We start from the raw sequence: 137139 nt of genomic DNA, 5'->3' as shown, positions 1-137139 counted from the left end.
AATTTCTCATCAGAGATTATCTCCAGGTTCTTCTCTACACTGTCATTGTCCCAAATTTCTTCCTCTGTAATTCCTTCTGTTTTGTTAGATGGCTCTGGCTTTGTTCTTAATAAATCTCAGTTCATTTTTCTAATTTACTCAGATGAAGCTAGATAGTTTTAATATCATCTAAGTTTTTAGCTATTCTGTCAGTTTAATGTTATCTACAAATTTTCATCAACGGATTCCCTATCCTGTCCTCCAAAGCAGAAGTCAACATGCTTTGCTGAGGCAGCCCCCGGCCTGTGTCGGGGCCAATGTCGCCATGCACGATGGGCGCCTACCTGCTACCGTGGCTGTGTGTGCTCATGTGTGTGCATGTGCGTGTGCGTGCATGTGTGCCTGTGACTGGCTGTGACTCTCCGTGCAGCTGGAGTCTGAGATAGTGAGTGGAGAGAGTAAGAGGGGCACAGACTCTAAAGAGGCAGCATAACCCAGCACGCTGGGCTGGGTCAGGCGTGAGGAGCAGGGAGAGAAGGAGAAGGGAGCCACCGCTGGTCCTCTCAAAGGTGGTCTTCAAAGGCTGTGTCTGAAACACGGATAAAAAGAAATGGGGCAAGCCAGGCACGGCAGTGCATAGCTGTGATCTCAGGCCTCTGCTGAAGCAGGAAGATCACAAGTTCAAGCCCGGCTTTGGCAAACTAAGGGGACTCGGTCTCAGAATAAAAAGTAAAAAGGACTAGGTATAAGCTCAGTGCAAAGGCTCCAGATTCAATTACCAATACTAAAGAAAAGAGAAAGAAGGGAAGAAAGGATAGAAGGAAGAGTGAGAAAGAAAGAAAGAAAGAAAGAAAGAAAGAAAGAAAGAAAGAACAAAAGAAAGAAAAGCACACCTGTACAAGTTCCAGGCCAGTCCTACACGGCCAACTCAAGACCAGCCTGAACTATATAGTGAGACTCTGTCTTAAGAAGGAGGAGGAGAGGAGGAGGAGGAAAGGAAGAGGAAGAAGAAGAGGAAAAGGAAAAAGAAGGATGGAGAAGACAAGAAAGGGAAGAAGGAAAGTGAGAAGGTGGCTGGATGAGGGATAGGTAAGCAGGAGAAATCTTGACCACACATCTGTGGAGGTCCTGCCTGTCCAGGCCAAGCTGGTTTCTCAGGGACAGCTGGTTTCAGGTGATGAAAAGGAATTTATTATCATCATTATTATTAATATTATTATTAATATCATCATAATTATTATTGTTATCATCATCATTATTGTTATTATGATTATTTTGAGACAGCATCTTGCTATACTGCCCAGGCTGGCTTCAAATTTCTAGATTCAAGGAATCCTCCTGCTTCAGCCTCCTCATAGCTGGGGTGACAGGCAGGAACTCACTATTTTAAAAAACTAACATTTATCGAGCATCTAGCATGATGCTAGGCACTATTTAAAATATTTTCCAGAAATAGGTTAATATTTTCCAGCAAATAACTGATCCTCTTAACAACCCCATGAAGCTGTCATTTCTTGACAGCCTTATGAAGATATAATTCACCTCCACATGACCTGCCCTCTTGCAGGGCACAGGCCCGCACATTCAGCAGAATCCCACATGTGTGTATCTATCGCCATAGTCAGTTCTAGAAAATTTTCATCAGCATGAAAAAGATGCCCTGTATCCTTCAGTTGCTGGTCCCCCAACACTCCCTCCCCCACAGTCTATCTTCCATCTCCGTGGATATTTGCCTGTTGAAGCTGTTTCATACCCATCAGCTTTCCCATGGCTGGACATGACAGTGATACCCACAGTTTAGAGGAGGAGAGGTCTAGTTTGGCTCAAAGTTTCAGGGGATTCAGTTCATGGTTAACCAGCTCCAAGGCAGGAACAGCATAGTGGAAGGCCATAACAGCAGAAGATGCTCAGTTCATGATAACTGGGAATCAGAGTAGAAGGACAGCACCAGAGAGCAAAGAGTGAGACACCAGAGATGGTGCCACGTGGACACACCCAGAGGTGTGGTCCACCAATCACCCAGAATGTTTCTTAAGCCAATCAGGTTAACTGTAACATCAGCAGTCATGCAAAACATGGCCTTTGTGTCTGGTTCTTTTTTTAAATTAATTTTATTGCAGAGAAATTAAAAAGAACCAAACCAATTCCAAAACTGAAAAATACAGTAATATACATTGAAAAAAGATTCACGTAGGGAGGTTTCTCAAAAGCTGACTCTTAACTGGCAGAAGAAACCAATCCGCAAAATTGAAGATGGGTCACTGGTGCATATCAGTCTTTTTATCCCTAAGTCACTTTGCACTCCAAAACACACCAGCCTTCCTCATTTCTACAAAATCTTTCACGGAATCCTGATTTCCGTAGGAATCTCTAGGTGCCTTCTTTCTTGGCTCAACCACACCAAACTTACCAAGAGCTGCAACCCCCAGGGCGACAGTGAATGCTCCAACAATATGAATCTGCAGACGCCTGGCCAGGAGACCCTCCGCTGAGGTCTCACCACTGCACTGGAACTCAGGGTGGTCACTGTGCTTGACGCCAACCAACATCCTTTCCAGTCAATGGAGAAAAGAACTCAGTTTCAGGATTTGTCCCTGCTGTCACCGTGCCCCTACTTCACTCCCTTGTATCATTTTTTGTTTTTATTTTGGAGACAGGGTCTCACCGTGTAGTGCAAGACTGCCCTGAACTCATTATGTAGCCCCAGCTGGCCTTGAACTCTGTGATTCTCCTGCCTCAGCCCACAGTTTTGGGGATTATAGGGTTGTTATTCTTTTCTCTTGTTGAATAGCAATCCAGAGTGAGACTAAACCTCATTTTCGTTCATCTGGTTTTTGACACAGAATCTTTCTCTGTAGCTCAAGCCAGCCTCATACTCTTTGTGATACTCCTTCCTCAGCCACGTTATTGCTGTGGTTAGGGGCATACATGACCACGCCCGGCTGTAGACCCCACTGTATCCATCCATTCACCAGTGGATACCAGGTGGTCCCCACTTTTTGCTGTGCAAATGACACACGAGATCTGGCAGGACTGTCGCTCGTGGGTATTTTCCTGGGAGCAGACCTGCCAAGTCCCACACTACTGTGTTTGATCATTTGCACCCCTGGGCCCCTTGAGGACATTTAGTATAAGATGGAAGGGCACAGTCATGGGACAATGGGAATGTTCCCCACATTGGTGTGTCCTCTGGCACCGAGATTGAGCGAGTGAATGAATGGGGGAAGGATCTGCAGGACACGGGGAAGAGGAAACAGAAAACAGGAGGGAGCTCGGGTTGCTGCCACCTTGAAGCACTGCACAGGCTTGGCAGGGACGCCAGGCCCAGCTGTGCCTTGAGGGTGTGAAAGAGACCCTGAGAAGCAGCCTCTGACCCTGACTTTGCTTCTGTCCATGTGGGGAACTCGCTTGCTCCAGCGACGCACGTCCACGAGTCCCCAGCCTGCCCACTGGGTGACCCTCTCCAATCTCTCTAACAACATCTCCGAAAAAGTGTAATATTTCACTCCACGCTGTCAGAGGCGATGATAACAGTCTGTTAAACAAAATAATGAGAGGAATGAAACACACGGAGATACGGGGCCTGGAGGACCCCAGGGCTTGGGTGCTAGTAAGGGATGCTGGAAGGGTGAGCAGGGCCAAGGTGTCCCTGTCCTTGGCATGAAGGGCTTCCAGGGACCGCCCTGTGGCATCACTGCGGTATGATGAGGCTGTCTCCTTCCCTGAGCAGGTGAGAACCTCTCTTTGCACTTTCTCTCTTCAGGAGGGCTCTGTGGAGTGTCCACTCTGAAGTGTCACAGAATTCAGTCCCATGCGCGCAGGCCAGCCTGCGAATGTCTCCATTACGGTGCATTTAGTGGGCTGTGGGACACTGTTGGTCTCACACCCTCACCTCCTGTGTCCCGGGCTCAGGCCACACCCCGCCCACCAGAATCCCACTGTGGGCACCCTCTCCACCCACAGCTGCTGGACATCCTGTCTCTGGGTAGCTGTGCAGCAGATGGCCTGGTTACAACTGCCGTGACGGTGTGTCCTGGACCACACACCCTTCCAGAATCATCCCCATCAAAAGACAGGGACGTCTGTGCCCTGCTGGGCCTGCACAGACCTTGAGGGAGGTGAGGGTGAGCTTGAGGCAGAGAGATGCTGTACCCACCTCCTGTGGCTGCTGGGACAAAGGGCACCAGAGAGCAGCTTAAACAAATACACACTTGTTCCTCCACCCTGGAGGCTGGAAGTCCAAAGTTAAGGTGTGGCTGCACCGGTCCCTGCTGTGGCCACCTTCCTTGGTGTGTAGATGACACCTTCTCCAGTCCTCTCTGAGCATCTCTGTCTTGATATCTGCTTGTGAGGACTCAGCCATATTAAATTAGGGCCCACTGACAACCTCATTTTACCTTGATCATCTTTCTTAAGAACCTATGGCACGATGGTGCTGCACATCTCTAACCCCAACACTGTGGGAAGCTGAGGCAGGAGGATCACAAGTTCGAGGCCAGCCTAGGAAATTTAGTGACTTAATCCAAACTGGCCTTGAACTTAATATGTAACCCAAGCCATTTTCAAACTTGCAGTGATCCTTCTGCCTCAGCCTCTAGAGTGCTGGGATCAGAGACCTGCAACATCTTGGAGGGGTAAAGACTCTGAGTCACTTGACTGCCTGAGCAGGCCCTGGGAGCCCTCACCACCTGGAGGCCTGGAGAGGACATTGCTCATCTAGGGAAGGCCCAGAGGGCTTCAGGCACACCCTGGTCTCAGTCACAGTTCTGTCCACCACCACTAGCCTTGTGACTGGTTCACAGTAGCAAGAAGCAGGTCATTGTGAGTCCTGAGAGCTGAAAATTCCTAGTCCTGGCGTAGGAGGGCTGAGGTTGGAAGAGTATCCAGGTCCAGGGCTGGACCCTGGGGGCCACATTTGTTGTCCTGGGGTCCCCATCTGGGCCACGGGGCTCAGAGATCGTGCACAAGTGGCTCTGTGTGCCTCTGCTTCACTCTGCTCTCCCATTCTGCTCCCTGCCCACGGCTCTGCTTTCTCCAAGAGCACAGACTTCAGATTTTCCAGGACCGATGGGAAATAAAACACCCAGTAGCCACTGCTGTCCCCCACTCTCCCACATCACCAAGGGGGTGATTGTTCGAGCTGCGCTCAGGTAACAGCCTTGGTTCAGTCCCTGGGTGGGGTGGGGGGTTCTGCTGGGAAGTAGCAGCAGCCAGGCTACATGGGCAGGCAGGTCCCACTGTGAGCCCAGCCCCACCTAAGCCAGCCCCATTGCTCAGATCAGACTCTCCCTCCTGCAGGCTTCCCCAGCCCATCACCCAGCAGTGGCCACTCTGTGAAAAGCCACCAGCCTGCTGCGGGAGCCCCCGGACATCTGTGTGAAGGCGCCCTCAGTGGCCTGGGGAGGGCGCAGAATTCAGGAATAGGGGGCTGAGGGTTTAGCTCAGCAGCTCAAGCGCTTGCCTAGTAAGCTTGAGATCAATCCCTGGTACAAAAAAAAAAAAAAAAAAAAGAATCTAGGAATAGGAAGGGAACAGGAATCTTGGCTGGTCAGTTGGAAAAAAGACCACTGAGTGGACCCAAGTGCATTGCCTTAAGGACTTTGGGAAAGCACAATTTTCTAGGACTAGGGTGGGTTGGAGTCCTAGCATAGGTTAAAGGGTCAGTGGTGGCCAGATTAAAGGGTCAGATGAGATGGTCAGGAGCAACATTTGAAAGACTGGCATAGGAACAAGGAGAGTCAAATTTTGGTGTTGTGTTTGTTTGGTTGGTTGATTTTTGTTTTGTTTTGTTTTTTGAGACAGGGTCTCACTATGCAGTTCAGGCCAGCTTGAGCTCACTTTGTAACCCAAACTGGTCTCAAACTTGCAACTATCCTCCTGCCTCAGCCTCCCAAGTGCTGGGATTAGAGGCATGCACCACCATGCCTGGTAATAAAACTTGCTTTTTAAAAAAATGCATTTTATCAGGCCGAGGAGTTAGCTCAGTGGCGTAAGTACCTGCCTGGCAAGCACAAGGTTGTGAGTTTGATCCCTGGTGCCAAAGGGGGGCGGGTATTTTATCTACACTGGGAAGATCCCCAGCCAAACCTGATGGATTAGACTGAGCTGCTCCTATAGGTAGTGAGCCCTTCGTCACCAAAGGCATTCAAGCATCATCGAGACAGCTGTGTGTCAAGGACACTGTGCAAGGTGAGTGGCCAGCCCTCACTCTCCCTCGGGCTTACCCTCTCTGACTGTTGCTATCCAGGCCGGCTCCAGGGACAGAGAACGTGAGTTTGTTTCTATCTAAAAATGATTCCTTGCTCCTCATCATTTCTGTCATGTCGAGCCCTACAGTAACAGCTGTTGAGAAATCACATTTGTACCTTCTCAGGAGCGCTCTTGAACTTGGAGTGCAAATTAACTTCATGTGATCTGAAATATAAAAGGTCGCCTCTCCCACAAATTAAAATCCAGGAAACGTTTGCCAAGATCATGAGCAGATCAGGTTCTGCAGGACATTGGGGAGGGCTGCTGCCACATTCACGAGGACACCTCCGCGCAGGCTGTCCCCTCTCAAGGCCACGGCTCCAGCTAAAGCATCCCAGGCTGTGGTCTCTCCGTCCTCACCTGCTGGCCTCTGGGGCTCCTGGATGCCCTGAATGTCGACCCTGTTCAGCTCATCGTCCGCTTCCTTCCCAGGGGTCCTCCGACTGTCATGCCAGAAGTAGACTGGTTGTCGCTGAGGGCCGAGGAAGAGCCCCCTTGCCATTCTTTCCATCTCCAGTGTCCCCACTCCAGCCCCATGGCCTGCAGCCTCAAAGGCAAGAGGCGGCTTGTCCCTGCTCCCTCCTCTCCACCCTGTCCCTCACCTGCTGCCAGGACCTGGGTACCCTGTCCTGCACCACAGCCATTGGGTCCTCTCTTCCTGAGTCTTCAGCAGGACACAGGGACACCATCACTCTGCTCCCCCCCCCCACCCACGCTACTGAAAAGCAGATGAAGGAATTGGAGGCTTTTTTTGCTGGTTTAGGGAACTTTCCCCTTGCTCTGAGCTCCATGGCGTGGCTCTGGGACGTCTGTTAGTGCTTTGCATGCAGCATACGATCCTGGTCAGCCTACAGCACACTTGCCAGCAAAGACACAAGGTGACTTGTTCAGGGATGTTCAGCTCTTCAGAGGCTTCACAGGCACCCAGGGCACCTCATCTCAAGCAGGCAGCACAGCAACTGGGCTGTGGGACCCTCCAAGGGCCCAGGGCTCTTGGGCCAGCTCCACTATGGCCTCCTGCCTGGCATCATCCATGGACCTTTCCAGAGGCTGGGCTCGCAAAAGACACCCCTCGCTGCTCCTGTACACTCCTCCCAGGAGCTTACCCCATACCCAGAAACTTTCCCAAGCCACCAGCTAAGACAGGGCACACCCACCAGGGCCCCTAAAATTCTAGGTGGCTCTACCCACTCTGCTATCCCACCCAACACCCTCTCCTTGACTCCTGCCCTACTCTGGGCCCTGCTGCCTGGATGCCAACCTGACTGAGTGTTCCCACCACCCAGCAACCACCTCGGCCAGGCCAGGCTCAAAGAAGAGGCTGCTCTGAGATCAGATGGCACAGCCAGCCACCTAATTGGCTGCCACCCAGGTCCCATGTACCCCTATTACTGCTTCTCCTTGAAGGTCACTGAGGAATCTGGCTGACATTATGTGTTTGGGGCTTGTGGTCAGTGCCGAACCAGACTCCATGTGCCCACTAGGCCTCAAAGCCCTGGACAACACCAGATCTCTGAGGCCACACTTGTTCATCCACATATGTGGCCCACACGCATAGGCACACACCTGTCCATCCACACACCTGACCATCTTTCATCCAAGCACCCACATGCACAGCTGTCTACTCACATGCCTGCCCATCCACACACCTGTGTGCACACACTGTTCCTGTATCTCCAAGCTGTCCTGCTGCCCAGAGGCCCCAGCCTCCCTCCGTCCCTCACATCCCTCCCCATCGAATGTGCCCTGAGCCTGCCCTGCACCTGTCCATCGCACATCCGAGCCCTGTGGGACAGACAGCCCTCTCCAAAGGCCACCTGGGTGACACCAACAGCCCCGTGGGACAGAGCCCGGCGAGCATCATGAGCCCACATGGCCCCCATTTTCACTGCCTCAGCCGCAGCTGTGTTTGCCTGTGAGGAGGCGTCTCCCTGATTTGGGGGCGGGGAGGACCACAGGTCCCAGACCAGGTAATTGATGAGAAAGGGTCACACCTTGTCACCAGCACCACTTCTGCCTCTGAGAGTCCCCCCAGGACACATCAGAGGCCAACAGGCACAGACCTCAAAGTGGCCAGGAGCTGTGTTTATTAAGGGAACATAATTTTAAACCGTGCTCTCACAGCCTGTCCAGCTGCAGGCCCGCAGGATGCACCTGTGTCCCCTCCTGGCCTTCTGTCCAGCCCTACCTGATGCAGCACTGCAGCCCAGGCTCAGTGTGATGCTTTAGACTTGTGCTCCTCCGGGGCTGCCTGTGGTGCTCTCCCCATCCTGTGGCCCTGTGTCACAGGCTGCATGAAATCCCAGGGAATAATCCTCCCTCTTCCTGGGCCCACACCCAATCCTTCGCCAACTCTCTGGCTCAGTCTCCAAAGCAAGTCCAGGATCTGGTCCGTGGTCCAGCCTTACCCTGCCTGATGCCAGCCTCTGTTCACTCTACAGCCTCTGTCCCTGCAGCCTGCCCTGCTCAAGGCAAACAGGTCCATTTGTCCAGAAAGAAGGCAGTGGGCTTTCCTCGCAGGTCCCGCAGGGGCTGCCAGGGGCTGCAGAGTACAGAGAGCGTCTCGTCACAACCGTGGATCCCCACCATCTCCCCTGGCCTGCTGGGGTCCTTGTGCCTCCGGAGTCATAACACACCAAACACATGCTGCCTGTCAGGGGTTGGATGTGGCCCCCGAAAGGTCTGTCAGGCTCAGTACAATGTGTGTGCCTGTGTCTCTAGCCACTCAGACAGCTAAGGAAAGGGTGCAAGTTCGAGCTTAGTCTGGGCAACTTAAGGAGACCCCATCTCAAAATTTTAAAAAAAAAGTTCTGGGAATGTGGTTCAGCACTATCTGGGTTCAGTCTCCAGGGCCACAGGAAAAATGTTTTTCAAGTCTCTAACACCTAAATCTGTGCCTGGATCTGTATTTGGAAAAAGGGTCTTTGCAGATATAAAAGGGTCTTTGCGTCTGAATATTAAAAATTATTCTAAACTTGGAATGGTGGTACATGCCTATAATCCCAGCACTCAGGAGGCTGAGGCAAAAGGATCTCCATGAGTTGGAGGCCAGCCTGGGCTTCAGAGTGAATTTAAAGACAGTCTGTACTACATAGCAAGACTCTGTCTCAAAAAAAGAATTATTCTAGATTTATTGGCCCCAAATCCAATGACAGACATTTTTATACAAAGAAAGTAGTGCAGAGAGAGAGAGAGAATCTAAGTAAGATAGAGGTCTCCACAAGCCAAAGATTATGGCAGCTAGAGGCAAGGGAGAAGCCTCAAGCTAATTCTCTTTCTGACCTCCAGAAGGAACCAGCCTGCAGACAGCTTGATTCCAGATTTCTGGTCTCCTGAACTCTCAGTCACAGACAGTAACATTGTTGTTTTGAGCTTCTCTGTTCATGGAAATTTGTGATAGCCACAATGGGACTCTCCCCCGTTGCCTTCTTTTGCCCCTAAACGCTCAACAATTTTCTGCCTCAGGACCTTTGCACTTGCAGTGACTGTTACCTAGGACGCTTTGCTCCAGCCTCATCTGCCTGACTTCTGCTTGGCATTCAGGTCTCATGTGAATACCACTTCCTTGGAATACTGCCTTGGAGACTCTTGGAGGACCATTGCCTGCCTGTGCATTGGCACCTCCATGGTTTCAGATGCTATCTGACACATTTATTGGCTAATGTGCCCTTCTTCCTGCACTCCTGCCCCCTAGCACATGGACTCCACCACGGAGTCACAGCATCGCTCTGAATCCTGGAGGAACCCTGGAGCCCACCTGGTGCTTGGCCCCAAGAAAGAGGGTGGGGGCAGGAGGCTGACAGGTGGGCCCTGGAGAGAATGACTCCTTCTGAACCCCGTTTTTCACTTGCTTGCTCAGATGCCTCTCTGTACCTCCACTTCAAGGTAGGGAGAGAAAATATTGGGGTTCAAGTCTTCAGGAAGCTGACAGACACTGTCAGCTCCAGCTCCGGGGGCCAGATGCATCTCCTCTCACAGCCACCTGGGTCCTGGGGACTGAGTAGGGAACATTCTGGGCCCCACAACCTAGGGCCATTGCTCTGTCACCCAAGTACCTGATGCGTGCCATGCTGTATCACCAACATCCCCCAAGGTGCCACCGGGGCTGGAGCCAGCAGGCACGGGCAGACAGTACATGTCTGTTTTCCTCCAGCAGAGCAGGAGGGAGCATCGCAGCTGAGAGGTGTTGAGAGATGGAAGCGTTTAATTAATTTTTAGTGATCGATGTCTGCAAGGGTTTTGCAGAGAAAAGGTCCCTCAGTCCCCACTGTGTGGCTTCACTAATGAAGCAATAATCTGTATAGTGGGTTAAATAACACGTGGTCCCCGCGGGTTTGTCGGGAAAGGAAGAGCAACTGCATGGGGCAGTGCCAGATAATCGCAGAAGGACTTGTCTTTTCCTTGGGCCCACTCCCCTGACCTCCCTGCCCTCGAAGGACTTGGGTGGCATGCTGGCCGTGGTCCCATTTACCCCACTTGACCAGCGCTGCATAATGGCACCAGGACACCAGGGCATCTGGTAGCATCAATAGCTCCTAACAAATGGCCGGTCACTGCGTCTAAATCCCCAGCCACCTGTCCTGGCCATGAGGCCCAGTGTCTTAGTATCCCTCCTCGTCCACAACCTGCCCAGCTCCCAGCCCGAAAGCCTCCTGCTCGCCTGAGCCTCTCTCCCAGCCCCCATCTGAGTGATCTTCTCCCAGCCTGGGTAGCTCTCACTGCACGTGGCCACAAGGGCCGCACACTTCTTGTCTTCTCAATCTCTGCTGAGCTGCAGGTCTCTGTGAAGGAGGATTTCTCACCTCTGAGCCCTGAGCCGGGCTGGATGTACAGCCTGTCCACACTGCCGGGGGAGCAGGGTGAAGGGACAGAGGGAGAGGAAGAAGAAAGGACAGACACAATAATCTCCTTGGCCCACAGCTCTGATTTCCCAGGGATAGGTGGCCTGGGGACAGACTCAGAGAGGCAGAGAAGCTTAGGAAAAGCAGCAGATGCACTTCCGGGCTCAGGGAGCTCCCGCCAGTCCTCCTGTGAGCTCCTCCCCACCTGCTTCCCCAGGCAGCTTCCCCTGGGTGCCTCCAGCTCCTCTCCCAAAACTGAGGGCTCTTTCTGTCCCCCAGGCCAGCAGAACGTTATAGGCAGATTCCTGGTCTCCTGTAACCTCTCTATACAGCCTCACCCAGGTTCCAGTGAGGCCCAGCCAGGCAGTCAGCTGCACAGGTCAGTGACCCAGCCAGCACATTGTCTCTCGGCCCCTCCACCATCCCAGACTGGCCCCTGTCTTTGTTTGGGTCATGCCCTCTTCCAGGGACACCATCCCAGTGCGCAATCCACCCTGACTCCAGGAGTCTCTTTCCTCTCCTTTGCACCCTGCACCAGACCCCTGGAGCCTGTTCCCAGGATTCAACACCATCAGGTTGGTCTGTAGCCCCTGACTCATGGACAGGACACAGCAGGACACCCAGGGACCTGGGCTCCTGTCCCTCAGACACTGCTGTCCGGTGGTTGAGCAGTCACTCGCTCTCTGAGCCCTGGTTTTCTAGGGTCTGAGTGGAGTGCATGCCAGAGGTTTGCATGGACCAAGGAAGATGCTAGAAGATGCTCTCCCTGCTCCACAAGCAAGGCTCTGAACCTCACCAGTCCCTGGCCTGCAAAGGTTGGAGATGCATGTGGATCCCAGTGACTACTGCCCTCCACACAACTGAGCACAGTGTCCTGGTTGCACTGCTCCCCCACAAGCTGTTCTGTGGATTCAGCCAAGGATCAGAAGTTCCTCATGCTTACACACAGTCAGGGACAGTCTCCTGCCACCTCATCCCTGTGCCTCTCTCTGTACTCCCCTACCCCCCAGCTCCCAGCTTGGAGCAACAGTGGCATTCTGGGAACTGCCGTGAGTTAGCAGATTGCAGAGAACCCCAGGTGCAGCTTAACCTACAAATGGGAAATTGTGGTGTTGAGGAAGAGGACGCAGAGTCTTGGGGGAGCCACATTTTGGCTGATGTATAAGGAAAAGGCAAGTTGGGGGCAGCAGAGGAAAAATGGGGGCCTGAAGGGAGGCTGGGTGTGGGAAGCTGGGGAGCCAATGTGGGAAAGGATGGGAAGGGCCCCCACCGCCTCAGGCCACCTGCTGCCAGCCAGCCGGCCCCAGGGATGACTGCTGTCTAGCAATGGACTGATCACTTCCTGTCCACCAAGCAATACATGCACACCTGTGTGCACCCCCAGGACTCTCGGTGGAACTGTTGTAAGCCAAGCAGCCCACAGATCTCCAAGACCATTCCCTGGGCCTGCTGCCCCATACCGGCCTGCTGAGGTTCCTTCCATGCCCCTTGGCGTTTAAATTTCCCTGTCCCTCCCCCAAGCCAAACAGCAGATCAAGGCTGCGGGGCGGCAGTCAGTGGTAGAGCACCTGCTCTGTGTCTGTGAGGCCCTGCTTCCAGCCTCAGTACCACTCTGGGGAAGCCACCCTGAAACACCCAGATTCTGCCAGCAAGGGCCCCTAAGGACAGAGAGGAACCCTCACCTTGGACCACCCAAACGTCACTGGCAAATGGCCTTGGTGACAGCAGCCGAGGGGCCTCTCAGGCCACACTACATTGGTGCCTCCTGGACCTCACATGGACACAGGGATATGGCTGGCCTGAGACGGGGCTCTGGGGCTCTGGAAATCCCTGTCCCTAAGCCTCCCCTATTTTCACCCAGGCAGGGCATCCTCATGTTGTCCTGGGATCAAGGAAGCAGTCTACAGGGCTGGCCTAGGATGTTGGCACATGGATGACGCACAGCTGTGAGGCAAAGGGGCTTGGGTTCTCCGTCTTCCAGAGAAGCAGCCCATGATGTGTATGCATGCGTGCGTGCGTGCGTGCGTGCTGCGTGCGTGCATGCGTGCGTGCGTGCGTATGTGTATACATGCGTGCATGCGTGTAAAGAGAAAGATGGAGAGATAAAGAGGCAGTGGTGGAAAAAAAAAAAAAAAGAGGCAGTGGTGGGAACTGGCTCAGGAAACCACAGAGGCTGATAAGCCCACCCTTTGCTCTCTCTAGCAAGCAGGAGATCAGGAAGCCGGGGTGAGTTCAGTCCAACCCAAAGACCTGAGAAGCAGGTTGGGGGAGGTGGGCTATGCTGAGTGTCAGACCTGCCACAGAGGCCTGAGGACCAACCCCTCAGTGTCCAGAGCAAAAGATGCTAGCCCAGCTCCAGAGACAGAAGTCACTCTTCCTCTCCCTCCTGTCCTTCCCACCCACTGAGGATTAGATGGAGTGTCCACACTGGGGAGGGCAGCTTCTTCACTCAGCCTAGTTTCATGCCCACCTCTGCCTGGACCACCTTCACAGACACCCCAGACACCCCATCTCTGCCAGCCTTCTGGGATGCCTGGAGCCCCATCCTGTGGACACAAAAATATCAGCCAAGGCACATGAGTCAAAATTGTACCCTGCTGTGGTCGTGCTCCTGGAGCACCTCAGTGTCATCAGGCATCGTCAGAGCATGAGGGTGAACAAAGGGCCACCCAGGAGCACCCTGGAGGACACCAAGGATGGGTTCCTGGCACGGGGGTTTGACTCTGACCTCATCAACACGCTGGGTCTCATTTTCTCCAGGACCCCGAGGCAACTTCAGGTTAAGAGGACTCGGGAGCGCAGATGTGCAATCGAGGCTGTGTGTATCCCCCAGAGTCTTCTTCCCCAGGGGAGCCCCATGTGTGGGTACACCTGATCTCCCCCGGCCTCTCACCTGTAATGGTCAGTGTCACAGGTCCCATGCCTGGCTGTGGGTGCCAGATAAACACTACTTCCGGCTGTGCCTGAGGGGTGTCCCAGGATGAGATCAGCTCTAGGATGGATCAGTGAAGCGGGCAGCCCCCAGATGGGAGTAGATAGCCCCTGTCCTCTTAATGGACTGAACAAAGCAAAGGATGGAAGAGGAAGGAAGGATTCACCACTTTTCCACCTCATGCATCTCCCCCGCACTGGCTGGGCTCTCATGCCTCTGGCTGATTTCACCACAGGCTCCCTGAGTCTCCAGCTCACAGACACTGATCCTGGGACACTTTGGCCTTTGAGAGCCTCCGAGAGCCAACGTTCGAGTATAAAATCTCCCATGTCTTGGTTCTCCACTCCACTTCAACTTCCTACAGTTAGTTTCTAGAGAAAGCAGCATCCCCAGAGCCTCCTCCCAGGGTCGACTTTCGCAGGACCCAGCCCAAGACAACAGTGTTAGCCAGCCCTGGTCTCCAGAGACCACCGAGCCTTCCTCGAAGAGGTGGGGCTAGAAGTTCAGGAAGCAATAAATCTCTACAGCAGGGCAGCTGTGTGCCCGGGACACCTCATCTCTGAGCTTCCAAGTCTTTGCCTCTGAAAAGAGATATTAACAGTCCCTGGCCAGAACATCTGCAAGATGGTAAATTGATATAAGACTTAGATGCCAGATGTGGTAGTACATGCCTATCATCCTAGCATTCTGGGAAGCTGAGACAGGAGAATCTCAAATTCAAGCCCAGCTTGGAAACTTAGCAAGACTCTGTCTCAAAGTAAAAATAAATAATTTTTTAGAAATTAATTTTAAAAATTATAAAGAGCTAGGGATGGAGCTCAGTTTAAAGGCCCCACTACACAACAAATAAAAAAGATGTAGGTTTAGCTGGCTCTCCTTGGGCCCCATTCTGCTATTGCTGAGCTGTGTGACCCCTGAGGCACTGTTTCCCCTCTCTGGGCCTCAGATTCCTCCACTGTTCAGCACAGGGACTTGCCTGGCTGCCCAGGGGGCCTTGAACACAAGGCCTTTGCTCAGGATCGTCCCTCACATGTAACACAGATCACCTCCCCTGCCCACCTGCCTGCCCAGCTTCAAGGACACAGAGCTGGGCAAAAGGAACCAGCCAGCAGTGTCTCACCCAGGAGGCAGCTGGCCAAACCCTGCTCGTCCTGGCCAGGTGTCCACCACATGATCACCTCCAAACCTTCCTGCCCTCCCCAGTTGACTGTATTCACCCTCTCTGTGACTGGGCACCTCTGGGCACAGGTCAACGGGGTCAAGTATAGGGATACTACCCTCACATGACCCACCCAGCTACAGGCTGATCTTGGCAGAGAGTGAAAGCTGAGGGGCCCGGGGTTCCAGTGAGTGACCTGGGAAGCAGATCACAAGGGCTGGTTTGGGACTCAAGAGCCCACAGGTTGTGGATACCAAGGCTCGTGGGAGCTGGACCCAGACAGAGCTGGGCCACCCCTCACCCAGCTGCACCCAGCTCTGCCCCAGAGCCCAGCCTCCTCCACCTGAGCTTGGAGTAGGAGGAGGAGGAGGAGGAGGAGGAGGAGAAGGAGGAGGAGGAGGAGGAGGAAGAGGGGACAAGAAGAACGGAGAGAAGGAGAAAGAAAAGGAGAGGGGAGGGGGGAGTGGAGGAGGAGGCAAGGGGCCAGCACCACCCTAATGAAGCCATCTTGCCCCCATAATAAAGACCTCATGTACCCTCAGTGACACTTAGCAAATCCGGGCACAAATGAATAACCCAAGTCCAATTGAATTAACCTTCCAGTGATCAGCACAGCTAAACGAATTATCCCGAGGCCCCAACGAGATTAAAAGGCCGGGCCGCAGACTGGGATCTTTGGGCGGGCAGGTTCATTGGGCTTAACGAGTTTAAATCAGAGCCCTGCATTCCCTTCCCTGGCGCTGGGCCGCTCCCATCCGGGGGTGCAGCCTTTCTTTCAGCAGCCACAGGCCCTGAGGACCAACAGGGAAACCAGACACAGGGCTGGGAACCAGTGGTGACCATGGGAGATGACACAGGTGAGGATGGCACAGGGTCGGGGTCAGGAGCACCCTCGGTCCTGCTCACTAGGCCCAGGTGGACCCAGAAGAAAACTCTGCAAGACCCTGCTGCAGAAAAGGCCCCTCGGTGAGTGACACAGCAGTCCCAGGCTGTGACCAGCATGGAGATGCCCCGCCACACTACAGAGGGACAAAGAACACTTGGGGCTGGGGTTCTGGCAGCTCAGAGCACGAAGAAGCTGCAGCCTCCCCTCCTCCCACCAGCAAAAAGGCCCTGCTCTGTGGAGAAGCAGCAGCGGAAGTGAGGGAGGCACAAACACGCAAGGCCAGCGCCTGAGTGAGGGCCCGGGACACTCAGGCACCACCGCCCAGGCTCAGCAGATGCGCCACCCTGGCTCTCCACGAAGGAAGGGAGGACTCTGGAAGCAGTGCCCACTGGATCTGTGTTCTGGAGCAAGCGTGCAATGGTCCCTGGATGGACGTCCACCTAGAGCTGATCTGCGCACCCTGGAGGGCTCCCAGGAGGCAGCAGGACCTGAAGCTCACAGAGCAGGAGGACCTCGAGGTGTACCTGGAAGCTCCTGGCAGATCTGATAGAGGCCTTCAAGATGCCTCCACATGCAAGAGTCAGGCAGAGGTGAGGGGACAGCCACGCTGCTATTAGAGTCATAAGTGTGTGACCTGATGAAGACACCGTGGGGTGAGGCTTGGGGTCCCAGCTGACTTTCTGGTGCTCCCTTAGGAAGTCTGGCCGGCAGCACCCTGGAGATGCTGTGCAAATTGACCCCACAGCCTCCTTCTCAGGAACCACTGACAATAAGGCAGGGTGGGGAGAAGGTCCTTGAGAGTGTCAACTGATAACCCGGCTGCATTTGATAAGGGACAGCAGGAGACAATAGCCATTAATTCCCAAGGGAGTCCGTGGCCTGCCCGCCAGGCCCGAGAGACAGGATGATAGATGGTGGCAGGCTGAGGGTCACCAGCATATAAAGAGAGACCATAACGGTAGGGAGACGGCACAGCCACCAGCCAGCAGACTGAGGGACACTGAACCTGGCAAGGTACTGTGGATGAGTAGGGACATCTCTACCTTGTCCCTGAGCATGAGAGGCCATTGCCTACCTGGGACAAAAGACCAGAGGGAAACAAAAGCATAACACACAGCTCAAGTAGGACCTGATGGTGCTGGCCTGTAATGCCAGCACTCTGGAAGGCTGAGGCAGGGAGATCTCATGTTGGGATTCCAGCCCAGACAACTTAGCAATTTAGTGAGACCTTGTCTGTAAAGAAAAAATGAAAAGGGCTGGGAATGGAGTTCACTGTGAAGACCATGGGTTTAATCCCCAGTATCACAAAAAACTATTTTAAAAAAAGCATCAAAACATGTTGGGATGAGCACAGACTGAGACCCAGGGCTTGGGTCCTCCTGCACCTTGTCACAGGCCCAGCTGCACAAAACACAAGTCCATCGGACGGAGGCCAAAGGATGGAACCAAGAAAAGGGCAGGACAGAAAAGGTAGGGGATGCTGACTACAGAGAGGGCTATGAGGGAATTCGGGGTGACAAGGTCGGCCCACCTTTTAACCCCAAAGGGCACCTTGTACTGCATGTAAGTTATGCCTCCCCCAAAAGCAAGCCCCAACCCAGAGCCCCCCTACTCAAAGAAGGATCTCAAAGTCTATAGCCTGGGAGAGGTAGGCTCTGTCCTTGGGGGATTGCAATCTTGGGGGTGAGCAGCATACACGCAGGGCACACATGACAGACAGTCCTCAGCACTGCCCCAACACCTCAGAGTCCTCCAAAAACCCTGGAGAGACTGCCAGGTTGTGAGTAGCTGAGGAAGCCTACCTCTTTCTGGGAAGCTGGTAGGTTTGCAGCCCAAAGACAGGGAGATAGAAACCTGCAGGCCTGATCTTGTTCCGCTTTTCTCTAGAGCTGCCAGGAGAGTCCAAGTGAATCCGATCCCTCATAACAGCAACTGTGGACCACTCAGCTTCCAGCACCACACATGCTGTGTTTTCATCGTGGACTTCTCTGTCTCTGCTTGTATTCCCTGATGTGAAGGTTCACGCCACTGTCCCCATTTATAACCCTATCCCCTGAGTGTACCCGACACGGCCAGGCCACTGTGGACTGGGTCTGCGTCCCCTGCACACTGCACAGCCTCCGGATCAGCAGTCACCTTCTACCGAAAATCCAGACACCAAGGCCTACAAAGGACAGAGTGCTTTGTCACTGGGTTACAGTGGGGAGTGAGACAGAGACACAGGTGGAGACAGATGAAGCATTGAGCTAGACTCCTGGGGAACACACAGAATTTCCTGATGGGATGACTGGGCCGGTGTGGCCTGAGGAAAGGAGCCAGCAAAGGGGTCCCTGGGTTCCTTACCCCACGCATGCCAGCCCTGACCCGTCCTGGCTCAGCTTCCCCCAGCGTTCTGCGGCCTCTGCTGCCTCCCAGAGGCGCCGTCCGGTAATGCAGGCTCTCTGCCCGCTTCCGTGAGGCTGTGTCTTGCGGCGCCCTCATCCGACCTCAGCCCCGCCCAGATCCAGCTCAGCCTTGTCCCAGGGCTCTCTTGGCGTTTGTAAGTGCATTCCCACACTCCCTGGCTACCCTTTCATTTCTTTACTGATTATAAAAAATACTAAGTATAAAAATTCAGTTGGAGCCAGGTGTGTGCAGCACATGCCTGTAATCCCAGCACCTAAGGGAGACTGAGGCAGGAAAATCTCAAGCGCAAGTCCTGCCTGGGCAACTTAGCAAGATACTACCTCCAAATTAAATATAAATAAATGAAATATAGAAAAGAGCCGGAATGTAGCTCAGTGGTGGAGCATCCCTGGGTCCATCGAATAGTACGCACACGTGTGGACATGGAAGTCTCACCTAATTGTACCCCAACACACCCAGTGACCCTACAACACAGAGTCACTGCCTTGTCCCCAGACAGGGAGCCGGATCACTCTAGGGCTTCTGTTTTTCTAGGCACATCTCATCCTTCTTCGTATCTGTTTTCTAAGGGGAGTGTTTTCTGCTTCCCACTCCCTTTGAAATGACTGCCTGTCCTGTTTGCTGGCAGTGGGTTTCTCCTGTTTTACCCAATGCTGGGTGGACCCACAGCAGTTTGCTCATCACCTGTCTGACCTCCACCGAGAGTTAGTGGACATAAGGTGACCCCAGACCACCCTGCAGTAGACAGTGCTTATCAAGAAGATGACCAAACAAGTATTTCTCTTCAGATGGATGAGAGAGTGGATGAGTGGATGGGTAGATGGATGGGTGGATGGATGGATGAATGGACAGGTAGGTGTTTAAAGGAATGAGCAAGTAGGTGGGTGGGTGGTGGTGAGTGGATGGATGATTGGATGGGCAGACAGGAAAGGGTGAGTAGGAGGGTAGATGGATGGATGGAAAAATGGGCAAGTGGTGGTGAGTAAATGAGTGCTGAGTGGTTGGGTTGGAGAGTAGGGATTGGATGGGGTGGATGGATGGATGGGGAAGTGGACGGATGAGTGGATGAATGAGTTGGTGGGTGGATGGGTGGGTGGGTGTTGGATGAATGGACAGATGAATGGATGAATGGATTGGTGATGGGGGAGTGAATGGATAGGTGGGTAGGTGGATGAATGGATGGATGGATGCATGCATGCATGCATGGGTCAGGTGGATGGTGGCTGTGTGGATGAATGGGTAGGTAAATAAATGAGTGGATGGGTAGGTGGATGGGAGGGTAGGTTGGTGACTTCTCCCTTTCAGAGGAAATCCCGTGATGACATGCAGGCACACATGATAGGAATTACATGTGTGTACCCAACGGTGAGGACATCTGAATAGGGTGCTGGTGGTATATAAAATGGAAGGAGGCTTACACTGCACCATGTTCTGGGACATTGTGTGTTAGGAACCAATTAACTCCTCTAACAATAACAGTATCTACTATGTCTATCTGAATGCCCTCTGAGACCCTTGTGACACAGGCTTGCTCCCTAGGGTGCAGTTATTGGAAGTGGTGAGATGGGGCCCAGCAGAAAGAAGGGCTGTGGGTCACTGGGGTCCTGTCCTCCAAGATTAGGGGACCCCACTCCCCTCAACTTTCTCTTTTGGTCCTTGATTTTTGAGCTGAATGTTTTCACTCACATGTGCTGCCACCATGAGGTGCTGCTCCTGTGACTCTCTCCAGGCCAGGGCTCCCACCACCTCCCCTCTGGAAAGCACCATGGTCAGAAAGCCCCATGCTAAGCTCAGTCGGCCTCCAGGGTCTGTGCTTCTAGGGCCTCTGACCCAGCCCAGAGGCTGGGTCTGTGGGAAGGTACCCCATGAGGTGGGAACGTTGGACTGTGTCTTCCTCCACGGCCCCCTTCCACTCAGTGCCCAGTTTCTACAAGCAGAGAGAGGCACTGGACAGTGTGACAGCCAGCCAACATGGAGACTCAGAGGCCACCTGGCCGATACACTCCTTTTACAGATGACACAAGGGAAGCTGAAGAGGAAAAGGGAATTGTCCCAGGGAGCCAGCAAGTTAGAGGCAGCACTGGGTTCCCAGGGTCCCTGCCCTGAGCCAAGGGGACGTGACCCCACAGCTCACTGGACACGCGTCCTCTCCTTGAAGAGAAGAGCAACAGCAGTAACGGGCCTCCATTTACTGATGGACTCTGGTGTATGGCCTGACGCTGGCAACCAGGCGACTTCTTTGCCAGGGGAAATAACTTCTTAAAACATTGAAATAAAAGCCTTCGAAAATTGTACATGGATTAAGGTTTCATTTCTTCCAGAACTAAACAAACAGTGCTCGATGTGAGATGGTAGGTTTCAATATTTGTAAGGAGGACAGAACGCTTCGCTGTAGGAACAAGAAGATTGTAATACTGGAGCTTAGCTGGTTCCGCAGGAAACAATACAAACGGGCTAAACTCTCCAGGCTGCTCCACGACGGGGCTGGGCCCAACAAGTCCTCGTGTTTACTGTGCAGTGTCACCTAAAATACTGTAGTCGGCATAAAATCGCAAAGATCAGGGCACCCATCTCTGCAGGAATCCGAACCTCTCCTTGCAGCCCTGACCTGAGCATCTCGGAAATGCCCTGGATAGAGGACTTTTTCCTTCCCAGATGAACCTCTCCCTGGAGCTTTCTTATAAACTGAATTTTAATAGTGCTTATTAATTTCCCTCGGGAAAAATGTAGATTTCATGTCGACAACTCAGGGTTTTGTTTCTGTAATAAAATACATATAATTTTAAATTGGTTGCTTTTAATCCTCTATCTTCTAAAAGCCTTGGCTACAAACACACCCCATCTATTCCATTCCACAACTGGAACTATCATAGTTTGAAAAAAAAATTAATGGGCTGTTGTGTTTTTCTAGGTAACAGGGTACAGAGCCAGGCAGTCTTTGTCTTCCGGAGCTCTGTAATGAGAAGGGTCCATGCATAGTCCAGCATCTCTGCACCCACTGCACACGGGCACTGGGGCCCTGCAATGTACAGAAACACAGCTGGCCACAGAGGAGGCCAACGGTGACAAGCCAAGGGCACCGGAGGGAGGAATTAGGCATAAAAGCAGGAGTCAGGTGCATGCTGTCAGCCAGCCCCAGGGCTGCTAGCGTGGAAAGGGGTTCCTGCCATCCTCTCTGGCTACTTCACTCTGCCGCCATGTTCTGCTGTTTCTAAGTTGCTGGCTTCCTATGCAGCAATCACATCCCATCTCTATGCACAGGACTGTGGTGCTGAGGCCACTCTGACACTTACCAGGCCTGAAAAGAGGAATTAGGGGTGGGGGAGTCAGTTATGGAGCCATCTCAAGTCTCTGCTTCAGAGAGTAGAGCTCGAAGGCACTGAAAACAGCATGCGTGTCCATGCACTCACTGTCACAGTGGTTCCTGTAACCCACGAGGGGCAGGACACCTGGGGTCAGAGCCTGGACCAGACCTTTGGCAAATGTGATGCCATCTAATCTTTTCAAGGGCTGGGGATTTAGCTCAGCAGCACAAGAGCCTGCCTGGCAAGAGTGAGGTTGTGAGTTCGATCCCCAACACCAAAAAAAAAAAAAAACTTTGCAAGGATTTGGCAAGAATTTTTTTCTCCCAAAAGAAGAAAAGACTGACATTCTCTGGACAGACCTTGGAAATGTGATGCTCAGGGAAAGAAGTCAGAGGCCACCGATGACTCTGTTTCTATGAAATGTCCATTTTAGCAAATCAACAGAGATAGATTTGATGGCTTCCAGGGGAGAACAGAATAGAGAGCACGGAATTTCCATTATGATATCTTCTTTGACCTGCATAATTTAGAGGTATTTTCAAACTCTCAAATGTACAAAAAGTCACTTTTGCATTAGTTTTTTTTTTTTCATGTTTTGCTTATTTTGTTTTTTTGAGACAGGGTCTTGCTATACAGTCCAAGTTGGCCTTGAACTCACTAAATAGCCCAGGTTGGCCTCAAAGTTGTGGGGTTCTCCTATCTCAGCCTCCAAGTGCTGGGATTACAAGTGTGCACCACCACACATGGCTCTAATCTGTTTTTAAGACAGCAATTAGTGCTCGGATAGACGTAAGACTCATGTTATGAGTCTATCCTGGAACTTTGACCAGGGCTATAGAGCAAGAAAAGCTGCTGAGGAAGAACCAGAACCAGGGGCAAGCTTCCTAAAATAAGGCCATGAGCAGCTGAGAACAGACCCAAGGCATGTGTGTAGTCCAGGCACAGAGGAATCCTTTGAGCCTCTGAGTGTCTTCATTTCTGTGAGATGTTTTGCGTAAGTGTCTGTTGCCTATATTTGAACGAATCCTAATGGATACAGCCTCTTTTATGTGTTCCAAAGTATCACCGGGGATTTAGCTCAGCAGCACAAGCACCTGCCTTGCAAGTATGTGGTCATGAGTTCGATCCCCGGTACCAAAAAAAAAAAAAAAATTCCAAAATATCAATGATTGCCTGTAATTCAAGCACTTGGGAGGCTGAGGCAGGAGGACTGCTATGAGTTCAAGGCCAGCCTAGACTATACATAGTAAGTTCAAGGCCAGCCTGAATTCCACAGTGAAACCCTGCCTCAAAAAAAAAAAAAGAAAAGAAAAGAAAGAAAGAAGAAAAAAATCACACAAATCAATGATTTAAATATAATAAAAACATCCATAATATAAATAAAACTTAAATCCATAGTGCCTAAAAACTAATATACATACATAATCTCTATAGAATGACTGTATCTAACGTGGGACTCAGGCCTGCCCCACCAATGTATTTCTAGTTAGCCGGTCCTCTTAAAAGCCAGGCTGGGAGAAGTGAGAAAGACATCATTTATACAAATAAAATGGTTCCACCTATTGTCACATAACACAGACACACAGAGAGAATGTTGGGTCCACAGAACTGCTGCTCAAGTAGACCCCGGGCCTTGGGGGTCCTGACGGTCACCCTCCCGGCACCTGGGAGACAGCAGGTTCCCACGGTGCAGGCCAGGAGCAGCTGACAGCGCCTTGAATGAGCCCCCACCAGATCCCACTGGATGCATTCATTTTGTTGCTCATTTGTACACTGCAGCAGGATTTTATTTATTTAAGAATAGGGAGAAGAGTTCGTTAATAATAAATTTGATAGCTGAATTTATGATGTCCCAGTGAATCACTATATACAAACCACCTCCCTAGGGCTATGGGACAAGCACAATGGTATCTTTAAATCCAAGCTGAGGAACTGAGACTCACAGAATAAACTCGCCCAAACCACAGTTAGTGAGAGCCAAAAAAGTTGATTCTGAAGCCTCAGATTGTACCTAGTCTGAGAGATCACACCTAGGAAGTCCTCACAGTCTAAAGATTTGGTTATCTGGCCCAGGGATTTAGCTCAGTGACATAAGTGCCTGCCTGGCAAGCATGAGGTTGTGAGTTCAATCCCTGGTACCAAAAAAAAAAAAAAAAAAAAAAAAAGGTTTGGTCATCTAAGTCCCTGCAGTTAGGCAGTTACATAGGAAAATATCATCATAATAAAAAAAGTTGTACCCATAATTTTTTTTCAGTGCTAGGTATTGAACCCAGGGCCTTTACAATGAACTACATCCTTAGCCTTATTTTATTTTCTATTTTGAGACAAGTTCTTCCTAAGTTACTAAATTGCCCAGGATAGGCTCAAGTTTTTGATCCTCCTACCTCAGCCTCCCACACTGCTGAGATTACAGGTATGCATCATTAAGCCACACTGCACTAATGATTTGATTGTTCACATACTGATCTCCACTCAAACCTCCCTCCTCATGTAACTGTAGTATCTTTCCCCACTTTGCATGAATGGACCCAGAATCATATTGTAAGGCTGTAGAAATACCCTGAAATCTAAAGCAAATCATAAATATTTCCAGAGATACAAGATGTCGGAACACCCAGGAATGTAATGGGGCATGTTTAGACAGAGCGCTAGTGTGGGAGGCTTTGGCAAAGCCAGACAAGCAAAGGACTGAAGAGGAGGAAACTGCCAAGGCCAGTGCCTGCTGGCACTTCAACAAGAAACAATTTGAATATCAAATGATTATGAGAGGCTCTTGGGAAAATTGATGGTACACTTGCAAATTATTAAAAAACCAACCCTCTTTATAACAGAGCTGGGAAAAATCACACACAAAGGGAAAGATAATATGTTGAGCTAGGCACAATTTGTTAGAAAAATTAGGAACCTGCCAAATCAACACTTGATTCGTTGTTGTTTCTGCAAATTAATGCAGTTGCATACAGGACCTAAAATTTATTGAATATAAGACAAATTTATGCTATTTGAGGTGGTTTTTTTCTCTTTTTCATTCAAGATAACTTCTCAAATTTTTGTTTCCCTGTTGATCCTACTTGGTTCTCATTTTAATGAGTTTACATAACGGATCTTTCTTTCCAGTACAAATACCCTGTACAATGGAAAATAAAGCCAGGTAATGAGATCTTCTCTCCATCCTTCCAAGTGTGCAAATTCTGTTCACACATACATTAAGCCCACCAGACAATCCTCTTCCTAGATCCACACTACCTCGGCCTAGGACCTTTCACCACTGTTTTCCTTCATACTAGGTCTTTCTAGATTAAATCACTTATTCGCTTAACAGTGGCATGAAAATGTAGTTCACCTTGTTCTCCAACATTCCTTTTATTGAGATGGTTGAGTCTATTTCTGAAGTTTTTGTTTGGGTGGGAATCAGATTTTCTCAGTCTCTTTTGCCTGAAAAGAGAATGCACAAGTAGGCGAATAAAATTCAGAGCCACCTTTTGAAGGTTTCACTTGGTAAAGCAACACACTGGCATTTTGCTTTTGGGGTGTGTGGGTGGATGTGTGTTTAAATTTAGAACAGACAAAAAGACTTTGCTGGGAAATTGATAAGCTTCCTGCTTCTTGAGTATTACTACCATGAAACCCTAATCTTTTCCTTTGTGTGCCCACTGCAAGAATGTTAAAAAACGAATTTCCTCTTGATTTATGGTCTATTTTGATCATGCTTTGTATGTGCCCCTTTTATTTTAAGCCAACACCAGAAATCATTCTGGAAAGTACAGGCTTCATCTGACTTGACTGAGGCAGAATAAGAAAGCATTAAACCAGCAGAGGGAGTAGATTGTAGGGGTGCGAGGGCCAAGTGCGTGATCAGCAAGGCCTAAGTAGGGTTTTCGGATGTTCACCACCGGGGAAGGTCTCACCGCTCAAACCACTCTCCGCATCCCACGATACCCTGCCTGCCAATGACACCCCCAGCTCGCAGGCACGGATAGATGCAGGCACCGGGCTAATAAAGGGTTCTCTTCCGCCCCGGCCTCACCGCGGGCACTGACGGCTCAGCCTCCAGAACCTAAGCCAAAGATTAAGAGTTGCTTCATCGTAAACTCTCAGACAGTGCCTGGCGCTCCGCGATGAGTCCGGAGCTTGCGAGCCTCCAGCTCCCGGGACCGCCGGGAAGACTGAGTTTAGTCTCAGCGCGTCACCCGGACTGTCAGGCAGCATGGAACCCGAGCCGTAGAGGTGCCGGCGCCCGCACGGACCAAGCGCCTAGCGGTCCGGACCGGAAGCCCTCGGTCTTGCTTCCGGTGGGAGTCACTTCCGGCGGGAGTCGCTCCCGCAGAGCCATTTCCGGCGTGGCGTGTTGTGGTGAGCATGGGGTCCCATTGCTCTTACTCTCACCCGGGGAATCAGTTTCTGCGAGGGCTGGGTTTTCTCCCAAGCCCCAATAAACAGAACTGGGTGTACACGTGTGGCAGGCGGTCTCCCGAACCCCAGTAAATAGTGGGCGCTGTATTCAGTCGTGCCCACCTGGACTTGCTTGTGCGTCCGTTTTAAAGCCACGTGATACTTATTTTGGAGCCCTATGTAATACCCTACACTATTTGACTCAGTGCTTGTTTTATTTGTCTTTTTAAACCAAATTAAAGCCGCCACTGAAGAGCGGGACCATGGAAAGCAAACCGTTGGTGGTATCGAAACAGAAGACGGAAGTGGTGTGCGGAGTCCCCACGCAGGTGGTCTGCACAGCGTTCAGCAGCCACATCTTGGTGGTGGTGACCCAGTTCGGGAAGATGGGTACCCTGGTCTCCCTGGAGCCCAGCAGCGTGGCCAACGACATCAGCAAACCAGTGCTCACCACAAAAGTCCTTCTCGGGCAGGATGAGGTAGAGTGGTTGGGAAGGGACCCCAGGGTGAAGGAGAACCCTCTCTCCTGGCAGCAAATTGTCAGTAGGGTATGGAGCATCTGGTATGCGGCACCACACACACACACACACAGCAACAGTGACAGCCTTCTCGGGGACCTGTGTGGGTTTGAGGGCATCTTCCTGCCCTTGGCAATGCCTTTCACAGCCCGTCAGCGCTTTATCCAGCAGATAAGTGGAGGTATTGATTTTGTAATGCGGGCTGCCTCCTCAGTTTGACCCTGTCCTGATACATTATATTAATGAGTGGCTGCACGTGCTCCATGAGACTTGACAGCGTCTCGCTCCGCAGGCTTGTCTTTCATGAGTCCTTCCAGATTAGAAATAGGTGGGAAGAGAGTTGAGGAAGGCACCAAGGAAATAAGCTTAATGATGCCTCTGTAGTGGTTTGTTTATACCTGGAGTTCAAGTGCCTCGTGGAGCTCTGAGTCATAGCTACACTGGGCTTAATGGTAGTGTGGGAAGCCAGAGTCACTTAATGAAAGCATCAGGGAAAAAGTCCAGGATTCCTGCAGTCACTGTGATTTCCTCCCTTTCATCAGCCTCTCATCCATGTCTTTGCAAAGAACTTGGTAGCGTTTGTGTCTCAAGAAGCTGGAAACAGAGCAGTCCTGCTCGCCATGGCGGTGAAGGACAAGAGCATGGAGGGGCTGAAGGCCTTAAAGGAGCTGATCCGGGTGTGCCAGGTGTGGTGACCTGGAGTTAGCAGCACACACCACTCAGCGAGACCAGCTGGACACTCTGTCCCTTTGCAGGGTCCCATAGACCCGTCCTTTGGCACAGTCAAAAGAAAGAGCTTTCTCTGACTTTGGCCACAAAAAGCATTCCTGTCTTCAGGCAGATCTTCACTGTTTGTGACTATATCACAGTGGGTGGCAAAAGCAGTAGAGACATTTGGGAATGGTTCTCCCTGGGCTCTGATCCTTGCATCTACTTGGGAATGAGCAACGTGAGTCAGCTGGCATGACTCGTGGCCCTCGGTGGGCAGTGTCACTTGTAGAAGTTTTTTTTTTTTTTTTTTTTTTAATAAAAGTGGGTTTCCCGTGATACTTAATCATGACCAAAATGCCATTGGTGGTTGATGGGTGAGGGTGAGTCCTGGGAGTACCTCTGTGCTTGCTTGTCGCCCTGCTCCTCTCCAATGGGTCTTCATTGTTGGCTTCCATCCTGCTGGTGTTGTGTAGGGTCATACTGAGTGCCTGAAGCCACTGTGTGTGGGTGTGTGTGTGTGTGAAGTCCAGGGATGCAACCATGTGTACAGAGGTCAAGGCATAGTGCCTGAAGCCACTGTGTGTGTGTGTGAAGTCCAGGGATGCAACCATGTGTACAGAGGTCAAGGGTATGATGAGGACAGCAGGGGTGGCACTGCAGGTGGGTGCTAAGGCTGGACAAGAAGATCACTGTGGGGGACAGGTAGCCCTAGAATGATCCTGAGCTCAGTGAGGAACTTGGAGGGTTTTAAGTAGAATTAGGTCGACCCTTTAGAAATAATCCTAGGATATCTGCAGAGATTGCTAAAGGCTGGAATCAGGGGTTAGATGTAGAATGACCTTTAAACCCCAGAGTTGGCCTGTGAGTAGCAGCCTGGACCTGGGCTCTCTGTCTTACAGCAAGGCCAGTATCACCAGTCCCTCTCCAGTTAGTGAAATCTTTGTCCCACCTGAGGCTCTGATGGTCTCCGGTGAGAAGGCAGAGACAGTTGGGGGGGTGTGAGATTGGGTCACAGAGAAGCACATGGTGCCCTTCCTGGAATTGAGGATGCACAAAAGCCTCAAGTAACCCCTGGGTATTCATGAAATTATTAAGAAATGTTTGTATTTGGTTTATCTTTGAACTGGTGGCTCCTGCAGACTTGTAATTTTTCTTTCTCTTAGGAACCCCTTTGTAGGCCAGGCAGATAGTGAACTGAGAAAGTAGGTCTGCTGAAGGTGGACAGAAGATGACTGTCCCAATGCTCCTTCCTGCAACAGGAGTACCTGAGCACCTATGTCCTGCCACCCTGCCCTCAGGAGCTCCCTGATCCATCCCTGGCAGTTGGGACCCATTGTAGTGGCCAACTTGGACCAAGGACTCCAGACAGCATATCTAGCCTTCATCATGTCCAGACAGCTTCACCCAGTGTCCCGTCTGGAGCCCAGCTAAGCTTGCAGGCCCCAAGGTCTGTCGGATGCCTGCCGCCCCTTCCTGCACACAGGTGTCTCCTATAGAGCCTCATAGTGATTTTATCCCAGTCAGTGTCAGCTCCGTGGAGACCTGACCCCACAAATCTTACCACAGATGAATGAACTCAAGAAGGAAGCACAGTAGGACCACAAGCTGCCAAGGTGGGGAAAGTGCTTGGGCCCACTAGGCTGGGCTGGAGTGGGGTGGGCACCAGCTCTGGAGAACTCGACCGGAAGTGAAAACTTGGCATCATTAGGTTAGCACTACGGAGCAGGCTTTGGGGCAAACTTTTTCATTCACTGTCAGCCTTTAATCATCCATATTTGTCCCCTAAAACTCATACCTGGTTCTGTCCAAGGATCTGCAGCTCTCCCCATGGAACGGATCCAGAGAAGCTCACCCTGGGTCTGCTCTAGGTCTGAAGTCAAGTCTATGACTTCAGTTTCCCAATCTTGTCCACAAATGAAATCGAATTAGTTCATGTGCCTGTTTCTGTTCAAAACCCCACCACTCACCATCTGCTTTTGCAGACAAGGAAAGTGAAACACGAGGGGAGGCCACAAAGCTAACTGGATAGTAAGAACTGGGGGCCTGGGGCCTAATGTTCTTGTCATTCGGCCCCTCTGTCATTCTCTGTCCCTGTGTCCTTTTAATTACATCAAAGGAATAATCCAGCTACCAAGGTCAGTCTTTCCTTCAGGTTTCTGTCTGGTTCTGGTTCAAGCGCTTCGTTTCCGGGCTTCCTAAGCGCCAGCCCTGACAGTTCCCTGCCTCTAATTGTGTCCCATGACCCCACCCCCCACCCCTTACTTAAGAGGCAGGTAGTGGAGACAGTTGAGAAATGAGGGAGACGCTCAGTGACGCCAGGGTGTAAGTGCTGGTCAGGGCAGTAAGTAGTGGTGACGGCAAGAAGGCAGCTCCTCCACCCCTATTATTTGTGTGGCCCCAAGACGGCCTGGCCCGAAGGTACCAAACTGACCCAGAGCTGAACCTCATTCCCTGGGCCTCTAAATTACACTCCTTGGAGCTGCCACAGTGATCTGCTAGTGTTGACGGGCTCGAGCTATATCACAGAGGCACGCTCCAGGTCCTGAGCTTGACCCCCACTGCCACAGAAAAAAGCACATCAATAGTCCCTGCCTTCAGGAGCTCAGCCAGGGCCCCTGCGCATCCCCACGTCCCATCCGACTCAGGCTGGCTCCCTAAAGAGTCACTGTTCTTGCTTCCCACAGGAACAGTTCACTCCCAGCTGCCAGCATTTAAGATCTGTAGCTAATGAGGCCATGTGTGATGCTTACCCAGCTGTCCAGCTACAATTTCCTTCCCGCAGACGTGCAGGAAGGGTCTGTCTACAAGGCTCTGCCTTGGACCACCACCTTCCCTCCCATGGTTTTCCCAGGTCTCTGCTGAGCTACTTGGGACCTCCCAAATCCCTCCATCATTCCTACTCTTTGCCAGGGCTCAAGTGCACCTTGAAGATAGAAAGTTCCAGAAACTCAGCTGTTCTTGGGGTCAGGCAGCTACCATATCCTGAAACTCAACAACCTGCCCCTCACACACACCAGTTACGGTAGCCCACAGGATGAGATCACACAGGGAGGAGTGAGCTGGCACAGACTGCTCGGTTTAGCTTCTGGAAGGGAAACTGGAAACAGGGAGAAGGTTCAGCGGGTGGAGTAAAGGCAGGCCTGCAGAGTATGCCTGGCACTGAAGGGAGGCACTGCCACTGGAGCTTATCATTTGGCATCACAGCAAGAAAAACAGCAGGCCCTGCCTGTGTGGGTGAAAGGTGCCCTGGCTGTAAGTGAAGGTTCCTGAAGAAAGATTGAGGTCCAAGACCCCTTAAGCCCCGAGGACAATATGGATGTTTCAGAAATAAGCCCATGTTTGCTGAGGACAGCGTTTGGGGGCCCAGAAGTGGACATGGTCAGCAATGTGCACAAGAACATGTTGGAACATTCCCATGCAAGCTCAGCGTCTCACATGAGGCCCGTACCACACAGACAAAAAGGCCTGGGGGGCTGACGACAGACTGCCTTCCCCATGCTAGGGCCTGGAAAGAAGCACAAGGTGGGACTAGGGGGGAGGCACTGGGAGAAACAGGAAGAGAGGAGGAGGAAGACACATCTCCAGAAAGAGAACCAGGTTATGCAGAAGGCCCCACTGCCAGGCCTCAAGCACCTGCCCTACCATCTGTCGGCCTTCAGCCCACACCACGTAAGGACAAGGAATGTTGAAGCTTTCTCACATGAAACTAGCAGCGACCTCCCTGAGCCCCACCGTCGCATGTCCCCCTCCCCGGGGCCAGGAGGACCGAGAGTCAGCCCACAAAAGGCCCAAACACAGATTACATGTTCCAGTGGTCGTGTGAACCCTGTCTAACTGTGACCAGTTTGGTAACAATGCTTGTTCTCGGCCTCCCTAGAGCTGTTTGGGGATACCAGGACTAAGGAAGGGAGAATGGAGAGTTGTAGACCGAAGGAAGGGTTGGTGGAAGATGGTCCGGTCACCCAGACGCTCAGCTCATGTGGGACATAGGCATCACCACACCACTGCACACCCAGGGCCAGGGTGTGACCCTGATGGCAGTATCTGCTCATACTTGGTACATGGCCACCAGAAGAGCACTTTGATGTCAGTTTCTAGACCCAGGTCTGCAGGCAGGAGGGCATGACAGGTGGCTGTGGCAGTAACTGAAGGCTGGTCGCAGAACCTGGTCTGGGTGGCCAAGGGTGTGGCCCAGCAGAGGCTGCTTGGGCAGGTCGGGCTGGCTAGGCAGGGCTGGGTGGAGTTTCTGGGCAGAGCAAGGGTGTACAGGGACCCTGCGGCCCAGCTGCTGAGGAGAACTGCAGAGGGCTGGAGGCTGCAAAGGTGTCCCCTGTCTGGAAAGCCAAGCTGCAAGTCTATCAGGGGCTCTGCCGGCGGCCCAGAGCCACTAGGGAGGTGAGCTATGCACATGGGGACTCACATGGGAGGGACATGGTTTCCAGACTGGGGCCCAGTGGGGTGGGTGTTCTGGAGAAAAAACCCACTCTCTCCCCATCCTATCAAACCCAGATTCCTTGCTCCCCACCAGCTCCAGTACCACCGAAAGTCTTGGCAGGGATACACCCAAAGCTGGCAGCTAGTGTGGGAAAAAGCAGGCATGGACAGGTCCTGGCAGGTTCTTCAGGAGTTGGGGTTGGCAGCAGGGTGAACGCAGACCCACAATGCGGGAAGGGGTGTCCCTGTGTTCCCAGGCTGGCCCCCCTGGGTCCTGGGGCTGCTGGGCACCGGCAGTAAGACAGTCCAGGGGCCAGAAGCTGAGGCTGCTCACACCTCACCCGAATGCAGCCACCAGGCCAATTGGGCAGCTGGAGCTCAGTCCAGGGACACTGCTGGTCTGACAAGAGGACTCTAGACAGAGACGCACTTTGAAGTAGCCAGCAGGCACCTAAGAAGAGCCTATGTCTTCATTCTGAATGCCCTGACCTGCACAGCCATATGTAGGATTTAGGTTACATGGGGAAACTGAGGCACCAGGTCTGCCAGAGGGCTGCTTCCTCCCCAGGGAGGAGTGGCATTCTGGCCACCAGGAAGCAGTACTGCCTACATGTTTGTGGGCAGGTGTGCTAGGGACAGGACTAGACCAAGTGGCAGGAGATGGGGAGAGATGGCTGGCTTCCTGGTCCCTGGGATGGAAGGCAATATGTCATCTTTGCCTGCAGGGCTGTGGGCAGAATGAGGCCCCAGCTCCTCCACTGCCTCTCCCTGAGCTCCATCCTGCTTATGAGTCCTTGACCTGAGCACCAGAGCATGTGGCCTCTGTCACCACCCTGCTGTGCTCTAGGAATGGGTGGGTGTTCCTTAGCTCGGAGCCATTGCATGGCCCAAAACAAGAAACTCAAAGGCAAGTGCCACTGTCCACTTGTTGGGGCACCAGCTAGGAAGGGCCCTATGTGGGAGCCATGGGACCCAGTGAGAAAAGCAGGATGTCGGGTGCCACAGCCCCTCTGCAGCCTAAGGCATGTCACCTGGGCTGGGTGGTACTCCTTAGCCTGAGGTGCAGAACCTGGGGGAAGACTGGGCACCAGAGATGAAGGCACAGTTGACCCCTGTGTGAAGAGACAAGATGGTTAAGTGCGGACAGGTGCAAAAGCCAGCCCAGGAGCTATGGGCATTAGGACAAAAGGCAGGGCTGAGACAGGAGTGACAAGGTCCAGGAGTATGGGGTGGCCCTGGGGCATCCTGGCTTTTCTGGGCACCTGGGCTTGCTGGAATAGCAGGAATCTGGTCTTCTGATTACACAAACAATGGTCAGCGATCCCACTGCCCAGATGTGGGCAGATAGGTCTGTCCTGTCACAGGCTTGGTCAGCCCTCTCCTTGGAGAATAAGGCTGAGTTTGCCCTCTTCTGTTGAATGCTATGGACCATGCCCCTGGCCTCTATGTGAGAGCTGGTCATCTGGGCCCTCATGCCTCAGTGCCCTCATGCCTGACCTCAGCAGCGTGTGGTCTTGTGCTGAACGCTGGACCACTGGAATGACTGTGTGTTACAAGCCCACTCTGACTCCCAGGCCGGGCTAAGGAGGGCTCTCCCAGCCCCTGCCATGGCAGGGTCCGCATGCCAAACCCAGAAGTGCCCCATCACTCCCCCACAGCCCCAATACTTCATCAGAATGCCATCCTCTACATTGTCAGGTGTCACCACCCTTGGCTGGAGAAGGGGGTAGCACCCGGACAGGACCACACTCTCCTCGGGCAGTGAGCTGAGGCAGGCCCACCAGGCTGTGGAGGATGGAGTGGGTCCCGGGCACATACGATCAGGTATGGTCCCTGGCTCCAGACCCCAGGCCAGCATCAGCTACAGGACAGTGGGGTAGAGCCCTGGCCAGGAGGATTACAATGACCCAGGACCAGGAAGGACTTGTGCTGAGCAACGTAGGTCACAAGTGGAGGTGTTTGTACCATACTGTGTCCTCCCTATATCCCTGAGAGGCAGGCATGGCTGCCCTGTCTTGCAGGTGGGGACACAGGAGCCCAGGAATGGGTGCACACCAGGACTGCAGGATGACTGCCTGGCCTGATGCCTGGGTCCCCGCAGATGGAAAAACAAGAGGGAGGCACATGTTGGTGGGAACAGAGCCTGGGCTGACATTCATCCAGTTCCTGCCCTGCTTGGCCTTTGGACTAAACCCATCTTACAGATGGGAATACAGAGGCCCGGAGGAACAAAGGGGCTGCTGGAGTGGCTCAGGCTGCCTCTGGAAGTGTCTATGTCAGGAGGCCAGAGAAGGTGACCCAGGCAGGAGAAGGAAGATGAGCAGGGGTGGGAGGGGGCCCATCACCCCTTCTCAGAGACCCAGTTTATATGCAAGGCCCAGTGCTGAGAGGGAGAGAGATGCCACCAAAGTACCTGCGGAGCTTCCTAGAGATGTCAGCTGACAGGAACACTGCAGCCTGGGACAGAAGTGGCCACCATCAGAGCAAGGGGTAGCTGAGACTTAAGGGTCTTCCCAAGAGTCACAGGCCCACTGGGTGTGTGAGCCAGCTCAGGCTAAGGCAGGGTTCCCGGTCTGGTGCTCTCTCCTTGGTCTCAGTGCAGGGTCCAGGCCTTCAGCCTGCCCAGCGCCAGGCCCCAGCCATCCTGGAAGCCCTCTGATATTGAACCACAGTGCTTCCTGCCGTCTACTCAGTCGTCACATCAGTAGCCGGGTGAAGGCCTAAGGTTTCATCTCATGCTGGGTTCTGGAAACAAAACGGGGGTGGGCTCAGGCTTCGGTTTTCCCACGGGAACATAAATGGGTCCAAAGAAGCCTGCCCATATCTCCCTCCCTATATCGTCACCCTTCAGAGCCCTAAAGCCATTATCTTGTCATTATTATTATTATTATTATTACTACTATTCCTTCTGTTTGCACTGGGAATCAAACTCAGGGCCTTGCGCTTGCCAGGCAGGTACAGTGCCACTGAGCTACACATCCCTGGTCCCTATCTTGTCTTCTTTATTGTTCATAATGACAGTAACAATATCAGGGCCAGAAAATGCTGTTCCACACAGCTGGTGCCTCTGCAGGGCCCCTCTAAAGGGGCAGGGCAAGAGGCTCAGGGCAGGCACCTCCCACACAGAGGAGGAGCTCACCTTGGCTGCAGACCTTGGAGACGCCACCCTCTGTTCCTGTCCAGGAAACCCATAGCCCAGAGGGCTGTGACACGCCAGGACAATACACAGGCAGGATTTCAGATGACACATGAAGGCAGTGTGGGGCAAAGGTGAGCCCTCTCTGGGGGTGACACCAAGACCGCAGGACAAGGAGCCACCTGGAGGAGAGGGCCAGGCTTGGGTGCAGGAGTGAGAAGGCCCAGGGCCCGGGGCCAGTGTTTACAAGGGAGGAGGTCACTGACAGCAGGGACTCACTAGGGGAAATGTAGATGGGTAGTGACCCAGGAATTGGTCACCCCAGACCCACATAGTTCCAGAGGCGGCTGGACACAGGGATGAGCCTGAGTCCCCAGGTCCCACCTTAAAAGGAGCCCTTTGCTCAGGGCTCAGGGATAGTCAGGTGGCAGGAAGGACAGAGAATGTATGATCCTAACCCCTCACAGAGCGGCCAGCACCCACAGCCCTGTGAGCAGTGACCGTAACAGGACCAAGGGACAGACAGGCCCCAGCCCCTCCCAGGAGCAGGATGGTGGGACAGGTCAGGCCCTGCAGCTCCAGTTCCAGACTCAAGGAGGCCCAGTGACCTCGCTGTCATCCATGGCCCCCTCCCTACAACACAGAAATGTCTCCGGTGCACCTTCTAGGGCCTGTGCTTTGTTAAAACTCATGTGGCACAATCTGCCCCTTCCTAAATTAACCCCATGGCAATGAGTCCTTCAGGCACTGAGTGCACAACTTCCTCATCACCTCAAAGACTCCCTGTACTTGAGCCCCCCACACCCCTGCCCTTAGGACCTGCCCTGTGTAGGCTTCTAGCCCAGCTCCCCGCCTCAGTCCACACAGACCGCTCCTACCCGTCCCTGCCCTGGCAGTTGCCCAGCCACCAGGGCCAGGCAGGTGAAGGGTACCTGTAGGCCTGCTGGTTCCTGGGAGCCAGCTGCCACTGAGCAAACAGCCTGAGGGATAGAGTGTCAGCAGGGAGGGGACAGGTCTGGTTCCTCCCCTCCCGGTCCTCCTCAGGTGGGCCACACTGGGCAGGTGAGGCCTTGCCATGACAGAGCCCTCCTGTAGCAGTTTGCCCCACCCCCTGTGGGGCCACGTGGTCACTTGAATGACCAGCCCAGCGTCCCCAGAGGCTGGGCCTCCCGGGGCTGGGCCAGGAGCTTCCTGCCTGCAGAGGTAGGCTCTGGGCCCTATGACCACCAGCTAGAGTGGGGAGGTGGGCTGCCCAGGGCTGCCCAGGGCTGCCCAGGGCTGCCCAGGGCTGCCGGGGTGGGAATGGATATGCACCAGAGGCCCCTGCAGTTTGTCCAGAGCCTGAGGAGCAGGTAATCTGCCAGAGGACAGGTGGGGGGAGCGTGGCCAAGCAGCAGCAGCTGGGACCATGCTCAGCAGGTCCCAGCATGGGGGCGGGAGGTACCATTATGGGTGAGTTTCTCCCTACTCCCCCAGGAGGTGGGGTCCCATTTCCAGACCTGGGTAGAAGCAGTCTTTGGCTCCTAAACCACAGACTCCCTGAAAGCCCAGGGTATCAGAGGTGGAGTTTGTTGTATAGAAGGGGGAAACAAAGGGATGTCTCCAGGACACAGGCAACTGAGGTCCAACCCCCGGGCAGAAAGAAGCCAGGGCCCCTTGCATAGATGGCACCCAGGACTGCCTGAGGCCAAAGGAGAGGTGACACAGATCTAAATCCCCATGGAAGAAGGGACAGGTGGACCCACAACCTGAAGCTGGTGGTACCAGGGACAGTAGCTAGGTGGAGACTTGCCCCTGCCATGCTGAGCAAGAGGCACTGCAGTAGGCATGGCCTGGCAGAGCCTCCCTCTGGTGACCCCTGCCCTACCCCGCCCCTGCCAGGCGGAAACTGTCCCTTGGCCTTCAGTCCTCCCTCGCATCCTCCCCCTCTGCAGATGAGTAATGTCTCAGGGATCCTGGTAATGGCTGGAGCACCCCTGGCACCCTCGACCTGGCCACCACCCAGCCCCTCAGCGGCCATGCCCGTGGCGCCTGCAGGGCCACAGATGGACCACATAGGCAACAGCTCCCAGGCAGCCTCCCGGCTCTTCCTCACCACGGCACTGGCCCGAGGTGTCTCTGGTGTCTTCGTGTGGGCGGCTCTGGTGCTCACCTGCCACCAGGTAAGTCCTCCCCCACTTGGAGCCTTCCTGGGGAGCGCTCTCCATGGGATACCATGCAGCTCAGCCAGTGCCCCACTGGGCTGGGATCGATTCAGGTTTAGTCACCAAGGCTCAGTGAGACCAGGGTACAGTGCCCAGGGACCTAGGGTAGCATTAGGCACAGGCACCAGAGAAGGGACGGGTCCTTTCTTCAGGTTTTGCCATGTGGAAGTCAGGCCTGAAGAAGAGAAGTCTCTGCCAGACAGAGGACAGAATGCAACACTGCACCTCTGGGCATTGCTTTGGCCCCTCACCCTGCTTACCGAGGTCAGCCATGCTGTCCATTGCTCAGACAAAAACACCAAGGCTTAGGGAGACCAAGGATCTCTCCTAAGCCATGTAGCTGGGAAGGAAAAAGGCCTTCTCCCTGCAGAGGTGTGGAACCCAGGGTAGAGTGTCCAGGGCTTAGACTCTGCTCTGAAGGAAGTTTCAAGCTGGAGACAGGCAGCGTAGAGCAGAACGCATGGGGAGTCAGGCAAAAGGTGGGGACAGGGCATCAGGGAGCCGCAGCCAAGGACAGGGAGCTGGGAAGTGGGTACAGGGAGAGGACACAAGGAGCTGGGCCCAGCCTGGCCAGAGGGCACAGGGCCCGGGCTACTCCTAAGTCTCCATGCATAGCCCCAGGCCTGAGCTGTCAGTGAAGGGAAAATGACACCCCCAGAACTGTCAGGCTTGGTGGCCAGGCAGGTTTGACACGGTGGGGACACAAGGCACAGAGAGTCAGAGACAGGACCATCCCGAGCATCCTCAGGTGCACAGAGAGGTGCAGAAACACCTGACTGGATGACACGACACAAAGGCGAGAGTAAGAATGGTGTGGGGCTGGCAGGGCTGGCATGGCCTGGCATCCAGTGTGGCTGTTTATGGATGGGGACCGGGAGCCTCAGAAGGCAGTGGAGAGCCGCTGAGAGCGCAGAGCCCTCCCCACTGGCCCACCTGCCCGTGGAAGGGGCACGGATAGGCACATGAGCCAGGGGGCAGGGGATCCTATGTGTGACACCCACTGGCTGGCACACAGCTGGTTACCATAATACAAGGAACATTCCTGAGGTGGACCAGGCAGAACCAGAGCTGCAGAGGTGGTGTGGAGGCCAGCCCTTCCAGTCGGGCTACCAGGGAGGACTTGGGGTCATGCAGCCTGTGCATGTGGCCGTGCTGGGCATCTGGAGGGTGTGCACCTTGGACAGGACCTGTGGAGACGCCTAAGGCGGCCCTCAGGATTGTCCCCTTTGCTGACCTGCAGCCAGTGCCAAGCCTGCTTGGCAGAAGAAGCCTGGACACTCTGCCCTTTTATTTATTTATTTGTTTGTTTGTTTTGCTGGAAGACTGGGAATTGAACTCAGGACCTTGGGCTTTCCAGGAAGGTGCTGTGTCTGCCCTTTTAGAGTTGAATGGACAGAGAGGAGCTTGACCCCTCGGTTTACAGATGGGGAAACCAAGACCGGAGAGGAGAGCAGCTTCCAAGGTCACTGACTAGGCAGCGCCTGCCCCAAGAGAGATCTCCTGACTTGGGTCACACCGTGTCCTCCCACAGCACACAAGGAGGCCTGCGTGCCTGATAAGAGCTGGCCCTGACACAGGCGGCTCTCCCACTCCAAGTCAGGCAGCCGCCCTCTGCACAGCCCTCTCCTGGGAAGCCAGTCCAACAGGGTCCCAGACGCAGAACCCATGCACCTCGCCCCTCAGCCCTGGCCCCGTCATGTCCTTGTGGAAGGTTTGGGAAATCTAGTAAACTTAAAAGGTAATGACTCTACCCATATTTTCCACAACCCAAGGCTGAGACCTTAGGGGCCTCATTCAGTTTTAACCCAGCGTTCCCAACACCTTAGGATCCTGCTTGGTGTGCATTGTGGCCCTTAGGTATGGCTTCCCATTGGAGCACTTCCTCACAGGGCTGAGTTTCTGGGCTTCATTTTTATAGGCCGTGTGGCATTCCAATCCTGCATACTCTTGCTCCATGGCATAGTCAGCTCAACCCACTGGCATGGAGGTCCTAACAGTCATTCCCTACATATCCCTAGGATAAGTATCCTCATGCACATGTCATCCCCCTTCCTTTGGAACAGATTTACTCCTAGGGACAGAGGTCATAAGTCCTTCCACTACCCTCAGGTCAAGAGCCAGAGTGCATTGCAGAAGCCCTGCCCAGTCAGGGGCTGGGCACGTTACCTGCCCTTGCCTGCTCCTGGCACCTAGCAGATCTCAGGGATCCTTGGTGAAGGAAGGAGTAAGCGCATGGCAGTGTGCATCCTCTTACCACGGGTTCTTAAGAGCAGGGATGGTCTCGCTCCTGAGGTAGCAACTAAACCAGTGAATCACACACCTGAAATTTGCTAAAGGAAGGGCTGGGGGTGTTGCTCAGTGACTGAGCACTTGCCCAGCGTGTGGGAAGCCCTGGGTTCAATGTCTAATGCTTTAACAATTGCTAACGTGACCATGGTGGTGCACACCTGTAATCCCAGCACTCAGGAGGCAAAGGAAGGAGGATCGCGGTGAGTTCGAGGCCAGCCCGAACTGCATATGGAGAGTTTGTCTCAAAAAAAAAAAAAAAAATCTAAAGAAATAGACTTTGTCCCTCACCTCAAAATGTGGTATGTGAGACAGTGGTTGTAATAATAATCATCATCTGGATTTAACCCTTCTGCAGCACGTGTCTATTGAAACACCAGGCTGGATGCCATAAATGTATAGGCTTTTTATTTGTGTATTAAAAATTCAGCCAGGTGTAGTGACACACACTACACTGTTATCCCAGCACTCTGGGAGCCCAAGGCAGGAGAATTGCAAGTTTGAATCTGGTTTGGGCAATTTAGCAAATGAAATAAAATTTTAAAAATAAAATTAAAAGATAAGAAATAAAATTAAGGGGTTGGAGATTTAGCTCAGCAGCATAAGCGCCTGCCTTGCAAGCAGGCAGTCATAAGTTCGATCCCTGGTACCGATAAAAAAAAATTAAATTAAATTAAATTAAATTAAATAGGACTTAATCTCCATGCAAAGCCCTGGGTTCAATCCCCCATGCCAGAAAGAAAGAAAGAAAGAAGAAAGAGATAATTGTATTATAATCAGTAGTATATAGTTAGTGTATACTTACATGTTAAGTTTGCATTTATTTTATAGTATACTTGACTGCGATAGAATGGTATTTACTTTCTCTCTATGATAACCACACTGACTGCAAAAGACTAGGAAATACAGGGATACGGGTGGCTCTGCCTACCCCGCTTCCTTGCTGGGTGCATGCAAGCCGAAGGGGCGGTGGGCAGTGGCTCCATGCCCCCTCTCACCTGCCCAGATCTACCTGCACCTGCGTTCCTACACTGTGCCCTGTGAGCAGCGCTACATCATCCGCCTGCTGCTCATTGTGCCCATCTACGCCTTTGACTCCTGGCTCAGCCTCCTCCTCCTCGGTGGCCACCAGTACTACGTCTATTTCGACTCTGTGCGTGACTGCTATGAAGGTGACGTGCAGGGCCAAGTCGGGGGGCGGGGGGGGGGGTTGGTGGATGAGTGAGGCCAAGGGAGGGCAGCAGGTTTGGGGTGTTGGACTCCAGGCTTCAGGGGATGCATGCTGGCAAGAGGTGCCCACTGTAGCTGTGACCGCGCCTCAGGTGTGTGGACACAGCCCCTCAACTCCTGGGGCCCATGGACTTCGTGACCTGGGGGGAACCTGGTGCAGGAAGATCCCGTGGCCATGGGCTCATAGCTGCCCCTGTCACCCTGCAGCCTTCGTCATTTACAGCTTCCTGAGCCTCTGCTTCCAGTACCTGGGGGGTGAGAGCACTATCATGGCTGAGATCCGGGGCAAGCCCATCAAGTAAGCCTCTCCTCCATCACCCAACAATGCCCTGGGCTGGGGCTGGGACTGTCCTCCAAGCCCACCTCAGGAACTCCCTCCCCACAGGCCCAGCTGCTTCTATGGCACCTGCTGCCTTCGGGGCATGTCCTACTCCATTGGCTTCCTGCGCTTCTGCAAGCAGGTGGGTGGCCTCTCCCTCCCTCCCCCTCCCACCTGCCAGGCAACACCAGCCTGCGCCTGCCACTGGATATGCAGGCCTGGCTCTTTGTGCTGCCCAGCCTCCGCCCCTCCCCCCAGGCCACCCTGCAGTTCTGCATTGTGAAGCCCATCATGGCCGTGACAACCATCATCCTCCAGGCGTTTGGCAAATACCACGATGGAGACTTCAAGTAAGTGGTGGTGGGGAGCAGACACTGATAGGCACAGGGCTCAGGGGGCCGTCCTTGACTGAAGAGGCACCCCCCAAGGATGGGGTTCACAGACACAACCCAGAGTTGGCCTTAGCACAGTCTTTGCACACTGTGGGACCCAAGGAGGGTGGTGGACTCAGGGCCAATGGAGCCCTATGCTCCATCCAGGAGGTGAGGCAGGACTGGGGAGGGAGCCTGCTCAGGGCACACCCACAGGCACGCACATGTGCACACACACATGTATGCATCTCACATGTGGATTTTCACACATGGACACATAGATGAGTCACATATGCATAACCACATGCACCCACACTCACCAGTGTTCACCACATAGGGACCCCGTCCTTCAGGCTGTGGCTGGTCGATGAGGTTGTGGAGGTGGTTTTCTGACAGGGCAGTGGGATCATTTTTGTCAGCAGAAGGGGGTTGCCCCACCCCCACACACATGCTTAGGTAGCCCCAAAGACCCCACTGCTCTGGAGGGAGGCAGGGGGCTGTTACAGCACCACCCAGGCCACCCTGACAGCAGATCTCCCGCCCAGTGTCCACAGCGGCTACCTGTATGTGACCCTGGTCTACAACACCTCCGTCAGCCTGGCCCTCTACGCGCTCTTCCTCTTCTACTTTGCCACCAGAGACCTCCTGCAGCCCTTCGAGCCAGTCCTGAAGTTCCTCACCATCAAGGCAGTCATCTTCCTCTCCTTCTGGCAGGGTGGGTGGCCAGGAACAGCGCTGAGGCCAGGCCTCACTCCCAGAACCTGGTTCTAATCGCCCCTCCACCCCATGTGCCCTCAGTTTCCCCAGTGCCCCAAGAACAAGGACATGGCAGGGTCCATTAGCAGGAGGAGACCACTCTGCAGCTTCCCAAGCCCTGCCCTACTGGGCCCACACACAGGCTGCGAATACTCACTGTCCCCTCTGCAGACCGTAGAGCTTCAGGTGGGCCCCAGACCTAGGACTAGATATGGCAGGCTGATGACCTCTGTCTCTGGAGGTGCCTAGTCCCCATGAAGGTGCTCAGCCCCTCCTCCCATAGGAGGCCATATGGACAAGCTGTCCTGGGCCGGCCTTGGTGGGACCCTTGGCTGGGCTGGCGAGGGCCCAGCCTCCCATCCGGTACCAAGGCCTGAGTGGCAGCTGCTATCCCCAGGACTACTGCTGGCCATCCTGGAGAGGTGTGGGGCCATTCCTGAGGTCCAGGTCATCGATGGCACCAGGGTGGGAGCTGGCACACTGGCCGCCGGCTACCAGAACTTCCTCATCTGCATCGAGATGCTCTTTGCCTCTGTAGCCTTGCGCTACGCCTTCACCTGCGAGGTGTATGCAGAGAAGAAGAACTCCCCAGGTAAGCCAGGCCGATCGATCGCCCAGGGTGCTGGGATGTCAAATTCGGGACATACAGGGACAGGCAGGGGAACTTTTCAGGCACCTGAGGGTGTGAGGTCTGGAGGAGATGTGCTGAACAGGGCCCACAACCCCAGGGGCCCTCAGAGGGGTGGGAACTGACATCCCTACTGATGGACCACAGTGACCTGTGCTACCCAGGTGCCTCTCACCTACTGGTCAGGGCACTGTGGCCAAGGATGTGATGGCCCTACCCCAGGCCAGCCCATGGTGTCCCGCTTGGAAACTGCAGGGGAATGAGCTACAGGGCCAGGGCTGAGAGGGAGGAGCCAAGCTAGCTCAGAGGTCTTGGGGTTGTCAGGTTGGCCTTGTCCCGATCTGGACATGCCGGAGCCCAGCCTGAGTGGCCTGAGGCAGCCAGGGAGCAGGGCTAAGAGCTGTGTCCCAGGTCTGGGTCCATGATGGGGAACACTGGGGCACAGGCATCCCTGGCCCTTGGCTCACATGCTGCCTACCCCCCAGGCCCCCCAGCACCCATGCAGAGCATCTCCAGTGGCCTCAAGGAAACTATCAGCCCCCAGGACATCGTGCAGGACGCCATCCACAACTTCTCCCCTGCCTACCAGCAGTACACACAGCAGGCCACACATGAGGCCCCAGTGCCTGGCCAGGGTGGGCACTCCTCGCCCAGTACCCACCCTGACACTGCCTGTGACTCTGGTGGAGGCCGGAGGAACCAGAAATTGGAGAAGCGCATGCTGATCCGCTCAGAGGATTTGTAGGGACCTGGGCTGCCCAATCATCTGGGATGAATAAGAGCCTCTCACCAACACTTGCCAAAGGTCTCCGAAGAGCTCTCCTGTCCTGTGTCCAGCCCCAAGCTGGATGCTCAATGGGAGCCCTGACCCAGGAAAGGCACTTGGGCACATCAGACAAGTCTGAGAATGCACTGGTGTGATCGGCCATCAGCCGCAATAGGCTGCTGAGGGAGAGGTGCTAATGTGGACCCAGAGAACTTGAGAGTTGGCTCTTTCATGGACATGACAGGCACAGATGCACAGTCAGCCTGGGCAGCTACAGGAAGGGCCACTAAGGAAAAGCTGGGCAGCCTGGTCTGGGCCAGCAGAGGAATCACAAATGCTGAGGGCTGGGACCCTCAGGTGGGGCCTGGCAGAGGTCACCTTGGGCACATGACACAGCCATCAGGGCAGCCTACTGCCAGAGCCTTGAGCAGCAGGCAAGGCTGGCTGGTGACCTGCTGCTCCCCATGGAACCACCTTATTTATAAACACCTTGGACTTTCTAATGGCATGTTGGCCTTCTGTTCCTGCAGGGCTGGTACTCCAGCAACAGAGCACAGGGGGCTGCTCACGAGGCCCGCTATTCTAGAGTCCTCCTTGTTCAGACAGCTGCCCATGGTGTGGCTCAGAGCACTATGAGGCAAAGAGCATGGACTTTGAGATCAGGAGCCAGGCAATGTGCCACCCTAGGGAGCCAGAGTGGACACCATCCTCCAGCCAAGCCTCATGTTGGTCCCACCCTTCTGCAGGTGGATGAGGTCTCAGGGCACAGCCTCCAGTGCCTGATCACAGAGGGGTCACAGGCCTGTCTTCTTCCGTCCTGCCCCTTACTCCACGTGCCCAAAGAGCCTCAGGCAGGCCCTTCTTTGGAACGGGAAGGGCCAAATGGGCTTGGCACACAGAGAGCAAAGGCAGCTGGGATGGGATTGGAGGAGTTCCACTGGGACCTGGCATGAGTGGTGTCTCCCCACAGGGCATCCCAGGCACAGGGGTGAGTCTGAATCCCACAGCACAGGCAGGCAGGGGGGTGGAGCTTGTGTACAGGAGACAGAGAACAGGGCATGAGGATCGAAGTAGCACAGCAGACAGGAAAGCCTGGCAGGCACCTCCCAAGGATGGGGCCAGGTCACCGGGGGAAGAGGGACTTGTGCCCCAAACCTGGGGACTCAGCCAAGTGAAACTGACTGCAGTAGCAGCTAGAGTGGGGGCCAGTCCCCACTTTCTTCCTCCTGGCCCAGGGCCAGGGGACTCAAGGCCAGCAGTTTCTGCTGGGCGCCTGGGCTGCTGATAAGATAGGGTTCCTCCCTGTGCCCAGCTGGAAAGATCCACCCCCACCCCCACCACCTTATCATGCCCTTTGTATCCTGCAGGCTCAAGAGGCATCCCACAGGCTTGAGGGGGACCATGCTCCCTAGAGATCTGGGAGTGTTTACACGCTGGCTCTATTCATGCCCAATGGATGGCCTGAGGAGCCCGCAGCCCTATTCAGGACAGTAGCTGCTCTGGGGGACCCTCCTGGGAGCCTGACACCATGTGAGCTCCAGACGGAGCCCTTTGCTAGACCTGACAGCATCTTGGGCTCCTACATGGAAGCACCCACATGTGTGAGGAACTGACAGACACTGAACCCGTGTGAAGTCTGGGGCAGGCGCCTGGAGTCACAGAACTGGCAGAGGCTACCGGCCACCTGCTCTTCTGCAGGCACCTGCGCAGACCCTGCTGATGACAGTGAGGCTGTGGGCTCTCACCACCTGCTGGAGGGAAAGACATTGCAAGAGCGGCCTGAACCGCACATCCAGGCTGAGCTCTGCCAGCTGCCTGGCAGGAAATGTGAGTGCCCCAGAGGAAGGAGGACCAAGAGCAGTGTCTTGGTCTCATCATCACTGATGACTAAGTGGAGCTCTGAGGATGGCCCAGCCATGGGTTACAGGAGGGGGCTGCTGGGCAGGCAGAAGCTTGCTGTGGCCCCACACACTTCCATCTGTCAAGTGGCTCAAGTGGGAAACCCCAGAGGGCAGATGCCCTGCGTGACAGCCTGGGTCCCCTTCACAATTCTGTCTGCTCACAGCCTCCAAGTTGGGCCTAGGATCCTAAATCCCCCAGCTCAGCTCCAAGGGCTGGTGTCACGGGGCCCTGGGGGCAGCCACGGGGAGATCTGGCCTCTGGGGACTTGCTATAGCCCCTCCCTTGCCAGGCATCATGTGCATCCCACTCTCCTCAGTTTGGGTTGAAGGCAGGACTTGCAAGGGCTCAACCCTCCTCCACACACTGCCCTGCTGCCCCATGAGACTAGAGGGGTGGGGGTTGCTCACCAAGGGAGGCCAGGCCAGGACAGAATCCAGCCAGGTCAGTCTACCTGCCCCAGATCTAGTCAGGCCCTCAGCTTTCCAGAGTGGTTCTTAGGCCACTGTGGGAGAACTTTAATCTCTGCCCCAGACTCCACCCTTCTCAAGCCTTGGAAGCTCATTTTCAAGCTCACCCTGCTGGAAAAGGGGTTCTGTGGCTCCCAGTTGTATTGCAGAGGCTGCATCCATTGTCAGAGGCCCCTGGCAAGGCAGGCTAGGAAGCTCAGGAACCCACCAGCAACCTAGCTAAGCCAGAGCAGAGGAGGACAGTGTCCACCTCAACTCCCAACTTGACTCCCCAGCACACGCCACATAGGTTCTTGGCTCCAAGAGTCAGGTCTCCATCAAAAGAACCTGAAACCAGGACGTTCTTTATTGCAAAGGTACAAAAGCAGTCACAGCGGCAAGATGTACAGCAATAAATTAGGTGGTGACCATGAGACAGGGTCAGCGTGGGCACAGACGAAGGTCCACAGCATATGATCTCTTCTCAATAATTTATATTGGGGAAAAAGTAGCACAAAAATAAATATTGAAATGAACTGTGAATAGCAGGTGGCCAGGACAGACTGGGCCATGTATGTTCTGGCCACCCTAGCAGGCAGAGTCCTACCTTTTTGGGAAGTTCAAGGTGCCAGACAGAAAACAAACCCACAAAAGACAGAGGTTCTTGTCTTTCTCCTTAAAAACAATAATTAAAAAAACAAATATATTTAATTGTGACAATGAAATTTCAAGGGTCTGCAAACAAGCAGAAGGTGCTGCTTCCTTCCCAGGCACTGGCCCAAGGCTCTGGGTGGGGACGGCAGCATCATGCACCCTGGAATCAAGGGCAGGGCACCATGGGCTAACAGTGGGCAGCAACCCAGGCCAGTGGTCACCTGCCTGCTGTATCCTACAAGATGGGGACATGGACCTCAAAACTGGACAGAACTTCCCTGATGGGCCACGCACAGCACCTCTAGGGTCAGGCCTTATCCAGAGCCCAGCGTGACTGGCACCATCTGCAGGCAGGAAGACCAAGGATAGGGAGCAGGCATCCTTTGTCCATAGCAAGCAGCAGAACCCAGGAAGGAGGGCAATTTGTCCCATCCCACCCACCATCCCCTGAAGCTCTGCACTAACAAAGACCTACAGTATCAAATTGGAAAGAAAAAATTGTTATGAAAAATCTGTAAGATAAAACGTGTATATAATTATATATATATATATATATATATTTTCTCTTTCTTTAAATATTTCCCCATGGTCCTTACTGATATCCAATATGGATTACCTACCATGGCTATGGTAACAACAGCTTTCTTAAGTGCCCAGTGGGGCCTTTGCTCTTTGTGGATCCCACGTGCCTTGGGCTATACCCTAGCTGGCCCTCAGCACCCCGGGGCCAGGATGTCCAGCTGCTATATTCTGATGCTGCTGCAGACTCCCAGACACTTCCATCCACTCCTAACAGTAGACACACAACTAGGCCACAGCCCTTGGGGCTGTCTGTCCTTTGGGGCTATCCACTGGCCTCCTCCCAATGTGACCAACACCCTGCAAGTGAACTTGGCAGTTTGCGGGTCTCACTACGTAGGTGGAGGGCAAGCCATGAGGAAACTGAAGTCTCTGCACTACCCCTGCTTACCACACATGTGAGCTTCTGATGGCAAAACACAGGGCTGGCATCCCACCAGCTCACAATGGTGGCCCTGCTGAGGTCCCTGTCCCAGAGGGGCCCTCTGGTGATTTCAGGGGAAGGAAACCAGAAAGATTCCAAGAGCATCAGCAGCTTAGGTTTGTAGGGTGAGAGCAGGAGGTGCCGATAACAGTTAAGCACCACATTGAAGGCCTGGCTGGGCTGGACACAATGAGCCTGTCCCAGCCAGTGCCCTCTGACCCCCACACAGCACTTCCCAGGCCTCCTCCACATCCCAGGACCTGGGTCCCCCTCCCTGGCTCCTGCTCCATCCTCCCCACCTGACAACTCTGCCTTCTCCCACAATGGAAACTTTGATGACCACTGGCCTGTGCTAGAGTATCCTCCACTGCCACCTCCATGTCTACCAGTAACCTTGAAGTCACAGAACATCTTCCACTGCCACCTTAATGTCCACCAACCTCTTCTCTGGACCACAGCAGCCCTTCCCTTCAGGGCCCCCAAAACCTACTTCTCACCCACACTGAGCACAACTAGCGAGCAGTGACTCCAGGAAGACCAAGCCTGCTCTCTGCTGACTGCTGGGAGACTCTTGCCTGCATCTCTACCTCTGGGTCAGATCCTGTGCCTCCTGGGTTGACCTCCTTGGGTCTCAAAACACAGAGACGTTCCACAACATGCACACTACACTCTGACACATACTTGACAGGCCTTTCCCACCTCCAAGGCTGGTGCTGTGGCCATGACTGCTGTGATGGCAGGCAGAGGAACAAACACACACTCACATACTCTCTCTCTCTCTCTCTCTCTCTATCTCTCTCTCTCTCTCTCACATCCTTGGACAGCCCTTCCCGAGTCTGCCTCACAGAGCCCAGGCGTGAACATAAGAACTAAAGCAGGTCACAGTGCATGTCCATGGGGACATCTGGAAGATCACAGCTACCAATAGGCCCCTTGCTGTTTAGGGTGGCCGGAGTTTAGTGGGGGTTGGCTGGTAGGATGGGGCCTACAGGGTGCTCACAGAGGCATGTAAGATGAACCCCTGCACCTGGCCACAGCAGCTTGGCACCCTGTGGGGATGCAGTGCCTTGGGACTCCAACTCTTGCAAACAGACACATCTAGGGAGAAGGGATAGCATGAGTGTGCGTGTGGGTGTGAGTGTGCACGTGGGCAGTGGGTGGCACCAGCTTGCAAGAACCTACACTCCATCCTGGGCCGGCCACCAGTCCTGCTGTCCCTGCCCTTGGCCCCAAGGGGTCCACAGTGCTTAGATGCTCAGTTTGTGGGGATCCAGGAGCAGGCATTGGGGACGCGGCCCCAGCAGGCACTAGGATGCAGCTGAGAAGGGCACAGAAGTAGAGATGTCGGCGGACTTGACGATGGTGATGACGCTAGTGGTGGCCACCTTGGTGGGTGTGATGGGTCCACGGGCCACAGTGCGGGCAAAGGTCTGCAGGGCCTCATACTTGGCCCGTAGGGCATCGAGCTCCAGCCGCATGCTGCTGTTCTCACGTGCCAGCTTCTCCACCTCCTGCTGCAGCTCCACCCGCTGCCGCTCCAGCTCTTCCTTCTGTGTCACCCGTTTGATGCGGCAGCTGGCTGCGTAGCCGCGGTTCTTGAGTGTGCGCCGCCGCTGCTTTAAGCGAGTCACCTCCTCCTTGGTGAGCCCCCTCAGGTGCTGGTTCAGCTCCCGCACTGACATGGACACCAGCTCATCATCGCTGAGCACCGGGGCGTTCTCACCCGCCTCCTTCTTGACCTGTGGGGCCACAGAAAGGGTCAATACCAGGAGAACTTAGGATCCCTGAGGACTTGCCCCGCAGAGTCCAGAGACTCAGCAGTGTCTCACCTTCTGCCCAGGGAGCAGTGCAGCACCACAAGGCCACTCTAGGTAGCCCATTGGCCCCACTGCTGTCACTGTGGCCCTCTTTGAACATGGAAAACACACAGCTGCTCCCCAGGGAGAGCCAGTCCCCACCTCCCATCACTTCCAGCCCTCAAGCTCCAGGACACACCTCCATGAGGAGTCCTGCCATGCATTCTCTCTCACTGGTGATGAACACAGGCAGGAGCCCAACAAGCCTTTCCTGCCACCCACTCACCAGGGAAAAACTGGTGTCTAGCAAGGGGTTACCTCAGGGGGAGGGGCCCTAGGATGCAAGGCCCATACATACATGGAGCTCCAGCTCTGTGCTAAGCTCCCAGGGGATCTGATAAGAAACCTGGGCCCAACAGCATCCCTGGTCAAGGAAGCTGAGTGGAGCCTGGGGTCAGCAGGGGCCAGGCAAAGGCCACTTACCCTGGCCAACCACATCTGGTGCTACAGGATGAGCTCAGGCAGACACAGACCTTGTGAACACAATCCCTACTTTCCCCTTAGCCTGGACCATCTCCCTGCACACCAAGAACTTATCACCCACCTCCCCAGCTAACGACTTCCTCCCAGTAATGTTCCCATCTGTTCCCAGGGATATAGACTCTTCTGCATACCCAAAAACAGCCCTGGGAAGGAGGGCCTTCTGGGGCCTATATGGGGACAGGGGTCCCACTTGAAGCTCACCTGACTTACCTTTAATGCCTTATTCGGTTTGGGATTCGTCGTCATAACCTGGGCACAGTCACCAGGGCAAAGCCGCTTAGAAATCGTACCTGGACAGACACAGAAGGAGCACAGGAAGCTGGAGTTAGGCCTGGCACTCAGGAGCAAGGTGCCTGGGGAACCCAGGTCTGCCTTACTGCAGCCAGGCAGGCACGGTACTCTAGAGACACCCTCAGGAGTTCTCCTCGGCTCAGGGACACCTAGTTGCCAGCATCAGCCCAAAGAGAAGCCAAGAGCCCTCTTGCCCCCAGGTCTGTCAGAACATGCTGCCTCTTGATGACCACCTCCACCCATCAGTGCTACAGGGTGACCACTGGGCAGTGGCAAGTGTTGCATCTGGTGTGACTCCCCTCCTGAACTCAGACAAGACATCTGCACCATGACAACAAGGTGCTACATCCCAAAGACCAGAGACCAACCGCAAAGCCACCTGCAAGAAGAGTACATCTGACCCCAAATACATGTGGCTGGTCGGCTCCCTGGGGACAAGAAGGGTCCTTTCAAGGGGCTCCTGCCTTTGCCAAGTCTCACCCCCAAGATAAACAGGGAAGGCCCACTTTTCTCACAGGTACCTGGGACACCTAACTAGGTGAATGACAGTGCAGCTATGATATTACCACCTCACCCCAGTGGTTCAAGCTCCTAGTGGGAAGCAGGTTCAGAGGCTGCAATCAGGGACAAGGGGAACCGAAGCCACCTCTTGGGCAACTCAACTGTCTGGTGGTGGGAGTTGTCCCTGCTTCCTCCTTGACCCGCCCTTCTCATTCTCCAGTTTGCATTGTGTCACACATTCTAATCATTCATGAAAAACCCAGCCAAAGCATCCCAGGCATGATTCCCCTCTGATAGTTGCCATGGTGACCTTGGGCCTTAGCCAACCCCTGATGGTTGTCACGGAAACAGAGAAGCCAAGAAAAAAAGAAAGAAGAAAGAAAGAAAAGAAAAGAAATCATGACTCCAGGTCAGGACTGCGCATAGACATCACAAAGTTGTCAGACAGTAAACAAACTCATTCATCCCCAACAACAGTGCTAGGGTAGGGGTGGGGGTGGGAACCTGGGCTGGGCTCACCCCTCCCAACATTCCAAACTCAAACCTGAGTTAGGCAGCAGCAATGCTGGAGAAGTACACAAAAGGATGCAGACTTGAGTGGGGCAGCCAGCGTCGGGGCTGAACCTCTGGTGTGGCCCCAACTCCATACCCCCCCCACCCTCTACTACCAGAAGGCTGCCAACCTGAGACGGTCTGGGCTTGGGGCTTTGGGACCGGGCACCCTGGTCTGAGGCAGGCCTGAGAGAGCTGCAGATGTCCTTGCTCTGAGACCGGAGAGACAAAGTGAGCACCCTGATGGCTTACACCTGGGCCTGAATGGGATGAGCAGCAGCTCTCTGTGACTCCACTGGGAGGTGAGCCCTGCTTTCATGACAAAACATGACTCCATCTCATGGCTGGCATACAGTGACATAGAGACGCCACAGCTCCTACCACCCTGTGAGGGACTGTAGGCGCCAGGAGCCTGGAAGCGGCCTGAGAAACTTTCCCGTGCCCAGGGAGGAGGGGCGGGCATCTCTTCAGCCAGCGTCAGTGACATAGCTATGTGGTGAGTCACCGGCTGTTTACAGAGCCTGCTCACATTCCCACACAGGACGCCCCTCCTTCCCCTGGGGGCCCTCGGGCTGCGGAAAAGGAAGGTGGTGGGAAGGGGCCTCTGGTTGGGCCTTTGGGAGACAGGACTCTGAACGCAGCCCAGAGCTCAATGCAGGGCTCTTTCTACTAAGGAGATGCCTTCATGACAAGTGTTGGGACATGGAGGTGGCCAGATACATATAGGACAGGGCTTCAGGCCCCAGGGGACCCCACAAAGGTCGGCTGACTCTCTCTACAAGGTCGGGGTACCAGAGTGGCAGGATGAGCCCCTCCCTGGCTTGGACCCCACTCTATGCTGGCCTTCAGCCCACCACACCCACCTTACATGGCTTCTGGGTCTCCAAGACCAGTGAGAGAAAATCATTCCACAGGGCCCCTGTGGGGTCCCAGCAAAGGCAACTAGCAGGGTCTGAGCGTAGGGCATTTTCTGCTTCCTTGGCCATCTTAAGGATGACACTCGGGGACTGTGTGGATGTAGACACACTGCCTACCTAATGTGCTTCTCTGCTGTGATAGAACTTGGAGATGAGTCTGCCTTTGGGCCAGATTCCCCAGAGAAATGAAAGGGTGGAAGCAAAGGGTCCAGAGATACTCCATTCCTAGCCCCCAGCCCTTGAAAGCCTGGGATTGGTCTTAACAGGTGAGGCCAAGAAAGAAGCTCCTTGCAGGGCTCCTGGACCACACCCGCACACCACTCCCTGCTAGCTCCCATTCCATCATGGTGTCACACAGACCATGCTTGCTTCTTCAAGCAAGGGACCCCGCTCTGCAGGGGAACCCTGGACCTTCTCTGGAACGACTTGGTCACCATCTGCCCAGCCAACTCCTCAGCAGCCGGCTTGCATGGAAGGCGAGGCCTGGGTAGGCTGCAGGTTAGTTCTGCTTTCCTAGCGTGATGCACTTTTCATGAACTGAGTATGTGGGTAGGACAGGGTTGGTTCTTAGCCATGCCCAAAATACACAAAGTACATCTATGCAAGAAACAAAGTTGCTTTAAAACATCAAAGGCAGAAAGAAAAACCAGTGGCCTTCAAAAAGAGGATGAGAGGAGAGGGTTTGTGGCTTTGTGTTTGTGGAGTTGTAGATCAAACTCAGGGCCTCACACATGCTAGGCAAGTCTACCACTGAGGCCCCCCAAGTCCCAAAGAAAGTTTTGTATATGGGAAAATAGTAAAGTAAGATTTCAATATACTCTGAAGCCAGGTATGGTGGAACACACCTGTAATTCCAGCACTTAGGAGGCTGAGGCAAGAGGACTGCTATGAGTTCAAGGTCGAAATGGGCTATATACTGAGACCCTGTCTCAGAAAACCAAAGTAAAAAAAAATAAAGAGAAAACCAAATAAAAACCTCTGAAGGGACTCTGTAAGACATTAACCCTCATGGAGTCTCAAGACCACAGGAAAACCTGGAGAAAGTCCTCTCCAAGCCCTTGAGTTGAGGACAGCAGAGGCAGGAGATCCTGCCAGGCAAGAGGACACTTGAAGCCCTCAGTCACAGGAAGTCTCAGGGAGGTCCGCTTCCCTCCCACCCTGGCCCAAGGTGGGTATCCAGCCTCAGCAACTGGTCAGCACAACAGAAAAATCTCTTCAGCAATTTCTGGGCACAGCATTCTGACCTTTCTAACATCTACCAGCCCATGCCACGCAAACCCGACACTCCTGAGCTGCTCAGAATTTTGGAAGAGTTGCTGGTGACATTAAGGTCCAGCCTGGGACCCTGGAGCTCAGAATTTTCACTGAATGAAGCACTCCGTGACCTAACAGTGTCACTACTCACCACTGATCCCAAGTTCCCAGATAGCCGCTTCCACATGCAGCACCTTGCAAGCGACTGCTGCTCTAACTGAAAAGATCAGGTTTTCAACCCAGAGCCAGAAATGTCATTGTGAGGTTCATCTACACAGGTCAGAAGGTCTGTCACCACATCTCTGAAAGAGAAGGCCAGCCAGCAGTTCAGGAGATGCTAACTCAGTGTAACTGAGGAGTGGAGGTAGTGGGCTACCACGCTACTCCAGGACAGATCAAGGCAGAAGGCCTGAGTCCCACAAAAAGCAGAGCAGCACCTTACAGAAGACTTGAATCCTGAGCCTGGACACCCTGAGATCGGGACAGGTAATCCAGCTCGACAGCCTAGAAAAGACCCTTTTAGAAAGCAGGACAGGCAGACAGCTGCCTCCCACTATGAAGATCATTTTATACTTCTCAACCTCCATTGTGGCTACTCCGCTCAGGAGCTGGGAGCCTGCACAGAAGCACCCAAAGCAGAGCACCCTTCCTAAGGGCCATGGGGCAGGTGACACTACACTGGTACCCAGTGAATACGTGCCATGTAAGCAGGTATTGGCTAATTAGAGCCCCCGCTGGCCACACACTCCTCCTGCCTCAGCACCAGCTTGCATCCCCACTGCCCCTCCCCAGCCCACACCAGCCTGCAGCCTGACCCTGGCAGGCTGCCCTCCGGCAAGCCACAACTGTCTGCCCAACTTGGAGGACATCTGGTCACCTTGCATTTGGAGTCTGAGGAAGCTGTGTCATCCCAGCTACATCCAGAGGTGACTCAGGCAGTGGCTGCCACACCACCAGCAGGCTGCATGGCACCTCTCCTCCAGCAGCTTCCACCTCGTGCCTCCTAATGTCTCCCACCCCTGGCTCACTAAATGGTTACAGGGTGCCAGTTCCCCTTCAGGATTCTGTTCTCATGTCCTGGAGCTCCAGCCAGCTCCCACCCTCCACACCTAGCTAGATATACCTCCTGGGAAAACCCAAGGGCAAGATCTGCCTGTCCCTCCACCACTTCTTCCTCTGTATCTCCAGTTTGAGTAATGATACACCTTCCATGATGTCACTCAGGTGCAACTGGCCCCCAGCCCTGCATTTCTCTTCATCCTCTGTGCCATGGCCCAGCTTTCATGACCTTGGTCCCTCGGTTCTCCTGCCCAGCTGGCAGTCTGGGCCCCACTCAGGCTTTAGCTTCTGTCCAGGACCCAGTTTTGATTTAACAGGACCCCACCTTTGATCTCAGTTCCTCACATGCAGCTCCCATTGGCAGGTTGAGGCAGTCCCAAGTCCCTCCTGAGCTCCCCAGCTCTAAGCCCTGTTACCATTCAGTCTTCCTCCAGTGGACCCTTCTGCACTGGGCACATGGTCCCCATGCTCCTCCTACCCAGGCTTCTTCCAGAAAGCCCTCCCAGCTGTCTTCTGTGGAGTAGCCCATTGTCCTGAACCAAGTCTGGTTCTAGAACTTTCTGTTGACATGTTGCCTTCTCCATTGTATGGAGGAATATGCTACCTGCCCTGTTCACCACAGGGTGCTAAGAGGCTGGAAAAGATCTGGGCTCAGGCAGAGTAAAGGGGTCTCAGGAAAGGTCAGCTACACTGGAGAGTAAGCAGGCTCCCAACCAACCAGATCTGACTCCCGCTCCCTACCAGACCTGGGCCAGGTAAATGAACTTCATGATCAGTCGGCTCTGCCTGCCTGCTGGCTCTGAAAGTCTATGGTTTTCAGATAACGCTTTCAGTTTCCTGAAACTGTAAGGAAGAGGAAACATGACGAGTCTGTGACTTATAAAAAGCAAAAGTAAATACCGGAGCAACATATCTTCCATTAGCAGAGAACAGGGAGGTTGGGGAGGGGAGCATGAGTCACTGTTTACTGCTCTCAGGAGCAGCCACACAGAGAATTCTCCCAGCTGGCCGCATTTCCCGTGTGGACTGAACCCGAAATCCAGAAAGTCCACTTCAGAAACCTTTAGACTCAGAAACAGCCAGAACTGAAACAGGCACAACTTCTAGGTCTAGACAGCAAGCAGCTTTGCCCAAGAGTGTAAACAAACCCTCCAGCCATCACAGGGCCCCAAGTGAAAGGCTGAGTTGTGGACAAAGAACAGTCCAGAAAACAGTCTTACTCCATGGCAGTGGCCCAGCGGGTGTGGAGAAGACTGGAACACAGAGGGCCTTAACCTTCGTAAGGTTCACCAGTACCCTCTGCCCAACTCTCAATTCAACAACCACCTGCAAAGTACGCAACCCTCAACTTGGAACCAATCCCTCTAACTTTGACTTGGTTCAAATCAAAAGGCAGATGTATTCCAGAGAAACCTGGTTTGCTTTAATAAACGCTGTATTTAAAATAATGAAGTCTAGTTTTAAGTTATAACAGCAGAGTCTCTCCACCAAGGTCAAACTCACACTTTCGAACTTGACTACCTATGGAGGGAAGGTCTCATAAACAGAGTTGGCTATCCACAGTGCAGTCCCGAGGGCTGCACAACCCAGCTCCACCAATTCTGGTCCCAACATCTGATAGCCTCCCTGGCCTGCAAACATCCAGGAACATCATAGAACTTGCCCACTGTACCAACTGCGACGTCGCAGGCACAGCAAGACCTCATTAGGACCCCCATTAAGGGGCCAATCCAGGGAAAAGAAGGGATCTTACCACACAGATTTCTATCATGCTGTCACTGTGGAAAGTTTTGGGCTATGCCAGGGACCCGGCAGAAGGATGGATTCCTGCTGATCTACAGGTGTATGAAGTGTTAGGAGCATCCATTCTGCTTTGGGTTCAGGAAGGGAAGTGAAGGCACACTCACTCTTAGGAGATCAGAGAGAGCTGAGGGCTGCCAGCCTCCCCAAACCTGGCCTGCTCCACGAACAGGCAAGTTATATGCCATGGAACAGACTCTCCAGATCAAGGTGTGACAGCGAGGCTGCCAGGGGTCTTGGCCCGACTGGCTCTTCCTAAAATAAGACAGGCAGGCTCCAGAGACCATTAGGCTTCTTGGGGTACGTGGCTTTCTACATGTGCTTCTGATTTCTCCTGAGCTCACAAGCTCCAAGTGTGCAGAGGCACACACACTAATGCACTTGTTGACTAACACGACCGTGGCCCAGAACTGGCCTTTAGGGTGGGAGAAGCCTTGGACCCTGATAACACCTGACGAAAGTGACGGAAGTGACACACTCGCCCAGATTGTCACCTGCCACCCTCCTCACACACAGCTACCACATCTCGGCCTTCCTTCCGGCACCCCTAGTAGGTCAGCTGACTAGAAATTGGCGCCAGCCACTGTGGCCTCCGGGAGAACCGGGGTCACCGCTGCTCCCCAAGGGGATTCCTGGTAGGAGGGGTCGGAAGCCTGGGCTCTCCCCCCACCCCGGCCGAAGCAGGGGGGCGCGTTGAACTGACGCGCTCCGCACGTGCTCATGGCACGCTCAGGTGCTCCCCCAGGTGCGCCCTGGCCTCCATGGAGTCGGCGTCGGAGTGCGGGTTCGGCCCGCGTCGCGCGGGGCTCTGAGGCACGTGCACTGGCCCAGGAGTGTCCGCGCGGGACAAGGGGCCGTCGGGGCAGGTGTGCGCCCGGCGGTCCCACGTCGGACCGCCTGGCGGCCCTGGGTCCCCGAAGCATGACTCAGCGGCCGAGCCGCCCTCCTCGCTCGCCCGCCAGGCCCCCGTGGGGCACTTCCCTGCCCGTCCACCGCCCTCTCTCCCTCACCTGGCGTCGCGGACCGCGGCGAGGCGCCTCCTCGCGGGCACGCGCTCCCCTCGCGCTCCTTCTCTCCAGCTCCCAGCGGACGCCACCTCCGCCCGCGCTAGCGCTCCGACTTCGTGAAGAACAACAAGTCCCGCCGTCCGCCGTCCGCCGCCCGCCGCCCGCCGCCCGCCGCCAGCCGCCGGCTCCCAGACTGACACCGCTTCCGGGATCGCGCGTCAGCGCGCGCCTGCCCCGCCCACCGTGTTAGCCCCGCTCCTCCAGCTCGGTCTGACACCCTGAACTGCGCTCCGCCCACTACGCTGGCCCCGCCCCACCGCACGTCAATGCCACGCCCGTGGTTCCGCCCCTCCCTTCATTCCCCAACCGATCGCCACTTTTGCTAAGCACGTGCAGGGTCCTGCGGAATCCACACGGGGACTCCTCGAGGCGCATCTGGGACTTGTGTCCTTCCCAGCCTGAGGGATTAAAGCGGCGCTCCAGGGCTTCCGGGGCTTTCACAGGCTGCACGCGCAAGCTGGGCACTGAGGCACCCCGTGTCTCTGATACCCCAGTCACCCACCATCTTTTTGGGGTGTCCCACGCACAACCAGCATGGAACCAAGCTCGCTGACATTTCTCCAGGTCACAGGTAGAGGGGAAAGTGGGCCAGGCTCTGGGAACTCGCGCAAGTCACACCATACACTCTGTGGGCCTTCAGAGGAGGGGAGCCTGGCCACGCTCACTAATTCCCCACCTTTGACCAAGCCAGGATGGAGGAGAACTATTTCTTATCTTGTCGAAAGATGAGAATGTGAAGATCGCTGACTACCATCTACCTACGTGCAAGGTCAGGGGATCCTACCCCAGGGAAAGTCTCAGTAAAGGTAGGCTTGAAATGGGGTGCAGATCCTGAAAGCCTCCCAGTTGGGCCAGCCCTTGGGGAGCCACCTCTTCTTCCTGCTGCAAATGAGAGGCAGAGCTGGGGGTGACCTCCTGAGTCCTAGTGGCCAGAAGGCTAACATTTCTGGGTCCCTCTCAGAAGGAGCTGCCTAATAAAGCCACACTGTTCTGACTGCTCACTACGTAGTGACAAGGACATACGCCAGCGTGCACACACACATACACACATGCACTCCGATGGGGCGTCTGTTTTCCCCAGTCCAGGGCCCTGGGTGTGGGGCACAACCTGGGAACGTGGGAGCAAGTGCAGCCTGTAAGGTTTCCAGGTGGGGAGTTTCCAGCGGCCTTCTGCCCTAGCTCCCGGTGCTGTTCCACAAACGGCCAGCAGGGCGGCCCTTCCTGTTGGGCACTCTGGGGACCTCCAGTCACTCTGGACAGGACCTCACTCCACCAAGCAGCTGCTGGCAAACAAATCTACAAGGCAGTGGCAGCAACAACTCGCCTGCCCAGGACATTTTCTGAGGGATCCCTTTGGGACACGAAAGGTGTTTCCCTTTGTCCTTGCCAACAAGCTAGGTCCTCCTATGCAACGCCAACACTGCCCTGTGACCAGTAGGCAGGGATTCTTTGGCTTTCCCTGTGTCATTTCTCTAATACCGTCCGGAGCTTTACACATTAAGGGCTTATCATCAAAGCAGCACCTTATTGGCTCCTTGAAGTCCAGAGGCAGAAGCAGGCAACCCTAAGCCAGGTGTGGTGTTGCACCCCTGTGATCCCAGCCCTCTGGAGGCTGAGGTGAGAGAATGGCAAGTTTGAGCCTAGCCTGGGTAACCTACTGACTTAGTGAGACCTGTCTCAGAAAGTTGGAAGCCACAGGTCACACATAGTCATAACCGATTCTGAAGGAGGGGTTCTCTTCTTTTAACTTCTTCGAATTGGGTTTCTTGACTTGACAGTAGGCTTTATACAAGACCATGAATTTGAACTTTTAAACAAATAATACCACAACAACCTGATGACTGTTTATAAAAAGATAAAATTGGCTTGGGCATGATGGCACATACCTGTAATCCCAACACTCAGGAGGCTGAGGCAGGAGGACTACTTTGAGTTTGAAGCCAACTCATATATATGGGCTCCATAGTTTTATTTATTTATTTTGTCTTTTTCATTTTTACCGGTACCGGGGATCAAACTCACAACTGCCTGCTTGCAAGGCAGGCACTTATGCCGCTGAGCTAAATCCCCAGCCCTGATTTTTTTTTTTTTTTTTTTTTGAGAGTGGGTCTCGCTGTGTACTGCAGACTGGCCTTGAGATCACTTAAGTGTTGTAATACCCCCAAAAAGGCCCCGAAATGAAAAACGGGGCAAGGTGACATCTTTTTTAAAAGAAGTGCTTTTATTTTAGCTGGCCCAGAGACACAGTACAAATGGAATTTGCAAAGCTGTGCAACTGAGTTGGAATTTTGACTGATTTTTATAGTTCATTTATGATTAGCTCATTGATCATTAAGTACATAGCGATGAGAAACAGAAACAAGGTAGGCCTTTGTTCCCCTTTGCTTGAGGTAAGAGGCATTTCACAGTGAGTGGTTAGCCAGTTCATAGCCCTTGGTCTGCCAATTCCAGGAACATTTGTCTCTCATAAAGGGAACAATGGTTGACACAGTATCATTTGTCTCTTACAAGGGGAACAAAGATTGACACAGCAAACAGGTTACTGGGTTGGGGGTGCGGGGGAATGAACAGAACAGCATGACTATGCAGTCAGTTAATTTATAACAATATGGTCTGTGCTCCAGGTACATGGTTACTAGGGCTATAAGCATAGAGCATAACGTTAAGTAGCCCAGGCCAGCCTTAAACTCGTGGTGATCCTCCTGCTTTGGCCTCCTGAGTGCTAGGATTACAGGCCTGTGTGGCCATACCGGGCTGTAGAGTACATAATGAGTTTAAAGCCAGCTGGACCTACATAGTGGGGTCCTATTTCCAAAACAAACAAATAAAAAAAGAAAACAAACAAGATAAAGTTGGGCCCACAGTTTATCCACACTGTTGCCAGTAATCCTCTTTTTTTTTTTTTTTTTTTTTTCCAGTCCTGGAAATTAACCCTGGGGCCTTCTACCACTAAGCCTTTTATTTTTTGATTTTCTGATTTTTTTCAACAGGATCCCATTGTTAGCCCAGGCTGGCCTTAAACTTGTAACAATCCTCCTGTCTCAGCCTCTTGAGTGCTGGGATTACAGGCATGTGCCACCATGCCCAACTCATGCCCAGTTTATTATTTTTTAAATTTTGAAACAAGGCCTCTCAATAGCCCCAGCAGAACTCAAACTTTCCATTCTCCTACCACAGCCTCCCAGAGTGCTGACATTACTGGCATATATGCTATACAAATTTTATCACAATAAGAAAAATATATTACATCAGATGCAGTGGTGTAACCTGTGACCTCCACCTCCTCAGAAGGCTGAAGCAGGAGGGTCACATGTTTGAGTGCCTGGCGGTTCTGGATATGTGTTCCTTAGTATGGCTTTATGACCAGGTGGTGTAGGTTACACCCTGATAAACTGTTTCTCTTTGCCCTGGGAAGGGTCATGTGACAGAGCCTTGCCCGGGCACTGCAGGATCTGACCCTTCACCCAAAGCTGGGCTAGAGGAGAGGAAGCCAAGTGTTCCAGAAGGCTGGGCACCTGAGAGGGGTGAGGTTGCCCTGCCCCTCTCCACGAGGCTTAGCGAGGGCAGTGGGGAGACTCATGTGGCCGTGACTGAGGTGGAGGAGAGGGAGGGACACGAGGTGCTAACATCAGTCACCTTGTGGGAGCAGGTGAGCAGAAGTGAGCAAGCCCTAGCTCTGGGGTTCTAAGCCTCAGGATCCCCATGAGCACTCACCTGGAACTGTACCCCAGAAGAGGGCCCTGGAAGCTTGGAGGGGCCAGACCCCAGGAATCCTATAGCCTCTAAGGGCATCAGTAGAGCTTGGCTTTCTGGGAGCTGCTGGAGGCCCAGTGTTTATGGCCTGAGCCTGGGAAAGGGAGCACCCAGGTGTCATCTGCTGACGTCAGAGCAAGGCTCATGCTTCAGTGGCTGGCCGCAGAGCACATCGAGGACCTGCCCACCACAGGCACATGGGCCCTGTTCAACCTGGGGTGGGGCAGAGACTGGGGCAAGTGTCCACCCACAGAGGTAGCACTGTGCCCTCAGGAACATTCCAGAGAGCACCCCCACTCAAGGATTCTAAGTGGCCAGCCTGGTCCTAGCAGGCCTTGTACCCACAGCAGGGACCGGGATGGAAGGCCCTCTGCTGGCTTCCAAGTGAGGGAGGCAGTCCAGTTTAGACCCGGGGAGGGCAGCCTTGAAACCACTTTTAAGAGTCAGGCATGGCAGCTCATGCCTGTAATCCCAACACTGGCTGTGAGAGGCTGAAGCAAGAGGATGGAAGGTTTGAGCCCAGCCTGGACAACTTAGCAAGAACTTATCTCAAAAAAAAAAAAAAAAAAGAAAGAAAGAAAAAGGACTGGGGATGTAGCTCAGTGCCAAGGCCCTGTGTTCAATCCCCAATACCACAAAAAAAAAAAAAAAAAACAAAGCCCAGACTCAGCATTGCATGCAGCCCTGCATCTGAAGCTGACCTCGCCTGAAAACCTGTACTAAGGCCTTGTGTTCTGTGATCCCCGTGGAGGGGAAACCACAGAGCTGTCTGGCTGTGTTCCTTGGAGGAAACCTCAAGCAGGCAGAAGTGGGCGACTGAGAACAGCGGGACTGGGACAGGTCCAAGTCCAGAGGGCTGAGAACCAGAGGCTGCGATGACCAAGAGCAGTTGATGCCCAGCTCGAGAGAGCATCGCCCTTCCTGCTCCTCCCTATACTGTGAGCCCTTGCTGGGTTAGATGATGCCATATACACTGGGAGGGCGGGGCTTCTTCCCCCAGTCCACAGATTCCAATGCTGATCTCCAGAAGCACCCCTCCACATCCCCAGGAGGGATGCTGTAACCCCAACTGGGATCCGTTAGTCCAGTGATGTCAACACAAAAACAACCATCACAGCAACCAGTTCTCGGACTCCGACGCCAGTGGCATTTAGATCAGTTCTAGTACCGTGTAACTACCCCAGTCAGCAGGCCTCAGAGGTTAAGGACTTGATCCTGCCCATTTATGTTTTGAGACAGGGACTCAGTAAGTTGCTCAGACTGGTCTCAAACTTGGGGCTCTCCTGCCTCAGCCTCCCAAGTAGCTGGGATTCCGGGCTTGTACACTGGTCCAGGCTCTTTATTTCTTTTTTAAGCTTCTAGTGGTACCTGACATTGGATTCAGGGTCTTGCACATGCTATGCACACACTCTGCACTGAGCCATACTCCCACCCCATTTTTATAATTTCAGACATGTGTATGATCTTTGAAGAAAATTTGAATAAGCCTGCACAAGGAACCAAATCATGGCTAACCCCTGACAATTATGTTTTGTTTTATTTTGGGCCATTTTGCTATGTAGCCCAGTCTGGCTTCGAACTCCCAGCAGTCCTCCTGCCTCAGCTTCCTGAATGCTGGGATTACAGGCATGGGCCACCATGCCCAGCTGAAGACAGTTTGATGGTGCACGGGGATAATGAGACAGAAGATGTAGTCAGGTCTGCCTTGGGCAGGGCAGAACAGGGTCAGTGATTTGGGGGTCTTGGTCAGCCCTCCAGACCCCTGAAAGGACAGGAGAGTGTGGAGCTGAGTCTTGGCTTTGCCTGGAAGAAGGACCCCTCTTAGCCCATCCAGCTGTGCCCTTGACTTCTGCCCTCTTCGCTTCACCACAGCTCACTGACTGGTCACAAGGCATCTGGGGACTTCCACCAGTCACCCCACCCCACTCCCACAGCCTCAGCCTGTAGGGGACATCTGAAGTGTGGGTGGTGTGCTGACCATGACAGTGGGAAGGGCCTGCAGGGCTCGCTGCTCCTGGGATTCTCCCTCTCCCAACTCCCACACTGGTTCTCGAACTGTGTTCCCCAGAACCCCAGGGTTCCATCAAGATGAATCATAAAGAGGAGCCAGGCTCCCTGCTCTGGCCCCCTCTCGTCAGTGTTTCAAAGACAAGGAAGCCACAGCCATCTTAAGATAGGGTTGACTGGGTCCTTCTCCCCTGTAGTCCCTGTGTGGCCTCTACGTGTAGCCTTTGCCCTAGGGGTCTGCACTAAGCGGGGAGGGGTATCCTGTGTCCTGAGCAGCAGAGTGAGGCAGGTGCTCCATCAGCTGCTTGCCTTATCGTCATGGGACAGAAAGAAAATCTGAGGTTAGGAGAGGGAGGGCACACATGCCTGTCCCCTGGCCAGTTCCTTGCCATCCACCAGCCCTGGGGAGAGGGTTCTCTCACCACATAGCGCCTTCCCTCCTAGAGCTCATGAGGCAGAGGTGACTGCACTAACCCTGCCTTCTCAGACATCTGCTACACGAGTGGGCCTGGGGTCTCTCAGGGTCAGCAGCCCCCCTCCTGCCCAGCAGTCTGCCTGTCCCTGCTGTCCCTCCCCGTGACAGGGACTCATTTCCTCGTGAGCCTGCCTGGGCTATTTCTGGACAATTGTTGGAAAGCATGTCCCTGGCTCTGGCCAGAGGCTGCCTGCCTGGGCTTCCTCTTGTCAGCCAGGGTTTGCCCGGGAGGGAGGCTAGCTGCCCCAAGCGGGTCTCAGGTGCCAGTGCAGCAGCCTCTGCCCAGGAGTCTAGTAAAGGATGATCTCGAGCTCTGCCAGGGCACAGGTGAACACCAAGCTGTTACCATGGGGACCTGGCATTTAAGTCCTGGTCACACCAACTCACAGCTCTCAGACCAGTCACCAGGGGTGAGGCTTCCTGCTGGGGGAGTTATTTCTAAATGCAGTAGGCAGGGCAGCTGGGGAGTGACCAGTCACTCCCTGGTGTAGTGTCTCATGATCCAGCCACGGGTCCCAGCAACCCCAGGAGGACAAGACCTCTGTGTGTCCATCTGCCACATAAGTAAACTGAGGCTAGAGAGGAATCAAGGCTAGAACCAGCGACCAATAAATAATGAACCAAACTCCTCCAGGATGTCCCTGGGCTGGGCCCTGTTCTGTTGGATCTGTGGCAGTAGACTGGGGCCCTGGAAAGTGGCCATGACAGCATTTGGCCACCAGCAGTGGCCCTAGACATTAGGGGATAGGACAAGCCATGTACTGGGCAATCAGAATCCCTGCCTATGTCAGCACACCAGGCAATGAGGGTGACAGACCAGGAGAATGGTCGCCCGGCCCCACTGCTGTGGAGCTGCTTGGTGCATGTGGTAGACAGCAGAGACAGAGTGGCCAATGCCATCTGTCACTTGGGTGAAGATGGCTATCCACCTACAGCATCTCAAAAGCCACCCGAGTGCTCAGAGGCAGAGAGCACTGGGAAGGGATAGGAGGATTCAGGGGCACATAGTGAGGAGCTAGCAGGTGTGGGGAGCAAGGAGAGGGAGGTGCCAGCTTGCCCAAGGGGATACAGGGGAAGGAGGGGACACCCAAAGCAAGAGCTTTGAGGTGGCCAAGGACAAGGCAGTGGCCCTCATGGAAGAGAACAGCTCTACTTTGGGAGGACTGGCCAGGCCCGAGGTCTGCAGCAGGACATTTGGGGTCTGGGCAATCTTGTGTCTTTTGTCTAGTCCTCAGTGTTCCTCTTCTTTGTCCTCTGATGATAGCAGGACAGATCTGGGTGCCATGGTGGGAACCTCAGACAGGACCACACACACAGCCCCCAGGGCGAGGGTTTCCAGCCAGGGAGGAAAAACGTTTCAAGAGCACTGGGTGCAGAACTGGAGAGATTGGATGATTGGCCTACAGTAGGCCCACAGTGTTCTGAGAGGGGACCTCGATGCTGGGGATGCTGCCCCCAACCGTGCCAGCATCAGTGTCAGGTTCAAGGTGGCAGCCAGTGGCAGCTGCTTCCTGGTGCAAGGACAGTTAGATCTCATGCAGCCACCACGTCTGCCCTGGTTTTGATGGGGATGGGTTCTGACCTCCTGCTGGGCAGTGCCTCAGTGGGCCTGGAGGCTGAGCTGCCACACGGTCTCTAGGGGAGAACAGTAAAGCTTTGACTTTCAGCATACCTTGAGGTCACAATAGAGTCCTGAGGATAGGAAGCCCTGGGCTTGGCGCTCAGCTCTCTGGCTACCCTCCCTCCATGTCTGGGAGATTGCACACGTCCTCCACCCAGCCACGGCCTCTGTGGAGCAGGTGTAGACCCTGGGCCCCAGGGCCCAGAGATCAGTCCTGCCCTGAGGCAGGAGGCAGGGAGGCAGCCGCAGGGCAGACAGAGAAGGACACGTAACCCTCTGTCAGGATGGCATCTGAGTGCTGGGGTCCTATAAACCTTGGCCAAAGCTATTTAAGGAAAGAAAGGAGAAGGGAAAAGAAAGGGGAGGAGAGAGAGAAAAGCTGGAATGGCCCCCATCTCTAAGCCCAGCTACTCAGGAGGCTGAGGCAGGGAGATCACAAGATCCAGGCAATTTAGGAAGGCTCTGTGTCAAAAATATGAAAAAAGGGCTGGGAATGTAGTTTAGTGCGAAGACCCTAGAGTCAACCCCAAGTACTGCCCCCCCCAAAAAAAACCAAGCAATTGGTGCTGAACATATACAGACTTTTCCCCTTGCCCTTATTCCCTGCACAGCACACTGTGGCAGCTGTGTATGCAGCACTTACATTGTACTGGGTACCTTAAGTCTTACAGAGAAGGTTTCAGCACCCAGGAGGCCATGCCCAGGTCTTCGCAAATCCTATGCCATTCTGTAAGGGACTGGGCCTCCCCGGGTTGTGGCCTCTGCAGGATCCTGGGACTGCCCCTTGGGTGAGGGCCAGCTGGAAGCTGATTCCAGGCAATGTTAGGTGTTACAGACACCAAAGTGACAGCTAAGTCTGTTGAGGGCCAGGCATTAGTTGAGGGGCCATAGTGGCACAAAAGTCAGGAGTGGTGGGAATGTCTGCCTGTAGGGACAGCAGGCACCCATGCCCTGCAGCAGGAGCCAGGCTGGGCCATCCAGGAATGGGGCAGTGGAAAGGGAGAGCAGGTCATGCAGCCCGGGCCTGGGGTTACACAGGGTGGACAGTGTCCCTTGAATACCTGCCCACCCGGAACCTCCAAATGGGACCTGCTTGGAAAACAGCATCATCACAGATAGGGTTAAGGCAAGGATCCTGGATTAGGTCTGGCTCAAATCCAATGACGGGTCCTCACAGGAGACACAAAAGGAGCAGGCACATAAGGACACAAGAACAGATGGTCAAGTGAAGGCAGAGACAGAGGTGAGAAATGGGGCCACAGCAGAAGGCACCAGGACCACCAGGAGCTAGGAGAGGACGCAGGAAGGAAACTCAGAGGGAACCTCAGGCCAGGTGGGTCGTGACAGTGGCCACAGAACAGGACAGAAAGGTTCTTCCCCTGGAGGGCGAGACCTAGCACCTAGCACCTAGCACCAGACAGCAGGGCACCCTACCAAGATGCTGGTCTTTCCTCTTCCACTTCCTCCTGTTCTTCCTTCTCCTCTTCTTTTGCACTACTGAGGACTGAACCTAGGGCTTTCACATTGAGCTACACCCCCAGCCGTTTTGTGTTTCATTTTGTGACAGTAAGTCACGAAGTTGTCCAGGATATACTTGAACTGGCGATCCCCCTGCCTCAGCCTCCCAGAGTGCTCTGGCTGCTGTGGGGAAAGGGCCCACTGTAGAGGCCAGCAGGAAGCAGCAAGCAGGCTGCTGGCAGTGGTAGCTGGGTTGGCACAGCTGAGAGGCTGCTGCCGGGCTGGGGAAAAGGAGGAATTGGGAGAAAGTGAGCAAACGGTTTGAGGCAGCAAATTTGGAGAATCCGAAACGACCTATGGCTGGCAAGGGGACATGTGACAAACACTGCATCACTAGTCATCGAGGAAATGAGTGAAAGCCACAGTGAGACAGCACTACGCTGCATTGGGTACACATTTCCATCGTGTGTCTGAGGCTGGATGTATCAACAGGAGGCAGTAACCGGGCAACCAAACACACGCAGCAGAGTCAGACGATCACACATGATGTGGATGGAGCCCCAAGTAAGCCTGCACAATGAGAAACATCAGACTAGGAGTGTGCCCCGTGGGGTCCCATTTCTACAAATCTCTGGAAAGTTTATGCATGGTGGCGCATGCCTGTGATCCTAGCAGTGTTGTGAGAGGCTGAGACAGGAGGATGGAAATTTGAACCCAGCCTGGGCAACTTAGCAACTTAGTGAGATTCTGTCTCAAAAAAAACCCAAAACAAAACAAAACCAAAAACTGAAACTGTAGCTTAGAGCAATCTCTATAACTCTGAAAAAAAATGAATGGATGGCAGGGCATACTGGCATGCACCTATAATTACAGCAGTTGGGAGGCTGAGGCAGGAGGATTGCTGCAAGTTTGAGGCCAGCCTGGATTACAAAGAGAGTTGAAGCCCAGCCTGAATTGCATAGTGAAACCCTATCTCAGAAAAGACTACAGGGCCAGGGATATAGCTCAGTGGCACAAATGCCTGCCTGGCAACTCTGAGTTCCATTCCTGGTACCAAAAAAAAGACAACAAAATTGCTGGTATCTGTGCCTAGATCCCCAATCCCCCAAAAGGATGCACAATGAAGGCCCAAAGGAATGAGAAAAGAAGCATGATTTTTAGGGCTCCAGGAGGATTAAAATCCTCTGCAGAGTTTGTAACTCCGCTAGCCAGCCGCCAGCTGCCCCACTGACCCTGGGGAGTCCGTACTTACTCAGAATAAGAAAGGAGTGGAAACCAAAGAAAACCTGAGCAGGATCTTGGAGGGGGTCAAGGACCCCTCAGAGCAACAGACGATGCTAATTAAGGAGAACTATCCCCACAAAGTCTCCAGGTGGCCTCAGCTGTGGCCTGTCTTGGCCCCTGAAGTGTCTCCTGTTCTCAGTTCAGCCATTCCTAGGCCACGCCACAGCCCTGCACACGTATCCAGCTTCAACAGCTCCAACACAAAATGAAGAAACAGGTGGATACAGGTTAGGCCAGTGAGCCGGCAGAGCCCACTGCGCTCCATCTGCCCGTGAACACAGACAGGTTGGGTTTGGGTCTCTCTGCTCATGTATCTCAGGTGATAGAAATGTTTGGGCCTTGGGGACCCTTGGAGGCCCAGGCTGACCTCCAAAGCAGCTGGTCACAGGCACCTTACATGATGCCACCTTACATGGTCACAGGCATGTGCCACAACTGCCTCCCCAGGGGACAGGGAAGCTGAGACTGGGAAGGATGGACTATAGTAAGGACAGCCCTGGCAGCAGAAGCAGAATTTGAACCCAGAGCCCACTGCACACTGAGCTGCAAGTGCATGGTGAGAACTAAATGCCACCTTTAGGGCAGGAAGGCGGGGAACTCAGAACTGCCCTCTGGAGTGGGCATGGGGTCTGCGGAAGGAAGGGCAGCACACAAGAAAGGACCGCAGCCAGGCAGGGTGGCTCAAGTCTGCAAGACTAGTACTCTGCGAGCTGCGGAAAGAGGACTACAAATTTGAGCCCAGCCTAGGTAATTCAGCAAGACCTTGTTTAGAAATACAAAATAAAAAAGGGCTGAAGTTCCCAGTAATGTAGGGAAAAAACAAAAAAAAAACCATTGCCTGCTGAGAAAGGGGTGGACGGAGTAGGGATGGGATGGACTGCATAATCTTTGGTACCTATTGACGTGTGCTCCTGTCAGTGTTTCACCTATTAAAACATAATAAATGAAGATCTTTAATGAAAATCAAATCCCCCTTCTTGCTTTGCCTGGTACTGGCTGCTGCTGGGAGCAGGGTGAGGTGAGGTGGGGTGGTAGATGGGGGCAGTTCCTCTCTCAGAAGCTCAGGACTGTGACCTTGACCCAGAGAAGACCTGGAGTTCTGTCCTTGTCCTGGCCAGAGACTGGCCTCCCTCCCACCTGCCCAGGCATTCCAGGGGGACAATCCGGTCTCTTCCTGGGACTGGCCTTAGGGGTAAGTGGCTGGCGGCACTGATGCTGAGGGGGACCAGATGGTAGGCAGGGTGCAGAGTGTGGCCATCTATGCTCTGTAGTGCCCAAGCTGGGGATTTCAGTTGGCAGTTGTTGTAGTCAGTGGTTGTGCAGAGAATAACTAGAACCAGGACACAATTTATAATATTATTTATAATGGTCACCCAGAGTTAACACAAAGTGCAGGAAATCTATCCACCTCACTAACGACATACAATAGTTAGCCAAGGGGCTGAATCCCACAGCAATGTCCTGCATGAGTCCAGATGAAGACTCAGAGCTCATGACAATGCCTCCCACGAATCTAGCTGGAGGTCTAGAGCCCACAAGAAGCACCTACACCAGTCTCTTTTGCGGATCTGTGCTGAGAAGGCCCAAAGGTCAGCAGTGGAAACCAGAAAGTCTATGCCAGCAGAGTGAAGGAGCTTGCTGTTAGGTTGAGGGTTCTACTGTTAGGTCTGCTGTTAGGTTGGGGCCAAGAAGTCATGCTCATAATAAAGACCAGGGCTGTCCTGAAAAGCACCACAGCCATCCTCAGCGACACGGAGGTCCCAAGCTCCTCTTGACAATAAGCCGTCAAGTATGTGCCAGGAAGCCAGCAGGAAGAGTTTGCTTGGAGATTAAACCGCACACATCTTCCCCTCCAGAGCCAGGAAGCAATGCTCAATGTAAGGACCGGAGCTCCCCCAAAGTGAACCACAGCCACTCACCAACAAGGTCCCAAGCTCCTGCAATGACAACGGTCAAACTCACACTGGGAAGCTAGTCATGATGAGCTCCTCCAGGAGAACCATCGGCTCTAACAGCAACATGTAGGAGAACCCACAATGCCTCAACGCCTCGCTTCTCCTTCTCCATGTCTCTATTTATGCTGGCAACTTTCCTCAGCTGGAACATCTACACTCAGCACCATGCTGATTTAATTCAGCTGGCATTAATTGATCAGTTTTTAATCCATAACAGCAGCCCACTCTGACTTTAGCTCCTGCCATTTGATGATTGGTAGAAAACCAGCACTCTCTCTTTTCTTTTTTTATTACTGGAGATTGAACCCAGACCCTTTGCACTGAGCTACATTCCCAGCCCTTTTTATTTTTTGAGACAGGGTCTCACTGGGTCACTAAGTTGCCCCGGCTGGGCTAGAACTTGTGACCCTCCTGCCTCAGTCTCCCAGAGGGCTGGAATTATAGGTGTGCACCACACTGCCTAGTGAGGACCCTGATTCTTGAGGCCATTTTTCTCAGCTAATTGTCCTCGTCTGCAGGAAGAGGCGGGAGCGCACTCACTGCCAAGTGCCTTGCTCGGGAGGAGGTGGAGTGAGGTGTTGCGGCGTCCCGCTAACCTCCCGTCGCGAGAGGGCGCTGCAGGCTTGGCGCACGCGCCGTGGGCCCTGCTTCATGTTCCTCCTCATTTAGTCTCTGTTTTGCTTCCGGTGATCTCGGAAATTGGTTCCCGAAGTGCACTCAGAGCAGTTTCCGATTCCGGGACAGCGGTGGCTGTGGTGCGCGGGAGTGACGGGCGGAATGTGATTTGCGGCGGCTCTCCACGCCTGTCTCAGCTGTCTGCGCATAGTCTCTGCTCCCGACTGGCGTCCTCTGCAGCCCTACACCTCCGGCCGCGGCTTTGGTCGCACTCGGCCCTGCACTTAGGGCGCGAACGAATGAATGAGGAGAAACTGATTCCCTGCCGTCTCCTCCCTAGGTGACGTCTAGGCAGCTAGGAGCGGAGCGCGATCGCGGCAGGCGCAATGAACCGGGCGAAGCCCACCACTGTGCGCAGGCCCAGCGCTGCAGCCAAACCTTCAGGTTCGTCCCGCGCAGCCCCCTGGTTATTGGAGTCCTGGGACACTGCAATGGTCGTCCTGGCCGGGCAGAGCTGGGCGGCCGCGACGTCCTGCAGGACACGGTCGATCCGGCCCAGCCGAGCCTTGGGAGGCTGCCCTGCCCTGCTCCACTCTTAACAACTTGGACTCAGGACCTGCTGTTGCCACTTGCTCACTGTGTTGTTATTGAGCAGGCTGCCTAACCTCTCTTGTGTCAGTTTTCCTCATCTGTAAAGTAAGAGTAATTGCCCTTGTTCCAGAAGCTTCTTGAGAATTAGATAAACTGATACTTGCAGGGCAGAGATGGCTCGAGTTATAGGCAGCACGAACGCTTGTTACTGTCACACCGGTCCTGGCTGTGCTGTGGACTTGCAGAGTTACCTTGGGTTCATTCTTGCTTCTAGCTCTTATGTAGTGTCCTCTGAAGTAACAGGATTGGAATCAATCTCTTACACCTCAGGCATTGTGAACGTGCACGTTTTCTCTCTCCTTCTCTGCAGGGCACCCTCCACCAGGGGATTTCATTGCTCTGGGCTCCAAGGGCCAGGCCAATGAATCAAAAACAGCATCCACCCTGCTGAAGCCGGCCCCATCTGGTCTGCCTTCTGAGCGCAAGCGGGATGCTGCCACTGCGCTGTCTGGTGCCTCCTTGACTGGCCTCACCAAACGTCCCAAACTCTCCTCCACGCCCCCGCTGAGTGCCCTCGGGCGCCTGGCTGAGGCTGCTGTGGCAGAGAAACGAGCCATTTCTCCCTCCATCAAAGAGCCATCTGTGGTGCCAATTGAAGGTAAAGTCAGTCTCTGGACTTCCCTAGAGAACTCCACGCTCTCCATCCGTTCACCAAGTTTCCCTTGGGGCCTGGCAGTATGCATGCCGTCGGGTCTCTAAGGGACAGACAGGTAGCTCAGCTCTTGGCAGGCACTTGCTCACTTGTTCTTCAGAGCACCCGAGTTCCATGCTGGGAACTGGCTTGTCTGTCATTCTTTTGGATGACTGCCATTCTGATCACCGGTAGGAAAAGGTGAACCTAGGTGCCATCAGCCCTGGTCATTCAGGTCAAGAATCCTAGTGTATTCCTCTGGCTGCTGATGGTGAAGAGTTTGTTCCTCCCAGTTTTCAATCAAAGAGGCAGCAGGACAATATCAGTAGATGGCAGTGGAAATGTGGACTTTACCCGTGGTACTTTTGCTCTGAGATGCTTTAATTTTGCACCTATCTGAAGTCATGCCTGCAGCCTGACAGCCTGCAGGGAGGGGTTGGCTTTGACAGCCAAGGCTGAGAGTGAGCAGAGCAGAGGACTAGGCCGTGTCTAATGTGGGATGAGAGCAGGGCTTGGTGTGACCGGCACAGGCATGGGAGCCAAAGCGGGTGTTGTAGGCAGTGTTTGTGCTGGGGCAGGACCAAGCTGATAGTGTGTTGGCAACCTGTCAGTGTTGGCGTGGGTGGCAGTGCTTGCAGGGTAGGGGACCCAGCCCAGCTGCAAGGCTTTACTGCCAGTGCTGCTGTGCTGTTTTTGGTATCGCCTCTAAGGTGGTTTTGAAGGTGGAATAGGATGCAGCTGTGGGAAGCATGTCCTCTGCCTCTGGAGGAGATCTCTGCCCTCCCGTCTGGGGGCTGCCATGGTCCCTGTGTGGGAAGCTGTTTCGAAAGGATCATGCTCCAGTCAGACCTGCCTGTGGGGTATCTGAGTTCAGTGTGCCTCAGTGGCTGTGGATGACCCCTGCTCTGTCCCTGCTGTAACCATCTTCCCTGCTGGCCAGTTCTTCCCACAGTGCTGCTAGATGAGATAGAAGCAGCTGAGCTGGAGGGCAATGACGACAGGATTGAGGGCGTGCTGTGCGGAGCAGTGAAGCAGCTAAAGGTGACGCGGGCCAAGCCCGACAGCACACTCTACCTGAGCCTCATGTACCTGGCCAAGATCAAACCCAACATCTTTGCCACGGAAGGTGTCATTGAGGTGAGGTCTCTGCTCCTCTCCTCTCCCCTCCCCTGCCGGCGTTGTCCAGTGGATGAGGCCCCAGAGCGACCGACCATGCACGCTTCCCTGGCAGGCTCTGTGCAGCCTCCTCAGGCGGGACGCTTCCATCAACTTCAAGGCCAAGGGGAACAGCCTAGTGTCTGTGCTGGCCTGTAACCTGCTCATGGCTGCTTACGAGGAGGATGAGAACTGGCCTGAGATCTTTGTCAAGGTGAGCTGCCTACCCTAGGGCCCAGTGTGGGAGAGAAGGGTGGGATCCCTTCTTCTGGCAGGGTCATCTCATGGTCCCAGTACCATGTCACTGTCCCTCCTGCACTGAGGGGTTCGTGAGGGCTCTGGGGCACTGTCCATTGGTGGGACAGTTGTTTTGCATCTAGGGGACGTGGGCTGCCTGCAGCCTGAGTCTGTGGCTCCTGTAGGTGTACATCGAAGACTCGCTGGGGGAGCGAATCTGGGTGGACAGCCCTCACTGCAGGACGTTTGTGGACAATATTCAGACCGCATTTAATACCAGGATGCCCCCCAAGAGCATGCTGCTGCAAGGGGAAGTGGGGCGCAGCGGGGGTGACCTCGGGGCTGGTAAGGGACACAGGACACCTGGGGGCAGGGAGGGGCATCTAGATTCGGGAAGGGGGAGAGAAGCTGAGGTTGGGGGCATCACTGATAGAAGGTCAGGACTGTGGGAAGGCCACCCCATGGGGCTCCCTGTGACCCATGCAGGGAGCAGCCCTCACCCTTCCCTTACGGAAGAAGAGGACAGTCAAACGGAGCTGCTGATCGCTGAGGAGAAGCTGAGCCCCACACAGGAGGGCCAGCTCATGCCCAGGTAGGTGGACCACACAGCCAGCTGGGGCCGGGTGGAAGGCGGGTTGGGAGCACAGCATCCTTCCTTGCTCCCTTCCACCCTCTGGCCTAGGTACGATGACCTCGCAGAGAGCATGGAAGAGTATGTGCTGGACATGCTAAGGGACCAGCTCAACCGGCGGCAGCCCATCGACAACGTCTCAAGGAACCTCCTGCGGCTGCTCACCTCTGCTTGTGGCTACCGGGAGGTGCGCCTGCTGGCTGTACAGCGACTGGAGATGTGGCTGCAGAACCCAAAGGTGGGCCTGGTGCGGTGCCCTGACCAGTCTCATGCGGTGGCACGCTTCTGGCAGCCTAGCATCTTTGGCTTATGCTCACTTCTGTATTGACCTTTGCAGCTGACCCGGCCAGCCCAGGACCTGCTGATGTCCGTGTGTATGAACTGCAGCACACACGGCCCAGAAGACATGGATGTCATCTCCCACCTGATCAAGATCCGCCTCAAGCCCAAGGTGCTCCTGAACCACTACATGCTGTGCCTCAGGTATGTGAGAAGAGCAGAGCCCGTGGGCCACAGGCAGGTGGGTGCTGGGTGACAGGCAAGATGTCCTGCCTAGTTCTTCCCCATGTGACTGGTTCTTGCATCTAGGGAGCTGCTGAATGCCCACAAAGACAACCTGGGCACCACCATCAAGTTTGTAATTTTTAATGAACTCTCTAATGCCCGGAATCCCAACAATATGCAAATCCTCTACACTGTGTTGCAGCACAGCTCCGAGCTGGCGCCTAAGGTGAGTTGGGGTTCCCATGGGTGAGTTGGGTTGGTGGACCTGGAGCCTGGCCCTGCCCCTGTCCACAGTGGTCTGCATGGCACTGGCTGGAGGGGAGTGCTGACATGGTCTACCATCCAGTGTTTAGGAGAGGCTGGCTAAGTTTGCTGGCGCCATGTAGGAGAATGCTCTTGGCCCTGGGAGAGGCGAGTATTTTACTGTTGTTTGTAATCTGTCTTTGGAAACTGAAACTCAGCTTATTGAGGAAGCAGCACTGAGCCCTTAAAAAAAGTCTCCAAACAGGAGTTTCAGGAGAGCTGGCTGTGGGGTCCCTGGCTCAGATCCCCTTGGACAGAAGCCTGGAAGGTGCCCCTGCTGCTGGTCAGCCAAGGGCAGAGGTCTAGAATGCTTGTTGCTATTTTTGCTGTCACTATTTGGCCCACCACTCCATGCCTACCAGTCATTCTACACCCCCACTGAAGAGAGCTGTATGACTGTTTGCCAAGACTGAAGTCAGATGCATCTCCCTCTTAGAGCTCACCATGGCAGAGGACACTGGTGCCCATGATTTTGGGGCAGGTGGTCTCTGAGCCTCCTGTGGGACCTCACATGCTGATCTGCCTGGGGCTCAGGAGCTGCGAATGTCTAGGGAGGCTTCCCACAAGGCTAATTAGGGCCCCAGTGGTGGGCTAACAGTGGGCGTGAGGTGGTGTCCAGGGCACTGTCCTGAATGGCCTTCTCCCCAGCACCCGCCTGGTCTTTCTATGTTGCAGTTCCTGGCCATGGTGTTCCAGGACCTGCTGACCAGCAAAGATGACTACCTCCGGGCCTCACGGGCCCTGCTGCGGGAGATCATCAAGCAGACCAAGCATGAGATAAACTTCCAGGCCTTCTGCCTTGGCCTTATGCAGGAGCGCAAGGAGCCCCAGTACCTGGACATGGAGTTTAAGGTGCCTCTGCCTGCTCTGTCCCCACGGTGACCTCCTGGGTTTGGAGGTCTCTCTTTTTCTCCGGGGGCCTTGCTCAACTGGTGCTCCTGGTTGTGCCCACAAGCTACAACCCTTTTTACTCTTTTCTAAGTGGTCAGAACAGCAGTGAGTAAGGGTCACAACAGTGAGGCCCAGAGGCTCACAGGGCTCCCTTATGGATGATGACAGCACCTGGCCTGGTGTGGAAGAGCTATAGTGGAGGGGCTGGGGCACAGGGACATGGGAGCAGGGCTGGATGATGTGGCCTGTGGGTGAGCACGGTAGGGTGTGCTTGCTCTGGGAGGACCTTGCCTGGCTGCTCTTGGACCCTAAGGCCTGCTCCCGCCAGACCGTGGTCCTGGCACAACAGCCCTTGGGCTCTGTCTGGATTCTTTGCACAACCCCCTGGCTGCTTGTGCCTGTGCATATGCGTATGTTTCCGAGTGTCGTTCCGGGGTCCCAGGCCCAGAGCTTCTAGGAGCCAGCCACTCTCTGCTGTGCTCGGCTTACAGGAGCGGTTCGTGGTCCACATCACAGATGTACTGGCTGTGTCCATGATGCTGGGCATCACAGCGCAGGTGAAGGAAGCTGGTGTTGCCTGGGACAAAGGAGAGAAGAGGAGTAAGACTCGGGAGGAGGGGTTGGTGGGTTTTGGCGTTGCTCCTTGGCACTTCCTCCTGTGGCTACTGCTGTACCCTGAGGTGCCAGTAGAGGGCGAGGAGGGTGCAGTCTCAGCACAGCCACTAGAGGAGACTGAGGGCGGTTCTGGAAATGTTGTCCCTGTCTTTTGGCAGGGGCCTTTTGGCCTCTGGCAGTAGGGCAGGGGGAGACAGTGTGTCAGTCAGCCTGGGTCAGGAAAAGTTTGGCCGAGGGACCCCTGAAGAGACTGGCAGAGGTCATTAGACATTTAAGGCTTCCTGTCTTCCCTCTACCTCCCTCACTGTGGATGGCCTGGGAGGCCCTGGGTCAGCTGTAATGTCTAACCTCGCTCCCAGTCTAGCCTTGAGCCAGACCCTGTGTGCATTTGTTGTCCCTCAAGGATTTCACACAGATACCATTAACCTACTTGTCCCTCACAGACCTGGAGGTGCTGCGCGCTTTCCAGAACCAGATTGCCGCCATCCAGCGCGACGCTGTTTGGTGGCTTCACACCGTCGTGCCCTCTATCAGCAAACTCACACCCAAGGACTATGTGCACTGGTAAGCACCAGCATTGTCATTTGACCCACACTGCCACCTACCCGAGAGCCACTGGCTCAGACATGCACCAGAACTCACCAGAGAGAAGTCTGTCATCTTGGGACATGGCCACCGTGGGCCCCAGGCGTGGTGGTGGACACCAGCAGTCTTGAGCTGAGGGACAGAGGCTTCCCTGAGCATCTCAGGTCATTTCTAAGGGCCAGGTGGACCCTGTGGCTGGGAGCCACTTGTCTCACATGATGACTGGCCCAGCGTGGCCTTGCCAGTTGTGGGTGTGAACCCCCTGGGGTGCCATGGGAGAACAGCTGCAAGCACTGGGCCTCCCTAACAGCTTCCCCTTGACCTCCCTTTCTAAGCGAAGCCCATGGGCACTGGTGGGGAGAGTGACTAATGGCCCTGCTTTACCCACAGCCTGCACAAGGTGCTCTTCACGGAACAGCCTGAGACCTACTATAAGTGGGACAACTGGCCACCCGAAAGTGACCGCAAGTGAGCTGACTGGCTGGCCAGGGGGTCCCTAGCATGGGTGCCAGATTGGGGCTGGACTGTTGGGCCTGTGGAGCTTTGCCCCCGACAGAGCCAGCTCTCCCTGTGCGGCCCACAGCTTCTTCCTGCGCCTCTGCTCAGAGGTCCCCATCCTGGAGGACACGCTGATGCGCATCCTGGTCATCGGGCTGTCACGGGAGCTACCGCTAGGCCCCGCAGACGCCATGGAACTTGCTGACCACCTTGTGAAGCGAGCTGCGGCCATACAGGCGGATGGTGAGCATCTGCTGGGGCTTTGCTGTGGGCTTTGTGCCCACTGGGCCTGCTGGGTTCCTGCTCCACCCTGAACTCTGCCCTTCACACCATGGAAGCAGCCTGGACACCAGTGCAGGCCTGGACCCACAGTGGCAGACTGCCTGTATCAGGTGGTGCCGCCTCTCAGTGGGTTTCATAGCCCTGTGGACCCGAAGTTTTCTTGGTGGGGACCTGGGCCTGAGAATCCAGGATCGTTCTGTGCCTTCAGCAGGGATTCACCTTTGCTCTGTGTCAAGTTTCCATGAGTTACTGATGTATTGGAACCACAGCAGGACCTTCTGCTGGTTTCTGCTCCTCTTCTTGAGGGACTGTGGAATGGTACTAAACTGGCCAAGGGCAGACACCTGTGGTATGGCAGCAAGGCCCTAGCTGCCCTCCAGGATGGTCCTGTCCTCCAGGACAGCTCCAGTACCCCTCTCCCCATCCCTTCCCTGCCCAAGCATGCTGCCATGTCCCATCACTTGTGGCCTCTGGGTCATCACCCCATCCCGGCCCCACACTTGGACCCAGGCCCCTTCTTGGCCTCAGATGCCTCCATCTGGGTCCTGGTGCCCACGGAGGAGCTCTATGGCCTGCTCGAGCCTGTGTGTGTTGCAGATGTGGAAGTGCTGAAGGTGGAGCGAATCCAGCTGATCGATGCGGTTCTGAACCTGTGCACCTACCACCACCCAGAGAACATCCAGCTCCCACCCGGGTAAGGCCTGTGGCACTGGCCCGCCGGCTCCCCGGAGGCTGGGGAAGCCTGGCCTCCAGAATTGGAAGCCTCTAAATTTATGAGTCCTTCAATTTTGTGCTAGGTTATGTTGGCTCTTGGGAGTCCTAACATTTCTGTGTGAATTTTGGAGTCAACTTGTTAATTTCTGGAAAAAGTCAACTGGAATCTTGGTAGTGATACAATACTCTGTCCTCTTAACACATGAGCATGGGGGTATTTCTGGTGTTTTTGTTTTTTGAGATAGGATCTCTCTGTGTAGCTCTGCTGTTAACTAACCCAGGCTGCCCTCGAACTCGGGGCAGTCCTTTTGCCTCAGCTTCCTGAATGCTGGGATTACAGGCGTGTACCACTGTGCCCAGCAGTATTTCCTGTTTTAGATCTTTGTGTTTTTTTCCAACAGTTTTGTAGTTTTTCTTAAGTAAGCCTAAAAAGTCTTTTATTAAATTTGTATTTAAATGTTTCATTGTTCTTGGTGGGGGATTTTTTTCTTAATTTCCTTCTTGGATTGCCAGTGTATGCTGTACTCCAATTTGACGTTTCACGTGACAGGCTACTTGCATATTTCTCAAGTCTGTGTCATGCAGAGTTTTTTCATTCTTGCTAATAGCTGGACTGTATTTCGTCTGTAAAGACGATGCTTTAGGTATGATTGTATGTAGTTTTTAGATGTTGCAGTTGCATATTGTAGAACACCAAGATTTCTAGTCTTTCACCGTAGAGAATTAGACAGGTACCTTTTACTGAGTTTATTACTTTGTCCATCACTGTTCCCATTTAACAGATGGGAACTAAGTCTCAGGAAGGTCAGTAATGGCTGGGGCTCAGCTGCTAAGAATGGCATGGACCTTTAGCCAGGCTGTGTGATTTTGTGCATGTCTTTGTGGCATGGATAGGCATCCTGGAGTTTTAGGGCATCCCATCAACATCACAGCCCAAAGCATGGACTGGTCTCTCTGGCCATGCTGTGGCTCCTTGGCCAGGAGTGATTTCCTGTCCTTGAGTTCTGTGTGTCTGAGCCATTTTGTTGACGTCCTGCCCTTTAGGTACCAACCCCCGAACCTTGCCATCTCCACCCTCTACTGGAAGGCATGGCCCCTGCTGCTGGTCGTAGCTGCGTTCAACCCCGAGAACATCGGTGAGCCTGTCCTAGCAGCTGGGAGGCCTGGTCATGGGTCCATGGTTCTTCCTTGGGGGCCACTCATTGGGATGGTAGGCCTGGTGCCTGTGGGGAGCCCAGCCCTCTGTTCTCCTTGCCCTAGGTCTGGCCGCCTGGGAGGAGTACCCCACATTGAAGATGCTCATGGAGATGGTGATGACCAAGTAAGTCAGCTGCTTCTGCCAGGGACTAAGGATGTACCCGAGGAGCAGGGCCAGGCTTGAGAGGAGCCAGTCTCCTGCCTCAGCGTGCTGCATCCCTGGTGCCTGTTTGCTGATGGATTGAGTTCTGATCCAAGTGTGTCACACTTAAGTCTCTTCCCTCTCCCTTCGTGGGGTGAGGGGCAGTGTGAATGGAGGCTTCCCAGGGGCTGTGCTGGACAGCACTTATATCGTTGACATGGGCAGGAATGGTCAGACTGAGGACGGTGTGATGGAAGCAGGGATGTCAGGGTGGAGGACGGGTCCGAGCAGACAGGCAGCCCCGCCTGGCAGCAGCTGTGGTAAACACAGTGTGGTTAGCACAGCCTGAAAAGGACAAGCAGAGCTGTGGCCACGGCTCAGTGGGGTGTGCTCTCACAGCATGGTGCCAGGCAGGGCTTGGACTGCCAGGCAGCCAGGCTAGACAGCAGAGGCACACACAAAGGACAGTGGCCGCAACAGGGTAAAACCTGAGACTGACATTGCAGAGATCAGGCTATGTGTGACTGTGATGGGGGGTGGAGGGGAGACCAGGCTGTGTGTGGCTATGACATTGTGAGGACTTGGCCAGATGTGGCCGTGGCCTTGTAGGGATGTGACCTGTGTGTGCCCATGAGTTTATGGAGACGAGAGCCAGATGTGACTGGTCTTGCGTGGACCTGTTCTGTGTGCAGCCATGGCATTGTGGGAACCTGGCCTGCTGTGATGTTGCTGAGAACCTGGTCCGTGTAGAGCCATGATATTGTGGGTGGCATTGTGTGGTCTATGGCTGGGAGACATGGCTGCGTCCTTTACGTGATTGAAGGCTTTCATGTGGCTGCAGAGCAGCCTAAATGTGTGACGTTAGGGACAGACTCAGGAAGGGACACCACAGGAAGACAGGTTTTGAGACATGGAAGGAGCTGAACCATGGGTCCCTGCCAGCGAATCCTGCCCTTAGAGACTACCAGGTGTGGGTGGCCTGTTGGGGCTTGTGGTAGAGATGAGGATTCCAGCATGGTGTGGGACATGAGAGTGGGTGTCCTGCTCAAGACTGGGAATCTGATACCAGCTGGGCTTGGTGTTGGAGATTCTGTGGTGTCACCATGGAAAGAGGTGGCTGCTCTTTCATACCAGGTTCTTGGGCTTGGCCTGGTGGCACTGTCACCAGCCTAGAGGGTACCTAGTGGCTCAGACCATGCACTAGGCAGTGGCAGCCTTTCAAGCCTTGACCCTGCGTGACGTGAGCATTCCCTGGTGGGCTCCAGCCTAGGCAGGGGCAGGCTAACAAGGTCCACCTTACTCGGTCCTCAGTAACTACTCCTACCCACCGTGCACCCTGACGGATGAGGAGACCCGTACGGAGATGATTAACCGGGAGCTGCAGATCTCCCAGCGAGAGAAGCAAGAGATCCTAGCGTTTGAGGGCCATCTGGCTGCTGCATCCACCAAGCAAACAATCACCGAGAGCAGCAGCCTCCTCCTGTCACAGCTCACCAGCCTGGATCCCCAGTATGCTCCCACCTCCTTGCCCACCTCCTTGCCTCTACCCTGAGGCCCAGGGCAGAGTAGATCTTTGTGGCACATGGTTGGCTTGGGTCGGATGAGTGGAAGGACAGGGACAGCCAACAACACTTTGCTGACCTTGAGCCCCACCATGCCCAGACCCTGCTGCATTGGTGCCGTCTCCGTGGAGCAGGTCGGAAATAGCTGAGTTGTGCCTGGGATCAGTCCCAGGGTCTCAGCTACTATAAGAAGCAGGGCTGGGAGGGGGCAGTGGCTTCCTTGCCCTTGCCCATCACTATTTGCTTGGGAAGTACTTTGCAGGTAGTTTTCTGACTCTCATGTCCTCTATGACCTACAGGGGTCCCCCCCGGAGGCCACCTCCTCATATCCTGGAACAGGTGAAGGGTCTCAACCAGTCCCTGCGTCTTGGGCACCTCTTGTGTCGCAGCCGCAACCCTGACTTCCTCCTCAACATCATCCAGAGGCAGGTGCGCCCTGACGAGAGGCTCTGGAGGTAGAGAGCAGGCGGTGAGGAGGGCTCAGGCTGAGCTGGGCTCTCAGAATGCACCTGCCTGTAAGGGCAGGGCACCCCTGGACACTGCTGTGTGGGCCTCTAGGGCTTACAAGGCACCATCTTGGCTCAGTGCTGGGCCTCTGACTCCTCACAGGTCTCTGCCTATGGCCCCACAGAGGACAGCTTGAGATCTGGCCTTGGTGGGAGAGTGTGGGGCAGGGGTGGCGGGTTTGAGCTGAGGGTCCTAGCTCAGGTCACCACTGTCATCTGCCTAGGCCTCCTCGCAGTCCATGCCCTGGCTGGCCGACCTGGTACAGTCGAGCGAGGGCTCGCTGGATGTGCTGCCTGTGCAGTGCCTGTGCGAGTTCTTACTGCACGATGCTGCCGATGACCCCACTTCAGGGGAGGAAGAGGACGAGGGCGAGAGCCGGGAACAGAAAGCCAAGAAGCGGCAGGTAGGTGCTCTGCCAGTCCACCCCAGCCGGCCCTCCCAGGCTTCCCTGTCCCCTGAGAAGCTCCTCTCCTCCGCAGAGGCAGCAGAAGCAGCAGCAGCTGCTGGGCCGCCTGCAGGACCTGCTGCTGGGCCCGAAGGCTGACGAGCAGACCACGTGCGAGGTGCTGGACTACTTCCTGCGACGCCTTGGCTCCTCACAGGTGGCCTCCCGCGTGCTGGCCATGAAGGTGCGCACAGCTGGAATGCCTGGGCCTTTGTGTCCCCATGTGTGCAGGCTCCACTTCTGTCCCTCTCCGGCTTTCACTGTCGGTTTTTTTTTTGTTTTGTTTTGGTTTTTTTTTTTTTTTGTCTTTTTCCTTTTTATGGGTACCAGGGATCGAACTCACGACTGCCTGCTTGCAAGGCAGGTGCTTATGCCACTGAGCTAAATCCCAGCCCCTTCACTGTCTGCTTTTAACATGGAGACTTAGTGCCTCCAGACCCTGCACTTGCAGTGGGGATGTACAGTGTGGAAGAACCACGGCCCCTTGTCATTCCCCTGGCCCTTCTCAGGTTGATGAGGCGAAGCACAAGTGTGGTTGATACTTGCCCCCTCTCAGGTGGCACCGAGCAGGGCCCGAGGGTGTGGCTTTCCAGCAGAACCTGTGCTTAGATGCCTGAGGCCCCCAGCTTGCTCCTCTGCCCAGGCACACACAGAAAGGTGTCCAACAGGTGTTTTGAGGGAACCTGCAGCTACTACTCATGGTGCCTGGAAAGCACTGTATCTCCTGCACAGGGCTCCGAGAGGTGTAACTGTCTCGGCTCAGCTCTGCAAACCTATTCCCACAGGGCTTGTCGCTGGTGCTCTCGGAGGGTGGGCTTCGGGACAGAGAGGAGAAGGAGCTCCCCATGGAGGAGGACTCGGGGGAGGCGGGTGCGCTGCAGGACTACCAGTGGCTTCTGCGGGACCTGCCAAGGCTGCCTCTGTTTGACAGCGTCCGGGCTGCCACCGCTCTAGCACTGCAGCAGGTGAGGGCCTGGTGTGGAGGGCATGGAGGGCAGGCGGGTGGTAGGAACACAGCCCAGGAGCCAGCTCAGATGCCCTCCCTCCCTAGGCCATCCACATGGAGACTGACCCTCAGACCATCAGTGCCTACCTGGTTTACCTGTCCCAGCACATGCCAGTAGAGGAGCAGGGCCCACACAGTGACCTGGCCCTGGTGAGCAGAGTGGGATGTGTGGGGACCTACCCTGGGAAGAGTATGCAGGAGCTGGAGCCTGCTATGTCCGGGGGGTTTTGACAACTTGAGGGGGCTGCAGCGTGTTCTCACTCTGGTACAGAGGACAACTGGAGCCCTCTATGCTATCTTCCCCTGAGTGTCTGACCTGGCTTTCCGGTCAGCTTCCCTAGCCAGATTGCAGGGTGGCGCAAGTTCCTGGACCAGGGCTGGGGTGGGTGAGGGCGCAAGTGAGTGAATCGTAGTCCCTAGAACGGGGCTTCCTCCCCAGCCTGGATTCCTTCCAGGGGCTGCAAACCAGGCCTGCCTCTGTCTTTCAAACCTCTGGTCTAGTGTCCATCCTGGGGTGGCTCACGGCCTGGCTTCTCAGCACTGTTGCTTGGGTGTAAATGTCATGTCTGGATGGATCGTGGTAGCCTTTTTTTTTGGCCATGAAGACTGTTTCTGCTGTCGGTGGGTGGTATCCGTGATCTGTTTCTGCCCTGAGCCCATACACCACTTCCTCTCTACCCCGTGGCAGGCAGAGGGCTGCAACAGCATCCACTTTCAAGGCCATCATCAACCTTCTCTCTGAACACCATGTCCTCTTAAGAGTCTGAGGAAGCCCATGAACTCTCCCTTCCCCGGTGCTGTCACTTGCCTTGCCCAAGCATCCTGTGTGTTGCTGGGGACACTTCAGGTGCTCCTTTCACAGTGCAGCATGTGATCTGCTCAGGGTCACGTGGTGTCATGGCCAGCTGCTGGGCTGGTGTACGGAGAGGAGAGAGTGGCCACAGACCTTCTGACAGCCCTTGTCTCACCAGGATGTAGCCCGGCTGGTTGTGGAGCGCTCCACCATCATGGCACACCTCTTCTCCAAGCTTTCCTGCAGCGCCACTTCTGATGCAGTTCTGAGCGCCCTGCTCTCTGTTTTTTCCCGCTACGTGAGGCGCATGCGCAAGAGCAAAGAAGGCGAGGAGGTCTATAGCTGGGTAAGGCAACCCTTGGCCCCTGGCCCCTGGCCCCTGGCTCCTGGCTTCCCAAGGCACCTGGCCTCTACTCCGCTGTCCTTTCTCAACAGTCGGAGTCCCAGGACCAAGTCTTCCTGCGCTGGGCCAGTGGAGAGACAGCCACCATGCACATCCTCGTGGTCCATGCCATGGTCATCCTGTTGACACTGGGCCCACCCCGAGGTAAGCAGCACTGGCCAGGGAGGGTCTGTCCGGAGGGTCAGATTCTTCCCTGTTTGGCAGCTGTGTCCTGGGCTAGGTGAGCCCTCTGGCCAGCAGCGTTTCCTTTTTTCTTTCCTGGCCATTGTGTCTGTTCCACCACTTATCTGATCACTCCTGGGAAAGCAGGGGAAGGCAGGACCCCCTTGCTGGGGAGCTTGTGCATGTGGGTGTCTGTGCCAGAATGGGTCCCACCAGGCAGCAGTGAGGGTGTCCAGCCACGTGTGTATATCCACTGTGTCACTCTTGGGGAGGGGAGGGAAAAGACTGGCCTTACTATCCCACCCTTAACCCCGTGGAGAGGAAGTTTAGAAGGGAGCTGGCTTGGCCATGCTTCTTGTGCTGTGGGCACAAGTTCTCTGGGACAGGGGACTCTCAAGAAGCAGATCCATCTCTTAGAGCCTTTTTTCTCACCTGTATGTGTATGTGTGTGGGTGCTGTGCTTGCCCCAAAGTGATTCAGACCCAGCGTTAGGCAGTTGGTCATCATCAGCATTTGAGTCTTCCCAATTCCTATAAGCCTGTTTCTCCCTATGTAAGGAGGATAGGCCTGAGGGGCCTCCAGGCTATGCCAGCTTTGGCCTTTGGTCCTCCTTGGGGTCAGGCCCTTGGAGGAGAAGGTTGCTCACCTGTATCTTTCTGGAAGCTGGTGATAGTGAGTTCTATGAACTGTTGGACATCTGGTTCCCGGAAAAGCAGCCACTGCCCACCGCCTTCCTGGTGGACACATCCGAGGAGGCCCTGCTGCTGCCTGACTGGCTGAAGCTCCGCATGATCCGCTCTGAGGTGCCCCGCCTGGTGGATGCTGGTATGCACCAGGCCAGGACTGGGAGAGGGGAAGGGCCTGTGCCTGATACCTATGAGCCCTTGGGTTTCTGGGAGGCTTCCAGTGCCCACATGACCAGCAGAGGCTCAGAGTTGTAGTCAACCCAGACCCAGCTGCCCTGGTCATGTTGGGTTGGGAGTGCCTCCTGGGAAGGAAGTTAAATGGCCAGGGATTGAGAAGGAAGAGGACAGTTTTGGGCCTTGGAGTTTGTTCTTGAAGGCTTTCAAGAGTTCAGGCAAGCTGCAATGGGAAGAGGAGGGTCTAGCAGGACCCATCAGGCTGGCCCCTCTGCAGGGGAGGGGACCCGAGTGAGTGAGTGAGTGGGTTGGTTTGGATGCTTAGGAAGGACACTCCCCAGGGAGTCTCCTGCCAGCTGTGAACCTTCATGATGCCATCACCAGTGCGTGAGAGAACCACTGGAGCCCATGTGGCTTGAGAGTGGCTTGACTGCAGGGACCATAGCACTGCCGTGAGCCTTCTGAGCAGCCCCTGCTGACCAATCTTCCAGGGTAGGGGACTGAATAGGGGCTGGGCCCAGATCCCAGGGGGCTGCTGAGTGAGCAGTGTCCACAGCCCTACAGGACCTGGAGCCCCAGCAGCTGCTGCTCTTCGTCCAGTCCTTTGGCATCCCCGTGTCCAGCATGAGCAAACTCCTCCAGTACCTGGACCAGGCAGTAGCCCATGACCCCCAGACCCTGGAACAGAACATCATGGACAAGAGTGAGCACCCACAATCTGTGTGTTTGACTGACCAAGCGCCCCAGGGCCAACTAGCCCCCATGCGGCCTGGGCACAGGTTGATGGGGTTGAGCTGCAGGTGGCATAGGTGGGGTGTGGAAAGTCCAGGCCTGGTCCCCGCTTCCCTCACTGGAGTCCCTTTGGGAATTATCTTGAGGCCCTGGGAAGCGAGGGGTTCTGGATGCTGATACCACCTTGGTGGGGATCCTGTCACTCGGCTTCTGCAGCCTGGGGAAGCTCTCAGGACTCCCTGGGCACGTGTGAGGCTTCCTCACACAGCTTCCTAGGGGAAGAAGTGCTTGCTGTCCATGTGCGGCTGTGACCAGCTGCTGCCTTGCAGATTACATGGCCCACCTGGTGGAGGTGCAGCATGAGAGAGGCGCGTCCGGAGGCCAGACCTTCCACTCCCTGCTCACGGCCTCCCTGCCCCCTCGGCGAGGTACCAGCCCCACCCAGCCCCAGCACCATATCCCTGGCGTCTGGCCACACAGACCTCTCCACTGCTTCCTTGGTTGGCACTTACCTGTGCCCAGCTTGGAACCCCTGTTTTAAGTCTGTAGACCTGGTCAGAGCTAGGGGTGCATGAAGTGCTGACCTTCCGGGCATGGGAATCAGCTCTTCTTTCTGGTGATGGCCTTGGGTGGGACTGTGCTGGTCCTCAGGGATGGCCTACCAGAGCTGGTCAGTTTCCTAGCCTGTGGGGATGTCCTTTTATCTAGACAGTACAGAGGCACCGAAACCGAAGAGTAGCCCAGAGCACCCTGCAGGCCAGGGCAGGACTCGGGCAGGGATGCAGGTCCGAGTGCTGGGTCCTGAGGATGACTTGGCCGGCATATTCCTGCAGGTACTGATGCTGCTGTGCTGGGCCCTGCACATATGTGTCCTCACACATAGTGACTTTACACGCGTGTCCACCCCCAGGTGCAGGCTTACATGTGGGAGAGGGTGGCATGCTGCTCTGAATCTCCTACTGCTGCCCTTGCACGCCTTTCTGTTCAGCCCTCCATTTTCTATCTGCAGAGGCCAGGATGTGCAAGGCTCCCCAAATGCCCAGTACTGGTACCTATTCTCATGCAAGCCCTACCCATGTCATTCCTCCCTGGTGGAGAGCCTTTGTAGGCACTTGACAGGCTCCAGGGGCAGCTCCTTGGGTGTGGAGTCCATTGCTGCTCGGCAACACAGGTTGCAAGAGCTCTGGGCCACAAAGGAACAGAGATCTGAGAAGGGGTGCTCCCCCTCCTGATCCCTGTCTTGTCCTTCCAGATCTTCCCGCTGAGTCCTGACCCACGGTGGCAGAGCTCCAGCCCCCGGCCCCTTGCCCTTGCACTGCAGCAGGCCCTGGGCCAGGAGTTAGCCCGAGTCCGTCAGGGGAACCCTGAGGTGCTGGGCATTACCGTGCGCCTCCTGCAGGCAATGGCCACGCTGCTGGGCTCCCCACATGGTGGGGCCCTGGCCATGGCCATGCACCGCAGCCACTTCCTGTCCTGCCCGCTGATGCGTCAGCTCTACCAGTACCAGGTACGTACACTGAGGGAGTGGGCGGGGCATGGCTCTAGTGTCCCTGGACAAGAAGGAGAGATCTGACCATCATTTAGATCCACCCTGAGTCCTACACTGGCCTTAGTGTAGGACTTCCTGTCCTGTGTGGGCTTGCTTTTCTTTCCCAAGTGCAGGAGCCCCCTGTGTCAGGGCCGCGGGTAGGAACTCTCTCCTTACAGGAGGTGACAGACCCACACACCCTCAGCCTGGCCCTGCCTCTGAGGCTTGCGGCATCTGCCTTGTTTCATGTGTGACTGCGCCTTGTTACTTGTGTGCTGTGTACATGTGTGCCTAATTTCTTCCTCAAAGCACACGGAAGTAAGTTGCTAGCCAGGCAGGATTATGCCTGTAGTTCCGGACACTTGGGAAGCTGACATGGGGGTTGCAAACTCATGGACAGCCTGGGCAACATAGTGAGATGTTGCCTCAAAGTAAAAAAAAAAAAAAAAAAATCATAATTATGAAAAGAGGGGCCAAGGACAGGACGTAGTTCACTTGTCCCTGGGGTCAGTCCCCACTACTGAAAAAAAAGTTGTCCTCGGAACAGCTTAGACTTAAAGACCCCGCCAGGCTGTCCTGGAATGCAGTATTGTGAGGGCAGGTGGAAAGACATTGGGCCACTACAGAGACCTGTCCAGCCATGTGGCCTTTTTTCTCTGCTCACCTACCGTGCAGGGCTGTTGCTGTCCCTGGCCAGCAGAGCCCACGTGTTACCTGTTGTCTCTGCAGCGCTGTGTACCCCAGGACACTGGCTTCTCCTCTCTCTTCCTCAAAGTGCTGATGCAGACCCTGCAGTGGCTAGACAGCCCTGCCGTGGAGGAGGGGCCTCTGCAGGCCCAGCTCAAGCTGTTTGCCACCCAGTACTCAGCAAGACGCAGGATCAGTGATGGTGAGGGCAGCGACAGGCAGTGAGGTCAGATGCTATGCATGCAGCAAGGCCAAGGGGTTGGGGGAGATCTGGGTTGCAGCAGGAAGGACAGTGCCTGCGTGGACAAAAGGACATCTGTGAAGGCACTAGGACAGCAGGGCAAAGCCCAGTGAGGGAAGGTCACACTGGCTGTCCCACAGTGCGCAGCGGGCTCCTGCACCTGGCCGAGGCCCTGGGCTTTCATCATGACCTGGAGGTGGTCAACTCCACTGTGAGGGCCGTCATTGCCACCCTGAAGTCTGGGGAGAGGTGCAGCGTGGAGCCAGAGCTCATCAGCAAAGGTATACATCTGCAAGGCTTAGGCCCTAGGCTATGGCCACTTTGTCTAGGGACAAGCTTCCCTCATGGCCTGTGGGACAAGCTGTGATCACTCAGTGCTCACAGATACCCCCTCCCAGGTGCCTTTATGGGACTTCTTGAGAACCATAAATGATCCTGGTGTGAGAGCGCCCCCTCAGCCCAGCCCATCCTGAACACACTCAGCCATGTCTGTCCTTGGCTACCACCTAGTCAGTGGTCTCCAGCCCAGGGTGACATGGGACATCCCTGTCCCTCACACAGTCCTCCAGGGCCTGATTGAGGTACGGTCCCCCCACCTGGAGGAGTTGCTGACGTCACTCTTCTCTGCCACCGCGGATGCTGCCTGCCCCAGCCCAGCCTCCAGGCCCATTGTGGTGGTGAGCTCCCTGCTGCTGCAGGAGAAGGAAGAGCCCCCCACCCCGGGGAAGCAGGATGGAGATGGTGTCAGGTGAGCAGGAACGGAGGACGCCCAAGGGGTTGGCCCCGGCAGGTCCTTCCCTGACCCCCTCTCCCTGCAGTCTGGAGGCTGTGCGGCTGGGACCCTCGTCGGGGCTGCTTGTGGACTGGCTGGAGATGCTGGATCCCGAAGTGGTCAGCAACTGCCCCGATCTGCAGCGGCGACTGCTCTTCTCAAGGAGGAAGGTGACAGGGCAAAGGGTATTCTGAGGTTCCTCACCTGCCTGAGGATGGGATTGGTACAGGATGATGCCCACGGTCCCCATAGGAGGGAATGGTCAGTCCATTGGGTGGGTGGGGCTGCCCCGAGCAGAGAGGAGGACCTGTGGCAGCAGAAGAGAACAGGCACAGGACTTCCCGGTGGTGGGGACAGCATCTTCCAGGCCTGACAGGACTTGGGGCACCTCCATCCCACGCACTCCGGGCAGGAGAGGTGAGGCGGTGGTTGGTATTAGTGGGGCCAGTGGCCGTGTGAAGCGTGCCGCAGTGGTGCTGCAGCCAGCAGGCTCCTGGGGCAGGAGCAGCCAGCCATCTCCGTCGGGTTATTCCGCCTGGTCTCCCCGAAATGCCAATGGCTGACTCACTCCTACCTCTTCCTGGGCTGCCCACCACCCCCGTCAGGGTACAGGTTAGGCTTCCAAGCCTTGAGTCCTACTGGAATTGGCCTTGAGCATTTACTTTACAGGTGGCAGCCAGGATGTCATCAGCTGACCTGGCTTGGCAAGGCCAGTTAGTACCTTAGCCCAGTTGGGATCATCCCAGCTTCTCTCATTTCCCAGGGTAAAGGCCACGCAGGTGCCCAGGTGCCATCTTTCCGCCCCTATCTCCTGGCCCTCCTCACGCACCAGTCCAGCTGGGCTACACTGCACCAGTGCATCCACGTCCTGCTGGGCCAAAGCCGGGAGCAGAGGTGAGGTCCTCTTTCCTGGGCTTGGTGCAGTGGCTACAGGGCCGTGTCCCCATGCTGGTAACTATCAGCGCTGTTTAGACAGCTGTATCTGTTGCTTCTGGTAGATGTGTGTAAATGGCCTCAGCACTGGGGTCACAGGGCATCTGACATTCACCCGACACAGGTGCTGGGTCCCTGCACCCTCATTCCAGAGCAGCACTTCCTCTGGGGTCCAGCGTGCCCATATTGGCCTGGGCCGCCACACTCACCCCCTGCAGGGCATGAGCAACCTCAGCAAGAGGGTAGACAGCTTGTCTCCCTGGCTCTTATGCTTGAACCATGGTCTGTCAGTCTCTGAAGAATTCAGTGACTGTCCGTGCTTGCTGCAGGTGCCAGAAGAAGTGTACCCAAGATGTGGCACCGTACTGTGCCGAAACCCATCTTGTACAACCATCCCTGGCTCTGACAAGCACACAGCATGGACAGGGCCAATGCATGCATGCGCTCCGCATTGGGAGTTAGGCAGCCAGCATGTGGGCACAGGAATGCGTCAAGGAGGCCCACATTCTGTGCCAATGGGTCCATGGCTAGGCTCCCTGTGGGCTTCTCCCCAGGAGCCTCCATGCTCCCTGGCCTAAGGTGGAATCCCTGGTTTCTCCTAGGTTTGACCCCTCTGCTTCCCTGGACTTCCTCTGGGCCTGCATTCATGTTCCACGGATCTGGCAGGGAAGGGACCAGCGTACCCCACAGGCAGGTCTTGATGGGGGTGGGGGTGGCCCAGCCCTATAGGGTGACACGTGCAGGGGCTGACTGCTAGGCTCCTGTTCCAGAAGCGGCGGGAAGAGCTGGTGCTCCGTGTCCAGGCTACAGAGCTCATCAGCCTGGTGGAACTGATCCTGGCTGAGGCGGAGACCAGGAGCCAGGATGGGGATGCGGCTGCCTGCACCCTCATTCAGGCCCGGCTGCCCTTGCTGCTTAGCTGCTGCCGTGGCAATGACGAGAATGTCAGAAAAGTGACAGAGTACCTGACTGGCTCCATCCAGCAGTGGGGGGACAGGTACTCGGGCCCTCATATCTCCTTGCCTGTTTTTCTCATGTTGTGATAGTGCTGCCCTCACTTGGGAGCCAGTCAAGGCTCAGGCTCAGTTTTCATAGATGCCTGGTCCCTGAGCCATCCTGGTGTCATCAGCATGCCCAGCCCCTGCCCCTCCCAGGCTCTGGTTAGCCCAGCCAGCCTCTGCCCCATCCATCCAGCCCCGTCTACTCTGTTGCAGTGTCCTGGGCAGGCGGTGCCAGGACCTGCTTCTGCAGCTCTACCTGCAGCGGCCAGAGCTCCGGGTGTCGGTGCCAGAGGTCCTCCTGCTCAGTGAGGGGGCCACCGGCAGCAGCGTCTGCAAGGTAAGGTGATATTTCCTGCCCATGCCCTGGTGGAATGGCCGTGGACAGGGTGGTGGTGAGGGGCTGTCAGCCTAGCACACCAGCTTCCCCAGAAAGCCTGACCTGTGAGGAATCCTGAGGCTTTGAATGGAATCCCAGACTGGGCAGTGGTGGATAGTGGCGGTGTGAGAGGGTGGCCCTACCTCTGCTCTCACCTTGTTCATGGAGCTTCTGCTTGCTGTGACATGGTGTTTGTCTGCCCCTTGCCTGTTGTCCTCAGGCGTGGCTGACCGGAGGTTGGTTGTACATGTGTGTGGCATGCGACACGTGAACTATGAGCCCATCTATCATTCAGATGGGGCAGTGCCATCGCCACAGACACAACTTTGCAGCCCTTCCTCTGCTGCTTCCCACCGGATGCATTCTCATGTCTCAAGTGCTGTATGAGTGCTCTTGGGTGTTGGCATTCTCTGGCATAAGCCAAGATGCCCAGTGTGGTGTGCATAGATAGTCTGTTTCTTCCCATCATCACCAAGTGGTGTCTGTCACAGACACAGCCCTGCTGAGGGCCGTTTGGGGTTTCCACCTGGGGCTGTGAGGGCCTCTAGCAGGTCCCTGGAGAGCTTCTGTGCCCCTGCCTTACACCTGTCCTCCTCCCAGCTGGATGGCCTCATTCACCGCTTCATCACCCTCCTTGCCGACACCAGCGACTCCCGGTCCTCTGAGAGCCGAGTAGCAGATGCCAACATGGCCTGCCGGAAGCTGGCTGTGGCCCACCCCATCCTGCTGCTCAGGTACTGTGGCCCATCCATGTGAATGAAGCCTGGGGTATGACCATGCCCGGGGCGGTTCCACAGGCAGAGCACAGCGCTTGCCCTACACACTTCCAAGCCGGAGCAGGTCCTCTGGCAGTGTTCAGTGTCCAGCCCTGCTATGACGTAAGTTCCAGAAGTGAGTTCTAGCAGACCTGTGGCTAGAAGCTGGTGCTTGGCGACCGTGAGCCCTGGCTGCTGTAGCTGCCACAGAAGCCCCCAACCTGTGGCAAAGTCTCAGAAGGAACCAGGTTGGACGCCAGAAAAGCAGATCAGGCGGACCTCCCCTAACAGACCTTGAGCCTGGTGGCTGGTGTAGGTCCAGGCACCCAGCAGACCTGGTCCCTGGGGCAGGTGCAAGACCAGGCCCTGCTGCTCAAAGCTGCTCCCCGGACAGGGTCACCTGCAGTCTGTAGGGCACAGACCTGGCCCTTGTGGGTGGTGGCCTTGGTGCAGTCCTGGGTGAGGAGTAAGCCCAAGGAGGGGAAGGTAGTATGTGCAGTCTCCAGGGGAGGTGGGTTGGGATATGGGGCGCTCTGGTTGGGGCCATTGAGGACTCCTGCCCAGAAGTGACTTCGGAGCTATCTGCCTACAGGCACCTGCCCATGATGGCGGCGCTGCTGCATGGCCGCACACACCTCAACTTCCAGGAGTTCCGGCAGCAAGGCCACCTGACCTTCTTCCTGCACGTGCTGGGCCTGTTAGGGCTGCTGCAGCCACACGTGTTCCAGAGCGCACACCAGGGGGCGCTGTGGGACTGTCTGCGCTCCTTTGTGCGCCTGCTCCTGGTGGGTCCTGCCGTCCTCTAATCCGTCCTTTGGACTCCTCTCTGCCCTGCTCCCACGGTCTGGGGCAGGCCCCAGCTTCTAGACCAGAGCCTGTGGGACCCCGCCATGCTCAGGAGAGCTGAGGCCTGGCCGCCCATTCAGTGCCTTCTGCCTCTTCACTGCCCTGGGGATCAGCTCGTACCCTGAGAGGCCCTAAAGCTTTTCATATGCCTGGGTGGCCCCACGTTTTCAAGTATCCATTAGTACTGAGCTTGCTGTCTTTGCTCAGCTTGTTGCATGTTGGCCATTTTGTCACATGCCCCAGTTACCTGCACGTACCTGCATGTCTGTGCAGTAACCAGTGTGCCACCTTCAGATCCATTGCTCGCCACGTGGTCAGCAGGGCGGCTGTGTCTGAGGGTCAGGGCAGGAGGGCCACAGGGCTCTGAGCACTCCGGTTCTCTGCAGAACTACCGCAAGTCTTCCCGCCACCTAGCCCCCTTCATCAGCAAGTTTGTGCAGTTCATCCACAAGTACCTCACGTGCAGTGCCCCTGCAGCTGTCTCCTTCCTGCAGAAGCACGCAGATCCCCTCCAGTGAGTGCCACACGCCCAGGAGGCACGTTGGGTCAGGGAGATGGTGGCGACGGATATGTCTGGGATGCCTGGACTGTGACAGTGAAGGGCTACTGTGGCATCTGGTGCTGTGCTCAGCTCTCTGCTCAGTCCCCACAGGGCCGCCTCCTTCCACCTGCTTCGGCTCCTGGGGCCCTCCCTCTCATTATCTGTGGGGTCTCCCTACCCTCCCTGTCCCCCAACCCCACTGGCCAGTGTCTTCCCCTGGTAAAAGCCAGCTTTCTCTCCCCCAGCGACCTTTCCTCTGACAACAGTGACCTGGTGATGCTGAAATCCCTCCTTGCAGGGCTCAGCCTTCCCAGCCGGGATGGCAGAGCAGACGGCAGCCTGGATGAGGAGGGTGAAGGTGAGTGGGCTGGGTGGAGTCCTGGTGGGTCTGGTTGCCCCCTGCAGTATGGCTGATCCTCAACCACACTAGGTGTCCCGATAGGGAGGTAGTGACCCCACTTGTTTTATGTGGCTGGTGCCGTGGCTACATGATGGAACAACACACCTGTCCCGGGACCTTGCCAGATCCCACTGCCCTTCTGGAAGCTTCCCCCTGGCTGCACTGGGCAGGGCTTGTCCTGGGCTGTCCCTCACACCCATGGCAGTGCTGTTCTGTGCTGTCATGGCACAGATGGTAGTGGATGGGGATGGGCAGCATAAGGGAGCAAGAAGAGCCGCATCTCCAGGGATGGCACCCAGCAGCCCATGGCCCCGCCACTCACCGAGGACCTGCTGCAGACTGGGTACCTTGTTCAACCCGGCATGCTCCTGGAGGGGAACCTTATTTCCATGGTGTTCCTGGGTGAGGCTGGCCTCGGGGTCCCCTGCAGCCCTGACAGACTGACTCTTCCAGATGAGCACTCAGCCAATTCCCTGCCACTGGTCAGCGTCTCCCTGTGCACCCCCCTGACCGCAGCTGACATGGCCCCACATATGAAGAGGCTCTCCCGGGGCCAGACTGTTGAGGGTGAGTAGGGCTGGCTCCCCTGTGCTGCCCAGGCTGGGTCCCAGGCTCTCGGGGGCTTGTTCTTCATGGGGCTGCTCAACTTGTGGGTTTACCCGGGATGAGGCACCAAACAGAGGCTGCTGGGAGCCCCAAAGTGTCAGGTCGGAGTCCAAAGTCCAGAAAGGAAGCCTGAGAGGCAGACTGAGATGAGGTGTGTGTGCTGGGTCCCACTCAGAGCCCGGGTGTGGCGTATCCTGGTGCACTTTCCTGGAGACCAGCACATGGGAGCCAAATGGCTATGACGGTGCTGCCAGGGAGAGCAGCTGCAGAGCGGGCACCCAACCTCCCCAGTCTCTAGGGGTGCACCTTGGAGTGCTTCCTTGGGCCTCAAGGTGCTCGGGTTGCTCAAGGTGATTGGGGACCAGTAGAAGGTCTGCCCTGGCCTCATGGTCCTCTCTGCAGCCTGGCCCTGCCCTCTGTGTTTCTTTTAGACTTGCTGGAGGCCCTGAGTGACATAGACGAGATGTCCCGGCGGAGACCTGAGATCTTGGGCTTTTTCTCTGTGAGTGGCCCAAGGCTAGGCTGGATGGCGCCTGGACAGAGGCCTTGGGAGGAAACTGTGCCCCACTGTCTACTGCTGCTTGAGTCCCTGGTGGCCAGGCTGGACTTGCCACCTTGTGGTGGGGGAACATTGCAGGGATGAGAGGTAAGGCCTTAGCCAGGGCAGTCCCATTAACTGTGCCTCACCCTGGCAGACTAACCTGCAGCGGCTGATGAGCTCGGCTGAGGAGTCCTGCCGCAACCTGGCCTTCAGCCTGGCACTGCGCTCCATCCAGAACAACCCCAGGTGAGCCTGCCGTGCCCCCTGGCACTGCTGCAGTGAGCTGCCACCAAGGGTGCAGTGGGCAGGACCCACTCTGTACATCTCTTACAGCATTGCAGCTGACTTCCTGCCCACCTTCATGTACTGCCTGGGCAGCCGTGACTTTGAGGTGGTACAGACGGCCCTCAGGAACCTGCCCGAGTACACACTGCTCTGCCAAGGTGAGCCTTGCTCGTGCCCACCTGGAAGCCCCCACCCTTCCCCTGCCCTTGCTGCCTGACCGTCTCTCCACAGAGCATGCAGCTGTGTTGCTGCACCGAGCCTTCCTGGTGGGCATGTACGGCCAGATGGACACCAGCACCCAGATCTCCGAGGCCCTGAAGATCCTGCACATGGAGGCCGTGATGTGATCTGTGATAGCAAACTACCCTTGGCCTCGGTGCCATGTTGGTCTCATCAGAAGGTCCTGATGGATGGGCAGGGCTGGGAGCAACTCTCCTGGACTCGAAGCTGGCACTGCCATCCAAGGCCAGCCAACCTTCTGATTAGGGCCCTGGTGCAGAGCAATGCGGGGCACAGCCCAGTGTGAGGGCTGCTGGCATCCAGGGAGACCGGCAGAGCTGGCCTGCCTCGAATGAAACATTCTGAATCCCCTAGTGCTGATATGTACTTTTCTGTGTTACCCTGGCTGGTGCCATCCTGGACCCTGCCCATTATTCTCTGTGACCAAGACACCAGAGAGTTGAGTGGGGTCCTGGAAGGGGGAGACCAAGTGTGGAACACAGGCCTCTCCCCACGGACCAGCCCTCTCCCCATGGTCCACACCAGTACTGTGCTATGACCCCAGCCTGCCTGGCCCTGACTTCTTGTCCATGGGATCAGGCTGGGCAGGGCACAGCAAGGCACAGGGCCACATAGGGGCTGGGCAGGCAGACAGTCCCTTCATCCCAAAAGGACAGTTCTGAGATCCTCGAGATCCTCACCTGTCTGCTCTGGCTAGGACCTGTCACTAGAGCAACCCAGGGGGCCAGTGAGCCTGGCATGACACCCTTCAGTCTCAGCAGGGAGCCCAGCAGTTCTGCTGGAGGGAGAGGAGGCAGCCTGGGCAGCTGGCAGGCAGGGTTGGGCTGGGGTGTATTGTATGCTGCCTGGCATTGCTCCCCTTGCCCTCCCAGGGTGCCCATGGCCATGTCCCCTTATCCTGGGGTTACAGTTGTGTGTCTCTCTCAGGGTCGAAGCTACCTGTGCTTTCCATCCTCACAGCAATATAGAGGGGCAAGCCCAGCCCGAGGCTCCATTGGCCCTGATGATCCCTCTTCAGGCGGGGTCTACCCTGGCTGCCCTGCTCTTGTTCCGCTGTGCTGTCAGAGGCCACCAGGGGGCACCATGACTAAAATAACCAGCCCAGACCTTCCCCATCCCTGGCTGACCTGGCGCCTGGGTGCTAAAAATGCCATGGTCTGTGGAGATGATCTCAGACTGGTAGCAGCTGAGGCCTGCAGGCTTTCGATTACAACCCTGCCCTGGCTAACCTGCCCACAATACCACCCCTGGAGCTGCTGCTTGCCTGCCCTCTTCCACAGCCTGAGGATCCACTTATCCACCTGAGGGGTTGCTCAGGAAGTGACTGAGGCCCAGGTTGGCTGGGGAGCAAGGGATAGAGCTGCCCTTAGGTGGCTGGAGGTCTCAAATGACCATCCCAGTGCTCAGGACTTCTGTGCCATAGAGCTGGCTTTGGCACCTGCCCTGGTGCACAACTGGTCTTTGTCAGAAGGTGGAGACAGCAGTGATACCACTCCCACGTGGCCATGGAGCACTGGGTACAGGGCAGCACAGCTGATCAGTCCCTATGGTCTGGCCTTCCTAGCCTGAGCGTAGCTGGCCACATCCGGTATCCTCAGCCATGGTCTCGCTGTCCCTGCTGCCTGGACGCTCCTGGTTCCATCCTCCGTGACCTGCCGCGACCCTTACATGGCTCCACGAAGCCCCAGGACCCCTCCTGGCCTTGGCCTCCATACTCCTATGCTTTGCAGACTTGCTCAGTGTATTCCCATGGCACATAGAAGATGAGTAACAGGGCTTCCCATACAACAGGGCAGGGGGCTGCCTATTCTCAGCCTGTGCTGCACCCTGCTGATGGTCCCGACTCTGGCGGCATGGCTGTCACATCTGAGCATCCTTGACCTCTGTTACCTAGCACGGTGCCACCTGTCCCCCAGCTCAGGGATCAGCACATCTGCTTGTTCTCTTGTGCTGCCCCCTCACCCAACAACCTGAGCCACCTGGCCAGTGGTGGTCCCTGATACCCCTGGAAGTTTATGAAGGTGGTGGGATGCAGTGATGGGGACAGGATAAGGCCGGGGCCCATGTAGCTCCTAACCCCACGGATCTCATGGGGAGGGCAGGTGCTGGGATCCTGGGACCCCTGCCCTCTGCGCCTCGCCTCTCCCATGACCCTCTGTTCATGCAGCAGAGAAGGAGCAGGGGCTGGGGATGTCAAGCTTTGCAGCTTGGCTGGCTTGAAGTAGGTGCATAGGGGTGTTTGCAGTTTCCTGTGCTGAGCACAAGCCTTTAGCAACCACTGCCTCATGTATACAGAGAAACTGGCTCAGGAAGGAAGGGGTCCGTGTCACTAGCTAGAGACGGGCAGTGTCTATGGGGGGATGACGAACCCACCCATGGCAAGACTGCCCCAGCCAGGCCAGCACCTGGTGGTAGGGGCCGCTGAAGCCCAGTGCTGGGGCTCATGAGGCTGGGGAAGCACTGGAAAATACCCCCCAAGTCCTGTGGTATGTGCATGGTGACAGTCTCTGCAGAGCCTGTGTGCTTCTCCCTGTCCTTATTACCTGGCCCCAAGATAAACATGGCTTGGTGAGGAGAGTGGGGGCCACCCCTACTCTCTCTGCCAGCTGCCTCGCTAGGCCTGAATCTGGGGCCTTTGTTGCACAGACTAAAGTAGGGCTCCAGAGTGGCCCCAAATATACCTGGGTGCCACGCAGGCTCACTGCTACAGCTCAGCACCCCAGCCATGTGGCCTCTGAAAACCAAAGCCACAGCACCTCCAGGAGAGCTTCCTGCAGGCCTCTGAACCACCCCCCCCCCCGGGCCCAGGTCCCTGAGTTGTGTCAGCCTGTCTCATCGCTCCAGGTGTGCCAGGCTGGCAAGGGGCCTGCCACAGCCTGTTGGTGGCTTCTCTGCTGCCTCAGGCCTGGAACTGGGCCATCCGTGGGACTGCTGTGGCTCTCAGATATGGAGAGGGGACAAGGCTGGCAGGCAGGAGCCTGCGGGCATGCACGTCTCCAGCCCCCCACCTCAGTTTACCCCTATGTGGGGGGCTGCACTCCCAACCTGCCCCACTGTGGGAACTGAGGGGACTGGCCCACCCCATGGGCCAAAGGCAGGGCCCAGAAACTTGGCCCCAGTATGGTACCCAGAGCCGAGGTGTAGCACCTGGTACTCACACCAGGGTGAGTCGTCGGCAGCTCCCAACAGTGGTCATTGTGGCCCCAGCCCTAAGGAGCTACAGGTGGCCATGCTCTGAGTTATCCAGCCTTGCCGGGGCCCACAGCTGGTACAGAGCTAGGCTAGGTGGGGAGACCCAACCCTGTGGGACAAGCCCTTGATGGACTTAAACTCCTCACCGAGGGCCGGCAGGGTTAGGCTGCAGGAGCAGAGGTGTAGCGGCAGCTTGGTGCTGGTGGGAGCAAGTGTGCAGGGCAGGGGCAAGTCTTAGAGCACGAGTTCCCCAGCTTCCCTGTCTGACTCCCCCAGCTCCTGTCCACTGCCTTCCCCCTACCGAGGGCGGTACTTTGTGACCTCTGATACGGAACATGAAGGCCCGGATCTGCACAGAGCTCCCTGCCCAGGGGACAGCAGAGCAGAGCCCAGCATGGGGGGCACTCAGGATCCCTCCCACCCTCTCCTCCCCGGGGCAGGGTCACAGGGCAGGTTCCAAACCCTGCCTCTTGGTGGCCTCTGGCCCTGGCAGGCTCTTCTGTGAGGGTGTTTGGGGTGGGGCCAGGTCAGACCAAGTGAGGCACCTCACCACCTTGGTGACCAGCACACAGAGGACGTGGGTTTCACTTTCAGTGCTGGTGGGGACTGACTGCCCCACCTTCTCCATAGAGGTCTCCTTGCACCCTCAAGACTAGTGGTTCAGATGAAGGCAGAAGACTGGTCGTGCCCAAAGTCACCTCCCAGGTGGGCCATTTCAGGTGTGCCCATGGGGCCAGGTGTGAAGAGGCCTCCTGGGACTTCAGCCCTTCTCTCTTGGGAGGTGACCAGACAGCAAGTCCTGGGGAGGACAAGCTGGCCAAACCAGAAGTCCTAGTTTTCTCTCCAAGTCCCTCACTAGTACAAACCCAAAAGAATATCCTGTCAGTATGAGGCCCTGCCAGGCTCACAGGACCCCAGACGTTGGATCCCAAAAGGCTAATACCTGGGCACTGGAAGTGCCACCTCTGCATAGGGAGTAGGAATAGCCATTAGAAGACAGGCATCAGGGGCTGGGGATTTGGCTCAGTGGCATAAGTACCTGCCTTGCAAGCAGGCGGTCGTGAGTTCGATCCCTGGTACTGATAAAAATGAAAAAGAAAAAAAAAAAAAAAAAGGCATCAACGAGGGGCTCTTGAGGGATGAGTAGAAGTTCTCCATCTAGATCCTTCAACTCATTGGCTTGCCGTTGGGGTCACAGGGCTCTGGTTGGTCATCACCTGGGTGGTGGGCAGTAAGCCTATAACCCTGGCTTTTCTGCCTGGTTCCTGTCTAGAGTTGGGCCTGGAGAGGACTGTGGGGTGGGGCAGGGCTGCCACAGAGAGGGCATAGAGGGTACCAGATAGGGATCAGTCCAGGAAAGAGAGAGAGGGAGGAGCGGCTCCTCCCAAAGTGGAAGCGCCCTCGAAAAGTTTGGTCCTGGCCACACAGAGAGGGTGGGTCAGTGAACTTGTAGAGCCCAGGCCCACTGATGACCACCTCTCTGTCTCCTGCTGCTCCCCCATCCAGGCCCTGAAGCTGTGTCCTTCAGCTCCTTGGCCTCTGGGCAGCCCAGCAGGGGTGCAGGAGCCCCCAGGGCACAGATTGCAAAACATGTGTCTTGAGCTGAGGGGCAGCCAGTTAGAGCTGGGCTACTGAAGGACAGGTCACAGGGCTGCGGCCTGCTCACTGCTCCCCACCTGTGGCCTCAGGACTCCCCAAGCCCACTTCCACATCTGTACAGAGGCATCAGAGTCAGGCTGGAGCCTCCTGTGTTCTCTCGTGACTGACCAGAGGGGTGCTGTGATCTGGCCGAGGACACAGCAATCGGAGCAGGCTGGGTTGACCCACCTCCCCGGGCCTGCCTTCTCTGTTTGCTGGAGCATGGAGGGCCAGCCCCATTACAAGGGTTCCTATAGATGGTGTGAGGAGGATTAATAATGTATTTATAACACATCGTCGTGGTAGCCGAAAATGATCTATAAATGTGCGGTAAATGTTTTATAATGTTTTTGTAACCCGTTATAAATGATAAATGGCGGACTATAGATGCCGGATCAAATATTTATAATGCATTGTGCATGATGCCGAGCTGCTACAGTTCAGGAAAGCCATTAATAATAAAGTGGATGGAAATGTAAAAGTTACGGACGTGCCCAGCAAAGCCATTTATAATGAAATGTAAAATTTGGCTGGGGGAAGCACCCGCGGCCGCGTCCACAGCCTGGCCAGCGTCTCCTGGAGGCCGGGAGGAGCAGTCGTGAATTATTTGTGAGGCACGGACGAGAAGGCACGCTGCCACTGCGTGCTGCAGAAATAACACTATTAATATTCCCACAGTGCATGCATTATGCATGGGGCCTAATTAATTAATGGACAGCCCTTAAAATGGGGTGTCATAGCTCCTGGCTCCCTCTCCTGCATGGGACCAAAGGGACATTTTGATGCCCAGGACCCTTGAGTGGGCTGTTTGCTGCCCTGTGGCCTTAAGGACATCCCTTGGATGCTCCTCAGTGAGGCCACCATGCACTGCCACCCACAAGGATCTTGTGGCCCAGTGACAGAAACTGCCCTCTGGGGGAGATACCTGCTCATTAAGAAGTAAAGGCCCCAAGACTTGGGAGGCTGAGGCAGGAGGATTGATGTGAATTCAAGGCCAATCTGGGCTACATAGAAAGACTCTGTCTGAAAGAAAGAAAGAAAGAAAGAAAGAAAGAAAGAAAGAAAGAAAGAAAGAAAGAAAAAAAGGTTCTGAGAAATTTTGCAGGGAACACAACTGATCATCCCTCTGTCCCACCACCCTGGCCTGTCCCCCTGCTATGGCCTGTCAGCCTCCTAAAAGCCTGTTATGGAGGATTGAAAACCTCCATAAGCCTCGCCCACCCCAAAGGCACGGCCTCCTCCCACACCTCCTCCAGGGAGGCCTGGAGCTAGGCAGCCTCCATGAGCTAGGTGAAGGCCAAGTTGGGCTAACCTTTGGAGGGATGAGCAATGCTCCTGGCCCTGTCCTTCCCCGGGGCTAGCTTGTCCTCATCCCAGTGGGCTGAGACCTTCTTCTTCCCAGGGAAGCCCTTTAAGCTCAGTTGACCCAAGTGAAGCAGGAAGTGGGGAATCAGAGGGGGTAGGCTGGGGTGGGGTGGGGGTAGGGAGGCCCGCTGTCAGGGTGTGCTGTCGCCAGCCCACACCCCCAAGGACAGCTGAGCAACCAGGCCCAGCCATCAAAAGAAAATCCAGAACCCTGTCCCTGACACTGTCCCCTGCCCTGTCATAGCCCTGTGGGCAGGAACTGGGTTATTCAGCATGTGCTCCCTGAGGACCTACTGTGTGCTGGGGATGCAGCAGCACCTCTGTCTGAGCTCACTGGATGGTGACTGGAGAGAAGGGGTAGGCAGCTGGGGGCAGCAGGGACAGGCCTCAGGGGATGCTTGAAGCAGTATGGGGGGTCAGGTCAGGGGACATCTGAGAGGACGATTTCCAGGTGAGAAAGCAGCGTGTGCCAAGTTCCTGCGGTAGGAGCCTGGGGAAGGGGCAGGTGGGAAGGCCTTGCTCCACTCCTGAGGGAGGTGGAGCTGTGACCTGATCTCACCCAGGGAAGACCTGTGTGGAGGGTGTGTGGGGGGCCTGGGAGTGGGTCAGGGTCACCCGGGAAGGCCCCGGGGAAATTGGGCCAGAGAGGACAGTAACTGGGCCAGGGGTGGCTGAGGAGGTGGTGTGTGCAGTGGCTGTCTCCTACTTGTAGGGAAACAAGGTGGCGAGAGCCCAGGGACAGGGGTAGAGGCCTGCAGCTTGCAGGACCATGTGGGGGTGTGGGGACTGGGAGTTTAGAGTTCAGTTTGTGGACGCTGGACCTGAGGTCCCCAGAGCCACCAGGGAGGACCTGGACACAGAGTCCACTTGGGAGTGGTGAGGGATGGGTATATGGGACAGGTCTGCAGTATTATTTCAGTGTCATGGGGTGCAGAGATGAACAGGACATCAGGACAGGGCAGGAGGTGCTGCTGGCAAGGTCACGGGAGGGAGTAACCTTGGTCTGGGGCTCTAGGACAATGGGGATGATGACAAGCAGCTGCTCTGGGCGTCTGGTGCAATGCGTCCTGTCCCGTCCTATGGGAGACTGCCTGTTTGTGGTCAAGGAGCTGAGGAAGAAGGAATCAGGCTCAGTGACAGGGGCAGACTCAGCACCCAGTGATGCCACAGGAGTAGGTGGAGCCTATGCCATGCAGGGTTGGGGGCATAGAGTAGGTGACCCTAACTGGGGTCTTGGCTCTGGGCGAGGGAACTGGGCACTTTCATGTGGCACAACTGCTCAGCACAGGCCAACAGGCAGAGGACGAGACTCCCCAGAAGCCCACCTCGAAGAGATCTGGAACAGAGGATGCAGGCTGGGAGTGTGCCCCCAGGGGACACTGTGCAGACACAGGTCTCTGGGCTCCCAGCCTCTCATGGGGGACAAGGACCTCCTGAGGGACACCACCAGAAGGATGGGAATAACAGTGTGGGCTCAGTCTCCCCTCGCGAATGTCCTTGTCCAGACAATAGGGGCCCAGTGGACAGTAGTAGATGTTTTGCACTGCACAGGTCCAGAGATAGCTCCTGGGACAGTCACACGAGTGCCACCTGCAGGGCTGCACAGGGCACAACCTTCAGCCGGCACCTCCCCTTGAGGTCCTTTCACAGCTTCCACGCTGCCGCTGCCGGAGAACCTGCCTCTGCACAGGTGGACGTGGCCTGCCCCTCCTCCGGCCCCTACGGCCTCACCTGTGAACAGGGAGGTCACCAACTAAGTGGCAGCAAAGTGGGGGGGGGTGCTCAGGGGCCCACGGGGTGACATCAGGGTGGATGGTGCTATGCTGGGCAAGGGTGTGGGCAGGGAGATGTCACTTGGTTTTACATTGATGTCCCTGTGAGGCATAAGGAGCAGAGTGATGCAGGCCTTGCTTTCTTCTTTTGGTGGCTTCTGAATTTTCTACAGTAAATAACTACTTTGTTCATGGGAAAAATCCTATCATTAGTCTCAGCCATCTCTCTGTGTCTCTGTGTTTCTTTCCATCTCTCATTTACTTCTGTCTTTGTCTGTGTCTGTCTGTCTTGTCTCTGTTTGTCTCTCTCTCTCCATCTCTGTGTCTCTGACTCTGTTGGCGGAGTCATCAAACTCTCTAAATGGCTGAGATCTAGAGCCCCCTCCCTGTCCCTGGAGCCTGTCCAGCTCACACAGCCCTTCCCTGTTCCTCATCCTGGCCTCAGGTGTGAGCATAGTATGCTGTATTTATTAAGCACCTACTATGTGCCTGGCCATGGGGAACCTGGAGGGCAGAGCTGTGATCTCCCTGTAGACAAGGACCCTGAGGCTGGGGTCAGGACATTCATACAGGAAGGTGACTAGATATCAGGCTACTCCTTATGTGGGGCCACTTGGGCTATTTAACTTTGATGGAGGACTGTCACTGGGCTCCCGGGCCAGATGCTGGCCTGGTAGAGGATGGTTGAAATAAGACTTCTCAGGGAGGCTGGGCCAGAATCGTAGTCACTGCTAGGAACCAGTGTGGCTGAGAGTGCAGGCTGGGGCCCCTGGTGATGGCTGGGGGACATGGCTGCCACTGTTGCCCTGCACAAAGTCCATCCCCAGCTCCACCTCTGTCCTCTGTGCTTCTGTGTCTAAAGGTGAGGCTCCCTGTGTCTGACTAGGGAGGTTCTGGGGGCAGAATCACAAGGAGGGGTGGGGTTAGGTCAATGTCAGATGGGGGTATAGGTCCAGGGAGGAGCAGAGTAGGACCAGAAAGCCTTCAGTGGCCCCTGAAGGGCTTGGTGAGGTTCTGCAGGAGGTTATGCACCAGCAGCCCACAGGCTGGGAGCCCAAGGCAGGGTGTGGCAGGGAGAGGCAGTGATCAGTGATAACCCTGGCTCAGCAGGTCCCGCTCAGAGCCTGATAAGAGCCTGGACTTTATTCACAGGGACCTAGTGGGGGGCTGCTCAGACTGGTTGCCAGATGGGTAGCTGGAAGCCTGGCCTTGTGGGCTTCGTGGATGGTGACAGTGGTGGGCATGGGCTGGGGTACATAGGTTGGGTGTCCTGGCTCTTGCTTTGGGGGACCTAGAAAAACATGCTGCGTAGGGTACTGGGGGACCACCAGGCACTGTTGGCAGGGGAGACTGATGGTGGAGTGATTTCTTCAGTGCAGCTGCCCTCCTGGGAAGAACCCACTGCACCCACCCACGTCTTCCCCCACCCCAACTTCCTGGTCCTGACTAGCTTTTCTGGTTCTCCTAACTGCTGCCTGGAGGGTGAAGAAAAACCTGGTTCTGGGACCAGCCCTGCTGAACTGGCACTTTGCCCAGTGTCCCTTTTCTGACACTAGGCCAGTCGCTTTGGCTGGGTAGGGCCAGGGTGACAATCCCAGGGCACTGGGCAGCCCCTGTAGTCCAGCAGCTGCTCACATGCCCCTTGAGACAGGGAGCACCATTCACACAGGTGCTCAACTGCTGGGCAGCAGGCCTCCACATGCAGGCGTCCGCTGTGGCTTAGGGTCACAAGACCTCAGTGTCTGCTCCTTCCCTTGGGCACAGAAGAGCTGCCCTGGCTCTGTGCCAGGGAGTGAGTTTGGGAAAGCACTTTTTGTGCTAAGGGCCTTGCCGGAACAAGCCCTGGGTCCTGGCTGGAGGGCAGGTGATCTGACATTTCCTTCAGTCCAGGCCACAAGGCCACAGACAAGGTTACCGCACAAGTGGGGAGGGGACACTGTGGGCATGCGTGGGTCACTCCCTCAAGAGCTGTGTCTGAGTGGAGACCTGAAAAGCACCGGGGCAAGAAGTTCCGGACGTCCTCAACATCTGGTCGAAGTTTTCTCTTTTGTCAGTGCCCTAAATGAACAGTCAGAGAGAGAAGCAAGACCAGGAAGTGCCCTGACACCCTGAAACAAGGTGCCCGCTGCTCCCCAGGAGCTTGAGTCTGCTCCAGTTTGTCTCCGGGTTAGTCAGTAGGCGTTTCCCTCCCACTTCTCCTTGGCCTGCGGGTGGCGTGCGGCATTACAAAGAAAGGAAATCAGAAGCCTCGGTTCTGCAAGTTGCCCCGCCCCAGAAGCCCCTCGCCCCTCGCCCCTCGCCCCTCGCCCTAGCCCAGATTCTGAAGGCAGTGGGCGTGCCCTAGGCGGGGGAACCAGCTATACCCCGATACGCCACCCAAGTGGCGCGGGGGCGGAGCCTTGTGGATCCAAGGTCTGGGGGCGGGCTTTTATGGGCGGAGCTTGCGTGCAGCGGGCGCGAAAGGGGCGTGGCTCTCAGGGGGCGGGGTCGGCGGCGGCTCCAAGCTCCGCGTCCGGCTCGCGGGCCGCAGTCTTGGTTCCTGCGGTCGCCACACTTGGCCCGCCGGCCCCCGTCGGCAGTGCCCGGTGTCTCCGCGCGCCTGCCGTCGGTATTGTTCGGGCTGGAGCAGTGTTGGGAGCGCTCCGCGCGCCGCCGCCCGCATGGCTGCCATCAAGGCGCTGCAGCAGTGGTGCCGGCAGCAGTGCGAGGGGTACCGGGACGTGGACATCACCAACATGACTACCTCGTTCCGCGACGGCCTGGCCTTCTGCGCAATCCTGCACCGCCACCGGCCTGATCTTATGTGAGTGCCTGTGCCTCGCTTGCTCCCTTTGACTCTGCTGCAGGTTGCCCACACATTTGGGGAAACTGAGACTTAAGGCGCAAATCTTGGGGATACTGCTTGGACCCTGGCAGAGCAGAGTGCCCTAAGTGCAGCCCTCCTGTGGCTTCGAGTTGCCATACACCAAGTGCAGCTGGGCTGTGACTGGAGGTGGCGGTCTTGCACGCTTAGTCAGTGGTGACTCAGGCAGCGCCCCAGCTCCTGGGAAAGGGCAGACAGAACTGCTCTCTAGGCTCTGGAGACCCCATGATGCTCTGGGGTCTAACCACAAGACCAGGGTCATTGGAGGCATCCATTGTGGGGACTCCCCATCCTGACCTGCCCAGGCACCGTGGGCAGTTCAGGGTTCATTCATGGAGCCCCAGATACCAGGTTCTGCACTTAGGATGATACGGGATAAGATACAACTGCAGGAGGTGGCAGGAGCTGGGGCTGGTCCCTCTCCTCTGCAAGGGTTTTTGGCATGGGTGTCAGGGCCCTACCCTTGATGCCACATGTTGGCTCAAGCCTGAATCTGTTGTATTCATGCCCTATGGCTGAATGACTGGGACCTGGCTCTCAGGGACAGATAGCTAACCTGGACTGGTGGAAAGATGCCTAGGAAAGAGGCCCTCAGAAGGCCCAGGAACCTTCTGGGAAAACGGCTGCTCTGAGAAGTAGTGGTAGCATCCTGGACTGGGGTAGGGTGTGTTTGCTGAAGAGGTCTTGGCATTGGGAGAAGAGAAAGGCAGCGCTTTCTTAAGCTGGCCTTTATTAGGCCCTTTGCTGTGCAGACAGGGAAACTGAGGCCCAGCAAAGATCCCTTGTTTGGGTCAGCCTGAGTCAGGGCCAGGATCCAGCTCTTCCCGTTACCAAGCTCTCTTCTTACTGAGAAGCTAGACTCTTGAGCAAGAGGCCTGGGCTCCTGACCCAGGTTGTGAAACGAGTTTGTGGAGCTGCCGTTATGTGTGTGTGTGTGTGTGTGTGTGTGTGTGTGTGTGTGTGTGTTTCCACATGGTCCTTGGGCAGTGGCCTCTGCTTCTTGCGAGTACACCCTCCACTGGGTCTGAAGAGCAGGCATTGGAGCAGCATGTGCTGCCACATCAAAGGCACGAAGCCAATCTTTGATGGATGATGACCTGGGAGTGGGATGGCTGAGGAAGGACCTGGAGTAGGGAACTCAGTGGCTAGGTTCCCTAGGGTACAGGATCCAGGGTGCAGCTGGCTGGTCACTGGACCCAGGCAGCCCAGAAGAAGCTAGTGTGACAAGTCTTAAAGTGGACAAGAAGATAGTGCTGCTGCCTGATGGCCCTGTAGCCTGGGGCGGGTGTGACTAAACATAGGAGGGCTTTCTTGCCCGGGAGAGCTTTCATCTGCTCCTAGCAGCATGTGTGTGTGTGTGGCCTGGCACACAGTATCCATAGGGGCAGAGGTGTGCTCACGTGTGTATGTGCTTAGTGCTGGCACAAGCATGCTCATATACCTGAACCATTCACTTAACTGACAGTTTCTAAGTGCCTGCTCTGTGTGCAAGATCCTAGTCCCAGAGATGCAGAGTGTTTAAGGGTTTAAAAGTGTTTAAAAACAAGACTACTCCGGAAAGGCTAGGGGCTGAGACAGGAAGGAGACTGGAAAAAGAGGTGACTGGCCACAGTTATGCTGGGATGATGATGTTGACTTTATGGCTGGTCATCCCAAATGCAGGGGTGGCTCTTACTCATCCATGTGTGGAACCCTGCTAGGTGGCTATTTGTGCACAGCTGGAGCTTTGCAGATAAGAGCATGCAGGTAGAGCTCAGTAGATGTGGTAGGAGCTCTTGCTTATGTGCAGTAAGGAGGGAGACCATATAACCAAGGAACAGAAATGGGGCCATGAGATGTCCGGAGCACTGAGAAGCTGGAAGAGGGAGGAAGGACCTTCCCCTGGCCACTCACCTCTGATGTGGGACCTGTGGTCTCCAGACTCCCAGGGAGCAGTTTCCCATGTGAAGCTTCCATTTGTGGCATTGGTTACAGCAGAGACAGGGCAGGGGACAGGATCGAGCAGGAGTCAGGATGCAGCCAGGGTGCGCTGAGTGTGACTGGGGTGCTTGCGTCCCTGCGTGTGAAGCTGAAACACCCAGATCCGGGCCTCTTGCCTTGGCCCTGCTGTCCTCGCTTTGAAGCCCTGAGCTGTCCTCCTGTACATACTGGCCACTGGGGAACGTGGGGTACAGGTACTTGTGGGAGAGCCTGAGGCCAGACTGCCTGAGACCTTGACCAACGTTCTGATCTTCCCCTCCTTTCCCTGAAGCCCCTCAAGCAGCAGGAAGGTTGACATCCTGTCTCTGTGTCCTTAGCTTTGCCACCAGGAAGTCCCTTTCTTTGACCTCAGTTCTTCCTGCTGCATGCTGAGTGCGTTTCCTCTGCCTTCAGCAGGGGGCAGCTGTGCAGGACCAGGCACTGGGCACTGGGCCAGCCAGGTGGGGTGCCTGGGCTCCTGACTGCCTAGGGGCCTACCTGCCCTATCTGCCTACTCTGGGCCCCTGTAGGCATGTGTTTCCCCCTACTCATGTAGTATCACCCATGGGGAGGTGGCCATGGGGTCTGGCCCTTGCCCCACAGTGCTGAGAACTTCTGGTTCTTGGATAGTTGTTGGGGGTGCAAACACAGGACCCATTTCCGCCATGACCTGGCTGTGCCTGTTGCCAGGTGAGCCTGGCACAGAGCCCGCCCTTCCAGCTCTGGGGTGGAGGCACTGCCCATATGGGCTGACGTCTTCCCAGCTGGCTGGGCCAGGAGCCCAAGACTAGCCAGACCACAAGGGAGGCTGGTGGAGGCCTGTGGGCCTCCTGCACAGAGGGTTCTTAGGAAACCTGGGGAAGCTGTTGTGAGGTTCTGCAGACTCCCCACCCCTCAGTCGAATGGTAGGGTGACCAGAACTTCCTTGAAACCCTTCGAACTCCGGAGTCCTGTGTTGGGTCTGAGACCAAGTGGCCTTGAATGCAGCTCTGAAAAGTGACTCCCTAATCTTGGGCAGTGCTCCCAGAGGCTCCCCATAGCTGAAGACTGGTGTTGCAGGGTTAGAAAGAGACTCCCCAGGAGACCTCATGTAGCAGCCTGGGAGGAGGCCCTTCTTCCCTGGTAGGCTGGTGCCAGGGTGGCTGTGTAAGGCTGGGCTGACCTTTCCTCCCACACAGGCCCTGTGGTCAGCAGGAAGCAGCCTGGGGACAGAGGCTTTCTGTTTCTGCCTGAAGACTGCTGCCCCGGCCCTAGCTGTCCCAGGGCAGCTAGGAGGGGGCAGCCGCCCTTTCCAGAGTGAGGGCAGCACCTGGCTCCTGGAAGCCCCAGCCTGCCCCTCCTGGCCTCGCCTTGCCTGCCCTGCCTGGGCTCTGTGCTGCTGTCTTGGTGTCTCTCTCCATTCAACTGGCCTGATCCCTCTCTGTCTGTCTGCCCCTCCTTGCTGCCCGCTGCCCGGTGGGATTGGCTCCAGATGGACTGGAGGTGCCTGGGAAAAACCCTTGGTGGTGCTTTCCCTTGGCAGCCAGGGGCTCGCTGGTATGGTGGCTGCCATAGTTCCAGGAAGTAAACACTGTGAGGTCAGTCAGTTGGGATTTGGAAGTGGGGGGAGGAGGGATACATTCCGCAGAGCCCCAGGGGAAGGAGGCTGGGCCCCCCAAGGCTGAAACTCACAGTGTGAGGTCCATTGTGGCCAGAGGGAGACAGCTCAAGGGAGGGGCTGGAGGGGCCTGACCAGCTGTGCCTCTGTCAGCCTAGGTCAGCATGCAGTGGCTGATGACTGGTCAGCGCACCATTGCTGGACTGAGCTATGGGCCTCTGGACTTCATTTATTCAGCTAATGCTGGAAGAATAAACAGATGCTACAGAAACCTTACACAGTAAGGACTGCACGAATGAATTCATCAACAAACACAAATTGAGCGCCCACTATGTGCCTTGGCCCATGGCAGGTGACTTGCGTTGAACCAGAGCTCGATGATTTTACGTGATGATGATTCCAATGAAGACAACCTAATTCAGGAGGGTGTCTCAGGTCCTGGCTCCATCACACTACAGATGGATGGGCTGGGCCTGCTCTTCTGCTTCTTGGCTCCAGGGATGTCTCCCTGGCGTTGCTCTTGTCTTGAGTTTTGAAGCTGACTGCCCTCCCTGGCCCAACTCAGAGTCAGTTTCTGCTGCCATGGCAAAGTCTCCCAGACTGGGGTCACAGAAGTGAACTCCCTCGAGGTCCTGGAGGCTAGAGGTCCAAGGTTGGAATGTCAGTGGACTGGTTCCTCCTAAGGCCACGAGGAGTCTGTTCTTAGCTTCTTTCCTGTGGACCGCATCGTCCCCTGGCGTCCTCATGTCCTCAACTCTGTGTCTGCATTTCCGTTTTCAATGAATACAAGTCAGACTGAATGAGGGCCACTTGAACTTGGTCACCTCTGTGACTCACATCCCTCTCTGAAAACAGTCATATTTGGAATTACTGTGGCTTGGACTCCGAGGTCACATTTTGGAGGGGAGCATAATTCAGCCCCCAATGCCAGTGACCTCCCTGCTACAGAAAGCTGGCCTTGTGGTCTCCCTGGAGGCATGGGTGGGGTCTCTGCTTGCCAGCAGGGGCAGGACTTGCAAGAGGCTTTGGCCAAGCACTTTGCAACACGGCACTGGCCTCAGGGCTTAGCTTCTCAGGGAAGTGTGCTGACCTCACCTCCAGCCCTGGGGATGTGGGGTTCACAGAGCTGGGAAAGGATGTTCAGGCACAGACCTTGAGGATTGAGGCAGCCCAGACTGGCCAGAGTGCCCCGTCCCGCCGTCATGGACCTCCCCACAGGCCCAGGGAAGCAGCTTGGACTTGGCCCTGAGTCCAGCAGCTATTGAATCTGCACCCATGCTCAGAGTGCCACTGCTGCAGCCACTGAGGGGAGCCTCTGGGAGGCACTGGGGCACCCTGGTCTGCCAGGAGCTATGGGTCAGGGAATGGGATGACCCTATGGAAGGAACCACTCCCCCACCCCCCTGCTTTGTTTAGAGACAAAACAAGACTTGTGGTCCTGCTCCCTGCCCCCCAGCCAGACTTCTTGCAGGGCTGCAGACACAGGGGTGATGTTTTAGTGGCCTGGCTTGGGAAGGTCTGGACAAAGGTTCTAGCTTTCTGAGGGGCGGGGGCAGGCAGGAGGGCAAATGGGCTCTTGGGCCCCAGAAGCTGAGCACAGACCGGCCAGTGTGGCTGAGGACTTGGTGTCTTTGGGTGCAGACTGGCCACTATGTGTCCTTGGACATGCTGGGTCACACTACATCTGAGGACAGACCCAGAGAACAGAGGCTTGAAGCTGCTGAAACATGACCCTCTCTTGCCTTTCTGTCCACCCTTGGTCATGTGCAGAGGTGCCTGTGCCCTCGGTGATTTTGTCATCTGGGACACATTACCTGGAAGGTGGTTCCAGCCAGGAGTGCTGGAGCCCCAGGGGAAGCTTGCTAAGGAAGAAGGAGGGCAAACTGCAGCCCCCCTCAACCATGTGGCCTGTTTCCTCATCTGTAAAATGGGCTTGTGATGCAGCCTGAGGGTCATCATGGGGACAGGGCCCGGCTAACTTGCCCTCTGCTGGTGGACTGGGCTGGGAGCCAGGCCATTTTAGGCCAGGTGGCTGCAGGTGGTCAGCGCCAGCCTGCTTCCTCCGTTGGAGACCTGCCCAGTCTTCCTGGTTGCTGTCACTCAGCTGAGAAGGGTCTGTGGGGTCAGTGACAAGGCCAGTAGGACACAGTTCTCAGCAGAGCCCCCTTCTGTGCTAGGGGACTTCCGGGACAAACTGGGTCACTAACGTGACGCCGGCTGCTATTCACACCCGAGGCACAGATGTGAAGGACAGACAACCTAGTGTTTACCCGGCTCCCTGAGTGGCGCCTGCTGTGGGTGCTGTGCAGGCTGGGGCTGCTGCATGTGCGCTGGCCGTGTCAGGCAGAGCATCCCTACATGCCCATGTTGGAGTGTGCAGGGTGGGGCACTGAGAGCCCAGCCCTCACTGCCGTGGTTTCTTATACCTCCTGTGCTCCTGTGGGCCTGTACAGGGCTCCAGTGCCCTCTCCTCTGAGGTCCAACCTTCCCTGAAACAAGACTGGGCACCTGGTGGGCACTCATGAATGGAGGGAACAGCCAGACCTCAAAAGCCTAGACTCAGCGCTGCAGTGTGACTGGGCCTCCCGTCTCCTGCCGTGTGGCTTGGGCATGACCCTACGAGATCAGTGTCCATACCACAGGACGGTGCTGTGGTGAGGGTGGGAATTTAAGAAAATCTGACAACACCGGCTCCCAGGAGGATAAAAGTGAATGGCAGGACTGGTAGGTGGGCCGTGTGGCTACCGGCTGGCTGGGAGGGGTCCGCCCCAGCTGTGTGTTGGCTCTGTCCCTGACAGGCGGCTTTTCATGTCCCATTATTCTGTTATAACATTGGTCTCTCTGACCCACTAGGTCACTGAACTTCGTGTTGGAATTAGCCTATTCTGAGTGGTGTTCTTTTTTTTTTTTTTTTTTTTGTCTTTTTCCTTTTTATTGGTACTGAGGATCGAACTCACGACTGCCTGCTTGCAAGGCAGGCGCTTATGCCGCTGAGCTAAATCCCCAGCCTCCCTGAGTGATGTTCTTACTGGGCCACCCTGTGCTGGTGGCTTTGCCTCTCTGCCCCTGACCGGTGGTTGAGGCCTCAACCCCCCAGGATGAGCTATAAGGACCCTTGTGAGCTCTCTGTGCTGGGCGCAGGGTCCTGGGTGCCAGGCAGCATTGCTGTGGCCAGAGGTGGCCAGGAGTTCAGCCTAGGACCCCCTGCCTTCCTGGAGACATCACTCATTCACAGCCCTCATTCCTAGCCTGTTTCCCCATTTGGACAAGATGACCCTGTTAGGAAAAAGGAGAAGGAACAGAGATACAAGCTCAACAGGACAAGTTCATTTCAGACAAACCCGAGAATGTCCGTTCTGGCACTAGAGACCAGACCAGTCACTCTCGTACAAGCTATAAGGTTTTTATAAGGTCAGGAGCACGAAAAAGGGGGTCATGGAAGGAAAAAGTCACCATGGAACTTTCAGGGGTGGGGTGAGTTCAGTACAGAGGACTTGTGGCTTTTTGTCCGGGGCAGGGTTTGAAAACATACAAGGAGTTGCGTGTTGTTTGTTAAGAGCAGGGCCAAACAACGATTGGGAATTGTAGGGTGTAGCTGTGCTTCCTGGGCCTTATCACCCCTGACATACAGCTGCAGCAGGCGTGAAAGCACAGCGGGGGAGGGATTTAAAGTGGTCTCCCTCCGTCTGCTCAGATGGGACAGCAGTGGTCAGATGCTTCAGGCTCCAGAAGGCCCCACCTGCCTCTAACCTCTTGAACTTGGCACTGCTCTCAACTTGAATGTTTTTGTCTTCCAGAAACTACAGTGCCCTCCGGAAGGAAAACATTTATGAGAACAACAAACTTGTAAGTCCCGTGGACCCCAGCCCCAGCCTGATCTGTCTTGCCCACCCTGTCCCAGCCTCAGAACTGGCCCATGACAGGTGCCACCAGGCCTGGGGGTTGGGGAGTGAACCTTCCTCTGGGCTGTGCAGGACTCCTGCCAGGGGTCTGTACCTTGACAATCCGCTGTGCAGGTGGCCTGTCCTCCTGGGAGCAGCCTTTAGTTTTGGTGCCCCGCCCTGCCCATTCCCTCTCTTCCTCAGTGGGGGCGTGAGGGGCAGGGAGCTGGCCAGCAGCCTCCCTTCTCCGTGGGTGGCCCAGCCTGGCCCTCCCAGGGCAGAGCAAGTCCCAGAGGCTGTGGGAGGCAGGGCCGTGGTCCTGAGTGGACCAGCTGCTGCCCCTACCCTGGCAGGTGCCTGACAGTCAAGCGTGCCCACCCACTGTGGTCTCACAGCTTGGTTAGAATGAGATTCTGTTATGATTCAGCTTCTAGGTGCCCTGGCCACATTTCAGAAGTTCATAACCAAGCGTGGCAGGTGGCTATCATGTCCAGTTACACTAGAGAACTCAGTACCGTGGAGGGCAGTGGGGGAAAGAGGGACAGCCCAGCCAGAGGGGCAGAGGCCCTGGGCTGGAGGGTACCTGGCTGCGCTGCAGTGAGACCCAAACGGGGCGGGGCGGAGGCAGGACCTGGATAGAGCGTGGTACAGGCCAGACTTTGGTTTCATGCCTGGTCGGCATGAGCTGGTGACCAGGGGACAGGGAGGTGGGAGTAAATGGCCTGGGTCACAGTGGTGGCCATGGAGGAGCCCCATTCTGGTGTGTGGTGAGGGGTCGGAGGCTCTGCGAGGCCTTTGGTGGCCCCACTGGACTGCAGGCCTGGGGGAGCCATTTGGGTTCTGCATGGGGCTGTGTCATCTGTGGAGATGGAGCCCAAAGCAGGAGGAAGTCCAGGCATTGTCAGGCTGTGGAGGGTCACAAGGGTTGAGGCCAGTGAAGTACTGGGCCCGGGGCTCCCCAAGGTCCTGGCCCCACACAGCTGCACACAGGGGTTCATGGAGCTTTTCTACTCCATGTGCAGTGGCTTGGCGCCAGCTGGAGTAAGCAGGAGCCATCTGCAGCCATAGCTGGGGAGGGTCTCTAAGTGAACCTGAGTCGTGGGGAGGCCTGGCCTGCCCCAGCCCCACACACTCCTCTTCCATGGCATGGGCTCCCAGGATGCAGTGCGCCTGTGTCCCCACTTAGCGCTGTGTCTGGATGCGTGGGGCTCAGGCTTCAGAGGCAGCTGAGGGCAGTCTCCAGGGTGATGTGGCCCTGGGGCAGAACCTCATCAGAGGTTCCCTATACTGCCCCACAGAGTGACATCAGCCCCTCCTGGTGGGAGGGTGATTCCTTTGTCCAGGAGGGCCTAGAAGGAGGGAGCTGAGCCCAGGGCAGCCGCCTAGGAGGTCAGGGCACCACCCCGCTGGGCCCTTGGATCTGCTCCTGCTGACTTCCACCCCTGCCCTTCCCAGGCCTTCAGCGTGGCAGAGGAGCACCTGGGCATCCCTGCCCTGCTGGATGCTGAAGACATGGTGGCCCTGAAGGTGCCTGACCGGCTGAGCATCCTGACTTATGTGTCCCAGTACTACAACTACTTCCACGGCCGCTCTCCCAGTGAGTCCTGGCCTCGCAAGTGTCAGGGCTTCCCTCGGGGGCATGGCTCTGGGGGTGCCCGGCTGCTGTGAATGGGAAACAGCCTCTTCTGGGCCAGGTGGCTTAGGAACCCCCAGAGTTGTGTCTCTTGTAGGCACCCAGTAATCCCAGCCCCCCAGTCCCTCAGTGGGTCTCTGCTGGGCTCCATCCTCCTTCTCAGCACCACAAGGGTGCCCTCAGCTCTTGTCTCTCCATCTGGCAGCTCTTTGGTTTGTCCATCCAGACCCCTGAGCTCTGGTGCCCAGCCATGGATCCTGTATGACCCTGGGCCTGGCTGTGTCTTGTGCTGACTTTGGCCTCTATGGAGCCAGCTGGCCAACAGAGATGGGCAGGGGCCGCAGGGGAGGCCTTTCCTTTTCCCAGCTTTTGTGTGAGGAGCTGCTCAGCCCTCCCCACCCCCTCGCTCCTCCCCCAGGCTTTAGAAATCCCCAGAATCTCTCTGGGCACAGGGCCAGGCCTTCCTGGTGGAAAACAGAAAAGTCCCTTTTCCCTGACCCCAAATTGGGGTTGCCATTGGGGAGGGGCCAGGGATCAGGCCTGGCCTTGCTGGGAAGAACATGCCCCTGGGTGCCTCCCTCCGTCCTCCCCCCATTAGGACCCCTGAGAGGGCCATACCACCCTCTAGCACCAAACCCCACGCTGGGCAGCCTTAGGGATATAGGCCCTTGCAGAGAGGTTGCCTGGGTCAACCTTCCTGACTCCATGTGTTCCCTGCCAGTTGGGGGCATGGCTGGCATAAAGAGGCCCCCATCCGACCCTGAGGAGGAGCCTTCTGGGAAGAAAGCCCCGTCCACGCCGGCCAAGCTGCCCTCATCTGCTCCAGCCCAGGCACTGCCAGCGCCTGCAGCCAGGACAAGTTCTATGGCCCAGAGGATGGATGGGGGCCCTAAGGCTGTGAGCACTCCCCCACCCCGCCCTCCCTCTAGTCTTGCTGAGCAAAGTCTGCAGGACCGTGCAGCCCTTACACTGCTGGGCAGGTGGGGTGGGTCCTGGGGGGGGGGTGCGGTACACAGCCCCAGCTGCTGTTTGGCATGAGCCTGTGGGGCTGGCTCCCCTGGGCTCCTTCATCTGTATAATTGTGATCCCCACTGTATAGACGGGTAAACTGCAGTCCAGTGAGGCTGTGCAGGTGGAAGATCGGAAACCTAGACCTTTCTGGGCTCTCAGCAGGCTCTTTGCTTCCTCCTGGGCTGGGAGAGGTGCTGGATTGGTCCTTTATTCTCAGGCTAACCTCAGTGTCGTTTGGAGCCCACTTCTCAGAGGTAGAGGCCAGGAGGGCACTGGAGCTTGGATGTCCTTTGCTGTGCCCAGGCAGTCACTTCAGGCTCTGAAGAGCTAGAGCAGGACAGGGCAGGGCTCTGGGCTGGGCTTGGATCCCTGCTCCTGGGGCCCACACTCTTCCCAGGGCCAGCCTGGAGTCCCGGATGTGGGGCCCTGCCTGTCCTCTGCCTACTGGTTCTTGAGCCTTAGTCCTCTTCTCTGTAAAATGGGGTCTTTAGGCTGCCTTTTCTGTCCTGGCTGAGGTGGGAGCCTGGGACAGTGGGTGGCACTCAGCAGTTCCTGGCACTCCCCCTAGGCACAGACGGTGGCAGGCAGCGCAGTCAGCAGCACCTGTGCGGTCTGCGGCAAGCACGTGCACCTGGTCCAGCGGCACCTGGTTGATGGGCGGCTCTACCACCGAAGCTGCTTCAAGTAGGTTCCTACCCAGATTGGGCACCCCTCCTGTTTCCCTTGACTCCAAGCTAGCCACCCCCTCCTCAGCCTGGCCCGAGGTGCCCAGCTCTTCCCAGGCACTTAGGGACTGACCCTCTCTGGCCAAGCCCTAACTTGTCGCTCAGCCTCCCCTCAGAGACCTGCTGCTGGCCTAGCGGTGCGTGTCATACTCTGGGGCCATGCTCGCCCCTCCTTGCCTTCTGCTGCTCACAGCTGAAGGGTCTTAGAGGGCAGACTCAGGTTCCTCTGCAGAGCATGGGTGTCTGTCCCCAAAGCGGAGAATCAGAGATCTGTGTGTGACTGTATGGATGTGCATGCACGTGTGTGATTCTGGGAGGGCACGTGTCTGATCATGTGTGAATGTGCAAGTGTGTGTGTGCATGCTTGTATAGGTGGCTGCATATGCACATGTGAGTGTGCATTGATATGTGATGTGAGTAAACGTGTGTGATTATGTAGCAGTGCATGTATATGAACGTGCATACATGTGTGATTGTGTGTGCACAGGTATGTTTACTGACATGCAAGAGTACTTCCTGAGATGACTGTACACCTACCAAGGTCACAAAGCTTACAGCCAAGGGAAAGGGAGTGTTTGTGGAGTGAATCAGCGATCACATGAATGTGCAGGAAGAATATATGAGTTTGTGCTTGGGCAGGATGAGTGAAAGAGCAATGGGGATACATGGAGGACGGGACTGACCAGGCCCGGGACTCCCTGCAGGTGTAAGCAGTGCTCCAGCACACTTCGCTCCGGGGCCTACCGGGCCACTGGGGAGCCAGGCATCTACGTCTGCACCAGCCATCACTCCAGAGCCACCTCAGCAAACACTGCATTGCCGGCCCTGACTTCCAAACAGCCAGCTGCCACTCCTGTGGATGCAGGGGCCCCCAGTGTCCTGCAGAAGACCCAGGAGATGAATGGGCTGAGAGAGGCAGCTCCAAAGGCCCAGCCAGTGGCCCATCGGCCTGTAGTGGGCAACACGACCGCAAAAGGCTTTGCTCGGATTACCTCTGAGCCCCCAGCCTCCACCGTCCCCATCCAGGTGGGGAGCCCAGCAGGGCCCAGACTGCCTGCGAACCCAGTGGCTTCCCTCTTGGAGCACAGCACAGCCAGCACGCATGTGACTGGGAGATCCCCAATGGGGAGGACATCGCATGCCCAGTACCCAGCAACAAACAGCTCTCGGTCTGCCCCTAGCATCCCCGAACCTTGCCCGGCAACACCCCAAGGCCTCGGGCCCCCCCGAGTATCAACTTCTGTAACCAAACTTGGCTTGAACTCAGCATCTCCGGGTGCAGCGGACCCCCCAGCCTGGACCCCCTCGGCCACGAGGACTCAGCAGGCCCGGGAGAGGTTCTTCCAGAGCCCTGCTGCTCCCACAAGTGGCCCTGTGGGCCAGACTCCCGCTCCAGCCAACGCCCCCTTCCGGGACAGCAGCAGGGAACAAGCGCTGAGCTTCCTCAAGAAGGCCCTGTCGGGGGTGGAGGCGGCTGGCGCCCAGGCGCCTGGCAAGTAAGTGGAGGAAGGATGTCCTGGGGGTGGCTGCTCCCTTTCACCCATTTCTGCCTCCACCGTCACTTGGGTCTCTGTCTCATGGAGACAGCATCTTTAGGTTAGGGCCACCCTCGTCCAGCATGACTGTGTCTTAACATGGGTTCTGTGTAAAGCTCTGTTTCCAAATAAGGTCACACCCCAACCTTCCAGGGGATGGGAATTGGGTCCCACCCTGGGGTTCACCAGCCAGCACCCCATATGCTGCAGCCCTGAGTAGTTTAGAACCAAGCAAGGCATGCCCAGGCCAGTCCAGAGCCCTGAATAAGGCCCTTCGAGGTGGAGTCCCTGTGCTGCTGGACTTGGCCTCCCGAGTGATGGGTTGGGGCCATTTCCATCTCTGCCAAAGTCTCATTTAATAGAGTAAGATCAGCCATAGACATATGAGGTGCCAGAAGTGGGTGCCCATCATCCCTGGGGTGCACCGTCGTCCTGCTGGGGGGTGAGGCCGGGTAGCTGGCTGCAGGTGAGGCTGTGGGGCTCCTGCCTGGAAGGAGCTCATGGACCTTCTCATGCCTGGTACCTGCTTCTTACCCACAGGTCCTCCCCTGCTATGAATTCCTGTCCCAAAACTGAAGGTCCAAAAGCAGTTCCTTCAGGCAAGCCGCTGCAATCAGATGCTCCTCACACCCTCAGCTCCACTTCTAGGACGGAGCCGTCTGCCCGCCTGAGTGTGGGCAGCACTTCCCAGGTGGGCAAGAGCCCGGCCACGTCCTCAGGGGTCATCAAGGAAGGGACAGGCTCCAGGCTGAAGCCGGAGGCCCCGACGGCAAAGGGTAAGAGCTGGGGGGGGGGGGGCTCTGGTGGGTCTGAGATCTGTGGCGCCACGCCCTCTGGCTGTGGACTGAGTCCTGGCTGCCCCTCCTGGGCTTTGTTCTGTAGTCTTAGGGTTCCTGGTCTGGCCCTGTTTTTCTTTGCAGCTCCACCTCGTAACCTCCCCTTGGTTCTTGTCCTCACTTGCTCCCTGTGTCATGGTGGCAGTATCTCGTGGCTGTCACCATCTGTCTACTGTATTCTTTCCCTTCCTGGGTGCCCGCCAACCAGTCCCCACAGCTTCCATCTTTAGCTGTGTTGGCTCTGCCTCTGTTCAGAGGCCTGTCCGTCTCCACTACGGGCCTCTCCCGTGTCCACGGTCCTGCTGCCCAGCCTTGGCTCTTCCTGACTGCTCCTGGACCAGGCCTCCTTCTGTGGGCCTGGAGGGCTTTCACCTGGGAATCTGGGGTAAACCTTAGAGGTAGCTTGGGGCTGACAGATGGGCTCAGAGGATTCCCTGTGCATATTGTTTTTCTGGGTCTTTCCCTATGGCTGAGCCCCACAGGAAAGCCTCTGTTGGATCTGAATCTGCAGGGGGAGCTATGGCCCAGCCATTTCTCTCCATGCTTTTGGTGGAAGGGGAGGTCGAGACCAGAGAAGGAGCGATTCCTCTGGGGACACTTGCAGGTGGCCCTGGGGATCTGAGGGAGGGGTGGCTGGAGGATAGGGTGGGAGCAATGCTGCCCTCCCCAGACAGCTCCACCTGGTGTGTTCTCTCCTGATCCGTGCCCTTGGCCCTGCCAGGCCCAAGCACCAGCCCCCAGCAAAGCCAAGAGGACGGGCCGGAAGGGTGGAGGGCCCGCCTGAAACCTGTGGAAAAGAAGCCGCCGGCCGGGAGGTGAGGGCCTGGCACACAGCAAGAGCTTACTGTGCTCACGGGAGTAACAGCAGGGTGGGACAGAAACATGTCACCACTGTACCCTCCAGTGATACACAGCAAAAGCTGGATCCCACCAAGTGGGGGGTAGGGCGTGGCAGGGGATGACTCACACTGAGTGATGCCATCAGGGTGACATGAGGGATGACATCCTGGACATGGGGCAGCGGGTAGCATATCCACTTCGGCCTGCCACTCATGTACAAAAACACAGTGGGTGTCTCCCCACACCTGGGTCACACGGGAGCACCTGTGCCTGTGCCCACCTGGGGCAGTGGTCTCACCGCTGAGTGGTAGCATTTGGAACACCTGTGTACCCCGGATGCAGACAGGGCCAGAGCCTCAGGTGAGACAGGCAACCACAGCTGCTGGAGTCCCTGTGACTGTCCACATGTGCTGGGCTGACCTTGTACCTTCCACCCAGGGCACAGGAGCCAAAGGAGCCACGGGTGCCTGCAGAGCCAAAGGCTGGAGAGGCCCCAGTGGCCCCCAGGACCCCTGTGCAGGTCTCAGGCCACGTCCAGGTGGGCGTTCAGATCACCCTGACCCCTGTGCAGCCAGAGCAGACACTGGCCCATGCTGGCCCAGGAACCAAGCTCCCAGGTACTGCTGGATAGGCTCCCCAGGGTCTGCATGGCTGTTCAGGTGTGGCTTGTGCGTTCATGTGTATGTTCAGGCATAGTGCTTGTGCACACCCATCCAGGTGCAAGGCATTTTTCTGCACATCTGTGACATACTTGTGTTCATGTGTGCACACACATTCAGATGTGGTGTGTGTGCATGGGTGTACAGATATAGGTATGTGCACACATAACCAGGTGCAGAGTAGCACCAGGTGCACTGGAGCTCCTGTGTGAGTACCTCTGTGCAGGCGTGCACATGTGTGTATATGTGTTCAGATGCAGAGTATTGCCTGTGTGTTCAGGCATTGGTGCATACACAGCTGTGTGGGCTGTGGAATCTGTGCACATGTTCACATGCATGTACATGCATGTGTGTGTGTGTTCAAGCAGGGCTGTACCTGTGTACATCCATGTCCAGGCGTGGGTGCATGTGTGTTCAGATGTGGGTATATATATGTCTGTGTGTGTTTGCTCCCAGCACTCTCTGGTGCCGTGTGCCTGGGTCCTCCTTTGAGGCCCCTTCCCATGTGGCCCAAGTGGTCACTGATCCTGTGGAACCCGGGCTGGGGGGACGTGACCAGTTGGATGGGTTGCAGGGCTGTAAATCTGGCCCCCATGTCCATTGGGGAGACAGAGGTGGTGATCTCGGCCTTTCTGGGTCAGGGGAGGGCTCCAGCCTGCTGACCTGACATAGGACTCTGTCCCCAACTGGGGGGCAGAAGCTTCCCCCTCTTCATCCTCCCGCAGGAGGCTGGCCATCCCTCCCAGCCTCGACATATCTGCTAATTGGCTTCAGTCAGAGCCGTCGGAGCAGGAAGCCCAAGTCCAGAGCTGGAAGGAAAAACCTCATTCTCAGGACAAACCAGGTCAGCCCCAAAGATTTCTGTTTTTATTTGGGGTGTGGATGGAGAAAGCTTCCTCTAAGATGTATACTCGGGCTTTGGAGCATATATAGGAGTCCACTTGGCCTAGAATGGAGGGAGGACCTGGAGGACCTGAGTCTTTCTGGTGACAGGGTGCGAGCACTGGTTGGAGACCCTAGTTTCTTCCCAGTACTTTGTCATTAATGCCTGGTGACAATGGAGTGTTCTCTCCTGGCAGACTGGGGGACTGAGTGGCCAGAGGCATAGGAGGGGATCTCTGGAGGGGTCCCCAGAGCTCAGCCTGCTTCTTCTCTAGGGAGGCCCTCAGCCCTGGCTGGCATCCCTGCCTCGCCTGAGAAGACTGTGAGCTCCCCTATCAGGGTGAGTAGGCTGGGTGGCACATGCAGTGGGCCTGGGCCTTGGCCCTGAGCTCACCCTGCCCCACTGTCCCCAGCTGCACCCCGACTATGTCCCCCAAGAGGAGATCGAGAGGCAGCTGCAGGACATCGAGAGGCAGCTGGACGCGCTGGAGCTCAGGGGTGTTGCACTGGAGCAGCAGCTGCGTGCAGCTGATGGGGGTGAGCGTGTGGCCCTGGGGTGCCCTGGACCTGGGTCCCTGTCCCACTGCGAGGCGTCGGGAGGGACCCGGGCCTGGCAGCCTCCCCACCAGCGCTCCTCTTCACAGCTGCCGAGGAGGATGACCTCATGGTGGCCTGGTTCCGGCTCGTCCATGAGAAGCAGCTGCTGCTGAGGCAGGAGTCGGAGCTGATGTACAAGTGAGGTGCCACCTGGAGCCTGGGGGGCGGCAGAGGGGCAGCGGGTGCGCTGTGGGGCTCAGACCTCCTGTGCCCGCAGGTCCAAGACCCAGCGCCTGGAGGAGCGGCAGCAGGACCTGGAGGGCGAGCTCCGCAGACTGATGGCCAAGCCTGGTGCGTCCGTGACTCTGAGCCAGGGTCCAGTCCGGCCCCTCCTGAGTGGGATTATCCTGTGTCCCCAAGAGGCCAGTAGTGTCCTGTCGTGGCTGAGCCCAGCTTTGAGCTTCAGCTCTCCTACCTCCTGGCTGTGTATCTTCAGCCAGGTCACCTAACCTCTCTGTGCTTGGGTTTCACCCCCTTCACAGTGAGTGTGTTGCACGCAGCTCCATTCAGCCAACTTGATGTTACGGGGTTTAATGTGTGTGAGGCGTAATGCAGGCCTCAGGGAGGGGTGTGAGTTCCAGGGTTCAGTGCTGACTGTCCCGTGCCTTGGCGTGGGACTGGGCCCTGCCTGCCACACCTCCCCGGGCTGGGCCGCCTTCCTGGGGGAAGGGAGGCTGAGTCACCCCAGGCTGGGGTGGCTGTTGGACCCTTCAGCCCTTAGAGCTGAGAGCTGCCATGGAGAAGCCTGGACCCTAACCCCTAGATGGAGGGCTTGCGATGTGATGTCCCCAAGTGGCATGGGAATGGGGCCCTGCTCAGGGTAGGCTGTCCCCACAGAGTATCTGAAGACCCCCCAGGACCAGCGGCGAGAGCAGGAGCTGCTGAGCCAGTACGTTAGCACTGTGAATGACCGCAGTGACATCGTGGACATACTGGACGAGGACCGACTCAGGTGAGGGTGGCAGCTGACAGATGGGGTGAGGTCAGGGCAGGGGGCCGGGCCAGCCACCTGACACTTGGTACCTTTCCAGCCACTTCAGAAGGAGGAGAAAACCACCTGGTGCATCTCACGGGTGTCCCCTCCTTTCTGGGGCCGAGGACAGGCCTGGTCTAGACTGCTGTTCCCAGAGGTGGCCAGCTACAGGCTCCTTCTCACCCCTCCATGCCCAGCCCTGCCACCGGCCCCTGCCGGGACAGAAATGCTTTGTCACCTGCATTGTCTATGAGGTGGCCACTGTGGCTTTTGGGCACTTGTCATGTGACACATGCACCTGAGGACCTGAACCTAAAATTGATTGATTGTATTGGGAATGGAACTCAGGACCTCGCGCTTGCCAGGCAGGCACTTGTGCTATGGAGCTATATATCTCTGGCGAAAATGTATATTTAACATTAAGTTTCTAGCCACATATGTCTCCTGGCAGCTGCTCTGGGTCATGTGGTTTCTCAACACTCCCCAAAGGCCTTTTGTCCCACATGAGGGTCACATCCTGGCTGTGCAGGGTTGGTTGCTAGGGCCAGTACAAACTGAGCCTGTGTGAGGCTGAAGGGCCTTGGCCTGCACGTCCCGGGTGTCCTGCTGGCCCCACTCACTCTTGTGGCAGCCCAGGCCCCCTGCAGTCCCTGGGCCACTGCTGAGGGGCTGGGCCTGGAGAAGGCAGGCAGCTGCTGTGTCGGGTAGGGCCAGCGGGCCTGGGACAGTGCCTGTGCCCCGTGCAGGCCGTGTCTCCTCATGGCCACCCTAACCCTGTTCCAGGGAGAAAGAAGAGGACCAGGTGCTGCAGGACATGATCCAGAGGCTGGGTAGGGAAGGATGGGCCCGGCAGGTGCAGGGGGGGTGGGCCGGGCGGGTCCTTCAGTGGGGTGGGGCACGGGGACCCAGCCCACTTTACACAAGGGAGCCGGACGTGGTAGTGACTGTGGGGCAGGGCCAGGGCCCTGGCAGGCTTCAGGGTGGGCTCTGCGGGCAGTGGCAGGCTGGGTGGCTCTGGAGCCAGCTCCTGCTGGCCTGGGGGACCCTGGTCGGGGAAGACCCCACCCAACCTCACCTGCCCTTCCCCCCAGACCTGCAGAAGAAAAAGCCCAAGTTCCGCTTGTCCAAGATCTGGGGCACAAAGAACAAAGGCGCTCCTCAGGAGTGAGTGCCTGCTGGGGCTGCAGGACCCATGCGGGCACCCTGCCCATCCTGGCCTCCTATGGTCTTCCTCCCTGTGGTCTTTCTCATCCTAATAAAGAGAGTGGCCCGGCTCTCTGCATGTTCTGTGGGCACTGGGGCCTGCGATCCAGCTTTGTGCTCATGCGGATTTGGTTTGTGGCACGGGGCAGGTGCTGACCCTCTCTGGGCCTGGCCTGGGCTCACTCCAGAGCATTTATTGGCTTCTTGGGTGCACAGAGGGCTGGCCGGATCCTCACTCAGATGGGATGACTGCTGCACAGTGTGAACTCGAGGTGGCCCCCTAGCGGTCGAGGCATCTCTGTGGCTTGGAGTCAGATCATGGGCCAGGGAACACCTGGACGTCCTGAGCTGGACGGGGAAGGGTGTGTCTGGCCAGAGAAACAGTAGGGCCATGATCTGGGAGCCTGGAAACGCTCTGTGAGCCGGAGAGTCTGGAGGGAGACCGGGGGAGTTGGCTGTCCTAGCAGTTGCCAGCATCTCAGGCTTGCAGGGATACAGCTAGGTGTGGAGCCAGCCTCCTTCTTCAGCCACCAGCTCCATGACAGTCCTGCACGGAGGCCCTGGGGCCCCTCATGTCAGGGGCAGGAAGCCGGGGTGAGACCTGGCGCCCTTGCCTGATAATACCTTTCCTTGTGTCCCCGGGGACTGTCACCTGGCCTGACCCTTCCCGGGACCCATGGCAGTGTGACCCATTTGCCACCAGGGGGAGGCAGAGAGCCGTGCAGCAGTGTCGGGGCAGCCTGGAGTGCCCCAAAGCAGCTTCAGGCCACAGATCCTTTGTGGACACTGGTATGTGTGCAGGGGGAGCTTCTTCCTCTCAGAGAGGTGATCCACCTCCCGGAAGTCACACAGCACGTCAGATGCAGGCCTGGTGCAGACCTCAGTGGCCTGCCAGGCTTCTAGACTGTGACTCGCTGGAGTACTTGTGTGGAGGCTGCCAAAGGTGGATGGGGTTTTGGGGACAGGAAGGGAGGGAGCATTGTCCAGTGTGTCCAGCGGCGGCCTGTGTGCCAGGTGGGCACTGGCTTGGCACAGTTGCTGCCTCAGAAACCCAGCCCTATGTGTGCTCAGGTGCCCAAGCACCGAGCCTGCCAGGCAGGTGGTCTTCACTGTGGGCCAGGCTCCTGCACTGCTGCCCCAAGGACAGGGAGGGAACTGGTTGCGGCCTCAGGGCACAGGCGCTGATTGGGTCCTTGATGGCTGCTCGGCTTGCAGACAGAGCAGGATGGACCTGGGGGACCCTGGGTGGGTGGTCCCTTGGGGACAGGTGGCACTGGCTTTACTCTGCCCTACTTGGAAGCCAGGCAGCCCTTACCCCAGGTGATCCAGATGCCTAATGGGGAGGACAGAGGCTCAGGACCTGCAGAGATGTCCTAGCTGGACATTCCCAGGGCCACCTCCCTCTGCCTGTGCATATAGGAAGCATTCAATATGTGTGTGGATCGGGCTGGGGATTTAGCTCAGTGGCATAAGTGCCTGCCTGGTAAGTGTGAGGTCGTGAGTTTGCCAGTACCATCAAAAAAAATAAATAAATAAATAAAATACATGCATGGATCTTTCTAACCCTAGAAATGGCCTGGAGCCAGGTGCGATGGCACACACCTATAATCCCAGCATGTGGAAGGCAGAGTCAGGAGGATCTCTGTGAGTTTGAGGCCAGCCTGACTGGACTACATAGTGAGACCTTGCCCTAAACACCCCCACCCCCACCACTGAAAAAAGAGGTTAAGGGAGAAGAACAAGAACAAGACACTTAGAGCAATGATATTCATGCATGGATGGAGGAAGGAGCTCCCCCTGCACACATATCTGTGTCGACAAAGGCTCTGTGGCTTGAAGGATATTCGGGCCCAGTAGGTGCCATGGCCTGAGGCCTGGCCCAGGGCCTATGTGGCTGCATCAGGAAGAAGAAAGGAGCTGAGGTTGGGGTGCACTGACCATCAGGCCTGACACAAGAGGTGGCCTTGTCTCCACAGACTGGCAGGGGCCCCAACCTCACCTCCCTCTAGTGCTACCTATCCCCTACTTGTCACCACAGGGCCTTTGCACAAGAAGCACATGGCTGCTCCTTATGTAAAAGTGTCCTCCTGAGAGGCCTCACAGCCCTGATGTCCACTGTCATCTCACTTCACCTGGGAGCTGTCTTTGGGTTTTGGGTGCTGGTCAGTCCCCTCTGCGCTGAGGTTCACCTACTACCCAGAATGATACTTGGGAACTTGGCTTGGGGGCGATTGAAAGTGTGGTAAACTTGGTCCCCAAATGGCTTCTACATCTTCACATGGAAAGGGAGAAGGATACGATGGTGTCCACTGGACTGTGGAGGGACTCTGCCTGGCCTGGGGGAATCCACACTTGCTGTGGCACCCAGGAGAGGCCTGGCAGGTATGGCTCCAGGACCTGGGACTTCAGAGGGCATCTCAGAGCAGGGGCCACAAGGGTGGGACACAGGGTCGGCCTGGAACCTTTTAGTGTTCCCTGGGCCTGGCTCTTGCAGGCCCTTTAACGTTTGTGGGGCCCAGGACAATGGTGGAGTCACAGGTCACCCTATCTTTGCAAGGGCCAGGCCCTGCCCATGTGAACCCAGGGTCCTGGCTGCATGAATGCTTGCCTGAACCTCCATTTGAGCCTGGATGGGTGCCCGTCAGGGCCCAGGAAGTTCCCTGAGGGGTCATCAGGGTGTGTGCAAAGGATTCCAGAGCCCTGGGGCCTGGGGTATGGTGTGCAGGTTACGTGTGAGTTCTGATGTCTCCTGGCCCCACAGGAGGTGCAACCGGAGGACAAGGACCCACTCTCCTCCCCCTGCAGACCTGGCCCCTCCATGCTCTGCCTCCTGCTCCTGCGACCTCCTTCCTCTGAGGCTACTTTGGTTCCCACTGTCTCCCATGCAGGCTCCGGGGACCCTCCGGCCCTGGGTGCCCCTCCTCTGCTGGGTGCCCTCCCAGCAAGGGCCTTTGACCAGGCAGCTACGGTGGGTTCCGGGAGCCGCCCGCCTGCCAGCCCGCCTAGGTGTCTCCCCTTGGGCTGGTCTGTTCCGAGGAGCCCAGCATTACTGTTAATAAGGGCTACTGAATACTCCCGAGCCCCGGGCCGGCCTGGCGCTTTATAACATGCACAAGCCATGATATCACGGACGTCCTATCTGATCACAAATTGGAACTATATCATAGGCCTCTTCTTAAATTAAAAAGCTGAGACCTTTGTGTTTGTTCTTGCACAATTGTGTAAAACTGAATCAGCAGCTGTAACAACATTCTGTGCCCATAGGGGTCACTTCTATGCTTTATTTACTAGAGGGTCTTTTCAGAAGGACAGTTGGGTGCGTGAAGGTGAATGGCCCTGGCCCAGTGCCCGTTGAGAGGCGCTTGCCTGTGTCCTGTGTGTGTGACAGCAGGGATCTGATGGCTGGGTGCAACATTCGGGTGTAAGTTGGGATTAGTGAGTTTTCTATTTATTTTGAGACAAGATCTCTAAGTCTCTAAATTGCCCTGCTGGGCTTGACCTTGTGATCCTCCTGCTTCAGCCTCCCAGAATGCTGGGATTACAGGTGTGCTGCCACCGTGCCTGAGTTTACCTCTTATACTTTTTCTGAGTGTGGCCGACAGAAACTTCTGTCACATCCGTGGCCCCACGTGGGCAGTGGGTGGTGTATTTTTGGTGGGTGGGGTGGCTCTGTGCCCTGTCATGAATGGTGCATCTGTGATTCTTGGCACGCGTGGGTGTGGGTGCTGTCACCACCCACTCCACTCTCAAGCTCTGTCTCGCACCCTGTTCCCGAGGCGCAGCCTCCCCTGTGCCTGTCCACCACCCCTCTGTGCTCCCAGCCACCATGGCCTGGGCCAGGGACCCTCACCTCCCTGCTGAAGCCCCCTGGAGCCGCCCCTTTCTGTTAAGTCCAGCTCCCCACTGGCAGCCCCGCCCTGTAGGCACACCTGGTCACCCCGGGGAGGCATCGCTGGTCCTTGTCTCCGGACAGCTTGTCTTTTGGACACTATTCCCAGCAATGTCATCCAAGGACCATGGGCCAATGTGCTCCTTCCTCCTGTTGTCCATCCCTTTGTCCACCTGGAAGGCTTTCTGGACACCTTCTGTGTGCCAGGCTGCATGCTGGGTGCCAATGGCCCAACCTCTAGTGAGAGATCCACCTCAGGGACTGCGGGGTGTGGGGACAAGTGGGTACAAAGGGATGAGATCAGGGCAGGGGTGTGAAGGCTGAGTGAGGTTAACCAAGTGTGAGGCCACAGCCACAGCCCGTGCAAGGGACCTGAGGCCAAGTGGGGTCAGGCTCTGTTGGCTGGGGAGCGGAGGGAGGGATCCACATGGGGCTGGGCTCCAGCCCTGCAGCCAGTGGAGGTGGGTCAGAGGGCAGGTGCACGGAGGCCTCTGGCAGCTCTGGTCACAGGAGCCCTGTGCCCTCAGGTGTAGCCTGTGCTCTCCTCCCAGGATTTAATCATGGGGCCTTGCAGGGCTGTGGAACACATTGTCTGCTGGTCTGTCTGTCCAACTGGGGGCTGAATCCAGGGCCTTTCCACTGAGTCGTATCTCCAACACTTTATTTTTTTTATTTTGAGACAGGGTCTAAGTCACCAAGTTGCCCAGCCTCTCTTCCAACCTGCAATCCTCCTGCCTCAGCCTGCCAGAGTGCTGGGATCACAGGTGCGTGCAGGAGGACATTTGCCATCAGACTGGGGCCGCTCACACTAGGTCACCCCTGCAGGAGCCTTGTTCCCAAAGCTCACATCCTGAGTCTCCAGTGGGCGTTGCTCTAGGGCACCAGTCAGCCCGCCATGCATGGTCCCTGGTTCCTCTGGGCTCGGCCTTCCTCCTGCAGGTAAAAGGACCTTGGTGCTGTCCAGGCGTGGGCGTGGGCTAAGGCATCCGCCACGCCCCTGAGGATCGAGGGCTGGAGGGACGGATGGTTGTGAGATGCCAGCTGACGCCCCGCCTCCCCAGTGGCTGTCACAGTGACAGACTTCTGTGAAATCAGGCTGGGCCACTCCTGTGCTCCCAGACCAGGACCCTTCAAGCTGGGCACAGAAAACACCCTGGTGCTGGCGAGCTGGCTGCTTCCCGGGGCTTGCAAGAAGGTTACTCCAGGTGCACTCCGAGACAGGAGGGACTGAGGTCCGCTGAGATCCACTCAGGCTGGAGCCAGCTCCTGCGCTGACCCCTAAGGCTCTGCGAGCTGGGGCTGTGCTATGCTGAGAAAACCAGCTCTCGCGGGGCACGGTTGTGCACAACTGTAATCCAGCACTCTCGGAGGCTGAGGCAGGAGAATCACAAGTTCCAGTCCAGCCTGGGCACGTTAGCGACTCAGCAGACCCTGTCTCAAAAAGTAAAAAAGACCTGGGATGTAGCACAGTATGAAGGCTCTGGGTTCAATCCTCAGAACTGGAAATGGGGGGTTGGGAAAGCAAGTTGGGTCTAATGGCCCAAGCAAAAGCTAGGCCAGAGGAAGGAAGTCTAAAGCTTAGCAGGAGAAAGCCCTGAGACTTTAGGTCAGTGATGGAGAATGTTTTAGAGCTTTCAATGATACAAACAGTCCCTGGAAACCTCCTGTGATATTAATCCAATTATTATCTTTGAAGGATGCCATCTGGGACTTGGTGGGGGGGTTATGTGGTGGGATGTGGGACTCATAGAGTCACAGCAGCCAGTTTGGGATAAGAGGATTTTATCCCAGTTTGGGAAGAGAGGATGAGGGATGAGCAGAGACTGGCAGGTCAGAAACGGGGAAGGTTCCTGGGTCCTCACTGATGTCTATGGGTGTCCCTGAGCCCCAGATTAGCCAATCTAGAACCTTCTCACAGGTACCTTTGGTTGGATGGAAAATAAATGCAGGATGGTTTGAGCCATCATGGTTCGAGCTTTCTGATAGCCAAGTGAGGCTCCTAATGGGTTCTTCCTGCCCCAAATCCAGTCCTGGTCTGCACAGCCTGGCTCCACCTGTCTTCTGGCTCCCCGACTCACCTGGGGCCTGGGCAGGGTCTGTGGTCACTTCCTGGGTAGGTGACCTTGTCTGATTTTCAGGGAAATGGGGACTCCAGTGGCCATCATGAGTCAGCACTGGACTGACCCATGCTCTAAGATGGGCTCCTGGGACCCTCACGGCCCCTTGGCCTCCCGCCTGTCTCCGGCTCTGGCTCCCTCTCCTGTTCCCAGGGTCCCTGTTACTCCGGCTATGGGGAGGTCCTCCATCTTGGCTCCTAGCAGGTCTGGGATGTTTTTCCTCTTATCTGACCACTGCAGGAGGCTGGTGTGCAGCTAGATGCCGCTTCATCCCTGGGGCCAGGATGGTGGGGCTTGGAGGGGTCCCCCCATCCCCCTTCTACCAAGGCTGACCTTCATGTGACCCCAGACCAGAGGGCTCAGGTGTGGCTGGGGAGCCCAGGCTGAGGGGAACCACTGCCCTCAACACTGGGAGGAAGGAGAGGAGGAGGAGAAGGGGAGGAGGGGAGGAGGGGAGGGGAAGGGGAAGGGAGGGGGAGAGGAGGATGACTCAGAGGAGGGGGGAGGAGGGGGGAGGGGGAAGGGAGAGGGGAGGGGGAAGGGAGAGGGGGACAGGACCAGGCCCAGCCAGCAGCACTTGGCCAGGCTCCAGGCTGCAGCCAGGTAGCCGGCTGTGCACCTCCCTCCCTGGAAGTGGGGGGCCCCCACGGGGACCCCTGTGTCACATGACCTATCAGCTGACAAAACAGGATGACTCAGCCGGCAGCTGTCGGCCCTCTGAAATAATGACAAAAACAATTAGCAATCCAAGCAGTAGCCTTTCCTTAATTATCTCCTCCGAGTTTAATTAACTAGCTAAATTATCAGCAGTAATGTAGGCATTAATTATGTCAAATTACAGTGTAAAACTCACAAAGTGTGGAAAATGTCAACTCAGCTTGGCTTACCTGCCAGGCAGGGGTGGCGGTGTGCGAACCTGACCGCGTACCTGTTTGTGCCCAGGGCCACGGGCCACCCGGGCTGGCGGCCTGCAGGGGACGGTGTCCTCCGGGCAGACGGACAGCAGGAAGGCAGGGGGACAGGGTGACCGGCCCCGGGGACGCCGATGGGGTGCTGGGAGGCTTTGGCTCAGACCAAGGGAGGGAAGAAGCTGCTCCCCGGCCAGATGGCCGGGATGCTGAATTATTAAATTATGAATATTAATACAAATCAGACACAAAAGAGGTAATAATTTTGCTGCCCTACAGAAATAATTAACATAATTTTGATAAATTACATGATAAGAGAATCTCAAAATTGAGGTAGATTTATCTTAATTAATATCTTAGACCACTCCGAAAGGTAAATTGTTCCTTGGGGGACCGGGGCAGGGTGAGGCCGGAGTGGGCTGTGGTCACCTCCTGGGACCCAGGTTTCTTGCTGTCGCAGAGCGGGGGCCCTGCAGAGTTTCTCAGGGCCTTGTGCCTCGGTTTCCCTTTCGTTGGCCCTGACTGGTTGGGGCAGCCTGGCTTTGGCCCAGGGCTCCCCCACACCTTAGGACTGTTGGCTCCTGGAGCTCGCCCCTGAGCACCCTGGGCAGTACGCTGGTTTCTGGAGGGCTGGGCTCAGCCTCGATTTCCTTGTGCAGCAGGAGGGGTCTGAAGAAACTCTGAGGAAAGTGGCTGCCCCTCCTGCCCCATCTCCTTGCAGGTGGCAGCCAGTCCCGGGGGAGGGCCTTTGCCAAAACACGACACCACCGGAGCTGTGGACCAGCTTCATGCAGTAGGCACAGGCAGCCCGGATCCCCACCAGCCCAGCAGCAGGGCCTGGGACCATGCGTGTCCCACAGAGGAACTTGTCACTTGGAGCTCTGAGGGGAGTGAGGACATGCAGCACCCACATGGACCCTCACAGCTGTCCTCCTGCTCCTCCCACTGCTCCAAGAATGCTAGTCAGGCAGCTTCTGCCCCAGGGCCTTTGCACTTGCTGGCCACAAGGCCCTAGAGCCAACCGCTGTGCCTTCTCAGGCTCTCGGCTGTTCTGTGGGCCTCTCCAGTCAGCCCGCTGGGATCCTGTCTCCTTCTCGACTACATTTTTCTTCAGATGTGGCCACCACTAGCCACCTCATTAGACACTTGGCCTCCCTGTAGCCTCCCTGACAAGATGTGAGCTCCTGAGTGGAGGGACTCAACTAGCCTTGTCCCCTGCTGTCCCCAGGACCTGGCATAAGAAGGTGTTGGGGGAAGCCGTGCTGGGTTCATGATGAACATGACATCTTTCTGTCGTGTGTCTGTCACACCTGTATACACTTCAGACACAGTGTGCGGCTCCACTCCATGGCAACACCTGCTGTGCCCTCCCTGTGCCACACGGTCTCAAGCATGTCCCCTCCATGTTCTAAGGTACATCTCACGTGCAGGACACCTGCAGGATGTGTGCCACACAAGTCACCCCCGTGTGTCACAAGCAATAAAGTCATTTGTGGGTTGTGTGTGTGTGGGACTGTAGGTGCTGAAAGTGCAAAGGCCCTGGGGCAGGTGACCTTGTAGCCAGCATAGTCTTGGCCAGGCAGAGTGAGGAGGCAGAAAGAAGACCAAAAATGGACAGGTAATGGGCTTAGCACAGAGAGCAGCTTGAGAATTTATTCCTTCCAGGCAAGAGCGCAGGAGGGGCGGGAGGGCAGTGTGGGACAGAACTGAAGCTCTGGGTGCCAATCCAGACTGTCTGCATCCTGATCGGACACCTGAGCTTGCAGAAGCCTCGGCTTCCCCATCTGGGAAGTGGGAGAGTGTGTAGCCTGCTTCACAGGTGGGGCCGACGTCTTATGAGGTACACGGGACCTTCTCCCTACAGAGGACCTTTAGGAGCTGCAGACTCCGAAGGCCCTGGCTCCGTGTGACGTCATGGGGGCGGGGCACGGGGCGGAGCGCAGGACGGCAGGCGCTCGGGATTGGCCAGGCGCTGTGTGAGGTCAGAAGGTCCAAGTGTTGGGCAGGTCGAATCCCGGAGGTAACCCTATGGAGTGCTTCAGGCAGGGGTGAGATGCTAGGTGTGGGGCTGCTAGAGTTACAGAAAAGTTGCAGCGACAGCACAGAGAGGTTGTGTCTCCCGTGACTGCGGTTCGTGTCTCACAGCTGAGCAGCGGGCGCGGCACCTGCCAGCACACACCCTGGCTCCACTCGGGCATCTTGCTTCCCCCAGGGCCACCTTTCTGTTCCAAGATTGCCTCCAGTGGTATCCAGGAGGACCCCTGCCTCCTGAGCCCCCCTTCCTGTGACTTTCCCTGTGGGATGGACCCAGTGCTCCCCAACACTGTGGACAAGTGCTCCCCCTGGGGGTGCACCCCGGCCTCACCTTGAAGGTTTGGGGGTGACATGGTCAGGTGTTGCAGGGGTAAGAGAGTCGCTGGGGTGCGGCCATGTGGAGAAGACAGAGCAGGCAGGTGAGGGATTTGCTCAGCTTTGCCGCGCATGAGGGTGTGATCTGGAGACCTGGGAGGAGGGCTGGGCGTGGGGAGGACCCTGTTTCCGGTGTGGGGGGGTTCCGGCAGGCTGTTGGCAGAGCTGGGGCCGGGAGAAGGGGCCTGGGAGAGCTGTGGGCAGGGGCTGGGGTGGGAACTGGGTCTGCCCCCATCACAGCAGGGCTCCCCCACCTGGAGGTCCAGGAGGACACTGACCGGAGCGTCCGATGTCTTGTAACTAACTCACCAGCTGCCATGCTGGAAGTCTGATGGTGCTGAGCGTTTCATCTCCAGCTTCTCATACCACACACTTTAGGGGAAGAGGACCCAGGGACTCCCCCCCAGTGTACTCCTCATACTGCTATGGTTGTCTTGGGGATCTGGAGAGTCAGATGTGAGGTGGCAGGGACGGGTTCCCAAGACCACTGACGGACACCAGAGATGCACGGCTGGGAGGGCAGGGCAGGAGGTAGATGGCCTGGGATAGAGGCAGGAGGTATGGGGGAGATGCCCCATCGCCCTTCTCTGTGTATACCTGGGTAGAGGCTGTCTAGGCCCCGGGCCCCAATGGGGGCCTGGGTGGCCTGATGCTGATACCCACTGTGCCCTCTGAGTCAGGAAGGTGCATCTGTGAGGACAGGTTCTGGGCCCGCTGAGAACTCTGCGGGTGACTCAATCACTTCCCAGCTTCTGCTTTAGTTTCCTAATCTACAAACTGGGGTTTGTAAGCTGGTCTCAGAGTAACCCAACCACCCCTAAACAGCTGAGTGGTGTGTATTGGCGGTACACTTGGTCTCTGCAGTTTGTTTCTCTACTCATCCATCCCTCATCCATTCATATAACCATCCCTCCATCCCTCCATCCACCCCATTCGATCATCATTCATCCATCTACCCACCTGCCCATTCGTCTACCCACCATCCAGCCGCCCCTCCATCTGTCCATCCATCTACCCATCCAGCTGGGGATGTGTATTGTTATACAGGCTGCTCAGCCTGTGAGCGCACCAAAGTGGGTATGTGACTCAGCTTACCCCGGCGACCCCACCATGCCACATGGTGCCACATGGATCTATGTGTGTGTCAAATAGTTTTGGTCTGAAGGGACATCACTGTCAATCCTGAATCCCTGGGTCTCAGGGTACCTCATCATAACCAGAGCCAATACACCTCCAAAGCCAGGATGAAGAAAAGCAGGCCCCTGACTCCTGTCTCTGCTGTGACTGTGACCCCAGGGGCGCAGATGTGTGTGTCGGTGGAGTGTGCAGGTCCAATGTGGTAGCGGTCAGGGGCTGAAGTCTGCAGGGGTGTGTACTTGGCTCCCCTAGTTCTGCCTCAGCCTTGGGCTGCCTGGTTGGGTCACTCCTGGATGCAGGAGCCACACCCTAAACATCTGGGGAACACCTGCACTTTCTTCCTTCAGGAGCCCAAGATGCATGATGGTGATCCCAGGCTCCAGGGTGGGTGTGCACACTCATCTAGATTTCCCAGGCCGAATTGTGAGCTGTACTCTGTTCTCTGCTTTCTTAAGAAAATCACCTCGTCTCTTGGAGTCTTGGTTTCCTCTCATTAAAATGGGTAGCTGGGTGATGTGGCATATGTCTGTGGTCCCAGCATTCAGGAGGCTGAGGCAGGAGGATCATCATGAGTTTGAGGCCATGCTGAACTCACAAGGCCATAGTGAGCTCAAGCACAGGCAGGCCCAGGTATGGTGCTGTGGGCCTGTAATCCCAGCACTCTGGAGGCTGAGGCAGGAGGATCAAAACAAGTTGGAGGGGGCTGGGGATTTAGCTCAGTGGCATAAGTGCCTGCCTTGCAAGCAGGCAGTCGTGAGTTCGATCCCTGGTACCGATAAAAAACGAAAAAGACAAAAAAAAAAAAAAAAAAAAGTTTGAGACCAGCCTGGGCTACCTAGGGAGTTCAGTGGCAGTCTGAACTACATAGTGAGACTGTTTAAAATAAAACTAGGTAGATGAAGGTAAACTGAGTTTCCCTTACCCATGCCTGCTAGGCTTGCTGATCTTCCTCTTCTGCCCTACGCCAGAGCCAGGCCAGGGTGCCGGCCCACCCTCTAAAGGAGACTCATGAGGCCCAGAGGGGTGAAGTGACTTGCCCAAAGCCACACAGTCAGTGGCTGCATAGGCAGGGCCCAGGGAGCAGGTGACATGTAGATGGATGGGATATCTGTGAGAGCGGGGTCCCAGAGGCCAGCTAGGGAGGACCTTGCCCAACGTTATGCTTGTCAAAGACACTGCCCAGCTAGGCTGACCCCTTCAAGTCCCCAACACAACCTCCCACAACCAGCCAGGGCTCAGAGCTCAGCACCACGCTCAGCAGGCCCAGGTTCTGCTCGCTGCTGCTTGGCTGGCACCCGGGCCAATGCCATCTGTCCCAGGAAGCCCCTTACCCTCCACCCATGATGCCTTCACCCTGGAGCAAGACACTGGTGTGTGTGGGGTGGGTCGTGGCTGCAGTTAGGGTAGCAGTGGACACAGCGCAGGACTTCTCCCCAGGGACCCCACTCGGAGCTGGCCAGGCTGCAGCCAGCCACCAGGGACTCCTGGGGTCCTGTGCTGTCTGGAAGAACCTGAACAAATAGATGGTCTAGTTCCCACCTCTGCACATACGAGGCACAGACAGGAAACTGAGGCTCGCTGGGGTCACGCAGCATCCTGGACGCCTGCGGGTGGGCAGGGCCGCGTGGACTCCTGAGCTCTGGGAAGATTCGGGAGCTCACAGAGAAACAGGCCAAGAGCTCAAAGCCTGCTCTGTCCTTCGGGGACCCTGGGCAGTGACTTACTTTCTCTTGCCTCGGTTTCCTCATCTGTCCAGCAGAGCCATCTAACTGGAAGGTTAGGTGACAGGTTTTCATCCT

The 137139-nt window shown here is 55.9% G+C and overlaps 5 protein-coding genes and 2 long non-coding RNA genes across 26 annotated transcripts; 5 read left to right on the top strand and 2 right to left on the bottom strand.

The window, feature by feature from the left end:
• The first annotated feature begins 15879 nt into the window (after window positions 1-15879).
• On the top strand, window positions 15880-18810 carry LOC134472360 (uncharacterized). Of its 2 annotated transcripts, none has more exons than XR_010042169.1 (2): window positions 15880-16636; window positions 17934-18810. It is a non-coding gene; the product is annotated as an uncharacterized LOC134472360 (long non-coding RNA). The 2 variants fall into 2 exon arrangements; XR_010042168.1 differs by having other exon boundaries at window positions 15880-17516.
• Window positions 18811-25961: 7151 nt separating this feature from the next.
• On the top strand, window positions 25962-27721 carry Psmg3 (proteasome assembly chaperone 3). Of its 2 annotated transcripts, none has more exons than XM_003470064.4 (3): window positions 25962-26110; window positions 26392-26628; window positions 27210-27721. In XM_003470064.4, the coding sequence occupies exons 2-3, from the start codon at window positions 26413-26415 to the stop codon at window positions 27360-27362; spliced, it is 369 nt and encodes a 122-aa protein (XP_003470112.1). In that variant the 5' UTR covers window positions 25962-26110; window positions 26392-26412; the 3' UTR covers window positions 27363-27721. The 2 variants fall into 2 exon arrangements, with proteins under 2 accessions (XP_003470112.1, XP_013007973.1); XM_013152519.3 differs by lacking the exon at window positions 25962-26110 and adding an exon at window positions 26135-26284.
• On the bottom strand, window positions 26705-36158 carry LOC134472480 (uncharacterized). Its single transcript, XR_010042323.1, has 2 exons — window positions 35881-36158; window positions 26705-34557 (listed from the first exon to the last, which is right to left on the bottom strand). It is a non-coding gene; the product is annotated as an uncharacterized LOC134472480 (long non-coding RNA).
• On the top strand, window positions 31663-44011 carry Tmem184a (transmembrane protein 184A). 3 transcript variants are annotated; one of them, XM_013152729.3, is made up of 9 exons: window positions 31663-31773; window positions 36883-37110; window positions 40445-40610; window positions 40876-40966; window positions 41054-41129; window positions 41246-41337; window positions 41904-42073; window positions 42512-42706; window positions 43228-44011. In XM_013152729.3, exons 2-9 carry the CDS (start codon window positions 36883-36885, stop codon window positions 43485-43487), a joined length of 1278 nt encoding a protein of 425 aa, XP_013008183.1. In that variant the 5' UTR covers window positions 31663-31773; the 3' UTR covers window positions 43488-44011. The 3 variants fall into 3 exon arrangements, with proteins under 3 accessions (XP_013008183.1, XP_063090091.1, XP_013008184.1); XM_063234021.1 differs by lacking the exon at window positions 31663-31773 and adding an exon at window positions 33620-33636; XM_013152730.2 differs by lacking the exon at window positions 31663-31773 and adding an exon at window positions 36156-36300.
• A 2179-nt stretch (window positions 44012-46190) lies between these two features.
• Window positions 46191-57379, bottom strand: Mafk (MAF bZIP transcription factor K). 7 transcript variants are annotated; one of them, XM_063234022.1, is made up of 3 exons: window positions 57237-57379; window positions 50054-50142; window positions 46191-49252 (listed from the first exon to the last, which is right to left on the bottom strand). In XM_063234022.1, exons 2-3 carry the CDS (start codon window positions 50096-50098, stop codon window positions 48821-48823), a joined length of 477 nt encoding a protein of 158 aa, XP_063090092.1. In that variant the 5' UTR covers window positions 50099-50142; window positions 57237-57379; the 3' UTR covers window positions 46191-48820. The 7 variants fall into 7 exon arrangements, with proteins under 7 accessions (XP_063090092.1, XP_003470114.1, XP_063090095.1 ...); XM_003470066.5 differs by having other exon boundaries at window positions 50063-50142; XM_063234025.1 differs by lacking the exon at window positions 57237-57379 and adding an exon at window positions 55173-55189.
• A 13188-nt stretch (window positions 57380-70567) lies between these two features.
• Ints1 (integrator complex subunit 1) lies at window positions 70568-96072 on the top strand. 5 transcript variants are annotated; one of them, XM_003470068.5, is made up of 47 exons: window positions 70568-70905; window positions 71423-71710; window positions 72684-72880; window positions 72975-73112; window positions 73321-73480; window positions 73622-73727; window positions 73818-74004; window positions 74104-74249; window positions 74355-74496; window positions 75249-75425; window positions 75956-76064; window positions 76523-76643; window positions 77055-77132; window positions 77248-77405; window positions 78042-78138; window positions 79203-79294; window positions 79419-79479; window positions 80809-81006; window positions 81359-81488; window positions 81790-81969; window positions 82046-82195; window positions 82797-82976; window positions 83063-83167; window positions 83989-84156; window positions 84246-84357; window positions 85039-85200; window positions 85792-85938; window positions 86297-86395; window positions 86676-86800; window positions 87220-87474; window positions 88225-88384; window positions 88564-88704; window positions 88985-89171; window positions 89242-89365; window positions 89959-90089; window positions 90731-90818; window positions 90899-91125; window positions 91343-91466; window positions 92106-92239; window positions 92853-93045; window positions 93493-93620; window positions 93893-94005; window positions 94501-94614; window positions 95085-95155; window positions 95349-95440; window positions 95528-95637; window positions 95711-96072. In XM_003470068.5, the coding sequence occupies exons 1-47, from the start codon at window positions 70848-70850 to the stop codon at window positions 95824-95826; spliced, it is 6579 nt and encodes a 2192-aa protein (XP_003470116.1). In that variant the 5' UTR covers window positions 70568-70847; the 3' UTR covers window positions 95827-96072. The 5 variants fall into 5 exon arrangements, with proteins under 5 accessions (XP_003470116.1, XP_005003787.1, XP_063090089.1 ...); XM_005003730.4 differs by having other exon boundaries at window positions 89242-89380; XM_063234019.1 differs by having other exon boundaries at window positions 73622-73728; window positions 73813-74004.
• A 10098-nt stretch (window positions 96073-106170) lies between these two features.
• Window positions 106171-128078, top strand: Micall2 (MICAL like 2). 6 transcript variants are annotated; one of them, XM_063234011.1, is made up of 19 exons: window positions 106182-106489; window positions 113903-113951; window positions 115442-115583; window positions 116341-116516; window positions 117199-117314; window positions 118060-118851; window positions 119431-119666; window positions 120238-120330; window positions 120448-120541; window positions 121005-121183; window positions 121923-122069; window positions 122383-122447; window positions 122521-122644; window positions 122752-122842; window positions 122922-122995; window positions 123542-123656; window positions 124461-124507; window positions 127167-127262; window positions 127642-128078. In XM_063234011.1, the coding sequence occupies exons 1-19, from the start codon at window positions 106347-106349 to the stop codon at window positions 127734-127736; spliced, it is 2874 nt and encodes a 957-aa protein (XP_063090081.1). In that variant the 5' UTR covers window positions 106182-106346; the 3' UTR covers window positions 127737-128078. The 6 variants fall into 6 exon arrangements, 5 of the variants coding, with proteins under 5 accessions (XP_063090086.1, XP_063090081.1, XP_063090083.1 ...); XM_063234013.1 differs by lacking the exon at window positions 120238-120330 and having other exon boundaries at window positions 106183-106489; XM_063234014.1 differs by lacking the exon at window positions 127167-127262 and having other exon boundaries at window positions 106183-106489.
• The last annotated feature ends 9061 nt before the right edge of the window (window positions 128079-137139 follow it).

Source organism: Cavia porcellus, unplaced genomic scaffold (genome assembly GCF_034190915.1).
Source record: "Cavia porcellus strain 051 isolate PalLab524CR breed Dunkin Hartley unplaced genomic scaffold, mCavPor4.1 scaffold_23, whole genome shotgun sequence".
NCBI classification, from domain to species: domain Eukaryota; kingdom Metazoa; phylum Chordata; class Mammalia; order Rodentia; family Caviidae; genus Cavia; species Cavia porcellus.
This window is presented reverse-complemented; position numbering and strand designations above follow the sequence as displayed.

Coding starts and splice junctions, on each gene's coding strand:
- Psmg3 (XM_003470064.4), top strand. CDS start 26,413: ATGGAAAGCAAACCGTTGGTGGTATCGAAACAGAAGACGGAAGTGGTG. Junction 26,629..27,209: donor TCCTTCTCGGGCAGGATGAG/GTAGAGTGGTTG, acceptor CCCTTTCATCAG/CCTCTCATCCATGTCTTTGC.
- Tmem184a (XM_013152729.3), top strand. CDS start 36,883: ATGAGTAATGTCTCAGGGATCCTGGTAATGGCTGGAGCACCCCTGGCA. Junction 41,130..41,245: donor TCCTGCGCTTCTGCAAGCAG/GTGGGTGGCCTC, acceptor CCCTCCCCCCAG/GCCACCCTGCAGTTCTGCAT. Junction 42,707..43,227: donor AGAGAAGAAGAACTCCCCAG/GTAAGCCAGGCC, acceptor CCTACCCCCCAG/GCCCCCCAGCACCCATGCAG.
- Mafk (XM_063234022.1), bottom strand. CDS start 50,098: ATGACGACGAATCCCAAACCGAATAAGGCATTAAAGGTAAGTCAG. Junction 49,253..50,053: donor AGGCATTAAAGGTAAGTCAG/GTGAGCTTCAAG, acceptor GTGGCCCCACAG/GTCAAGAAGGAGGCGGGTGA.
- Ints1 (XM_063234017.1), top strand. CDS start 70,848: ATGAACCGGGCGAAGCCCACCACTGTGCGCAGGCCCAGCGCTGCAGCC. Junction 75,426..75,955: donor ACCTGGACATGGAGTTTAAG/GTGCCTCTGCCT, acceptor CTCGGCTTACAG/GAGCGGTTCGTGGTCCACAT. Junction 77,133..77,247: donor CCACCCGAAAGTGACCGCAA/GTGAGCTGACTG, acceptor TGCGGCCCACAG/CTTCTTCCTGCGCCTCTGCT.
- Micall2 (XM_063234011.1), top strand. CDS start 106,347: ATGGCTGCCATCAAGGCGCTGCAGCAGTGGTGCCGGCAGCAGTGCGAG. Junction 120,542..121,004: donor AAGAAGCCGCCGGCCGGGAG/GTGAGGGCCTGG, acceptor CCTTCCACCCAG/GGCACAGGAGCCAAAGGAGC. Junction 122,070..122,382: donor TCATTCTCAGGACAAACCAG/GTCAGCCCCAAA, acceptor CTTCTTCTCTAG/GGAGGCCCTCAGCCCTGGCT.